This window comes from Cryptomeria japonica, chromosome 6 (genome assembly GCF_030272615.1).
Source record: "Cryptomeria japonica chromosome 6, Sugi_1.0, whole genome shotgun sequence".
Lineage (NCBI taxonomy): Eukaryota > Viridiplantae > Streptophyta > Pinopsida > Cupressales > Cupressaceae > Cryptomeria > Cryptomeria japonica.
Window position 1 is genome coordinate 281,817,213 of NC_081410.1, and position 144,179 is coordinate 281,961,391.

At 36.2% G+C, this 144,179-nt stretch overlaps 1 protein-coding gene across 1 annotated transcript; it reads left to right on the top strand.

Annotated features, from left to right (window-relative positions):
- Positions 1-13,506: 13,506 nt before the first annotated feature.
- On the top strand, positions 13,507-113,734 carry LOC131032090 (mitochondrial import receptor subunit TOM20). The gene is made up of 6 exons (XM_057963011.2): positions 13,507-13,758; positions 19,527-19,605; positions 31,064-31,233; positions 59,296-59,343; positions 92,891-92,977; positions 113,322-113,734. The coding sequence occupies exons 1-6, from the start codon at positions 13,651-13,653 to the stop codon at positions 113,451-113,453; spliced, it is 624 nt and encodes a 207-aa protein (XP_057818994.2). The 5' UTR covers positions 13,507-13,650; the 3' UTR covers positions 113,454-113,734.
- Positions 113,735-144,179: the final 30,445 nt, after the last annotated feature.

The window sequence follows — 144,179 nt, forward strand, 5'->3', positions numbered from 1 at the left end:
AAACTTGGTCAATAAAAGGCAAAGAAAACCAATATTTTTGGTTGTTGCATTCAACTCTTTATAATCTACACACACTCACCATTTCTCTCCCTTTTTAGGCACAATTATAAGGGTTGACACCTATTCACTATCTGATATAGCGTATATAAAGCCTACATCTAGAAGCTTTTGTAGTTCAACTTTTATTATGTCCCTGAGTGTTGGTTTCATCCTTCTTTGTGGGTATCTCACTAGTCTGCAACCCTCATTGATATATATCCTATGCATGCATAGGTTGGGATCAATGCCTTTCATATAATGATAGTCCTGTACAAATGATGAATTGTGAGGTTGGAGCATCTGTATCAGGTCAACATGTTGAGATGTAGTTAATTCATTATTTATATTGAGCATTTTACTCAAAGACACTTCTATCGGGCTGACTGTTGTGGTGACTAGGAAAATATCTTGCCCCAAAAATGTTGAGGTTGCAATCGTGAGGCAAAATATCATAAAGAATATGTGATGTAGATGCATCTTTGGTAGTTAATAAATTATGAAGTGGACAAGTTAGACAATATAAGAACTCCCCTTGCTCCAACCCATAATAGTTTTGCATGAAGTGAGCAAGAACTAAATCTTCATCTAAGATTTCCATCATAGGATTCTTTTCTATTGTCACAAGAGTTTAAAGGGAATATTGATCTTCATCCTCTAATGCATGCCATATGGATTATTTTATATTAGCATGGGGTTGAGCTGAAGGGTGGATTACCAGTTTCTTGGTCACATTTCTATTGGAGGTACTTATATTGTCAGGCTTGTAGCCAATAAAAGCATCAGTAGTAGCCAACCGTGGTCACCCAAGGATTAATGGATAACCTCCTAAACTGGATTTGGGTTGTAAAACCATAAAATTACTAGGGTAATCTCATGAATCTACAGTTATCACCAAGTCCTTAATTATTCCTTCTGGTTTGACAGTGGATCTATTTGTTAACTACAAAATTGTTGGCGTTGGCCTTATGTTCACTAGTTGTAGGTCGTTTATTTTCTCCTTAGTCATTACATTTACCTGTTGCACCAAGATCAAATAGGGTGTTTTGATAAGAGTCTCGTTAATATTCGCATCCACAATATGACTAACAGGGTTTGAATACTTGGGTACTGCTAGAGTTCCCAACATTATGTTAGTAAGTTGTCTTATGACATGGACAGTGCATGGGACCTTCTTCTTTCTCCATAGTCATTTGAGACATGGTTTATTGATAGTCTTGGTATAGATCAACACATCCTTAATAACCTGAATGATAGGAATCTTGACACAAACATTATTCAAATGTTCTAGAAGGTCAAATTTAAGCCCAAGGTGATATTCTTGAGTGGCCAACCTTTATGGAAAGGGGGGTTCCTTGTTTGAAACTTCAACATGTGGTTGAGTCTATTAAAGTAATTCATTGTTAGTGACGTCTAATACCAGTTCTTCATTACATAAGTCTATGATTTGTGGAGATGTATGACCAACTAGAGTCTTTCCTAAGCAAAGGTGAACATCACTAATTTTAACTGTATAAGTTGAATATTGTGTTGCTTCGTTAGAGAGAGCTTGTTGAACAAACTTATTGTTAGGATTGGGTGCAGGTTGAGTAGGCAATTGTGGTGCGAGCTTTATTGTGAAAGGGTAGGTGTGTTTTGGTTGGGTATAATGGTTGGCTATTGAGGAAGTGCATTAGGTATAACTGCAGGCTACTAGGCCAAGTTTTGTTGTTGTTGTAGGTAGGATGCATTAAACTGTAGCCACTATTGGTTCCCCCTCTATGGTTGGGACCATGAAATATGAGAGTTTTGCCATTGGTTGTAGCTTGGAAATTGATACTAAGATCATTGTGACCATTCCCCTTGTTGTGGCATCTAGTTTGATGTTGCATTACCTTGCCATTGTTGGTTGGGCATTGAACTTCAAGGTTGATAATTCCAACTTGTGGCATGTTATTGACCCCAAGAAATAAAATATAATAGAAAAATGGATCCAAAGGCACACCTTTCTTTTGTTACTGTTGTCACCAAGATTGCACCTGTGATGCTTAATATGAAATCTCAACAATCTTGTGAAATATGGGATGATTTCTAGGCTTGCGGGTTGCCTATGATGGAAATAAATCTCTAGAGTGAGCTCGTTCTCTTTGATGAATCTCCTGCAAATGACTTTTTGATGGGAAAAGGGATAGGAAGAAATGCTTGAATTGGAACCTATCCTAAGAGGTCATGCACCAAAAGTTCTATCTGAGATTTGCAACTTGCTTATCTCACAAAACCTTCAACAAATAGCCCTAAAACTTCTCACAACTCAACTAAACATGTGATGCATAAATATTTCCTAGAAAGGGCGGCCTAATGGTTGCTTAAAGGAAAATGAACTGGTTTTCATAGCTACAAATATCAAAATCAACTACACAACCTAAGACCTGCATCAACCATGTATCTCCTTACACCAAATGTTGATTGAATGAGACAAAATAAAGGATTTAATAATAAACCACAAAAAATTATCATATCATTCATTCATCACAAAATACAAGAAGTATTGAAAAGGAAAGTTGTTATTTTATTAGTGGGCTGGAACTGAAGGACACCTCAAGTTGTCAATCAATTAGCATCTGATTTCGAGGAGTAGTCAACAATCAAGAGCCAAAGACAACAAAGAGTTTAAAATTCAGATATTTTAGAGCCTTTTGAATATAAGTCAATCTTCTCCTCATTTCTTCTCTAGTTCTTGGTCTTTTTTGCTGTAGCAGCAACATTTGTACTTCTGTAACTCATTTCCTTATGAGTATTTTCATATTTTGTAAGCATATTTTTTATTTGTAATGCAAAGGATTTCTGAAAATCAATATAAGAGCTCAACCAAAAAACTCTGAAAATCAATATACAAGCTCAACTCTTTACTTTGCTTTATTTTGTCAATGATTATTATAAGAAGAGCATGAATATTGTAGGTTGATGAAAGTGTTACCATTTTTTGGTGAATGAAATTGTGAAAACAATATTGTTTTCCTTTCCATAAATGTCAGAAAACCAAACCTTTCATATGAAACACTTATGCAAGGCATATTTTGTTAAGTTGTGAGAAAATATTGCTTTGTTTATTGAAGTTTTTGTAAGTCTAAGTTGTAGATCAAATCATTTTCAGTTGGTGTTTCACCCCTTGTTAACCAGTAGTTTCATTTCAATAATTATCCTTCTATCTCTTTTCTAGTAAAAAAGTCATTAGTTTTTAGGACAACAAAAGGGGAGCCAACCCATAATTTGGAGGTCTACTCTCACTATAGGATACCCGCAACTTGAGAGTAGTCCCATGTTGCACGAGATTGCAATTTTTTTCATCTTTGCATTTGGTGCAAATCCCCATGACAACAACTACCATGGCTTATGCTAGGAAATTTAGAATACTTGTCCCTCTTCATCCTCCAACGCTTGCAACTTAGGCCAAGTCAACTTCTCCTAAAAAATGGTAGTAATCTTTCTACATTTGCAATTGGACTTCTTATGCCTGTAGTGGGGACAATATTTTGTGAGGGAAGCCTTTGCTTCATCTTGCTTCTTTTTAATATGAAGAGTGTCCAATTGAGTAGCAAGATGGTTGCTAATATACTCCTTCATGTTGGAAAGAAGGTTACTTAGCTCCACTTTAGAGACACCATTAGATGTCTTGGAAGTTGGAAGAAGCCTCAAGCTTTTATTTTCCCTCAAAGTAGACTTAGAATAGTTGCTAGAAATCTTGTAGATATCTTCAAATGTTTCTTGGAGATGTCACCTACCCCATCAAGTTTAGTGCATCTCTACAGTCCTCATTAATTTCTCTTAGGAAGACCAACTTGAGGGACTCGGGAGAGAGTCTGTTTTGTCTATATTTCTTTAGACATAACCAAAATATCTCTATATAGTCTTCTAGAGGTTCATCTTCCATTTGGGACATTTTGAAGACGTCCTCCTTCCTTGTATCTCCACCTTTGCAATAGTCCTGGTATTTTTGCAAATTTATTATCATTATGTTCCAACTAGTTATGGCATTTCTGCCCAATCCTATAAACAATCTCAATGCAACATCCTTTAGAGTTGTTAGGAAGAGTTTTAGTATACAAGCATTCTAGTGGTATAGTCATGATTACAACATAATACATTAAATTCAATAGAAAGTTGTCAGGGTCTTCCATGATTAAGCCATATCATTTGGGAGAGTAGATCATGGGGTATATTCTTGAATGTTGATGCTCTCTCTTAGTGAAAGATGGGGAATTCAAAAGTAATTGGTTTTGCAAGATTTTCCTACTTGTTCATCAACCACCATTGCATGTATTTCTCATGCATGCTCTTCAATAGGTTCTTCTTGTGTTCATGTATTGTCAAAAGATGTTTGACTTCTCGATGCACTAAATGAATCTTTTAGTGCACAAGTTGTCTTCATGAGTCTTTTACCCTCCTAATTAAAGCCAAAATGTCCTTTAAAAATTTTGTGCAGGGAAGAAATCTCCCTAAAGCATCTCTCTATTACTGCATGCAATGGAAATATGGAGCTTATGAGATGTCTTCTTGTCCTTGATAGTGAATAGTTTGAAACTGATCTTGAAATCTATTGTTCCAAATGTTGAAAATAAAACATTTTTTATTAGAAAGTAAGTGGCATAAAGAAAATGACATAAAGTAAATAACATCAAGCAAATCTAAACTCAAGAATCCTAAACCTTAGCACCATCCCTGATGTAACGATGCAAAAAATGACTAGTCTCTACTAAGTACAAAAGATTAGTGCATACAACTCAATGCACTCTCTCAATTGGGAAACTAATATCACATGCAGTAACCTAATATCCTAGAGCATAGGCTCATTTAATTATCAACCAAATATGTATATACTTGGATGATGTTGGAACTATACGTGCAACAAAGAACTCTTAAGCTATCTATAAGTTGCGTAAAGGGAACTACCAACAAATGACAACATAAAAAATATTGAAATAGGAAGTATGTTTATACAACAATGGCTGCATATAACTTGGTAAGTTGACTCGGAGTTGGCTATGGGTAAACAACTTAATAAACTTGGTTGCAACTTGGACTCTAAACCATAACAATGCATCTAGAAAAGTAATAACAATCTATCTGATGCTTTAATAAATGAAACTATCTAAGAGATAATTACACTAACTCAAGTGGCCCTTGCTTGAGGAGATGTAACCTCAAATGAAAAACAATCCTTTAACTCAAAATATTGCTAATCATCCACTTTATTCATATTGCCCAATGCATGACAACAATAATAATACAATTTTTAACTACTAAAAAATCTAGGTAATTTTTTTTTAATTTGAATTACATATATGCGTGTATCCAAGAAGATCCTCAACTTAGGCATAATAAGACTTTTATAAACAATCTGTGAGAATGGATTAATTACTTCTCTAATCCTGTTGAGAACATGTATCAACTCTCCCTAGTACCAAGGATGTCTTATTTTAAAGAGAAACTAAAACAACAACTAATATTAACATAAGTTGCAATCCAAATTGGACTCTTTATTCAAAATGCTAATAAAAAGACAAGAACATGCAAGAATTCATGCATGTGGATTTATGAAACATAACTATATCATCTCATACTCCTACAATATTTTCATGCATTTATTCAAGAAGATAAAGTCAACACAACTTCATTATAGTCATATTTTGGTTGATAACCCCCGACTTCTTCCACACTAACAACAGGGCATGATTTGCTTTGGCTACGGGTTGACTGTAAATCCTTAAGTTGCATGTTAGTTTCTTAAGACAAGTATTTATCCACATTAGCATCATTTATATCAACCATAGAAATTCTCATAGCATATTCATATATCCACTTGTCATATATATCATTAACTAGGTAAAAGTATGGTTCAAGATATAGTTTAAAGCATATACAAGTCTGACAAAAGTAGTAGTAAAGCAAGTGAAATAGTGACAATTGTAGGAATCATCATCACATTCAACCAAATATCCACACCATTCCTATGTTCATGTAGGGGTAGTGTTAAGACAAGGAAAACATAACAAGGGCTTGTAGATGTTCGTAGAAATAAAGTTCTTCAAATGACAAATTTTCACTTTGAAATTGTATAATAATCCTCTAGAATGACTTAAAGATTGTATGTAAAAGGTTAATGAAGTATATTTAAGGCTCTTAAGGTAGGAAGAGATGTTATCAAGTGAAAATATTTGAGAGGATGGAGTTATGCCACTTGTAGTTCCATGTTTCCCTATGGCAGGGTGAATTGCCACAATAGTCATTAAAGTACCATATTAAAATTGCTAAAATGATCTTAGAATCACCATGACATTTTCACAACTATTGCATGTGGTAAGTGATAGTTTTACCATGCTAAGTGAAACCAACTTAAGTTCGAGTTTAAAAAGTTAGGCTGCCAAATATTAAGGTAAAAGAAGCACAAGGGCACAATAATAGTGGTCAACAAAAGGGTCTAGGTGCACATATGGCCAAGGAAAGTAGACATCAAATTACTTTTTATAACCTGCAACAAAACACATACGTGGTGTTGCATTATCATAGGAGTAGAGTGCCAATCTTTAAAACAATGTTAAAAAATGGGTTCTTTTAATTGACTCAAATCTAAGTAAATGCATAGACAAGAACAAATTAATAAAAATACTACTTAGTTGGATAAAAATAAAATAAATCACTAATACGAAGTATTGTTAAACAACCCAAATAAAGCTTTCTAATCCATAAAATTCACTATTTGTTGCTCTAGTTTAAATCTGCATTCTTGTAAGCGATCTTTTGCAAGAAAGTGGTTTGGTAAATCATAGGAATGATTTGACATTTCACATATTAATGTATCTGTTGTCTTTAAAATCTGATTCTCTTTAACATCCTTAATATAATATGATTGAACTCGGTGCAGAAGAGATATCAAAGATAAGGAAATTCTGAAGACAACATATGACAAGGTTTAAACAAACCTTCTAAACTTCGGACTTGCTCAGAGTCCAGGTGGGTATACCTTTGTGAACTAAATTCACACTTTCAAACATAAACCCACAGCAAACCAGTCCAGAAAACCAGTGGATTTAATCACCTTGAAACCAACTGAAACAAAAGAATGCAAATTATACTCATATTCAATATTGTGACCAACAAAACATGTAATAGACAACTTCAATCAATACCAGTGCCATATCCAAGGTCACAGAGTCATCTAAAATTCAGACAATACTCCCCAAAACAAAATATCTTCACACATCCCATTGGCTCGACTTTTGTTAATCCTTATATGTGCCTAACACTTATAAGAATTTATGCATATCAAATTAAACCATGATCATCAAGATTCAAAGTTCCCTACAAAGAAATTCACCGGTAGGAATGATCCCCGCATCTTTAATTTCCCTCCTAAAGAGAAAAGCTAGCGAACACATCTACTAAAAATTGCCTTGCAACCCCATTCAAACAAAATAACCCTGGATTATTCAGAATGAAAGCAATAAACAAATTGCAGGAATACTCGAAGACAATACAAAGTTTACTCAAAAGCCGATGGTCTGCATATTGATATTATTCTTCAAAGAAGTATTACAAAACTTTGGAATTTTCTCCATTACACTTAGAAAAGCTCAACTATGAATTTCAGCAGCGTTTTCTTAAAATTCTTTGTGATGTCTTTTCCTCTAGTCCTGGTATCCATTTATAATGACATGGATGCACAAAGCTTCGGACCTCTCGAGGAGAGTTTGTTACAATCATTTCTTTCAAAACAAAAAGGTTACAAGCTTTTCACAAAAACAGTTACAAGCTCTTTTTGCCCTTTGCAGTTTCTTCAACAGGCTGTTCAGTTGTAACTTCTTCTACCTTTTCAGGGGCGCTCTCTAACTGTTCTGGATCATGGGTGGCATATTTTGTGGTCCACTCATCATACACATCATCGGTAGGCCATGAGAAATTAATCACCTTAGCTTTAGCCTTGGTCAAATTTTTCCAGGAGTTTCTCAATTTGTTGACTTCTGAATTGAGAAAACCATAATGTGCCTTAATTTTCTCTATCTCCTGTATTGTTATAACAAAGAAAGAAGCATCATCTAGATCAATAATTCCTTTAATTCTTGTTGACAATTTGCCTTCTATCTCCTTAAGCCACATTTGTTTATCCTTCAGTTGATCCGGGCTAGCAAAAACTCCTGGGAGCAACTCAAAAACTTGATCAGTATATTCCTTCTTGCACAAATTAACTTTCCTATCAACATTATCCACCTCTGCTACTAATTGTACTAAATCTTTAGTGATGTCACAAGTGGATTTAATGATAGGATCGACCCCTGCTTCATCATAAGATGCACATATAAACTCTAAATCTTGCCCCCTAGGCCTCCACTTGTCAAAAATAGGTGTCAAAATGGCCTTATCTCCCTTGAGCTCATTCCATATATCCGAAATTTTACCTACATTATTATATAGCAATGAGGCATTCATTGTATCTGCAAAACTGGAAATGGTAGCCTTTACTCTCTCCTCATACTTCTTTGCATATAAGGCTTGAGCTTGTTTTAAATTTTCTAATTCTTGAGGAGTAATCTCAACCATTTGAGAGCTGGAGGGTGCTGGAGATGGTGGAAACTCAACAATAGGGCTAGTAGGTGGAGGTCTTGCAGGAGAAGAGGAGATCATCAGTGTTGAAGACTCACCATGATGGTATTGTCCAGTCAACTGTCTCTGCAGCTTAGCAATGATGTTATCCTTACCTCTTACCTCCTCCTTAGCACTGTTATAGGCCTTCAAAATTGTTTCCAACTTGACTTGGAGGATCTCTTTCTCTTTGGCTTCCTTTTTTGCTACTGCAACACTAAATTTTGCAGTCTCTAGCACAGTGCTAGCAGCTTCCACTAACCTTGTACTCTGCACTCTCTTCACCATCATCCCACCAAGGTAACTTGACCCTGGGGTATCTTTTCTCTTCTTACTCTCATTTCTCTTGAGAGACCACATGACGAGTGCAGCATTATCCTTACTGAAAGTAATTTCCTCCATGGGTTTGGTCTCCTTCCTCACTGCGTCTAGTACCAGGGCATCTGCTATATCCCACTCGGGTAAAATAAGCACTCCAGCTTGTGCCACCATATCTCTCCCTTGCTTAGGGGTGATGGTTTTGAACTCTTCCATCATCTCTTGCTTTATTTCCTCTTCTACCAGGGCTGGATCTTTATTAGGCTGCTCACCTTTTCTCTTTTCACATCTAGCATTGTATTTATCTATGTTTTGTTTCCATATAAACTGCATAAATGCTTCTGATGTGACAAAATTGTTGTTAGCCAAGAAGGCATTACTTGCCTGCTTTATCTCAGGATCCCACTCTTGGCCTTTGAGTTCAGTGGTGGTAATGTCCATTTCAGCAGCAAGGGGTTCTTCTGGCATTCTTTCTTCCACTTCATCATAAGTGTAGGCAATTTCCCCTAGACTGCCTAACTGTAGGAGTTGCTCAGCTGCTACTTGCTCATCTTCTACGTGGATAGGGGATTGGGATGGAGAATACAAAGGTGCATCCGATTGTACTTCTTTCCCTACCCTTTGCTTCTTTGGGCTCTCTTGGATGTCAATGACATCTTGTATCTTCCTCTTTCCTTTAGAGGTAGAGGGCTCCCTTGTTGTAGGCATCAACACACTGTAACTAGATTTCTTGCGCAGTGTATAATCACCAGGAGGGATTGCTTTGCTGGAAGCTGACCTACTTAGGACCACTCTCACCTTTTCAGGGTTGCTTTTGATTACAGCTTCCCTCTTCTCCTTCAGGGTCTGCATCACATCTTCAAAGCAAACAATTAAAAACTTTATTTTCTCCTCCAGAGGGAAAAAGCTAGACAATGGGTCATAGCTGGCATCAAACTGATGCACAAAATCCAAGGCTTTCTTATAAGCCACCCATTTCTCTTTCCTCAGCTCCTGCTCATCTAGATCAAACTCATTTCTGCTGAGGTCTTCAGGAAACTGAAATTGATGGGGCCTACCTCTGCATGCTGCTCTCTTTCTAAACATGTCGTTGAAGAAGTCTTTTGGATCAACACACCTGGATACTGCAGTAGACAAATGATAAGGCTTGAGAAAATCATCAAAGCAATTCCAACCCCCTCTTATTATTACAAATTGGTGGGCTATGGTAACTGTAGGGAAAATAGTCCCTTTACCCCTGCCTGTCAACTCTGCCTCTTGTACACCACCAATTTGTCTAAGGATCTCTGCAATTCCTACTTTGAGAGAGACCTGATAAGGTAGCAAGAATGGGGTGCCTCTAAAACCAAACACTCTGAAAACTGTCGAGACTGGATACAAATAAATGTCACCCCAATTGTGAACAATTTTTATATTCTCTGCGAATTCTTTTGGTCTTATGAATTCCAAAAGAACCTTGGGGATTCTTGGGTTCTCCGAGCAGAGGAGAGTCCTGATCTTGGATGCAAAGTATTTGTCAAACTTCAAGAAACTGGCATCCTCCCTATCCCATGACAACACAGTACTCCATAGTTGTACTGGCATCTTTTCTCCTTCTTTCTCCTTGACAAGGTCCAATCCACTGGCAAAGTAATCACCACCTTTGAAAAGAAATAGATGCATCAGGAGTGAGTACCATCCGAAAGGCCTATCCACCTTTCCATTCTTTATTCCTGTTAACCCTCCATGGATAGCGTCAGCAATGAAAGAAGCATAATCAAATGTAATTGCAAGAGAAGGATTCAAAATCTGAGCAATCATTAACATGTAGTGATTGGGCATATTTGCTTCAGCATCTTCTCCCAAAACTTGGCAAAGTGCCTAATACATTCCCTTAGCCCTAAGGGTGAACATACTCAATGAAAAGGGCTCTTCTGTGTTGGGTCCTACAACTGCCAACCCACCTATCTTTACAAAAAATTCCTTGAGTGGCCCATTCCTGAGATGATTCCTTTGTGCGCTATAAATTTGAGCTAGTGACTTGAAATTTATGGGCTCTAGAAAATTGGTGAACTCATTAAGCCCAAAAGCATTCCTGAATTCTTCAGCATTAATCTCAATAAGGGTTTTTCCATTTATATCCCGAATGCTTCTTGTGACTGGATCATAGTTGAGTGCAATATGGGTCAACAAATCTATGTCCATAAATGCCCCTGGGACTACCAATTTCCCAACATCTAATTCCCAAATACTGTTTTGCGGGGCAGGAGAATTTCTCATTCCAAATCCAATCTTAAATAACCCCAACCCAGACAATCCAACCTATGGGTCTCTCAACCAGTTACCCTTGTCATACAGTCCTTCTCCTATCTTTAAACGGGGAGCTCTAGGCACTAATTCTTTTGCCTTCGATGCTTGATTAGTTGACAACGTCAATTGTTCAAGAAAATCATCACAGACACTTCTTTCTGAATAATTGACTTTGCCAGAAAATTCTCTTTTAGGAGCCATTTAAAAAAAAACGTAAGAAATGAATACGGCTCCTAAATACTTCTGTGACGAATCAATATCTTATTTGAAACACACCACACAGAAATTGCTACACAAGAGTACGAGAAAACATGTTCTTAACTTGAAGGAATTTGCTCTGCAACTGAACTGACTTGCTCTGTACCTGAAGAAGATAGCTCTGCATCCGCTCCTCTGCAAAAATTCTTTAAAAGATATCTTCATCTGATTGATGGGAAATCATATATTGTACCCAGGGTCTTAACTACAACATTGATTCCGCATGCTTCGACCGTCCCTTCAAAATTGAATTCATAGGAGAATTCGTATTTTTCGCTCCAACGGGGTCACAACGTTCCTCCAAGTCTTTCTTTTCGCTCTTTCGCAACTTCGCGAAGCATAACTATCGGGCAGCTTGGTCCTGCGAAATAGCGCCGACTGTTCGATCAAAAGAAACTTGATCGACCGTTATACTAACTAACAGCTTTGGCTCCGCGCTGGGTCCCGCTTCTCTATTGGCTACGTGCTACCATGTGGCACTCAACCACTGGCCTTGAAATGCCTTTCGCATTCGACTCAACGTTGGCCGTGTGTCTTTCTCTTATACCGTTGGTTCCACCTTGGCGGGCCCACAACTTTCTTCTAAGACCACGTGTCCCTGGACACGTTGCCATCCATCACGACACATGGACGGTTCTCATTCACTTTCGCTATTTTGCAGGGTATAAAGCACGAGCATCTTACCCTTGCGAAATAGTGTTGGCCGTCAGATCATTTTTTAGTTGATCGACTTTTAACGATCTGAATAGGCTTCGGGAGGGGTGGGCCCTCTGACTTACTTTGAACACCTGGCGTACAGTCATCTTCAGAGCTGACATGTCGCTTTTTTATTTGCCAAGAGAAAGCACTGGGCTCCAATTAATTCTTGACACCTGTATTTGCCATGTCATCTCCTAACCTGCGACGTGACTCACCTCTGGGACCCGCCTTTTAACCTTTAATCCCAACTTGCTGACTGTTGTAGCTTATGCCGCGTGCCGCCATTTTACTCGCCCTCATCGACCAGCTAGACCACCTAGTTGGCATGCCATGTCATTTTCGCAACTTTGCTGGTTTTAAACTACGCGCAACTTTGCCTAGCGAAATAGCGAAAGTTGTAGATCCATCCGTGAGATGCACACTACTTACTGGGCCCGACAACTTTAGGAGGAATACACAAGGCATAAATTTTTTGCGATTAATTAACATGATCGCCTAGGCAAACGACAAGGGGGGACACTTCCTACGATCCCATGACCCATTACTTAAGTGGATAAAGTAACGAAAGAATAGAAACCAGAGGGTTTTAAACAGACATCAGGCGATTTAAAAAAAAAAAAAACCCTAAACCCTTAAGGCCTAAAACAGAGCTGAAGCATTTGAAAATGCACCTTACTCAAAATTTCAAAAAACCATAGCCAGTTATGGGAAAAGAAAAGCCCATTTTTAATCAGTGATAACAGTATCTTGCTCACCTCAATCTTTGTATCTAAGCATTTGTTACAAACAAATTTGATAATTTTCTGAATTGCAAGGATCAAGCTATCATCGATCAAATCCCTCTACAAACTAACTTTACCACTCTCATTCATATGTACTCTTTTTGATCACTCTTAAACCATATACTAATAATTTTAAATACAATAATCAATCAAATCAATATAATATATAACAATTTTAAATACAATAATCAATCAAATCAATATAATATACATTAATTAGATTGTAGGAAATAAATAATGACAAATAACAAAATTAACTTGACAACAAATTTAAATTTAAAAATTTAAAAATAAAAAATTATAACTATAAAACATAATATTATAAAAAATTTAAATTTAAAAATTTAAAAATAAAAGATTATAATTATAAAACATAATATTATAAAAATTAAAAAAATATAAAAATTAATGAAAATAAAATTAAAACATGAACATAATTTAAATACAAATATACCACTTATAAGCTAATTATTACGTCTAAGAACACTTTAATCTAGGGGCCCGATACATAAGGGAAAAGGGCACACCGGTGCAAATTTCAGCATTACAGATCTATGCTAAAAAGCATTTCAAGTACTTCATATTCTTCATTATTGATTTCTTTCTTTTGGGTAGAGAAATTTGTTTGTTAAACCTAGCTGTAGCGACAACAATGGAAGAGATGGGTATTCCACATAGCGACTTCGATCGCCTTCTCTTCTTTGAGGCAGCACGAAAGACTGCGGAGTCTACCTATGCCGTTAATCCTCTCGACGCTGATGTACGTATTCTCATTCTCCCTCTGTTTCTGTTTTTCTTTTTATTTAAATACTCAGTCACTCTTCACATAATAATGTTATCAACGCAGTAGTAGTTGGCGGCACTACTGTGAACTCTAGGTCTGTAAGTAGACAAAATTGATTTTTTTGGTTCTGTTATATAACCTAAATCCGAAACTCAAAAATTTCATCAGTCAAAAGGTGACAACTTCACTATTGTTGGAATTGGAGCTATAAATATTCATAGCTTTAAAAGAATCAACATTTTTGAGGTGGTGTGGTTTTCGACTCTATCCCGCATTCATGATAATGTGCTCACCAAGGTGGCGAAAGCAGGGTCCGAAACTTGTTGACAAAATTGTGTTTGTAAAACGCATGCATTACCTTACAAGCAAATATTTTATTTCCACTGTAATTCTTTGCCTCTTATGTGTCGGATGATATCTGGAGCCGGGCCCACCAAAACTAGCTCAACATTGGCCCAAAAGTGGTCTCATATGAATGAGTGAATAACTTTTTACATCCATGAGGCTAAAAATATGGGACGGGACAGGAAGTTTTGTCATTTTTCTTTCTGAATTTCAATCCTTTTCTTATTCAAAGAGATGATGAGCATCCCAAACTACTCAACAGTCTTCTTACTGTACCAAGATACAACTGTCATGATATTGGCATGTTTGTTCTTGATGTCCTTGAAAGCATCACATTCCATAATAAAGTGTTTATCTGATTCCCCTGTTTCAGTATTGCAAAAAAATCTCTTCCCATGCTTCTTTAGGTCTTTTCCACTGCTCCAATTCACATTGGAGTCGAGTAGAGTTGGTTTTTAATTGAGCAATCTTGGTTCTCCACAGAACAGTAGTCACTATGTATGCATTTTTGTAATGTCCCCTAATGGGACCCTCTTATATTCTATCTTAGAATCACAACTTTAGTACATAGAGAGAAGAATAACAGGATGCTAACGTTAACCAAAGCTTGGTTTAGAACCACTAAGAACAAGGATGTTACTGCCTGTAACTGAATAATAGTTCTGATCTGATCTTGTCGATGGTGCTATCTAATGTCTGTGATGTTATGCATGTTTAATATATATATACTCATTACATTTGATATCTATATTCATTGTATTTAATATCTACTTTTATTATAATTGGTATCTATATTCATTGTTTTTAATATCTACATTTATTATATTTAATGTCTGAAGAATCTATAATATTTCTACACTTTGATTTCTAATACCTACTGCGATTATTAGTATTTTACTAAATTCAGTTATGATGGTTTTCGAGTCTGATACTTGCAGACTATCCTATATTAGTTTCTGAAAAAATGCTCTCAAATTAGAATAAAAGAATGAAGTATTTATATCTTATTAAATTTCTGATGTTGTCCTAGTAAGGAGTGGATTAGATACTTCATACCCGTGTGGAGTGCATTTACGGTTGCTTTGACTCTTTTTTACTTCTGCGATTCCCTTAAGCCTCCCCTTCCTTTCTATTTTCCACCCTCCAAGAGTGAATACGAAATGCAAATATATGCTCCTCTCTCCTCTTTATATTATGGTTTTTGGTATTTGCTCGTCCCTGGTGAAGAGAACCAGACTTGCTCAATGGTTTGCTGAGTTGTCAGTTGATTGAAGATAATTTCCTCTTTTTTTAATTTTCTTTTTCCCTGTCCCCCTCCGTGAGAAGTAATGGGTCCATATTTAAAGGTAGACCCACAGCCTTTTGGGAGAGACAGTGACTTATTAGTCACGTCCTTTTCTTAGTAATATTTCTTTTGCACTATCGTGACTCTTAGGAGACACAATTATTCTTTATAATTTAATAGTTAATCCATATTTATATATTAATTGAATTCATATTTACTTATTAATGGAATTCATATTTACTTCTAAGTTGCCGAATCTGGTGGGAACGGGAAAGGGTACATGGGTACAAAACGCTGGTATGGCATAAATTGTTTTGTGAGTTGGGTACGTTTTTTTGTAAGTAAGTATATATATACGTGTGTGTTTCTTTTATATATATACACACACACATACATATGTACATATATATGTAGCTAAAAAATAGAATTAAGTTTAGAATGTCATATATCAATACATATGCTAAACAAAACTATTACAAATTTCAAATTTTGAAACATAACATACTGATTTAAATTCAGTTTTCAATATCAAAAAGATCAAACTAGAATCTCATGATAGATAAGTTCTGAGTTCACTATCAGCACTGTAGGTGTTAAGAATATTAAAAAGATAAAACTAGAATCACTAAACATTTCAGAAACATTTTGGCTTCTAAAAACGCAGACCTCGGATTTACCCACAGGAGATTCGTTTCAGAATCCGATTCCGGTACGTTTCACCTGAGAAATACACATCAAACACGTCCCTTAACAAAATGACCTTAAAATATCCTAGTTATGATGTTTTAGATCTCAGTGTAGGGATTAAGAGAAAGTACCTTAACTTCTGCTGTAGTCAAACCTGCAAAATAGAGTCAGAAAATACTACAATTTACTCTAGGGAATGGTTATATAAGCAACTCTAACATAAAGAGAGACTAATGTAGCAATATCAGAAACAGAAACATAAATTATGATAGTGGAGAAAATAATCATGTAGGGTGTTTCGTTCAACAGTTCCCCTACTCAATATTATCATGTAGGGTCTGCTTAGCAGCAGTTCCCCCTACCAATATAACCATATAGGGTGCCCTTGTACAAAAGCTCCCTGTCATGTAGGGTGCCCATGTACAGCAGTTCCCCCTATCATATAGGGTGCCCTTGTACAACAGTGCCCTTGTACAGCAGTTCCCCCTATCATACAGTGTGCCCTTGTACAGCAGTTCCCCCTGTCATATAGGGTGCCCTTGTATAGATTAATATTAATATTACTGTCAATATTCATATCTTAACCAATATTCTGATCGTTCATTAGTGAGTTGCCAGTATACAGTTGTATGATTGTATCCATTAAATTCCAAATTATTTGAATGTGTCATTACCCAGTTTACTGTAAATTTTCCAGTTTATTATTATTTACCAGTTAGGAAGTTTGCTGTTTATTAGTATGTATATATATTTATGTCCAACAGTATTGTTCGAACAACTATATTTAATTTGCCTTTCCAACTTATATTACATTCATTGTCATTCATTTGATTAATATATAACATACTGGCTGATGTATTTAATGTTTAACTCTGAAAATCCCATGTATTCATACCTGTCACTACTTGTTTTTCCTTTAATCCCAGCTGGCAGCCTTTTTCCCAGGTGAGCAGGAACCTGGCTCTGATACCACTTGTAATGTCCCCTAATGGGACCCTCTTATATTCTATCTTAGAATCACAACTTTAATACATAGAGAGAAGAATAAAAGAATACTAACGTTAACCAAAGCTTGGTTTAGAACCACTAAGAACAAGGATGTTACTGCCTGTAACTTAATAACATTTCATTTCTGATCCGATCGATGGTGCTGTCTAATGCCTGTAAAGCTATGCATGTTTAATATATATATATATATATATATATACTCATTACATTTGATATCTATATTCATTTTTTATTTAATATCTTATGTTTAATATCTACTTTCATTATATTTGGTATCTATATTCATTGTATTTACTATCAACATATATTATATTTAATGTCTGAAGAATCTAGAATATCTGCATTTTGATTTCTAATACCTACTGCGATTATTAGTACTTTACTAAATTCAGTTATGATTGTTTTCGAGTCTGATACTTGCAGACTATCCTATATTAGTTTCTGAAAAAATGCTATCAAATTAGAATAACAGAATGAAGTATTTATATCTTATTAAATTTCTGATGTCGTCATAGTAAGCAGTGGGTTAGATGCTTCATACCGGTGTGGAGTGCATTTACCCTTGCTTTGACTCTTTGTTACTTCTGCGATTCCCTTAAGCCTCCCCTTCCTTTCTATTTTCCACCCTCCAAGAGTGAATAAGAAATGCAGATATATACTCCTCTCTCCTCTTTATATTATGGTTTTTGGTATTTGCTCCTGCCCCTGGTGAAGAGAACCGGACTTGTTCAATGGTTTGCTGATATGTCAGTCGACTGAAGATAATCTCCCTCTTTTTTTTAATTTTCTTTTTCCTTATCCCCTCGTGAGAAGTGATGGGTCCATATTTAAAGGTAGACCCACAGCCTTTTGGGGGAAACGTGACTTATTAGTCACGTCCTCTTCTTGGTAATATTTCTTTTGCACTATCGTGACTCTTAGGAGACACAATTACTCTTTATAATTTAATAGTTAATCAATATTTACTTATTAATTGAATTCATTTTAATTGAATTCATATTTACTTATTAATGGAATTCATATTTATTTATTAATCATCATTAGGTTAAAATTCAGTTATTAGTAACATAGGAATCTTATAAAAATACTTGCTTAATTAATTTAATTAATATTATATTGCTTTACTGATTCAATTCATATTATATTGCTGATAGAAATAAATGGATGATTAATTGGTACCAAATAAATGTATTTAATTATATTTTATTTTTTATTTTTTTGTATTTTAATTTTATTATTAAATTATATTCCAAAGTGGGGACATTACAATTTTATTGATGATCACATGTGGGGTTGAACTCATCAAGATAATATTTCTTCTTTCTCTCTAGCACTTTACCCCATATACACTTGTGGAACATATCCAAAACAAACGCTTTTATCTCTTTGCTATTTGTGGGGCATGCATTTAAGAAAATATTCCATATGCCCCTAAAAGATACATTGGTGAAAATAACCTAATGGATCCCACCAAATTAAGTATAGGATTCTAAAATTTTGTAATAGACTATAGTGAGAAGAATTTTTATAGCAATTCACCCTCCTTGAATTGTTTTTCATCAAGACGTAGTGTTCGATCTTGCAGTACAACCAGTGTTCCACAGGGACGCCTCCACCCCCCAAAAACCATGCTTCCTGTAGGGGGATGTTCCCGACACTTGGGGAGTTAGGGTAAACGTCCCCCAACAGCACCACCACTTCCGCCACCTCTAGCAGGGATGTCACTAGGTTGCTTGTTATATGTCACATGCTGTTACATACTGATTGCAACCTTTAACTTAGTGAAAACTAGTTAGCCTTTCATGGTCCACTCACAGAGATGTTATATTACAGGTTTTGCCTTGAAGATTACAATTCACTTCACTTTGGACATTGCTAGGGCAGATCCTTCTATATATTTCTTAATTTCTCTTCTGAAGGCTAGATGCTTTTTTAAAACCATCATAATATGAATTTCATCACTCAGAGGCAACAAAATGTTTAATTAAAATTACTTATGGGTTTGGAAAACTGTAGAAATCACTTCATAATAAGAAGCAATCTGTTGTTTGCAATGGTTCTGCCGAAACTTGCCATATATGTAATTTGAATGGCTATTAAAGCTTGAAGCTTTAAACTACATTAACTTTAAACTACATTCTTTTGTAATGATTTCTATTTATTATTCAAAGGCTACTCTGCCACAACATTTCTTTTTGATTCTTATCTGAAATTTAACAAAAAAAATGAAACTTGAGAGGATTATCAGTTAGTTATTAGTGCTGTAAGTATGCAAATATCAAACAAGCAACTACTTACAGTTGTAAGTTATTTTGATAAAGTATGCCTGGGATCTTATCAGAATGCATGGTAGGTTTTTTTGAGTTTTAATCACATAACTTTGTGCAATTGCTGATGTTAATTCAACTTTGCTGTACAGAACCTCACAAGATGGGGAGGAGCACTTTTGGAGCTATCGCAGTTTCAGCAAGGTGGAGAGTGTGTGAAAATGGTCAAAGGTCTCCCCTTCCCCTCCCCCTCCAAATGATCAGAATAGCAAGTCATTTTAAATTTACCTGATTTTGCATGGGTTTTTCTTTTGGGATTTCATTGTAGCTTATGCTAAAGACTTTTGAAAGATTTGTCTTTTTTACAATCATTAGTTTTCTGAATGTATTGCTTGGTTGCTTTTCTCCTTTAACAGGGCCCAGAAATCAGCAGTTTTGTTTTTTTCTATCATTAGCTTATCACAGGTCTTTTATTTGCATGAAAATGTTTTTCTTATGGTTAGAGAGATTCTAAAGACTAGTTGATGTTCTTATTTCTAAAACACAGCACTTCCTGTCCTCTGCTTTAGTCTTTTTAGGACAAAGCTTCTAAATATTTTTATATTCCACATTCTTGGTTTCCAATCCACTAGATCCTGAAGAGAACAAAATAAAAACGATAGATCATGAATAAAAAAGAACGATAGAATATGGGATGGAAGGGATGGAGTCCTATCGATTTCATATTGATTGTGACCTTTTTTCATCTTTTTTCTGCAAATACCAGATTGGAACCGATCAATACTGATACTAATCAAATATTTGTAAGATGAGCAAGAAGGAACTCTTTTTCAGTCTAGGTACTGCGCTATTAGTCATGTACACACACATTTTTATTTTATTCAATTTTCTATTGTAGATGAATAGTAGTATTAAGAATGGAACTTAATAGAAAATGAAACCAATTGGAATTCTTAAGATAAGAAATAATTGAATCTGTTTTAATCGATTGGTCCATAATAATCTTCATATGAGGATTTGTTTTATGATATACATCCTGTGATAAGAAGTAAATAGGTCTATATAGAATACAGGCAATCAATATACCGAGAAATGCTATACCAACTGAGGGGATTGCGTCTATGAAAAATTCGGACCAATTCTCCGGATGTTTCTTATCAAAAGGGGCCGTCGATGAAGCAAACCATTGAGATAATATGTCATACCTCATTCCGCTTCGAAAAAAAGGAACTCCTATTAATCCAACAAACAGAGTAAATATTCCCAATACAACTAAAGGAAATAGCATTGCCTTGCCCGATTCTTTCGGATATGCAAAAGATCCTTTATAAAAGAAAGGATAAGTGACAACCAAACCTCTGTTCTTTTTGTACAATCCTTCCATCTTATTCGAAATTTGAAATGCTTCTTTGGAAAAGGAATTATTCCTTCCTATAATTTGATTCGACATAGAATCTGCTCTCGTTCTATTTAATATCCTGGATTCCTCCTCTCCCCACATAGAAGTCGAATATAATGTAATATGGTTGTTATATGAATTAACTAAATTTATGCGGAAGTCCCCTTCAAAAGTGAGTAAATACATACGAAACATGTAAAAGGCAGTTAATCCTGCTGTGAACCATTTTTTATAATCTCATGCTTGTACTTCTACATTTGTCTAAGTCCATCTAATAAATAAAATAAATAATGTTTTTGTGTTCATCGGTGGTGTAACACACATTAGAAATGAGAGAAATGACCCTGATATCTCTCTTATAAGCATGGGGAGATTTGAAATGATTATAGAAATCATTTTTGGGATCTCCCGTAAAAATAAATCAATATTAGCTGTGGCTCACATCCACAAATAACATTCAAAATAATATGAATTTGAATCATTTTGGATCTTTATTTCACAAAATTATCTATATGTTGATATTTTCAATTACTGGAATTTCAACTTATTATTTTCTGACCAAAGTGGTTGGACCCAAGTCTTCTAAATTTTTCTGACGCCGTAGAGGTCGGGTAATCAATTCAAGTACATCTCTTGCATTGGCAAACCCATGAATCTGAGCAAAAGTAAATTCAACTGACCATTTAGTACTAATTCCTCTTGCTTCTAGCGGGTTAGCATGAGCCATTCCCGTGATAGCTAAATCGGGTTGTGATTTGTGTATACGTCGTATTTGATTCGAATTATCTGGTTTCTCCAGAATTCGTGGTATTGGTACGCGCATTTTCATACATGTATGGGTAGTGATAATTCAGCAGCTTGTCACTCTACTGAGATGGGTGATTGTGAAGCCTAGAAGCTTCTCTTACTCTATAGAAGAGACTGAAGGCACATAATTGGGAGTAGAGCGAAAAAGATGGAGACAGAGCAGTTTTGAGGGCAGTGTAATTCATTCAGTTTACTAGAAGATATATTTTTGAATGCTTGCTGTTCATATTTTCACTAGTGTGTGTTTGCTTGTATGGTACTGAGGTTTTCTGTGTTGATTATAGTTTTAATTCATGGTTAGGGGTAGTTCTCTTATTGTGAAATTTGCTTATCATGGTCTCAAAATTAACATGGTAGCAGAGCAAATTGACTGTAAACTTCTCGGTTTGTGTAAGTGTGTTGCTACCCATAAGAGGGAGCTGTTGGAGGATTTCGGTGCACTTGCTTTAGTGATTGAAGTGATCCAAACCTATGAGAGGCTGTAGGGTGTCATGTCCTAACTCCTAAGTACTCCAGTGATTGGAGTGTTCATCCACACCTATCATGGACTGCTGGTCTGAATCATAGCCAATGTACCTCGTTTAGTGTGTTTTATTAGCTGTAGTCATGACTAATCTCGGTCTCAAATAGTGTGTGTAATGTCCCCAAATTGGGATTAATTTGTTGTGCCCAATTTGACAATTCCAACAATATAATTTAATTTTAACAATAACATACTTAAAGTGACTTCATCTAATCATTAATAAACTTAAGAATCAATGAACAAATATATGGGTAAGTGAACAATTACATCATATGGAATGACGGACATCATTGCTAGCTAACTACCTCGTAATCAAATATAGTTTAGTTCGGTAGGAAAACTTGAAAGGGTGCCAGGATCAGCCCAACTAAGCCTGAGAGCGTGCAGTATCCAACTATGACAACTCACCCCTCTCGGCCTGCAAGTGGCAAGAACGTCCCACTATGACAAGTTTCATCCCCTGGGGTGGTCTACTTAGTTCGAGGGAACCGGTAAACTATGTCTCCTTATCTTATTTCCTCCAACTTTACGTCTGATTGATTATGAGATAAATATATACATGATTTATATGTTTAAAGGAATATAAGGCCATATCAATCTTATTAGGATATAATAACTAATGCACAATATACTATATCTCACACCAAATTACTTTTTTATTGTTTAATCAGCTGTATGGCCTGAATATCTCTTACTCAGATCAGATCTCCTTGATCGATTGATTGAATGATTGATTGATCAAATGAATACCTTTGATTGTATGATTTGAGGTTTTGGTGAGTGATAATGTAATGAAGGCTGGTTTGATATATTGATGAATGTTGATTGATTGTTTGCTTGATTTGAATGATTGGAATGATGATTGATAAGTGATCCTTGAGTGATTGGAATGATTTCTTTATACTTCATTGTTGAAAGAGGCATTACCTTTCACAAGACTTGAGTCACCACCCTTCATTAGGATTGAGCTACCACCCTTCATTGCTACCTTTTAGAATAATAAATTATTTCCCAAGTTGATTTCCCTTGGATGTCCTCCTCAAATGAAATCTTCTCCCCTTTGTATCATCTAATGTGAGAGAGTCTTATCTCTTAATAATGTCTGCCCTTTTGCAATGGTCACTTCCTCATTTCCTTCTCATTCCTTTGTTCTTCCATTAATCCTTCTTTAATTCCTATGTTCCCTTCATTCTTCCTTCCTCCATTCCATACCCTTTTATACTTTCATATTTTATTGAGGAGACACATCTCTTTAGAAAGAGCCATGCATTTAAAGGGTCATGTCTCCTCAGTGCTGTCTTATTATTCAAATCAGATCTGCACTTCTCATTATAGATCATATTCCTCTTTCAAATGAAGTTCTCTTCTCCCTTTTATACCCCATGTTTGAGGTTGTCACAACTTTTCATTTTATGCTTTTTAACCATTCATGAAACTTAACTAAATTTTAATTATTTTAATTTTTTCTTTTAAATTTTAATTTTAATTTTATTCTTTTATATTTTAATTTTATTATTAGTATTTATTATTAAATCCTATTTCAAAATGCGGACATTACAATGGGACTCCTAGAAGACACATTCAACTTTATGTCTTGGAAGTGCAAATTGCAAATGCTATTGTAGGAAGTTAATCTTTTGATTTTTGTGGAAACTAAGGTTGTACTTCCTCTCAATCTTGTTAAATTGGCCAAACATAACAAAAAGTTAGTCAAGGCAAATCAAATCATCTTAGATTCGATGAAGGATCCCCTGATCCCTCACATTGTAGAGAAGAAGACAACAAAAGAGATGTACAATACCTTGACTACTTTGTATTAGGGTGTGAACATTTCCCACAAGATTTCGCTAAAAACTAAAATATCGGTCTAGTGCGTGTTAAAGTTTGCAGGTTTGGTCAAAACGTTTTTTGGGGTTAGGTTTGTCCATACAAAACATAAAAATAATAAATATAGGCATTTTTGCAGCAGCAGTTAACTTCATAATACCATACAGCATCATATATTGTATAATAAACAAAACCACAATAAAAATTAAAAATATTATAATGTCAATCGGTCAAACTCGAATGTTATGATATATATTAAAATTAAAAATAATAATGTCAATTGTTGACAATCAGCTATCGGTTATCAAGGACCATCACATGGTTCTTCAAAAGTATCATCATCACCATCCATATTAGATGATGTAGGTACTGTTATATTAGAACCACGACAATGCCATTGACACTGTTATTAGCACTATCATTGCCATTGGCACTCATGCTCGTTAGTTGGATTGTCTTCAACATCAAGGGCAGCAAGGTGGAAAGTGGAAGCATACAAACTAATATGCTTTGGTGTGATATCCCAATTCTTTGTGTCCACTTCCTTGTAGCAACTTTGTTTGTGTAAAAGGAGACGCAAATTTGAATGCACATACACCAAGTTCTTTGCCTTTTTTGAGTGTAGTCGATTGTGGTTTATTGAGTGGGTGAAGGAGTATGTGCTCCAATTGCCCTCAGATGTATATGAACTAGCAATCCATTAAGACAAAATTAGAGACTAAGAGATAAATTAAACAAATTTATTTTATAAAATATAAATGAAACTTAAAGATATTTTATTTATTATAAAACTTGTGATAAAATTTTGATTGCAAGAGGTTGTAGGTGTGTGAATGATCGGCCATGGAGGTAACACCAACTACGAGCGTTGACCTGGTACTTGTCATGAAGAGCTGCCATACAAAATCCATGAACTTAATCCTAATTGCATCTTGCATGTCAATATCAACGAAGAGCTGCCTTGTCCTTTGGTTGACTTCAACATCTCTAATAATGCTCCTCATTTAACAAACTAGTTGCTCTATAATTTTTTGTCATTGTGTGTCGTGACTTGAACAACATTATGAGGTCCCATTTCCTCAATGTCTGTCAAGAGATTGTTAGTAATAAATGCATCATCTTTCAACTCCCCTTCACAATCCTTTGTTTTCAAAAACATTGTCCCTTTAGGGAACATTGCAAAAACACTGATCAATGGCTGATTGCTTGCATCCTTCCATCCATAAAAAATGATGGGCACCTTGTTTCAGCCCACAAATCTTTTATGGGCTTCAATGACTCTATTATGAACTTCACCTTTTTTTTAATAAAGTGCTACATACTTTCTCAAAGCTCAATCCATTTCCATATAGACATCTTCTATGTGCTGATAAAAAATGCTATTTCCAACAGTTCCTTTGATCTCTTATGTCTAAAGGTTCAGTTTGTTCCTGAGTTGTGGCCAGAAATGGGTGGCTCCTTATAGGTTGAAGATTCTAAAGCACTGAAGGGACTTCCATTACCCGAGATTCTCTTTTTAACAAAGGATGATTTGATTTGTGGCTTGCTGCCTGTTCTGTTTTTTCCTGCTCAATATTAAAATAATATTTAACATTGATATAATGGTCATCTTAGTCATTTAGTTATTGTTTAGAAACTTCCTTTTATGTCTTTCATCTTTAGTTAGTTTTAGGAAGTTTCGTTTTTGTCTTTCGTATTTCTGATCTTGATCGTTTTTGTTATGGAAAATTCTTGTTGTAATTTCTATATAAGGAGCCTTCGTCTCCTTTGTAATTAACATACAACAATCAATTATTATTTCATGGTATTAGAGTGCGGAAAGATTTTATTGATGATTTTTTAATTAAACTTGTGGTTTCATTACCTGGAATTTATTTCTAGAAGATTTTTGACATGATTTTTTATGAAAACTTGTGGTTTTCTCAGATTGAGGGTTTTAGACCTGGCTTTTTTATAAAATCATGGGTTTTCTGATTTTTTTCAAAAATAATCATGGTGTGTTTTTCTGATTTTTTCCAAAAAAATCATGGTGGGTTTTCCAGCTTTTTTCTGAAAAAAATCATGGTGGGTTTTAAAATTTTTTTTCAAAAAAAATCATGGTGGGTTTTTTGATTTTTTCCAAAAAAATCATGGTGGGTTTTTCTATTTTTTTTCCAAAAAAAATCTTTGTGGGTTTTCTGATGTTTTTTCCAAAACATCATGAAGGGTGTTTTTTTTGGGTTTTTACTGTTTTTCCACAAAAACGAAGGTGTGTACACGATTTCAGCTTCGCATCGAGGGTTTGACGATTTTTCCACAAAATCATGGTTTTAGTTTTTTGCCAATTGTTTATCAACAAAAATTGAAGTTTTCTGAGAAGCTGATCTCGGTGTCTCTGGATAAAGGGAGGGCTGGTTTTGTTTTCCAACATCATGTTGGAAGGCTTTCGGAGTTTCAATGACAAGTGGTAATCTTGGACACATGAAGAAGTTCTGCAGAAAGTGATTGGCTGATCTGAAGTCCAATCAGGGAGGGTCTCAGCAATAGGCTCATGTTGCAAAGCGTTCTATAAGGAGAAGGGGGCAACCTTCCATGTATTCGTGCAAAATGATCTGCTGATTATGTCAAGTCTTCTGTAGGGTAGTTAGTAGAATGACCATTAAGGGAGGGTATTAAAATAAGATTGTAACATTAATATAATGGCCATCTTAGTCATTCAGGTAGTATTTAAAAATTTCCTTTTATGTCTTTCGTCTTTAGTTAGTTTTAGGAAGTTTACTTTTTGTCTTTTGTGTTTCTAATCTTGATTGTTTCCGTTATAGAAAGATCTTCTTGCGATCTCTATATAAGGAGCCTTTGTCTCCTTTGTAATTAATATACAACAATCAATTGTTATTTCACTAATATATGCAAGGATATGTGCTTCTAGAATGGGTTCACCATTTTTTCGTAGGCAAGCTTTGATGCCTACTCCAGGGGTGTGGGACAAATGGTCTTTAATTTGATTGTATGAGCTTGAATAAAACATCACACCCATTGCAAATTCAAATATAACCCAAACAACCTGGAAGTAGTTGTTGTTGATTGTAACTAGGGTTCTAGAGGTTCGGATTGCCTTAAGGCAACATCCGAACCCCCTTTAGGACCGGGTCCTATCTTAGGGTAACGTGACCCTATCCTATTCACAATGCCACGCTATGCTAAATACACGCCATTTAATTATTGGCGCCAAAAACCAAGGAGGCCGACTTACATTTCAAAGAGTAAAAGATGCATATAAATAAATGACAATTTGCAAGTCAACAAATATCATCAAGTTCAATCATATACAAAGGTGATTTAGCTCTGCTGTGCGAATTCTTAAGAAGGGTGCGAACTTAAGGAAGAGTGCGAACTTATTCAGATTGGTGCGAAATTGTCCAAGAGGACATAGTGAATTTTGATGCAAGTCTTTGAAGCATACAAGGGCAGATCTGATATGTGAAGATCAGATTCAAGCTAAGTATTGTACTTATATTTAGAGGAGAATATATAATCTGACCCGTGGGTCTTTCATGCTGGGTTTTTCCTCCTTGGAGGTTTTCCCAGGGTATGCTTGTTTGTCTACTGTTTTATTTCTGATTTATGTTGGCTTATTAAATACTGCAAATCTGATTACAATCTAGGGCATAATTAATCTATGTTGGTTTACTAAAATACTGCAAATCTGATTACAACCTAGGGCATAATCAATTATATAAATCTGATTAACATACCTAGGGTTTAAAATTACAGTTGTACCATATCAACATATCTCTAGAGAGGAGAATTTGGGTTTGTTTTGAAGCAGGGTTGACCCATGCAGCTAGAAGTGGTTGCCATTGTAATCCCTATGACAACATGTTCAATGAACAACACATTCGAATACAATTAGATTCATAGAAGAATGATTTGAAAAGATTTTCAATACAAAACAAGAGAGTCATTTCTAATATCATGGATTGTAAACTAAATACTATAACTACTTACACACGTATTAAATTGGACAACGCCTATTGAGGTAGGCATTAAATTAGATTTAAACCAATCATGTGTAAAGTGCAATTCTACTTTGTATAAGCAATTTGTAAGAAGTTTGATAAACCTCACTATTAGCAGACTTGGTATTACCTATTTTGTAGGTATCGCGTCTAGATTAGTGCTAGATACATATGTGGATCATTGGAAAATGATTAATTTTTTTTATTAAGGTGTATAAATCACACACTTCATTATGGTGTTTATTATAACTGCATAAAAACATGCTAATTTATTTAGTTATTGTGATTTTGACTATGCTGGTAGTTCTATTTATAGGAAATCCACCTTTGGCTATGTCTTTAAATATGGTATAGATACTATCACAAGCAGTAGTAAAAAACAACCTATTGTGGATCTTTCATCCATGCAGGTTGAATATAGAACTCCAACAAAAGCAATAGAGGAATAAATGTGGCTTAAGAGATTATTGGATGAGCTGCATGTGTGAGAAATAGATCATTGGATATATATGAATTTGGTGATATAATTTGCACGAGGTATTGAAGCATTGTATTTGGAAGGACTGAGGAGAAATTGGAAAGATAGGTTCTAGAGTTTGTATCACAAACAAAGCAAATTTTCTCAAATAAAAGAATGATGCGCTTTTGTGGGGTTTTTGATCATATGGTTTTCTCCATTTAACTCATTTGTATTGTGTAATGTTGTTTCATTTATTTTATTATTTTACTTATTTGGTTAATGGTTATCATGGCTAAACATCTTGATCTTGGATTCCTAACATGTTGCTTGGTTGCTGTTCTCCTTCAATAGGGAACATAAATTAGCAGCTTTTTTTTCTACGTATTCTTTAGCTGAGTGCAGGTCTTCTATTTTGCATGGAAACACTTTTATTTTATTTTAAGAGATTCTAAAGATTTGTTACTGTTCTTGTTTCCAGAGCAAGGCACTTGTTGTCTTCTAACTTAATTTTTTTTAAGGGAAAGCTTCCGTGAGTTTGTTTGTAAAGCCTAGAAGCTTCTCTTATTCTATAAAAAGACCGAAGACACATTAATTTTCCAAGGGAAAGCTTCCTTGAGATAGGTGTTTGTAAAGCCTAGAAGCTTCTCTTATTCTATAAAAAACGCTGTAGGCACATAACTGAGAGCTGAGCAGAAAAGATGCATATATAGAGAGCAGTGTAATTAATGCTGAGAGGCATTTTAAATTGTCAGCAAGGGGTGGATTGTAATGGTGCGAGTGTGTTAATGTTAACTTTTTTTTTTAGCTTAAATTTGACAACCATAATATGTCAAAATTTTTAGATTAATTATAAAATTAATATTTTTAAATTAAATACCATATAAAATAAAACAAAATATACCCTCATCAAAGTTATGAGTTTTAGATAGATATATAAATATTAAATAAAAACAAAGATATTTAAAAAAATCTATGATTTCATATTTATAATTTTTTTTGAAATTTTAATTTTTAATAATTTTTTTGGAATAATGATAAATAGTTTAAAATTTATATATAAAAAATTAAATTTCAATTATCTAATACTTTTTTTGTATTAGCTAAAAAAATAAACAATGTAGATACAATGCAATTTAAATGTTTTTGTATGTAGTAAATATAATTTAAAATAAAATAAAATAATTTTAAGGTAAATAAAATATTTCCAATTGATATCTCTTGGCATTTCTTTAGATAGATATATTTAAGATATCTATACTAGTTTGTTTAATTTTATTAGAAGATAGATTTATTAGTGTTTGCTGTTCATATTTTCAGCAGTTTGTTTCCTGAACTTGGCGCTTCATTGAGGTAGGTGTTTGTAAAGCCTGGAAGCTTCTCTTATTCTATAAAAAAGACCTTAGGCACATAATTGAGAGATGAGCAGAAAAAGATACATGTATAGAGAGCAGTTTTTAGTGCAGTGTAATTCATTTCATTTTAATAGAAGATAGATTTATGAGTGTTTGCAGTTCATATTTTCAGCAGTTTGTGTTTCCAGGTTATCATACTCAAGTCTGCTGTTTTGGTTGAAATATTACTTTATAGCTATGGTTAATATTTCGAGGGTAGAATTTGCTTCAATTTAACGTTTAAGTGCTTCAATTTCATGTTGAATACTTTTTGAACAGGGAGAAATTTATCGTTTTAATAACCATTTTTTGTTATTCATAATACAAGATAAAGATGACAATAAATTTGGTTGTAAAATAATAGTTGTTGTATATTACGTACCTATGCATATGATGTTAAGGGGTGATGGAGATGCTGACATGTGGCATATATCATCTTAGTTATATTGGGTCATATGTATAACTTTCGTAATTAATTGTCTTGGGTAATGAGTTGCCCTATATTGGGATTAGTGGCTTATCACTCCATCATGTTATTAGGTCGTCACTATATAGGATGTGAATATCATCGTAATGGGATGTGAAGACTCTGCGTTTGGGATGTCATGTTGGACATACCGTATGAAGTGGCTTCTTCCAAAAGGAGTGTTCTATGGTGTTGCCCTATTTAAAGGTTTTATTTTATTTTTGAGTATTGGATATTAGGGCATCTTGGCCCTCAAACATCTCTTGTTTTGTGTGAGATCTTTATCTTATTCTCATAATGTTATTATCTTGTACATTTCTGTTGTTATTATATGTGGATCCTAGCATTGTACATTGTGATGTTGTGTCAAATGACTTGAAGTGACATTGGTTGATAATCTTATCAAACTATATATATACCGTAACAAGTTAATTGGACAATTTATTTTACATAATGCCTGTATATGATTAGAGAGATTTTTATGTATTTCAAAAAGTCAACCTTTACTTATTTTTTGCATCTTATATTTATGAAGGCTGGTATAAAAGTTATCTGATCTTTGTTTCCTTCTTTTAAATACGCTATGTCAAAACTTGAACAGGCACTGAAAGTTAGTGCATCCAAAGAAACTATAGACACTGTAACAACTTAATTGGATAATGTATTTTACATAATGGTTGTATATGCATCTTGCAGTGTTTGTTAGTGAATTTTTTATCTATTTCAAAAAATCAACCTGCACTTATTTATGTTTTTGTGTCTTATTTTTATGAAGGCTGGTACAAAACTTATCTAATCTTTATGTCCTTATTTTAAAGATGCCGTGTCAAAACTCGAAGAGGCACTGAAAGTTAATCCAAAGAAACATGATACACTGTGGTGCCTAGGAAATGCCCATACCTCACATGCATTTCTCACTCCAGAACATGAGGTTGCAAAGATTTATTTCAAGAAGGCATCGGATTATTTTCAGCAGGCAGTAGATGAGGTGTGTTACCAATATGGCCTGATATTATTGTACTGTCATTTCTTTGCTTGCCCTTTTGCATATGCACATTTTATTCTTCACAGCTTAATTTATTTAGCTAAAACCTATGTCAATTTTTTCTTGTTTTTGAGGACTGCTACTAGTATAGGTTACACGAGGTCAAACAAGAAGTGGATTTATGTAACTGAATCATCATCATCTATCAAACTTTTTCAAGGAAAGGTGATGGCTACTGGTTGGATATATGTTAGTTAATGTAATGGTCATGTAATTGTAATTGATACAGACTTGTATTATAAAAGTAGACTGAGGTAGGAAATAGATGACACATTTAATTAATTTGTAATCAAAGGTTTGTTGCCAAGCGGTTGGCCATCTTTCTCATTTTATGTATTCACCCTTTTAATTTTCTAATGAATGAAGAATAGAACAGCAAGCCTTTCTCTTGGGAATATTTAAGATTGTCTTGTTTCTTTGATTTCTCTTCTCTCTATAAAGTAGATTGCTGAGATGTGGAGTTTGTACATTGGTGGTGAACTGGCATAAAGAACCTGTCCAACTTTTTAATCGAGTTCTATTAACTGTTTTTCAAAATGGCGATTTTGTTTCGATGTTTCACTATACTCTTTTGCTCTTTGATTGCTTGTTACAGAGAAAGGTTCAGCCATTTTTATTTACTCTTTCTATTATTATTTTTATTTGTATAACATAAATATTTAGGAAATAGTTTACCATTCAACTGAGCTGGAAATTTTCTTGTCATCGGAATCAACATAACAAATTCTTTGTCACAGAATTAATTATAATACTATTTACATAAGTCGGAAATAGAACCAAACCTCTATTACAAAATTGCATATGCCTTGTGGGCTATTCTTCACCATTCCACGTCCTTTTCCAGTTCAGCAGATTTCTTCCAGAATTCGCAGGCATGGAATTGCCACCTGATTTAACCCCCTTTTGACCTTTCATGCCTCAGTTTCAGTGCATTTGTCTTTGCATCAGGTGACGAGGGATTTATCCCAATGTAGGCGGTCTGAGAGGTTGATGGCAGGTTTGGATGGATGGAATCTCGTCTAAATTCTTTGTTGTTGGTATAGTGAGCAAACTGGGCATTAATATTGATAGTGGCGACCCATAAAAAGCAGTTTACTCCCCTATTAAGGGTGATGGCATGTTACAGGAGGTTTGAACTCCTTAATATTATTCTCATGATCCTTCCACGATTGTCATGGATTCTGATGACTCCTTTCAGCAGGTCACAGCAGTGAGTAAGTTGCAAGTTTACCAGTTGTCGTATTTCCTCAAACACCCACAATCCCTGGCAGCATCTAGTTTGCAGAGGATGATTTACCGGTTACATCCCATCCTTTCTGGCTGGGTGTTGAGCCTCATGCCACCAAAAATGGGTGCTTGTGATTGGATAGGAGCGTTGACACTCCCAAAAGAACTTTCAACCCTAAATCATTTGCTGCAGCTGGCTATTAGGGATTAAAATATAACTAGAATTTTGAATCACCTCCTTTGAAAGCTCATGACTTTTTTTTCTTGAATATTTTGGCCCTGAAGTATTTGTTTATGTTACAACTTGTTGTGAGGGCATAAGATTTGACCAGAGATGTGAGTGTCCTTGGTAGACTTGTAGCACAATTTACTCTAAATTGAAACACAAAAAGCTAAATAAAAAGCTAAATAAAATACTAAATCTCTAAATTGAAACACAAAAAGCTAAATAAAAAATACCTTCCCCTTATATGCAAGTGGTTGCAATAGGACTTAGCTCTCTATATTTTGGAAAGACACCAAAGGTGCTAGTGAACATTTGTTTATCTTGGAATAGTACTGGTATTGATGATGATTAGTCTAGATTATACAAATTTGTAGAAACCCTTAGGGACGAGGCACTTTGGTGGTATATAAAGGAATGTCCTAGACATGACAAGGGAAGATTTGAGCACCTTTTTTTTCTAACAAATTTTGATTCATTGGATATACTAACTAAAAGTGTAAGTAAAATGTGGGAGATGACACAAGGTAAAAATGAACTTGTTATGGATTATCACCAATGTTTTTAAAAAGTGGTAGAAAATTGGAAGAACCCTTGATAGAAAAACAATTTGGGTGTTTTAAACTACATTTATTAAATTACAGACTTCTCAAGTTTCCGTCCCTGCATCATTGATAAACAATCATAGTATTTAATATTTAAATCAACCCATGTGAAAGGTAAATTGGATTAATTAAGTCATAAAACAATAAACAGATATTAGTGGCAGACCAGATCTGACGCATGTCAGATCTGTCTGACTTTGCAGCAATCAAAAGGTCAACAGTTAGTAGCAATTAATAATAAGAAGTAGTGATTAGTAGTGAGCAAGTAATCTTCTACACAATCGCTGTCCAGAAAAAGAGAGTATCACGATCAGCAGATTAGTTAAAAGGTAGTCACTAAAGGATTAATTAATCGTTATTAAAGGATGCGATTAAGAATAAAGGAAGAGATATAATTTAGGGAAAGGGATGTCCATTCCCAATCAAAGGATACAACCCTTCGTTCCCATAAGATATTAACAAGGGATCAATACTCAGTCCAAGGGCAGCAAACAAGGAGATGAATATTGCATGAAACTTCAGGAAAAGAAGGTTCGACCCTCACTGTTGGGCTATAGTTACTATGAATATATCTCACTTAATGCCAAGTAATTATTTGGAATTCATATGGATACGGAATAATATGGATAGAGAACAATTGTTTATAATCTGGAATACTATAATAAATAATATATATCAGAAACATTATTAATAATATACACTGAGGAATAATAATCAATAAATTCACTATATATATATATAAGCAATTCTAAAGAGAGTGTTGTAATAAGGCTTACATTTTAGAAATATCAAATGTATATTTAATTTAATTTATGTACTTCTGCATCCATAACACATGACAGGCTATTATATTAGTGGCCTGTTAGCCCTAATTTCAAACTTGTCAAAATTTAAAATTTTGTGTCAATGTTCCTTCCTGGTGAGATTTTTCATAATGTGGCCAAGTTTTCAAAGATGCCAAGGTATTCAATATTGAGGCATTTTCGATGAGTTGTTACATTTTAATAAATCACTGAAGATGAAGCTTTTATCAAGTGGCATATCAAAATGATAATTTTTTTTTTTTTTCTCATTTCACAAAGTTTCTGAAGTATTTAAGACGGATTCACTCACTTAGCTCTTCACTTTTCGATGAATTGTTTCAATTTTGAAAGACTCCAATGCATTCTCAAGATGAGTAAATAGATATTTTATTGATATCATCGACAAGTTTGTGTGCTTTCACAAGCTGGAAAACTTGTTAAAATTACTGAAGGCACAATACACAATGGTTTGGCAAAGACAAGATAAACACTTTTGTTTGTTCATCTTCCCGAAGTTATCGATGAAGTGAAGATGCGAGCGGTAGATGATGTAATATTGGCAAGTTCGCCAACTTTATAGAGTATAAAAAAAACACCGATGCACACTTACACTTGTTTTGAGAGTTCTTTAAGAAGCCGATAGGACGAGTTAGTTATCATTACTAACTTCAGATATGTCCCGCATAAAGTCGACTGGGCCATTATTTGTCATCTTCTCTGCTAGTGTTGGAATGGGTGATTTGGCAAAGGTTATGGATATCCATGAAAGCATCTCGTATAGTGGAAAGTTGTGAAAATTGAATAAGATTTCGATGGACTTGCGGGTGATCATTCATCCACCGAGTGAGGAGGAGTTGTTAGAAATCAGCATGTTTGTGATAGAAAATAAGCAGCCGATATGTAAGTTAGTTATTATAACTAACTTATTAAAAATGCATTTGAAGTTCTTGAATGGGAAAGGCAAGAAATACGAAGAAACTCTATGCTAACATCGTTTGTTAGTTGCAAAACCGAATCCCACCAAATCTCTGCGGTTATGGAAGACATGCATGCAAAATATAGAATCATCAGGAGTGCACCCGAATTGCATGATCCAGCGCCTCAAGAAGATGTCGTCTCCAGGAATGAAATAAAACAAGTATAGATATGCACAAAAAGGATTTGTTGAAAAGAGACTTAAAGCTAGCAAGCAAATGCTATTGGAGTGTATAGCGCTTAATTCCACACAGATTCCTCCAGCATTCAGCACACCATTGCCAATATGGGATCAGTGATTGCAGGATATAGGAAAATTCGATTTGTTAAAAAGGCTTTAGAAACTTGGAAACAAATGCAAGTGACAGGTTGATGCCAGATACCACCACCTTTGGAATTGTTTTCCACAGTTACACTAAGTAAATGCAGAAAATAGATTTGGTGTGAAGGCATTATTCAGTTTCAAGAAAATGCACTTGGCGGGTGTAGAGGTATTCATTTTCAAGTGAATGGAATTGCACGAATAGTGCCAGGCTCTGCGGTTCTTTTGTGTTTGCACCGAATATGGGAGCTTTGGAGTAGGTTGTAAACATCCACCAAACCATATCGATGGGAGGAAGATTTATGTCAGATATTATAGTTGGAAATGTGCTAGTCGACATGCATGAAAAATGTGGAAGCATAGCCGAGACATGTGAAATATTCAGCGTGATGTATTAAAAAAAAATACGATCTCATCACAGCATATATAGATAATGGATTTGTTGAAAAGGCTTTAGAAACTTTCAAGCAAATATAATCATCTCATCGCTTGGTTAAATGTATCAGCATGTTGGTGAAATGAATAAACAAGCCGACATACGTAAGTTGTGAAGATAGCTTGTAGTTGGAAAAGGCTACTTGGCATGCGCTCCATGATAGGAGTATTGTGACACAAAGTTAGTTTTTATAACTACCTCTTAAAGATCATTCAAAGTAATATGTTTTCTTTTTAAGAATGTCGATAGACCATGCATGCCATCAGCTTATGTGTTTTTACAACTCCAGTTGCAATGAATGGAAAAGATAAATTAATATGTATGGAGACATGTATGGCATCGATGAAGAATAAAGGGGTAGCCTTTCCCATTTGTCTCGGGCACTATAGATGTGAGTCAAGTTCAAGAGCAGATGAGACAGAAAAAGCTTTATCCAAGGTCAACTTGTATCCATATCAGATGAGGTTTCCTTTTGATAGAAAGGATTATGTCAAGAACAGCTTAAAGTTAGGTCCTGGCTATTTTCATTTTCCTAATCTTGAAGACTTTTGGGAGGATTGTGAAGATGAGTTCGAGGTTAGAAAAAGAGATTGGACAAGGTTGACTTTGAAGCAAATGAATGATTTCAAGATGGATCGGACCATAGAAGGCATTGAAGATGATGGATCTGATTTGATTGATCCTATCTATTTTGAGCAAGTCCAGTCCCAGCCACTTCCCAATTTGAATTGGGCAGATCCAGAAGTGAGAGATGTCAGAGAAAGAACGAGTTTTGTAATCAAGAATTCTGAAGCTTGGATTAAGAAGAAGATTACTCAAATGACTGCTACCAGACCAACAAAGGAAACTCCAAGAAGAAAAGGAAATCAGCTTGAGAGCTCTACTTCGCTACATTCTTCCCATACTCCAGCTAGGGATACTCCTCCTTACCAGAATACTCAAGGAAGTGATGGAGATGAAGACCCTCCAAGGAGGAACAATCTTCAGAACACATGTGGTGATGAACCTCGACAAAAGAGGAAGAAATCCAGAGCAAAAGACATAGAAGAAAATTCTATTGCAAGTCAAGTAAAGGATCAAGTTCCAGTGGAAATTTTGGATGACACAAGATTTGATGATGGAATGCAGTCCATATCTCCCTCAGTTCCTATTGAATACCTACGACAAGAAGCACAACAAAATACTTTAGTCATGGATTCATCATTTCCAAGTAATCCAAGTCATCAAGTTGAAGGAATCAGAGAGGTGACAACAACACTGGTAGCAAGACAAGAAATCACCCAAGAGTCCACAGAAAATTCTTCTTTCCCATGGTTAGAACAAAGTCTATTGAAAAAGAGGAAGGTAGAAAAGTTGGTGGTACCTGAATTTAGTAGCATATCTGATCTCTTTGGAAGAGCTGAAAAACCGAAAAAACTCAAAGTATCCTCAAGAATAAAGACTGATCCAAGTTCAAAGAATATGTGCTTAGAGATTGCTCAACCCATATCTGAGAAAGATACAAATGAGGCCACCTCTGCGGACTTTGTTGTGACAAAGATTGATATGGGACCTTCTTCTCATGAGTCTGATATTCAGAACTTTAATGTGATGGCAGCCAGAATGGTGGAGACAAGTGAAAAGGATAAGCAATCCAAGGATCAATTGAAACAACAAGTGCACACTTTGTCTTCTTACTTGAAATCCGTAGTTGATACCTCCACTATGCCACTAAGTGTAGATCGCCAACCAATTATATTGACACCAGAAGGAGTAATTGAAAGGAATGTTATGAATAATCTTCAAAAGTACCAAGCCTATGGAAAGGTAATTGAAGGTTGGGTAGAAAAGGTCAAAACTCTTGCATGTGATTTCCTAGTCCAAGCAAAATCTATCCATGATGAGGCCTTAATAAAGAAAAATACTATTGAGAAAGACTTGAAGAATGTCAAGAAAGAGGAAACAACTTGGAAGGAAATTGTGAATGATTTCAAACAAATGATAGAAATTGGAATGGACACCCTTGCAACTGAGAAAATCCTGCCTAATAATGAAAAAGATTATCTAGAAATATGGATAGAAAGCATTAACTGGAAACTAGTGATCATAGATCAAGTTTCATTAGAGTTAGAAAAGCTCATGCTTTCATGTGATCAAGTGTGTACCAAACTCCAAGGACAACTCACTGCTCTTTTCCTAGATGTGACATTGATGGAAGATTTGCAGGTGTTACAGAATAGCTTCCAAAACATGGTAGATCAGCAGCTTTTTAATAGGACAAACTTCAATGAAAATACCATGGAAAAATTGATTGATATTTACTCTTCCTTGAGAATCTCTATGTCTCAGATACTCAGCATGGTGACAGAACTAAGTGGCATTCATAGAAACTTGAAGACATGGAAAATGAGGATAGCCAACATCCTAATTCCCAAAGGAAAATCTGTCACTTCAGCCATCCGACTTTTCAGAATCTTCAGAGACAAAGGACCTGGACAACATAATGTGCCTACAGAAGCAACAGCCTCATCAGCAGCGCAAGGAGTTAACTTAGAATAAGTGCAGAGTTGCATTTTGTATAGTCTTCATTTTTGTTGTGTTACTCGCATCATGTTTTTGTCTTTCTTTGTAAATAACTCTCATGATCGAGTTTCCTTTCTCTCATCTCTATTTCTGTATTGTAATAAAAGATAATCTTGGCTCTTTTCATATGAGGTAGTTATCCTAAGTTCTCATTTTGGGTAGTTATTCTAAGTAGTTATTTTTCCCAAAGTTGAGGAAGTTATTTCAAGTAGTTGAGGAAGTTATAAAGTAGTTATAAAGGTGGTTAGGGTAGTTACCTCAGGTGGTTACCACTTCACCTATATATACCTCATTATTATTCAATGTAGGGATTCCACTTTTTCACAAGCTTTGTATAAGAGACTTGGATAGTGTTATTCAAGCAATTAAGCAATAGAGATCAATTTGGATGTGTGTTCAACTTATTCTCATGGGTTATTATCAATGTTCTTATGTTTAATTGATGATTACCTAATGCTTTCCCTTTAACATTGAATGTGAAGAAGTTTATTTCAAGTTGTGGTATCTCAAACTTGATTACATGGAATTTATTTTAATCTAGATTCATACCTTATATGGCGTTCAATCTTTCTTTATTGTTCATTCTTTAAATTTTTGAAAAATCCAAATACCCCCATTATACGAGGGAGCTGCCCCTCTCAAACGCAGAGAAGAATTACCATTTCTTTGTGATTCTTCAACTGTTGTGAACGCTTTGTTGCTAATTACAGGGCAAAACAGAGTTTTTCAAGAAAGTTTCTTAAAGCAACAAATCCGTTTACCAACATGGCCTAATCTTAATTCATCTACTATGCCCTATGAGTGGATAGGTTGGTGTGTATAAGGGAAAGGCGAGTAAACCCATCACAAGTGATGGTGAGCCCAAGATGGGTAGGGACATAGTCCTGGGCCTTGAGGGAGCCTCCTTGTAGGTGGTGTCAGCGCTCTATGACAGTAAATCCCCATCCCTCATTAGGATTAGAGAAGAAGTTAAGGTAGGACTTAATTTAATGAATGTCGTTATGAATACTAATTCATGCAAAAGATTAAGAAATATGGATTGAAATATAAAACTGTTTAGTAATGTGTGATAATTCATTGTGAAACAGGCAATCTCTTAGTAGGGGACATTACAGATGTAGATTAATGATAGACGGTATATTGTACAAGAGAAGATGACTAAAGGAATCGTGAATGACTTGAATCAGATCATATAATTAGTTAACTCAGCAAATTCAGCTGCTATTCTCATTCTCTAGTCTAATCAACTAAGTTTGTAACTTGTGAAATTTTCTTAAACACACTGTTAATGATGAATTTTAATCAAGAACAAAATAGGAACATTGTAGAAGGGTCTATAGAGATTGCAGATAGTTTTGAGGTGATCCAGGCAACTTGGAGTACAGTTGGAGCAGAGTTTCAAGTAAACAAAGAGACTCAAGATAGGGTTTGGTTATTTTAAAGCAGTGTTTTTGTATTCATTTAGGGAGTTGTTCTTGGTTGAATACATGGGAAGTTTAATGCAACAGGAGAATGTGCATAGGAGCAGGGTGCAAAGCAATCACAAATGTTAGGATATTGTTGTATTCGTGATTGATGTCTTTGAAGGCCTAAAGAAAGCAGCAAGATTGAGATTGAAGAAGAGATCATCACAAGAGAAGGCTGGTTATTACTCTTTTGGAGCTTTCCCCACATTTGGTTTCTCTAGGGTATTCTCATGTTCTACTTTGATACGTTCTTATAGTCTTTCATTGTTCTTCATGGATATATAATATTACTATGTACTTTAGTTTACAGCACATAAGCAACTTGTTTCTAGAATGCAGTTGATAGTTTTCTTAGCATATCCAAGAGAGAATCATCAATTCTATCAGCTAAGTTAATTGGACAAGTAAAAGTTGTGTTGATCAGTCAATTATGGAATACCTATATTAATTACAGATCAGATTGATATCAAAACGGTTGTGTTCATTGATTTCTGTGGCTTTTCTTGTGGTGTGTCTGGTTTTGCTGATTGGTGCCTGACTCAAACAACTTTTGCAAGAGAAGGTGATTTGGTTTCTTTGGAGCAGGCAATATTCACTCAGAAGTGGAATTGAGATGTGAGAAACATGGTCAATGAAGAAGACTGTATGCTGGAATATGATTCGGTTCTTGTTGAATTAGTAGACAAGCTCGTATTAATACATGTTCTTTGGGCTGTGTGAAACAACGAGTAGAGATAGAGGTCAACAAATAATGCAAGATTAAGTTTAGAATAATCAGCATCTCATTGATGAAGTTTTTGAAAGTTTTGTTCCTTTTGATGTATCCTGTGTGGTTGTTTGCAGCTGGCCCATCTTTGATAAAGATGCTATCTTCATGAGGAGAACAATGTCATCTGTGCATGTAAAGTCAAATCAAAGATGTCTCTGTTGAGTAGGGCTATTTTATGTCCAAAAGAGATGGTATTTATGTAGTAGTCCCTTTGTTTATGAATAAGTTAGGGCTGTTCTTGCAATGATAGTCATCTGTCTGAATCTGAAAAATGATCGATAGAGTACAGTGGAAAAAATATCATTTGCCAGTGCTTGTCCAACTCAGCAATCCATTGAATAACCAGTAGTTGAGACAAAAGACTGAGCAATCCATCCAGTGATCCAACATGTACATCAACAGTGAAAGACAAAGGTGCTGAAATTCAACTCAAAACCCAAAATCAGTGCAACAATCTAGCAAGTGAGGAAACCAGTTCTATCTAGCGAGTTTTGGGAAAAATTATCACTTGCCAGAGCTTGTCCAATTCAGCTATGAAGTTTGGAAAAAGATCGAATACCATACTGACTGAATAACTGTCAGTTGAGACAAAAGATTCTGAGCAATCTGCCCAATGACCTAAAATACACATCAACGGACAAAGGTAAAACCAAAAATCACTGCAGCAATTCAGCAAACAAGGAAATCATACACAAGAAAAATTAAGTGTACAACAGAACCCATATATAACTCCTTTTCCATATTTGATTCCGAGGAAGTGACTGAAAAACCACTGGAAAATGCCTCCAATGAAGACTGTAGTCTGTTGCCTTCTAGAGACCTATCGTCTTTGTCCGAAAATGGTCTATGGTCACAAGGTCCATTCCACATTTGAAGGCCTCCAAAAAATTTTCTTAACAAAAATGGGAAGTTACTGTTCTAGCTTTAGCCTTTAATACAACCTTAAGACAGGATGGATGGCTCTCCTATTCTAGTAAGGAAAGAAAAAATTCCATATATCTAAATTGATGGTTTGGGTTTGGTATGCAGATTGAGAAAATGTTCTTTTAGAAGTTGGGTTTGTTTAGGGTTTGTCTAAATAAAAAACATATAAAAATTGTATCTATACATATATAAATATTTCAACCTAAGAACAGTGATAACCACATAACATACATTTAATAAACAAAACAAGCCCCTTAATGACCCGGTTGTATAGGTGTATATTAAAGAGAACCACAAATTATGTATTTTAAATAGTGTACTCTGCTTTGATTAGTGAATTCTTCTGCATGATAGAGAGTCTGTTTTGAATAATCACAGACAGAAGAGAAGCCTGAAGGTAAAGAGTTTCGTTCCCCTAACGTGTTGAGTGAATGTCATCTTGTGGGTCAATTCAGAAAATAAATACATGTACCTAATTAAACTTATGTAACTCAAAGAGCAACTTAGTTCTGCTTCAAAGATGTGTGAAGCTCCCTGTTAGAAATCCACGAAGGCCCATTCCTTGAAGTTGTGGAATGTGGCTAGTATAACTTTGTGATCTAAGCAAGCACTCTTTTGTTATGTACCAATAACATTATTGAGGCTCATTGATGGAATTTGATTCCTTCAATTTTTTTTTTCTGTTTTCTAATTGAATATATAGTCTCAAATCACAGATGCAAAAGCAAGACACCACAGAGGTCTCAAATTGGATTCAAACATGGTTACGCTGATATTGATACCTTTATACTTGATACTTATCTCCTGTATCCTAAACAGATTTATCTCTCAGAGACCTATGGGGATGTCCCAAGACATTAGGAGAATTTGGATAAAGATTCTTTGTGTCTCTACATGTCTCCTAGAAGCTTTCCTTGAAAGGAATGAACAGTTGGCCAGAGACTAAATTGACTAATTGAACTGGAAGGATCCTTCCTAAAGAGTTTTCTCAGATATATCATGTAAGTTACATTGGGTTTCCCTAAAGTGCTGATGTATGTTTGACAAAATCTAATTGAACTAAAGGAATACACTAATGGACTCTTAATTTTCTATTTTTTGCACAAAATTTTACATTTTTTTTTTATCAAAAGTATGAAGAGAAACTATAATATTGCTTAAGGTGTATACATGCATTGAATTTTTATTGAGTTACTGGGTTCGGCACTCAAAAGCCCAAATACCGTTCCTGGTTCGAGTACGGTTTGTGTCTGATTCTGTTCGAAATAGCAGTCAGTAAAGTCAAAACACCTGTTGCAGTTGCCATTGATGAAAACACTTGTTTGCAGGTTGCCGTCGATGAAAACACCTGTTTGTAGGTTGTCGTCGATGAAATCACCCATTTGCAGTTGCCGTTGATGGAGGAATACAGTTGCTGACACCTGTTTGCAGATGATGTCAATGGAGGATACATGCCATTGATGAAGGAAGGGCTACGAACAGTGAAGCCTTCGATAATTCATTGGCTTTCCGTTTATTAATTTTACACTTAAAAAGCTTTTCTATAAATTCATAATTCACTGATTTTATAATTTTATACACATGTTTTGATTGATTAAAAAACAGGTTTTAAGGACCCAAAACCTTTACATCATAGAAAGAGAAAGAGCAGCAAAAGGATTAAAAGTCCGCATACAAAACGACTGGCCAAAAGACCAGCGAACAGAAAGAACAGCAAAGCAACAAAACAACAAAGCATAGCAAAGAAACCGGGGAGACGCTACTCAACAGTTTTCTTTAGCAGGTCCTCTGCCTTTATCACCAACTCATCATAGGTAGCCCCGACAGCTTTCAGCTCTTCCAGATCTTTGTTCATTTTCTTTTCCTTCCTCTTGCTTCTGGTGCGGGTTCTGGGACCTTGAGCTTCCCCTGTACCTTCAGCATCTAGGTCAATTTCTTGGATTTCCTTGTCATCATCAAGCTTGCTGATGAGGGTATGAGTATTATTGGCCGAGATTTTCAAAATACTAAGGCTCTGCTCCGCGATATTCTTAAGGCACTCCTCAACTTTTCCCACTTTAGTGACAGTATCCGAGAGTGTTTTTTCACTAGTTTCCGCAAGGCTTTTTCTGTCCAGCATCTCCTTTTCAATCTTCTCAAACTTGGGGTTGAAAGCATCTCTGATGTCTTCCGCTTTAGCAATAGGGTTTTTCAGATCCTCAATATAGTCAGCCATTGTATTCCCCTCCCCAATATTAATGGTCTCCAGAATCAGGATTGTTGCATAGTTTTTTATACTCATCCACAGCTTTCTTGTAACCATTAATAAGCCATTCCATAGTTTTCATAAAACCATGCAAGCCCTCGGGAGGAGGGCCATCGGGGGGAGTCGCTTTTCCGGGGGTTACCTGTTCATCTTTAGGGATATGGAGGGCGGAGATAGTGTCGGCAGCCCTGAGAGTCTCTTCCATTGCCTCCTTTTCCAGGCTGTGCTCGGCTTCCAGGGTCCTAGCTTGCTTGTCAGCTTTCGGTTCTTTGCCAGTCTCCTCTTTTTTCTTGTGCTTTTTCCGGGTCTGGGCTTGGTTTTTAATTTTCTTCTTCAGCAACCCTTTAGGGTTCTTCTTCTCCTCAGAATAATTTGAATCCTCTTCTTCCGAAGAGATGCTGATCAAGGGTTTGATTTGAAGTTTTTTGCCCCTGGAAGATGAGGGTCTTGTTTTCCTCTTCTTACTACTCTCGTACTCTGAATCATCAGAGCTATCCTCAGTGTTAGACGAGGAATCATTGTCGGATTCCTCCTCCGAAAAAGCAGAATCAGACATATCTTCCTCAGAGTCCATAGAGGGCTGCATCCAGTTAATTTGACTGGCCTTTAAATGGTCATAAATTAGGACCATTAGGCCTTGGTGCATTGCTGTATCGCCCAGAGGATTCTCTTTGTAGGCTTTAAGGGAAGCATTCATTGAGCAAAGCAAGAAATAAGGAAAATTCACCTTATCATTATGCCTAAAGTGGTTTAACAGAACAAAATGATACCCATAGACTTTCGTAAACCTACCATCTAGGGTAATATACCGCATTAAAACAAAAAGAATTTCCCGCCAGGGTTTGGCAAAAGCCCTAGGCGGGTAGTAGGTTTTGCTCAACTTTACTAGTCATTTTTTCTCTTTCTCAGTAACCAAGTACCTTTCAATGGCTTCCCTACTGACCTTCCTGTCTCTATAGAAGTTGCAGCCTTCCCTGTTGAGGCCCGTAGCTTTAGCAATTAAATCTTCATCAATTTCCACCATTTGGTCACCCATTTTTAACATGCCCTTCTTCCAGTTTTTGCAGAAAAGGCTAGTTACCATTCCATCACGGCCGTGGAGTCTCTCTATGAAGTTCGAGAGACCGCCCTTCTGCAAAATACCCCACACCTCTTCCTTCTGTTTCCACTCTTTGCAGCTACTTGGCTCATATCGTCTCCTATTTCCGCCCATGATGTCGCTTCTCACAGCCAAATTTTGAAACTTGCAGAGCTGGTTAAACAGAGAGCTTTTCGGAGCTAAAACAATTACCCAACAAGCGTAGGAGTTGATGGCATTGATGTTATGATGAGTGATTTTCTCATTATAGAAATAACTCGAAGTGCTCACATCAGTACTTTTCATTATTACCCTATCAATCAAGAGTCTTTGGGGTACTTCTATATCGCTCATCACTTATGATTTGTCTGACATCTTCGGGGAGTCCGCTCTCACCCATCCACGTGGTAATTGTCTCACTTTTAACCGCCACATTGGCAGCCCAATCAGCAGAACAGTTGGCCTCCTGATAGATATGGGAGATATGGCATTTTTTAAAGGTTCTAATAATATCAATAGCAGAAGTGATTATGTTGTGAATTGACCATGAAGGTTTTGAGGTCCCATTGAGGCACTTTATTATATTATTTGAGTCCCCTTCTATCCATAGATAGGGGCAATTCCATTTTTTGGCTAGGATTATGCCTTGAAGAGCTGCCATAGCTTCAACTTTATGGTTAGTTTGGGTTCCAATAGGGACAGCAATCATCTCTTTGCAAATTCCTCTATGATCTCTAAGAATAGCTCCACAACCTGAAGGACCTGGGTTACCTTTGGCTGCTCCATCAAAATTGATTTTGAGCCAGCCTTGGGGAGGGGTTTGCCATTTAGCTTCAAGCCTTTTATTGTAGCTGAGATTAGGACCATCGGTGATCTTCATATTTCAAGCCCTTAAGATATTTGACTCCAGGGAGTTATTTGAGTAACAAGGACCCTCCATGATTCCCATATTTTCCTGGATAGCCCTTTGAATTTTCTGGAATACAGTATCTTGATTTAAGGAAACATCCCTGAAGATTCGGTTGTTTCTTTCTTTTCAAAGACCCCACAAGATGTGAGGAAGAGAGAGCTGCCACATACATCTCAAAAAAGAGTTAGTCCATTGAATATTCCAGGAGGAGAACAAATCTCTGATGTTACTCGGAAACACCCAAGCTAAACTAAAGCTCTTGAGGAAATTTTCCCAAACTGAGTCTGAGAAGGAACAGTGGAGGGCAAGGTGGTCCACAGACTCTTCCTCTTGAAAGCACAACACACACCTGTTAGGAAGGGCAAAACCCCTGCCTTGTAGGTTGTCAACGGTAAGGATCTTATTTTGGAGGATAGTCCAGAAGAAAAAATTGATTTTGGGGGTGAGACCTTTTATCCATGCTTTAGACCAGAAAGGATTTATAGGAGGGGGGGGGGGGGGGAAGGACACAATACAGTGAAGACACAGTTAAAGTACCTTTGGGATCATGTTTCCAAATCAGGGAGTCCTCTTCATTATTCAACCATATAGCAGACAGATGGGTCTTAAGTTTAGAAAGGCTAGGGTGGATACTATCAATGTTCTGCCAATTGTTCCCATCCCAGTATTTTGCCACTAAGGAGCCAAAAGAGCCAATACAGGAAGGGGCATGGGAGGCCCATTCATGGAAGTCCATTAGAGGTTTATCAAAAAGCCAGGGATCCTCCCAGAATCTAACTTTTCTGCCATTTCCAAGTTTCCATATCACTCCTTTAGCAATCACATCTTTACATTTAGAAACATGGTTCCAAATATGGGATCCATTTATACTGAGATCCGAATTAAGAAAAGAAGAGAGAGAAGAAGACAGAAGAGAGTACTTACTTCTCCAAATTTTGCACCATTCAGAATCAATATGAAACCATCTCCAAGCTTGTTTGGACAAGAGAGCTTCATTTAAAGTATGAATCCTCCTGAGACCCAGACCACCTTTGCTTTTCGGCCTACAGACCTGGTCCTAGGCCACCAAGGACATTTTTTGCTTCTCCTCAACCCAGACCATAGGAATCTTCTTTGAATTTTCTCAATTGCTTCAGCATACTTGACTGGAATTCTGAAGAGACTAAGAGCATAAATAGGAATACTTTGAAGAGTAGCCTTAAGGAGTTGGAGCTTACTAGCTTGACTTAAGAGGGCCCCTTTCCAACTGGCAAGTTTTTTATGAAATTTGTCAACTAGAGAACTCCAGAAGGAGCCAGGAGGGGCAATCCCCATGGGGAGTCCAAGGTAGGTAGTAGGAAGGTCAGCAATCTTACACTCCAGAATTTTGCTGATCCTCTGTTGTCTTCTCTCTGGAGTATTAATGAAAAAGACTTCACTTTTAGCCCAGTTGATAAGCTGCCCCGTAGCAGAGGCAAATTTACACAGGGTACTCTTCAATACTTTAGCTTCTGAGATACTTGATTCCCCCATAACAATAGTGTTATCAACAAACTGCTGGTGGGAACAGATAAGGTCAGCAGAAGAAGGTTGGAGGCCCTTAAAGGATCCTTGTTGCACCAATTTTTCCATGGTCCGACTAAAGCATTCTACCAAAATTATGAAAAGGATGGGGGAGATAGGATCTCCTTGCCTAAGACCTCTCGAGGCTTGGAAAAAAGTAGAAGGAGAACCATTGACAAGAACAGCAAAAGACGTAGAGGTAGTTAGTTGGGAGAAAAGATCCACAACTCTAGAGGAAAACCCAAACGAAGTGAGAACTTTTTGAAGAAGAGATCAGTCAACCCTGTCATAGGCTTTGGAGAGGTCAAGCTTAAGGATGAGACCCTGCTTCTTAGCTCTAACAAGAGAGTGAATGTTCTCATGAACTGTAATAATGGAGTCAAGAATTTGTCTTCCAGGAACAAACCCATTTTGTGGGTGTTTAATTAAGGCAGGAAGGATAGACAAAACTCTAGTAGTAAGGACCTTAGAAATAATCTTGTAAAAGGAGTTGCAGAGGCTAATAGGTCTGAATTTGTCCAAAGAGTCAGCTCCTTGAGTCTTGGGGATAAGAGCAATAAAAGTACCATTGATTTCTTTCAAGAGTTTTCTAGCCCCAAAGAATTCCTTAACCCCATTGGCAACATCAGTACCAATAATATCCCAAAAATCTTGAAAAAAGAACATTGGGAATCCGTCAGGTCCAGGTGCTTTGTTACCATCAAAGGAGAAAACAACATTTTTAATTTCTAAGATAGTGGGAATGGAAGAGAGGGAGGCATTATTATGAGCATCAATGAGACAAGGAATGTTCTGAAGAAAAGAGGATTGGGCTTCAGCATCCAGACTGTGATCCCTCTTTAGGAGGTCCGAGAATACCTCTTAGCTTCATTCCTTATTTCATCCTCCTTGACCAGCTCCCCACTTTCCACAACTAGCTTGTTCATTCTATTGACTGCTTTATGCTTGATAGTCGACATATGGAAGAATCTTGTATTCTTGTCCCCTTCCTTGAGCCAAATGCATCTTGATTTCTGCTTCCAGAACATTTCCTCTTTGGCAATAATATCATGGTATTTTTTAAGGATCTCGTTTTCATCAGCAATGACACAGTACTGAAACCATCCTTCTGGATCTGGTCCTGTATTTCTTTAAGGTTTTCCTGAATTTTACTCTTAGCCTCAAATATATTCCCAAAACTGGTTTTATTCCAGAGTCGAATGTTGTCCTTCACACTTTTGAGCTTCTTAACAACTTTGAACATAGCCGTTCCCTCAACTTGGATACTCCACCATTTTTGAATATTTCTTTTGATGTCGGGGTGAAGGGTCCACATTTTTTCAAATCTAAAGGGAAAGTTTCTTCTTCTATTGATCAAGTCAGCAATGAAGGTGATAGGAAAATGATCGGATCCAACCCGAATGTGGGCAGACAGAGAACAGAAGTACTGACTATACCAGTCATCAGAAATGAGAGTTCTGTCAAGACGCACTTGGATAAGGTCATTACCAGTTCGTCTGTTGGTCCAAGTGTAATTGCAACCCTGTATCTCCAAGTCATTAAGAGCTTGGGAGTTAATAAAATCCATGAGGGCCATCCTACTTTCCAGTTGAGGAGGATTGCCTCCAAATTTTTCCTCCTCTTTCAAAGGCGTATTAAAGTCTCCCATAACCATCCAACTAAGATTTTTGACGCTGTCTCTAGCCTGGATGATCTTTTTCCAAAAAGAGTTTCTAGCCTTTAAGGTATTAGGAGCATAAATGTTAGTGAGAACCCATGAAGAACCATCTTTTAGGTGCTCAAATTTGATACAAGAAAAGTTACTTTTCTGGATAATGACCTGACCTTTAACAGTGTTAAGATTCCAGATGGTAGCAATGCCTCCAGAAGCACCCTCAGAACTGCCCCCACTAACATTACCATTTTTGAAGAACATCAAAGATTCAACTTTTTCTCTACTCATTTTGGTTTCTTGAATAAGAAAAATGTCAGGATTACTATCTCTTATCATATTCCTAATAATATCATGTTTATGGGGATTGTTGAGTCCCCTTATGTTCCAAGAAATAATCTTCATAGCTACTTACCAATTCCCAGCTCCTTGAGAGTTTTTTGAGTTCCATCTGCTATGTTCTTGCTGGCCTCCTTGTCTCTAACTTTGTGGGTAGAAGGCCGTCCTGGGGAAGAGGAAATGTACCCCACATCAACTTGAGCTATTCTGCTGGATTTCCTTATTAGAGAAGTCGAGGGAGTTGCTGCTTTCTTGTTCCTGTATTTTGGTTGCTTCCATTCCGTTTCTATCACAGGAGCCGCTTCCGGGTTGATGAGGATTTTGGAAATTTCTTCTTCATTACCTCATTTAGGAGTTCTGGAGTCAGTTGAAACATTGTTCACTGTTCTTGAGCTCTGATCCGAATCCGAAAGATTCATACCCAAAATTGCACATTTTTGGGCTTCTTGAATTTCAAAACTTGGCATGGCTCCTTTCAACTTGGGGATCAGGGATCTCTCCTTCCTCAGGTTGGTAATTTCTTGCTTCCATTGCCTTGCTTTCATAATTGTCATCAATCACTTCAACTATCTCATTTGGAGGATCATTCTGATCTTTCATTTCCTTTTTTTGAGTTGTTCTTATGGGGCTGGCTTTGGTTGATTCATTTCTCTCTACTTCCTGTATTGTGGGCCTGAAGATAGAATTTGAGTCTTCCTTTTGTTCCCCAAAAGGAAAAAAACGATTGGAATTTTCTTCCTTATTTTCTGGGTTTTTAACTTGCCACACCCGTTTCTCTGGCAGCTTTTGACTTTCAATCTGAGGTTTAAGCTGCTTGGGTTCCACCTTTTGCTTGTTTGGGTAGGATTTTGCCCAATGACCTACTTTTTTACATTGGAAGCACGCGAAAGGAATAGTTTCATATTCGATATGTTGTTTCCAAGTTCCCAGCTTTGAAACTAGGTCTATCTGTTCCGGCATATCTGCCTCAGGGACTACTCCTACACAAAACCTTGCATGAGTTAGTCTTCTTTTTGAAGCAGTGATTGGGTCTATAGAGAGCAGCTCGCCAAAAGAACTTGCTATTCCAGAGAAGATACTTTTTGCCCAGTATTCAAGAGGCAATCCTGGAAGCATAATCCAAATTGGAACTTGGGCCAGGAGAGAATCATTCATGTTTAGATTCGGATGCCATTTTCTAAGAACCAGAGCTGTCTTTCCTACCATCCAGGGACTCCCGCACAAAATCTTAACCTTATCTTCTTCACATGAAAAGGAAAAAGATAGAAGACCTTTGGGTAGTGCCGAAATTTCAACATTTCCTTGAAGGGCCCATTTTCGTTTGACAAAGGCCCTGACAACTTCAATAATAGGGCACGAACCCATGAATTTCCCTACCAAAGGAGTTCTACATACTATTGATATTATGGTCCAGAACCTGGTCAGGGATAGAGATAGCAAACTTACCACCAGGAGGGTCAGAAATATTCTTAACAGGAGGAAGGGAGGATTTACCAGTTGGTCTAGTTCCAAAAAGGGAAGACCATTTCTTTTTCTCCCTCCCGCTATCCACAGAGTCATCTCGTGGGATGGGCCCCCAATTAGACCCTTCCCCCAGATGCCCAGATGAACCCGCTGTCTCCTCAAGCAGAGTACCATCAGACCGTGAGTCAGCAACAACACTTGGGAAGTCCGGGGGCTTGTCCTTATCGCCAATAGGACCAGCGCCATTGATCTGGTCGATCCCACCATTGGAACCAGGGTTCCCGCCGTGCTGAGAATTTGAAATTTGAGCTCCCGCTCCCGCTCCCGCTCCCGCTCCCGCTCCTGCTCTCGCTCCCGCCATATGTATAAAACCTCTACACAGTGTGTTAGTGTCTAGACAAATCACACTAAAAAATTGATCGGTTATTATACACATGTTAATAATATATGTTATTATATTATATAATATTGATAATTATAATATATATAATAATTTATTATATAATATAATATATTCAATATAATATAATATAATATAATATAATATAATTATAATATATACAATAAATTATTATATAATATAATATATTAAATATAATATAATATAATATAATTATAATATATATATAATAATTTATTATATAATATAATATATTAAATATAATTTAATATATAATATTATATAATATTGATAATTATAATATATATTAATTTATTATATAATATAATATAATATGATATATATTATTATATATTATATTATATTATTATATATAATATTAATTATTATATATATATATATATAATTTTTCTATTGTTTTTGTGCTAACAAACCCAAACGAACCCAAAACCCTTTTCAAAATTTTGCCGTACCGGCGTACCGGTTCTTCGAACCTGAATGAATGCTCGAACCCGAACCGACAACCTAGAATTTTTATGAATTGATTGGAAATACGTTTATCTTTAAGGACACCCATACCATGTTTATAAAATAATGGCCTCCCCCTACCAATCTCTCTTGCCATCTCCTGGTGATTATGTTTTAAATTTAAATTGTTTATATCATGACTATGATTGTCAACTATTAATATTATTAATCTTTGCTTTTGTGGATTTCTTATTTCAATACATTAAAATGTTAATTTTAAATTTTTTAACGATTTAGTTTTTTACATTCTTTAAAGTTGCATATCCATCACATGATTAATTTATATAATTTTGCCTTCTTTTTTGAAAATGGCATGCCAGTACCCATTGCTTTCTCCAATGCCACTCCTAGTCTCTACATCTCTTGGTAATAAATGTTCTCAATGATGCAATATTTTAATTAAAAAATAAGGAAGGTCATTCTGTCACACGACAAGGAGTTCTGTGAGATTACATATGTTTGACGAGAAGTTTTAATGGTGCAGTAGAAGAAAAGGGTCCAAGTGCATTGCTGCAAGCTCAGCTGTTTTCTTGTTAAGAGTCAATGGAGTTGTTTGCAGTGCTATATTTCTGTAAATCTATTAAACTCCACACCTCCATATTTTCTATCCATCGTAGAATGCTCTTACCCAGGAAGTAGTTATTTTCAAAATTTTAATATTCATGGATATTGTATCCAGATTTGTTAAAGTTGAGTTGTCAGTTGTTTTTTTAAAGCCTATGTCACAGGTATTGCCAATTTTCATCCATGAAGTTTGGTATCTGGTGATTGTGAACACAAACAAAAAAATTGTTTAAATTCACTTCCAAACTTATCCACACAAATGCATACAACTTTTTCTTACTTTTAAGCATCTTTATTTTTCATCTATGTGTGCTTCATCTCCTCCTGATTTGTTCTGTTATGTGGCTGATGCTATGCATGGGATGGTGAGTGAATGTTATGAATGGGGCAAAGATTATCAACACTAGTCTATTTATTTATAACAGTAAGAGCAGGTCACAGTTTTCTTAGTTTCTGTGTCGGGCTCCGGCAACAATGTTCTCAATCATATCCTGCAATGACATATAAGCTGCAATGAACACTTACTTTGCCACAAGGCAATCTAGTCCATTCGCGATGTTAATATTGGGCTATCCAGTAGTTGATAGGTCATTTTGGCTGCTGAAATGTAACTCATTGAGTATGTAGCATCTCCGTGGGGACAATTCTTTGAATGAGTGTAAATTTTTTATTTTGTATTGATTAAGATTTTAAGTTTTAAATAGAATGTTAGATTTAAGATTTATAAATTATTATTACTATTAACATTTTAAATAGTTTAAAATGTATTATTAAGTTTTATGATAGATATATTTTAAAATATTTTATAATAATTTTTTAATTGAGTTCATAATTAATTTAAGATAGTTAATATTTAATTTAATTAGGATTTAGGCTTATTTGATTTCAGTATGAGTTATTTCAAAAAAAGTATTTATTATATTCAAACTAGTCTCTTTGGGGATGCATCGTCTACCCAAAATGGCCTTGTCCCCTCTAGGAGACATTTTGGGGATGTGGGGATGGGTTGGAAATGTCCCACCCGTTCCCCTTTTGGTCAAAATTTAGGAAATTTCTGAGGATGGCCATGAGATGTCTAGATGTTTCCCATCCATCTATCTTGGGGACAACTAGCCGTCCCCAAACAGACTTAGGGATACTTTAGTTACTTTTCAAAAATACCTACTACCTTTCTATGCTCGTTTGGTTTTGAAGGTCTTCATTTGGGCTTGGTGGTGGGGCCTTTGCCCTTCAACCCCACATTTTATTGCGATAGGAAATACAATGGGGGCATTGCCCCTAGATCTCCACAAGGGGTCCTTAACCCTGTTAGGTTTGTTGCCCCCAAACCCCCATCAAACTATAAGTCTAACCAATTAATAGACGGATGATGAATCATGATCACAAAATCTACACAATACATATCTCCTGTTGCAAAGCTCTACATCTTCACAGTTAAATCTAGAATCAAAGATTATCTTGTTTCATATATTGTACAACTTGTTCAGTATACAAGGATTGGATAACAAAACATGCATAGGCCTAAGGATAACTTCAATAATAAATCCCTTACTTGAATAAACACACCAGCGAGGTGTGCCTTGATTAATTCCATCTCATATGTATAATAAGTCACCACATTCGCCGAATTTCAATCATGAAGTTCAAAATTCGGTGGATTTCAAAACATTAATAAAAAATCATTGAAATTTGCCATATATTTGGTAGGGTAAAGGGCAAATTTTGTTGTAATAAAATATATTTTAAAAATTGTCTAGACTACAATGGTGTAAGAAAGATTTGTCGAAGTGGAAGAGAAAGCTCCGCCAGATGCATTGTGCTACCCGAGAGATTTGCAGAGAAGGCTTTTGACAGGTGTACCGACAGAGTTTGCAACGGTGGTATGAAAGAAACGCAAGAGCAGAAGAGGAATGTGGAATCGAGGCGAATTATGGAGAGTAAAAAGGTGTGGGGGTAGTGGGCAGTCGAGGCTTAATAAATTTGCTCTCGAGATTACCGGTGTCGATGAAACTACTATAGTACTATGCACCCATTTTATGACCAAGTCGGCTTTTCCAGGGCTTCGATTAATTTTTCAAGTTTTGTTCTTATTTTATTTTTTTACTTTTTCAAATTAAAATAAAATTATTTATACTTTATGTTTTACATTACCTCGATTTGTTATATAATTTTGTTTATTTTTATTTTTTTGGTAAGTGCTATCATTTATGGGGATAGCTCCCTATATTGCTTGAAATTATGGAAATTACATACGATTGTAGACAATATAGACCCACTAGTCTATACACATCTTTCCCTCTATACACATATGCCCAACATTACATAATAGAAACAAAAAGTTATCAGCCCCAATTTATCCAAATATACCCCACAACTAATCATGCTCAATCCCGAGATTACACTTGTCCCCCAATGGCTTGATAGATTACAGCAACAAACTCACCAATTCCAATTGCATTGCGTATGGAATTCTCCGGAAGCCACCAATCATCCGACTCAGTTACCCTTCGAAATGGTTCCAAGTTACCATTGAATACCGCACACCTAAAAATCTCCCATGCCTCTTCCCCGAAAGTCTTCAGTCTCTCTCGCTCTTCCCTCCATACTTCTCTGCGGGCCATCTCTCGAACAACATCACTGTCCACAGAATCCTTCTCATCTGCATCTTCTTCACTGTCTTCCCCAGCCTCATTGCCGCCTTCTTCACTCTCTCCGTCATCCTTCGTGTCCGAATTTAGGTAGTTCTCAAATTGGAAGTATATCTTTAGGATGCTCACTCTGACATCTTCCTCCATACCCAGAATGGCATCTGCAACCGTATCTGCAATAAATGGTTTTATGAAACCTGCTAACAGTTCAACCACACGCTCCTTCGTTTCTATGATATCCACCAGTGGCAGGAGGACGGCTTCCAACACCATAGCATCACACCAGTGCCTGTCAGTATTTAGTGTAATGCCCACTAGCCCCCTCACAGAGTCCTATACATACTCATCAGTGCAAAACAAGTTTCTCAACTGCACGTTTAATGCATTTTCACAGTTTACACAACTAACCCTTCCAAAGTAAGCCATGACCAAAGATTACCCTGCAACACTCCCCAGAGAGCCCTCCCACTTTCCTATTTTGCTTATGCCCACCAAATTTGCCATAAAAAGTTGTGATCTGTGGAGTCAATCAAGTGCATTGTCCATTCCCTGCTAGAATCTTTCACTCTGCAAACATATCTTTTTCGAAGTGTAACAATTTATAGGCATGCAAAGCTGCTCGGGTGCCATGTGATCCTGCCGTCAAAGAAATAATTACTTGCTTCCAGTCTCCAGTTCGTATTTCGCCAGAGTTTATCCAATTTTGGGGCCCAAGCAAGCCAAAACTCGTTGCACACTTGCCTCAGCTTACAGTCGGCCGACCCCCGTAGAAAGTTACTCTGGAAATTGACAGGCCTCGAACTCTATGTGCACTCGTGGCAAAACTAATATCATATCGCCTCTGCTTGATGCACTTTGCCTGTCTCAGACAAAATCTCTGTTATCCGATTCCAGATCTTGGAATCTCGACTTTATCTGCAGCAAGGACCGAAAGCAGACCGTCCGGTAACTCCTCTACCTTAGACATCCGTTTTGGTCCATCGCAATCGATTCCTTTGCATAAAACTTAATATTTTAAAATATTCAAATTAAACTTTTTATTATAATATATTTATTTTTTTGATTAATGAAAAAGTAGGTTTTGAAGGGGCCCCGAAACCCTATACAAGCAAGATTAAAACAGCAAAGCCACGAGAAACAGAGAGAAACAGAACAAAAGGAAAAAACCAGCGGAAAACCAGGAAAAACCCACAAAGGCCCCTAAAAGCCAGCAGGCCGTCCAGGAATCATATTTTATTCAAGGCTTTAACCAGGGCCCTGTTAATTTCTTGCAGCTCTTTGATGTTGTCTTTGAGGTTGGGAGGGTCCTTGGCCGCAGCAGCCACAACTTTCTTGATATTGGCCCTGGTTCTCTTAGCAGTTCCGCCCGTCAGGGTAGCATCACCACCACTTCCAGTCTGGATGGTCTCCTCCTCCAGGTCAAGGTCCACAACCGGTTTAGGAGAATGGTCAAAGACCTTGGCAATGTCTTCTAGGTTTTTGGTGACAACAGAGAGGATACTTGGGATAATTCCCAACAGATTTTTCATCGCTTCTTTTCCCTCTTCTAGCGATTTTACCTTATTCTCCATTTCCTGCTTCCAGTTAGTATGCTCTCTGTTTTCATCCTCCCTCTTTTTATCCGAGTTTATCCCTTGCTTCTCCAGGTTTTTCAAGGTTTCGTAAGTCCGTCTGTCGAAATTCATTCTGGCCTCCGAGAGCTTCTTGAGATTATCCAGGATAAGCCCCTCGCCAACACTATCCTTAGCCTTGCTATCCCCTTCCTCAGCTAGGTTCTTCTCGGAGCATTTGTGAGTTTCCTTCTCAGAGTTAACTTCGGTTTCCTCATTATCCTTGGGAGCCGTCTCCTCCATTAGATGGCTATTGTCCTTACCAAGGTGATCACTTGGAATAGGGCTATCTTGACCAGGCTCGAAATCTCCACTTTCTTCCTCGTTGCCCAGTTCCTCTTCCTTCCAGCTGTCTTCTCCGTTAGAGTCGTCTGTCTCCATACCACTGCTTTCCTTGACGATGTCCTCAGTTTCCAACTTGGGGGAGCTTTTCCTTTTCTTGCTGGATGACGCCTTCGCCTTGCTGGTATCTCCCTCTTCCATCCTCCTTTTACCAGGGGAGGCGGAAAATCTGCTTATTTTCCTGCAGAGCGAGGGTTTCGCAATGCTCATAGATGAGCAACAGGAGCCCGCAGTGGAGAATCGGGCTGGAAGGGTTTGTCATGTGCTTGTTTAGGGAGCTGGAGAGGGATCGAAAAAGGTAGTAGGGCAAAGACACTTTTTTGTTGTGTCTGAAATGGTTCAAGAGCACGAAGTGGTAAGTGTGGGCCCTGGAGAAACGGCGTTCAACTGTAATATACTCCATGATTGCATTCAGGACCCAGCCCCACAACTTCTTGATGTTTGCAGCATCGTAGTAGCCCCCTGTAGCCTTGCCGATTTTGGCCCGCTCTTTTTCTTTTCACGGGAACAGGGTAACTGCATTGTTGGAGACCTTGAGGTCTCGAAAGAAGTTGAGCCCGGAGTGGGGCATACCAGTTACAGTAGAAATAAGCCTAGCATCCAACTTAAATTTAATAAATTATAATATATTTATTATTTAATTTATAAATTTAATATTAATAATATTTTAAATTATTATTTTAAAATATTATTTATTATTTATTTTCTTTTATGTTTAACTTTATTAGTATATTTAAATATATTAGTATACTAATATTATTTTATTACTCATTTTCAATTTATTATTTATATTTAATATACACACACACACACACAAAGTCACCGCACACACACACATACACGCTAAGTCATCGAGTTCAAGTTTGAATTCGCCAACATTAAAATTCGGATGAAATTCGGCACGAGGAAAAAATTCGAAAAATATTCGTCATTAAATTCGTTTTATATAAATTTGATTATTTAGAAACTATAAATAATATATCTAAAAAATATAAAAATAAACAATATTAAATTTGTTTAATTTAAATTGTCAGATTTTATATATTAATAATAAAAAATAATATTCTAAAATATTAATATGTTAAATGTTTATCAAAATAGATTTTATAATATATATATATATATATAAAGCAAATTTAATGTTGAATTTTTCCCGAATTTTTTGCGCTTGCCGAACTTCATCTGAATTTTATGTTTGCCGAACTCGAATTCGAATTCGAACACGGTGACTTAGTATGTATATATAAAGAACATCATAATTCCTTTTCAATTACCCATGCTCACAAACGTTCTATAATGTTTATGATGAATGCTTTATCAATGTGTCATCATATGAACGTTTGAGATTTCCTTATATATATATTTTTTAATAGCCACTCCTTATTGTCGCGTAAAAAATGGCCAAAAAAATTCCTCACTCGGGAACATAGAAACAAACTTAATCATGAAATATTTTCTAAATCCAAGCTTGCCTGAAATCTCAGTGTTGGAGGTTGCCTAGGGACCCTAGACAGAAAAATATTTCGAGTGAATGCCAGGCACTTATTCATATTGTATAAAATTGTGGTCTACATGTATAGAAAGTTTTGGCTTATCAATATTGCTCTTTGACCAACTACAAATAGCAGCCATGCTTCCCTTTAAAAATTAAAACAGATAATTTTAAAAGAACAAGAGAAATTAAACCAAAATGGAGGCTAGGTTATTCTGAACCATCAAAGCCATAACAAAAGAAGAAAACGTACCAAATCATAATCTATTACTACCTTGAATAAATGTGTTCAACAGGATTTAATTTTGTAAGGACTTAACATAGCAATGTCAAAAACTTTATATTGTAACTGTTGTACTATTTATGTATGATGGGACTAAGAATTGTCAATGAATACAATATGTTATCTTTTAATGAATATCTTGTAACCAGGGACTAGAAATGAGAATCAAATTTGGGAAAGTTGATATGCATCATATCATCTTGTTGTGAACAAAAAATTCTGCAAATGCAGTCACTTACACTTACAAAAAGATTTAGATATATTTTCTCGAAATTGTTGCAGGAATTCAGAAACACACCTCATATTTGTTTTGTAAAGTAATGGTAAAGGGAGATGGATTATTTCTTTGTTTTACAGTATTAAGTAACGAGCATAAATCTGGTCATTAAACAGATATCTGATATTTTGTTTTGTGAAACATTAATGCAAATTTGGAAACGTGAATTGGAAATATTGATTTCTTTCTGCGATGTCCACAAGCTTTGTGGTTAGTTCATAGCAACATAGCAAGTTCTCTCACTTCACAACTTAAGATTACAGCATTACTGTTCTGAAATTATTCTGGAACTAAGCTACAACACCTTTTTTACTGTGCAGGAGCCCAGTAATGAACTGTATCGGAAGTCTTTGGAGTTGACAGAAAAGGTATTATACTTCCTGGATGCTTGCTGTGTGCATTGAATTGAGTTTGCAAATTGTGGTAACAAGCTGACATCCATCATTGCATTGGAGCACATATTAGATAATATCATTTATATTTTTGTACTTTGAAATATTCAGTAACTCATTAGTGTTTTATCTTAGTTTTTCTGTAGCTGTTGCTTGGCAGTTGTTCTCCTTCAACAGGGCACACTCAGCTTTTTAAGCCTTTCCTATCTTTAGCTGGGTGTAGATCTCTTCTGTTTTTCGTAGAAGCATGCAGTTTACCTTTTTAATATTTAGATTGGATTCTAAATTATGAGAGAAGCTGTTCTTATTTTAGAATAAGGCACTTTTCTGCTTAAGTTTATTCTTTTCTCTTGGACTAGGCTCTACACTAAGATGGAAATTTTTTTATTGGAAACCCTAGAGTACTCTTGTTTTTTAGAAGAGACACATGGCACACCACTGAAATAAGAGAGATAGAGAGAGCAGATAAAAGAATGCATGTGTAATTCTGTTGGTTTTAATAATAAGATAGATAAGGTTTTGAGAGTATGTGTTAATATTTTTTGTGGTATGTGTTTGTAGATTGATGTACTTAGATTTGCTGTATTTTTTTGGAGTTTTTCACTTTGAGATACTTTGCAGTTAGGGTCAATTTTTGAGTGTAGAATCTACTTGTCATGGTTTGGAAACTTAATATGGTATCAAAGCATATTATTTGAAATCCTCCAAATGCATGTATTAGTGACTGAAGTGATTTGGAATTGCAAAAGGTTATAGGGCAGAATGCCTAGAATGCTTTAGTGAATGGAGTGCGTTATTCCCAATGTTCCATGGAGTTTCCTGACGAGGGGACCTGTTGTGACGTAATCACACATCGCTCCATTGCAAATGGGGATCCCCTTGTTTTCGCTTTCTTGGGTAGTGTTTTGGTGTCTTAGGGTTTTGTCTCCAATCTCTCGTCTCTGCGAATGAGTCAAGATTTTCTGAAAGTTGGAGGAGTCTTCACAATCAATAAAGAGAAGGAACGGTCAAAAGAGTGTTCTGATGCTATGGATGTGCTCAGACAGGTTGAAGGGGTAAAATCGCAATTTTCTGGGATCAATTCTGACAACTTCCTATTTTTTGGAAAAGTTGCTTTTTCTGCTTTTTCATTTTTGGCATTTTGGGGCCAATCGGGGAAGTTGCTTTTTGCTTTGTCTTTTTAGAAATTTCTATTTTTACGTGTTTCTATTTTTGGAAGATGTGAGAGGTTACATTTGTGTGCAAGGAAATGAAAATCCTATAAAGTCCGACCTCCTCATTAAGAAATCTTGTTGGAGGCATGAAATTCACCAAGGAGAAATCGAAAATCCAGTTGAAAATAATTTTTTCAGGGAAGTAAAACAAATCCACTTGGAAGGAAGTTCGAATTTCCAAGTTGAAGGAAGTGAAAAATCCACATGGAAAGAAAAGTGAAAAATCCACTTGGAAAGAGGAAAATTCACTTAGAGTTTGAATTTCCAAAATTGAAGACAAAGTGAACAAGTCCACTCGGAAAGAGAAAAAAATTTCACTTAAGATTTAAATTTCCCAAGTAAAGAAGTAAGAAAGGTTAAGTTGAAAATCCACTTGGGAAATTCACGTAGAGGTAGAAGAATAATTCCTTCCTGAGGTCGATTTGCTAGAAAGGAGCTAAGGGAAAAGAAAAAATGAATCAAGCAAGCTTTATTGTTTTTAGCAAATCACTTTAAAAGATAATCAAAGTTAAAAAAAGGAAAAAAACATGAGCTGACTTCCTTCAATAAGTCTTTAAAACAAGAAGAACAATCATTCAGTGCACAAGTTCGATTTTGCTCTAAGCAGACTTTGCAAATCAGAGTGAAGTTACCAACAGGTTAGAAAGATAAGAGGTTGATCAAGTATTAGTGTCTGCATCTATTGCGAGAGGAATTCAACTCTCAGACTTTCTTTCAAACTTCGATATCCAGATTTAAGGACTAAATCGCTGATTTTTTTGAATTCATCATTGAATCTCTGAGTTTTCAGAATAAGTTCCAGACTTCCATCAGGCCTCTTTAAGTCTGGTTTTAAGAAAATCAGGTTTTAGAATTTCACTTTCCAGATTTTGTCAAGGTTTGAGCATTCGTAGTTTTGAATTCTGACTTTAGAAGATTAAAATGTCTGAAATTCACAAGAAAAATCAGAATTTAAGAAATTATGGAATTAATTAATTTTTTCTATGTTTTAGTTACCTTATAAAATCATTAACTTGAAGTTTCGTACAGGTTCCATGTCTGCACCAAAGAATATGGGAGGAAGAACTAGAAAGACTCAACCACAGAAAGGACTATATCAAGGTGTTCAAGTTTAAAGGAACCAGTTGGTTGGAAAGATGATTCCACAATGCATGGAAGGACAACATTCACTCTTCAAGATAGAATCTAAGGATGAATGGAACAAAGGAGGACATACACTTCATCAAGACATTCAAGAAGATCAAGTCATACAAGGATGAAAGACTCTTCATTGACCTTAGATTTCCTTTGGAAATCCAAAATCAAAAGAAAGAACTTATCAAAATGGAAGATTGTTAAAGAAGCACAAGGTCAAAGTGAAGATGAGGCTTAGTTCAGACATAAAGAAAACTTCAGAATGATGGTGAGCACAAAAAATTCCACACCAAGGAGCGACAAGTTTAAGACACAATGAAGATGAAGAGAATGTTCTAACAATCTTTCCTTTGGAAATTCAAGGATAGGAGTTAGTACAAAGAGGTGATCTTGGTTGAGAAATATTGCAACAAGGAGGTATCCCTACATCAAGTAAAGCATTTCAAGACTAAAGCAAGGATCAAGGATGAAATGCATTATAAAGGAGGAAAATTCCCAAATATGAGAGTAAAATGTAAGAATGATCAAGAAGGAAAGACAATTTCAGATGAGAATCAAGTTTAGAAGACTTGATCATCCAAAGACGATGCAATTTGGAGATATGTCCCAGCATCTTCATCACATCAGTAATTGGAAATGTTGGTGAATATGAGTGATATGAAAATCTTTTGAATTCCTTAGAAGATAACACCGTTCTTGTGTAGTTGTTGAATTTGACGAAGCAAGATTTGGTTTGAATTCCACTTTTGCAATTTCTGTCTCTAGAGTTCATAGGATTAGATTAGAATTAGAATTATCTTCCTAAACCCTCATCCTTTTGCCCATTTTTTGATAGAAGTGGGACTAAATAGAACTTATTGAAAAATCGCTCCAAAAAAAATGAGTCAGGAATCAACAAAATCCTTAGAATGGTTAGCTCCTTGAACAATTATTAAGTCTCCCTTGCGATTACTAGCCAATCACAACGAACCAACTGAGACTATCCGTATGAATTTGGAACCTTGGAGTTGTCCTTGTGATCACACAGTCCATTTGTTTAGCACAGAGAAGATTTTGATCAAGAGAGAATAGGATATCTCTGGGTATTTAATTCTGAGTTGAGCGTGCATAAAAAACACCAACAAAATTGGCGCTAGAAGGAGGGCCTAGACATGGACAATAGAACTCCAGATCCTATCAATTTATATGCAAGACTTTAAAGTGTGACCAATGCCTTGTTACTCCTGCACGATTTGGGAAATCATATTAGATCATGCATATACTTAAGTCTTTTGAGTCATGTCCGTCTTACGAGTCTTGTACATAGTTTAGTTTTAGAATATGTTTTCTTTTTGTGTGTTTTAGTGGTTTTGTCGAGCCATGTCGTTAATTTGCCTTGAGTCAATTGACTCATGATTCTTAAGTGGCTCAAGTAGTTAGTTTGGTATTCTTTAGCGTAGTTTGCTTTGAGTCTTTAGTGTTATTTGTTGCTTAGTTTAGGTGTCTTGAGTGGGAACCTTTGTTTGTGAGAAGGGCGTTTGTTTTGTTTTTGGCATACGCTGGCACATCTTGGATCTTATGTTTGGTTCGTTTCCTAGATATCTATTCATGAAGCGCTTTATAATACTATTGATTTGAGTAATTATACTATTGATCAGCATATTGGTACTTTAGAAGCTTTTGAGATTTTAGAAATGGAGGAAGAGAAAAGAGAAAAGAAAGAAGCAACATTTAATGTTTCAAGACATGATGATCCAGAATGTAGTGGAGATCTAGATGAAGCTGAAGCAAATTTTGTGAGAAGATTATAGCGAGGCACTGAAAAATACAAAGGTAAGCTTCCTCTGAAATGCTTTTCTTGTGGCAGAGTTGGACATTATGCTTCTAATTGCACTTACATTGAAGACTATAAGAGACTGAATGATGATGAGAAGAAAAATAAGTTTAAAAGATGCAACTTTAACAGAAGAGAGAAGAAGGGCTTATTTTTTATTGAGGAACATACATCTGAAGATGAAGTTGATGACGACTCGAATGAAGAATCCCTATTTCTAACACAGAGTAATGAGTGTTGGTTGTGACACAAAAGAATGGGACATGTCATTTTTGATAATATGATCAAGATTTGCAGATCTCTAGCAGTTAGAGATTTAACTAGACTTGTGAAACCTTCTGAAACTGTGTGCAAGAGAGTGTCAATTGGGAAAGCAAACGAAGAGGAGATTCATATAGATTTGTGTGGACCTACAAGGACAAGAGGATTGAATGGTGAAATGTATTTCATGTTACTCATTGATGATTTTTCTAAAATGACTTGAGTTACATTTCTAAAGGATAAATCTGAGGCTTTTGATAGATTTAAAGTTTTCAAATCCATAGTTGAGAATCAAGTAGATGCTAAGATCAAGTGTTTAAGTTCAGACAAAGGAAGAGAATTCACTTCATGGGAATTTGATAACTTTTGTGAAATTCATGGGATTAGAAGGCACCTTTCTGCTCTGAGGACTCCTCAGCAGAATGGTGTTGTGGAGAGGAAGAATAGGACTGTTATTGAGATGGAACCTAATACTGAGACCGGTGTTGAGATTGTTCCAGCAATTACAGAGAAGGCAAGTGATCTGTATGAGAGCAAAGAGAAGCAATCAAATGATGAAGAAGAAGAAGAGGAAGAGTCAACAAAAGTCCCTGCCAAGTATGTTCAGAAGCATCATTCAAAAAAACAAATAATTGGAGACAAGAAGGAAGATTGTAGAAGCTCAAGATGAAGCCAATTATTGTTTTCTATCAATGATTGAACCAAAGACTTGTGAGGAAGCAAGTAAAGATGAAAGTTGGGTAAAAGCAATGGAAGAACTAAATCATATTCAAAAGAACAAGACTAGGGAGCTGGTACCTTGATTGGTGGATAGGAATGTAATAGGAACTAAATGGGTATTCAGAAATAAGCTAAATGAGCAAGGACAAGTGACAAGGAGATTGGTATCATAGAAACGGGACTCGCCTAAACTCGGCGAGTCCGAGTCCGAGTCATGCTCGCCGAGTCTCTGGGACTCGGACTCGGACTCGTCTGAGTCTGACGAGCATGACTCGCTGAGTTGGCGAGTTTGGCTCAAACTCGCCAAACTCGGCGAGTCCCGAGCCCCAAACTCGGCTACTGGCTGGGTTAGTAAAATGACAAAAAAAATACATTTTTAAAAGCTTTTTTTAAATGAATGGTATCGTCTTTGTTCACTACAACCTTCGCCTGAGAATGAGAAAAATTAGGGTTACAACATGTCAGCCAATAGAAAAATAACACCCGACACCTTTATTAAATAATGTTTTTTTGGCCCCTTGACCCCACCTTGGGGGCGATGCCCCCAAACCCCTGTTGAAAAATATGGGGGGAAACTGTGTCGATAGAAGTAGGGAAAATTTAAGCTCTGAGTCTGACACTGATTGGATCGACCAGGTAGATATAGAGGCTGAGATTGTAGCCATGGAAGGGGAGGAGCGGAGAGCACGAGCACAGACAGGAGATTCAGAGGCAGATAGTGACAGAGATGTTCCTGATGTTGGTGAGCATGGCATGGTGTCACGGGGAGCGGCTATGGCTGTCGAATAATCCAGGACCTACCTTAGGCGCCTTCACAGGGGGCCGAGGCCGAGGCCGGAGCGTGCAGGCTCCTCTGAGCCATAGGCTTGTAGTTGTATTTACCTTTGGTATTTGTATGAAACATTTGATGATGATCATATGATGACATGGATTTTTTATTCCATGAGTTTTGTAATATTATATACATTTGACAATATTTATATATCTATGTTTATTATTTCCTTCAGCTACAATTTGCGTTTATGCTTATGTGATTGATGTATACTTGTGTATGTAATCAAATGAGCCGAGTTTGATGATGTTATTGTGTCTTTAAGGTGTATTCAATAAAGGGTGCCTGAAACAAGTTTTAAATCTTTAAAAATCTCTAAATTTCTTGAGTTTTTCACTTTCCTGAGTTCAGTTGAGTCTGGAGCCGAGTCCGAGTCCGAGTCGGCCTTGCCGAGTCCGAGCCGAGTCCGAGTCCCGTTTCTTTGAAAAGGATATTCTCAGGTGGAAGGTATAGACTTTGAAGAAACTTTTGTCTTGGTTACAAGGATGGAAGCTATTCATATGTTTCTTGCATTTTCGGCTTACAAAAACATTAGAGTTTATCACATGGATACGAAATCAACATTTTTGAATGGAGATCTAGAAGAAGTTTAGGTTGAGCAATTGGTTGGTTTCAGACTGACTGAAGATCTGGATATGGTGTGCAGATTGAAGAAAGCCTTGTATGGCCTTAAACAGGCCCTGAGGGCTTGGTATGCGGGATTGGATAGGTATTTGTTTCAACAAAATTCCAGGAATGGTTCATCAGATAGTAATTTTTTTTCAAGATTGATGGAGATAAGTTGTTGATTGTTATAGTTTATGTTGATGACATGCCAAGTGCATTAAATTTGATCGTTGAGGCTTGATAATGTGTTGATGTGTGTTTACTTATTAATTCAATAGCTTGTCACATAAATACTTATGGTTTTGTCTAGGACAAGACAAATCTTGCTCTCAAAAATTGTTTCAAGAATCTTGTCACCAATTTGCAAGGAAGACTTTTCCACAAGAGTTCATGCTAATGGTTTTGTGCATTTTTAGTAAAGTCCAAGACTTTTTGAGTAATTTTTCCCTGTTTTTAAGATTTTCTTGAAGAAGACACCAATTAATATCTTAGTTGTACTAGGTGGTGGATAGAAACAAGACCAACCTTTATAGCATATGGGTCTAATAGGATACAACTTTTATAGCATGTAGCTTGTTTTTGGTCTAATCTATGTAGGTCCTAGGAATGGCACAAAAGTCAACTTTTAGAGGAACAAATAGACCAATTTAGAAGATTAACTAGTCGATCCACCTATTTAATTTTCTTAGAAGTTGCCAATAATAAGTCTTCTATATATATTGAATGGGGCATCATACATTTGATTGTGATGTTAGAGATGAAGTGGAGTGTTTTGTATTTTTGTGGGCCTAGTCCGACATTGAATTGTGTGTAAGGATGTGAATGCAGTTTTGCAAATAGATATAGGATCAATTGATTCAAGGAATGTTCCAAAGATAAAAGTGCTAGTATAATGATATAAGACATGTTTATGTTGAGATATACAATCATAACTTGGTTTGTAAAGTGCTTAATCAAACACCCATACAAAGCTTGTTGATTTTATTTTGAATCTAAACGCCCATGAAGTCAAGTCTACAAAGATAGACATGGTTTTGATTGTCCAAATTTCAAAACCTCTACCCCAATTTTGTCACATTTTGATTTTTTTGTTTACTTATTTATTATTTTTTGAAGCTCATTACTTTTTTCCCTAGGCACCTATTAGTCCATAGATTGCAAAGGCAGTTTAGTAAGAGTCTTAAGAGAACGAGGATGGATTGCACATTGCAGAGAGGACTCAGTGTAAAAAGCAAATTGCACTGTCAACATATTTTATTTGGTCCCCAATTTGGTCAAAAGGACATCAAAATTTGTCATCATCATCGCCTTACAGTTGAATCTATTACCATTATACACATTCAAATTTAATGTGATTGATTCCAGTTTCGTGAACAATTTTGTATTGCAGCCAATTTGGGTTTGAAAGTGATTATTTGTTCAGGCTATGATGTGTCAAAGAGCCTAGGTGTCAACAGTATTAACGATGCTTCCTTAGTGCTACAAGACCCCAATGTGTTGATGTTCTTTGTTGATCTAGTTTTCTATAGAGCTCACAATGGATTTCAAATTTGATTCAATGTGCTTGGATGAGTTGTGCTTCTTTATAAATCAGTGGTGTTGTGACCTTTTCACACATCGCCCCATTGCAAACGAGGACCCCCTCTTTCTTGCTTTCCGCGTCTTGTTAGTTTAGGGTTTTGGTAGTAGATGGCAATTTTGAGCTCCTCAGTGTCCGAGTCTTGAGTTTTGAAGTGCGACCATGCCTAAGTGCTATGAGGGTCTTGAATTTTGAATAGGATCAAGTGCGAGTAAAGTGTTAAAAGGTCCTTTAGGAGTTATTTTCTTGCTCCTAGGTGGTAATTCATGTCAAATTTGCACTTCGTCCTAATGGAATCCCCATTTTCTTGCTCAGATTTTGATGAGTTTGGCTAAGTCCCGATGCGTTATAATGAGATTTGAAGTGTCCAGATGTTTTTGAGTGGAAAATCATTGAATTCTTGATGAAAATCTATGTTTTAATGGTCTAAAGGTCAAAATTCCTGATGGGAGGTGCTTTTCCCCCCACATTTTCGATGACCCCTGGTTTTCCCCCACTCAAAATCCTGATGTGAGATGAATTTCTCCCAAATTTTGATGGACCTTGTTTTTCCCCATACAAGTTTCTGATGGAGGGAATTTTCCACCAAGAGGCTGAAAATTTGACTAAGTGTGGGAAATTATCCTGATGACCCATGTTTTCTTGCTTGAATGCAGATGACTTTGATCTGGATGAAATTTCCTATCCTAATTGAGATCGATTCTTAAGACAGTTTGTGAACGAATTTGATGGATTTTTATGTAGATGATTGTCTTGATGAAAGGCGAATTTTCGCAAGTGAGTTATGTTGAATTTTGATATGGATAATCATCCAGATGGGGGTCGATTTTCCCCCAAAGTTAATTTTTGAACTTAAGGAGAAAGATGAATTGATTTTTGGAGTCCAGATGGGAATCGATTTTGCCCCAGTGACATTTTTGACAAGTTATGATGATTTTTGATCGAGAATTTTATCCCTAAGGAGGTCGATTTCCCCCAAAAGGCAATTAAGGTGATTAATAATGAATTTTATTTGGATTTTTATCCAGATATGGGGCGATTTTCCCCTAGGCGGCCAAATTTGGTGAAGGTGAAATTAATTTAATACAAGTGGGCCCCAAATTTAATTGTTTTTGAATTAAACAACGATTATTTAATTATCAAAAACAATTATTAATGATTTGCAATTATCATTTAATAATTAAACATTTTCTAGATGCAAATCAATTTTCCTAGGCAAACATAAAGGCAAGTTTTTAATCCCATATTGCTTGTGTGGTGAAACATCAAGGTGAAAACATGAATAAGTATGCTTGCCCTACATTATAATATTATTGTAAGTGCTGATTGTGACAGTAAAGTGGCAGATTGAAGACATTTTAGTGGCTGATTGAAGTTTTTCCAGCTAGGCGATTTTGATTAAGTGTCATTTTTTGACACCATTTTTGAGCTGGAATTGCATGTTTGGAGGGTGACTTTTGCCTAGGCGCTGCCCTTGGAGGAAGATTGCAGCAGGTTTGGTGGCGATTTTTCCACATTGGGCGATTTTTGCTAAGTGGCTCCACCTTTGGTGTTGGGCGATTTTGCTTGGGAGGTGAATTCCTCCACTTTGGGGGTGATTTCCTTGCTGGGCGCCATTGCTGTTAGGAGGCTGCCATTGTCTCAGATCCGCACTTTCCACCATTGCTGGGAGCTATTTCGACTTCATTGTTGACTGAAGACATAGATTTCAGACTTAATTTTTTTCATTCCCAGCTCACTCCCACTTAGGCAATTTTGTCTAAAAGTCAGTTTGGGAGTGTTTTGGAGGCATTTTCAGAGTTGTTGCAGGTCTGAAACATCATTTTCAGTTTGTCTTCAGACTTGGAGTTCCATTTCCAGCCTTCTACACTTGGGCGATTTCATTGAAGGAAGCATTTTGAGGCATTTTTAGATCATTTTCTGAGTGTATGTTTGTTGGTAAAGTCTGAAAACTTCATTTTCAGACCTATCTTCAAACTGATTTATTTTTACCAGCCCTTTATTCTTGTGCGAATTTGATCATTTTGACATTGGAGAGGTAAATTTCATCAAATATGAGTATTCTACATGGCTCAACCTCGTTAAGTGACTGATTTTTGAGTATTGCAGGTTGTCTTCAGACATTGGGCAGCCATTACTTTGTTTGGAAGGGTGTCTTCAGACATCAAAGAGTGAAAAAATTAAAAATCGGACTTTTTACACCTTTTCAAAATATTTCCAGACTTTGGTATACTCATTTGACTTCATTTTTAATTTTTTGAGTATACAAAGTGTCTTCAGACTTAAATTTTCATATCAGACCTCATTTAAGTTTGAAACTGAGGTTTGCCCAAGGGTTTGACCCTATTCATGTCAATTTCATTCTATTTTCAGAATTTGTGAAGAATATATATAGAATTTCTGATTTTCATTTCCAAATTTGTCTAGATTACAAAAAATCAGAACTTATTCAATTCTGAAAATAGGCTATTCAGGATAATTTTCCAAGTTATCGACTTCTAGTTTCATACATGTACCATGTCCAAAACCGGGATTGGAGCTTGGAAAGAGCAGTTGAAGATAGTTCAAGAGGAATGCTATCCGGATTCCCAATTGTCCTCCCGATGGAAAGGAGTCACGAACACGAACATGGAGTTCCTGAATATGGAGCGGATGTGGCAAAGGATGTTCGGAGCGAAGAACTAGCTTCCTTCTCCTACCTATGCAAATATCATGAATAGTGGTATATATCATGCTGCAGGGTTTCCTCATTCCATACAGTGCAACGACCTTATTTTGGAATGCGCAAGACATTATGATCTGGACTCCCAAGGGGATAACCATTGCCTACCTTGTTGAGGATGCAATTATTGAAGTGTTTGGAATTCCTCGCAATGTAGATATGAAGGAAAGAACTAAGGATGAATATGAAGAAAAATACAAATTGAAGGCGGATGCATGCAAGACAGTTGTAAACAAGGAGTGGATGATTGAGCCTAGGCTTCATCATTCCAAGGCGCCAAAGACCCCTCATGTGTACAAAGTTCAAGGAGGAATATAGCGACTTGATATTCCTACTTAACTGAGTGATGGGAATGTCGCAGGGTGCCTTGTTTCAAGGATGGATGTAGTAATTTATCGAGGATTGTATAAGAGGAACAATGATCAATTGGGCGAAGATTTTCAGCGACAATCTGGATTTTCAATTGAGGAATGTGGAGAAGACTAAGTCATTCAGCATGAATTCCTATCTTGTATACATACTTGCAAGATTTGTCACATACAAAGGACTCATATGCAAGGGTGAAGTCGGGAATGGACTAAGACGATAGAGAAGCTCTGAATGTTATCCACAACTTGATACACATAGAATTGAAGACTACAGGAGGGTGAACAATGCTTTCACCATGCATATTACAAGGATGCTGGAGGGCAGAATCCACAAGAGGCTGTCCAAGGCAGCAACATAATTAGTTGAACAATATGGATTGTGGTACGTATAGTTCCCCACCTTCACATACCTAAGGATTCAGGGATTCAGATCCGAACCATACAGACTTCCTAGGTATCCCACATACAAAATGATCCTACTTGAGGTGGTGAGACAACTTTTGGAATTTGATTTCATCCAGAAGGAGAAGCATAGAACAAGGATGCCTTTTCCTATTGCAATGTGGCTACTCCCATGGATTTCTAGATCACTTCGGTTGCCCTTGGACGAACTACAAAAGAGCAAGAGTTCTAGGAACTTGGTGATACAATCAGGGTAATCAATGCGAGGTTGGATAGGGAGATAGAGAAGAAGAACATGTATAAGGAAGAAAATATCAAGCTTAAGGAGTATATTTCAGGGATGAGACGTGAAGATCCCACCTTTGTCTCGCCTATTGCAGTTGACCGTGGACTTCACTTTGATCACGAGGCAGCAAGGAATACACATCAGAGTTTGGTAAATGGATTGAAGATGTAACAAAGCAGGCAGATGATTTCTTAAGTTTGTCTAGGCATTTGACAAGACGTCAATGCTTGCATTCATGATACAATATTTGGAAGGAGTTTGGGATGAATTCTAGCCTATACAGGAGAGAAGACCATTCCCCACGTTAGAGTGTTGAAGAAAGTTCCTATGTCCACATTGGTTCAGGATAGAGTTGTGCATGAGGGAGATAGATATGATTTCCATGGTTGGTATTGTGCATTGGCCATGCGCAAATCCACTTATGAGCATGCATGGAAATATTGTATGGAGATGGAAGGATCAATTTTCAAGATTCAATCCAAAATCGTTTCATCCATTGAAGAATTGTTAGGGGTAGATGTCAGTGCTCCTAGTGGTCTACACTTAGAAGAATTGAGAGATAAGATCAAGTTCATGTACTTCAGCCAGTTGGATTCTTTGAAGACGAATTGGATTGATGATTTGGTCTCCTCGCTGATCCATGTTCACAATTCGCAGAAGCTTATGCCAGATTGGGAGAATACTTTGGATGCTTGTTTTGATGTGTTGGATGTGATTGATTCTCAGTAGTAGGCTTTGCCCAACATTACCATGGAGGAGTTAGATTCAGTATTGGCTAGATTCCTAGAATATGCTGCTAGAGAGAGGGATGTAGGCTGGAATCTTCTAGAAGATTCCCTATTTGATGATTAGGCATTATTCTATTGGGTCACATGTTGGTGATTCCTTTTTTGATGTAAACTCTAATTAAGGCAACTTTAGGGCTTTGTTGGCATGATCTTGGCCCTTGATTTTGAATGAATCTTGGCCATTCATTTCATTTGAGACCCTATATATACCCCATTGCCTCTCATTTGTAAGGGTGAGATTTTTGAGAATTGTCGTCTACATGCTGCAGATTTGAATACAAGTTATTGTTCATTGATGGTGATTTTGTTTAAGTGTTGTATGCCTTTGTGGTTCTCATTGCCTCCAAGTTAGATTAGAATTTGTTTCAAGTATTTAGATTGAATGAAAGAATTTGTTGAATGCATTTGTGTGGAATCCATTTAATCCATACCACTAGCCTCTTGCTGATTGTAAGTGTGCCTTGTGTGGTCAATTGGAATTTTATATGAACTTAACTTCAATTGTTATACGTCCATTGTTATGCATTGCTTTGATGGTAATGATTTGAACATCTATGAAATATATCTTAGATGATTGCACTAAGCTTGTGTCAATTTGTTCATTTGATGGTGAGACCTTGCCTAGTAGGATTCCATTGAATCATTCACCCTTTTCTTGCATTCTAGGCTTTAAAATAGAAATTCCTAAACCCTATTCCCTTTTGTCCTTTTTAAAAAAAATCCTTGTTAGATTAGAATCAGGAACTTCATTGCAAAATCTTAAGTCATCGACATAACCTAATTCCAATTCCAGATTCATGAAAAGATCCCCAAGTTTGAACAGTTACGTAAGTCCCCAAGTGAAAACAGCATTATCACATCAAACCATTGATGGAAATGTTGTCATTGATGTCAAATAGGTAAGAAGACAATGAGACACACTTGTCATATATATGATAGGAACAATAAGAGTTTACGATATGAGAGTTCTTGGTTTGATAGATGCCCAAGGAAATTGAATAATGACCAAAGGCCAATAATCAAAGTTCATGGAAAGGCACACATGTATAAAGGTCTTGATTGCCCAAATTAAGAAAAAAAAAAAGAAACATACACTGCTGGCCTATCACCGTTTGGCTAATCTGTATGTTAAGGAACAACAAGTTAATTAAGAACAATTGGCACACACTATTGATAATAGTGGTTGTTAACATGATGACAAAAGAATACTGACTAAATTTTGATCAAGATGAGCAAAAATAATCAGAGCAAATCTGATTAACAAGGAACATAAAGAGAGCAATGTATTTGAAATAACAAGAATCTATTATACAGATCATACATGTGTATTATGTGATCATACAATAACTTGCAGACAGTCCCAGGCTACATTTATATATACAGTGATTTCAGTCCCAGTGTATGCATGGCAACAGACAGACAGAAGTCATTGGAATTGTTTATATTAATTATAACAATAAACATTAAGCAGCAGTTACAGACAGACATGAAATAATATAAAAAAGGAAAGGTGGTCTATTAGGTGCAGCGATTAATGTCAAGAAGAGTAGCCAATATTAAATATATTAAAAGAAATCAATAAATTGTTTTGGGGCCCACCTTCTTATGCCAGAATTCCCCACTACAAGACAAGATTTGTGGGGTCCACCTCCTTATGTTAGAGCCCCACTAAATAACAGAGAACAGCATTTGTTTTAATTTAACAAATACATTGATTTATTTAAACAAGGCATTGGTTATTAAAGACAGCAATCATAAAAGTCAACGATTATATTTACACTGCCCAAGTTAAGTGTAAGATAAACACAAACCAACATTTTGATGCAGTGATTGTTATATATATATTATTTTATTTTTCTGGTAGCGATTGCTATATCGTGGAGCGATCAAGCTATGAAAGCAGTCATTAATATGTTACAAAATCATCGAATTTATAATGTTAAAAGGCAGTGACCATGTAATTCAAAGGCAGCAATTTTAATTAGAAAGTCAAACCAAGTCAAGGGAAGAGAGAGCCAAGTGAGCAAGGACAATTCTCACGTAAAGCAAAGATTGTGATTGACTTCATGAAGAGTTGCGATGGTACCTAATGTAACTTTTTGTCAATAAAAGATAAACGATCCTAAGGAGCGACCGAGTTAAGGCAAACAAATAATTATGAAGAGGTGCAATTAATGTATGATCTTGTTAAGAGACTGTTGTGATGTATTCACACATTGCCCCATTGCAAATGGGGACCCCCACTTTTTGCTTTTTGGGGTTAGCCCTTTTTGGTTTTGTTGTTAGTCATTTTAGTGTCTTAGCCTTTGCATTGAAGGGATTGAGTCAGGCGGATCTCCTCAAGAGGTCAAGTCAATTGAGTGATTAGGGGGCATTTAGATCATTCCTAGGGTGTTTTTTGTGTACTATCCGGTCGCACTTCAAGTTGCTAAACCAAACCTTGGTTGAATGCATAATGTCGTCCTAGGTCCCATCCCTTACATCAAGGATAGAGCGAATTCTCCTTAAGGAGTCTTGAATGTCATCCTGATCCTCAAATGTCCTGAAATTTGGCGTTGTCTAGAATGTCATCCCGATCTTGAAATTTGACTAAGTCTGGAAAATTGAAGAATCCTCCAAAAACTAGATTTTGCATTATAACTCTTGGAGGTCCGAAACCACTCTCAAACATCCTGACAATATATATGGAATATAACTTAAAGTCCTTATAGTTAAATGTCATATTCCATATATGAATCCTGACGGAGAGACTAACATGTCAAATTTTGCTCCTGACCCTTCCAAAGGGTCCAGAGCGAATTCCCTTATATCTCCCTTCTTGGTCTTAATTTGCTTGATAAACCTTGTCCTTATGGCATAGTTGAGAGAGTATTGAGGTGTGAAACAAAGTGAAGTGATGAAAAGTAAGGAATTTGAGCATAGTTGCAAATTTTGCTCTTGACCATTCCAAAGGGTCCAGAGCGAAATTTTTCCGAGCTCCTCACCCTTCCAGAGGGTCTAGAGCGAAATTCCCCAAAAGACCCCTTTCTTCACTAAGGGCATCAAATGGTGGTCATACATGGCAAGGAAAGGTTTCAAAGAGGACAAGTTTAAAGCAAGATGAGTGAAAATGAGGAAGAATTGAGCCTAAAAGAGCAAATTCGCTCCTGACCCTTCCAAAGCGTCCAGAGCGAATTTCTCAAAAAACATGGATTTTCCTCACAATTTTAAAGCAAATTGCCCTCAAGGTATTTTCCTAAGATGGTTTGAAACTAAACAAGCAAGTTAGGAGAAAGCTTTCTCAAGGACAAGCCCTATTTTGCAAATTTCGCTCCTGACCCTCCCAAAGGGTCCAGAGCGAAAAAATTTCAAGCTCCTGACCCTTCCAATTGGTCGAGAGGGAAATTCTTGTGATAGCCTAAATCCTTGCCAAAACGTTGAAATGGACACCACTTTGAGAGCAAGTTAGCAAGGCTAAAGGAATGTGAATTAAGCCTAAAATGCAAAATTTCGCTCCTGACCCTTCTAAAGGGTCCAAAGCAAAATTCCTAGGAGGTCTAATATTTTGCCTAGGTCCTTGAGCAAAACCTATTCCTAGGCAATTTTGGAGGCGAATGACTTGATCTTGGTAAGGTAATGTTGAAAATGAGGTCTAATTGAGCAACTTTGTCAAATTTCGCTCCTGACCCTTCCAAAGGGTCCTAAGCAAATTTTATTATAGGGCCTGTCTTGGAGAGGGTCCTGACCGAATTTTATTATAGGGTCTGTCCCTGGAGAGGGTCCAAAGCGAATTTTAATCATCCTTTGTTTGTTTTGCAGATCAACAAAATCAAGATGGAGGAGGATCAGGCCAGGACAAGGAGGACCTATTCAAGTTTTGCCATCACTAAGGATGCCTTGGATGCATGAGAAGGTACTCAAGGTGCTACTAAATTAAAGGACTTAGAATGATCAACAATTGCAAGCAATGTGTTAGAACTATCCTCAAAGAGATCGCAGGATGACAAAAAAGAAGGATCTTGCAAACATTTCAAGGCAAGATGAGCTACTAGAGAAGGAGTGACTTGACCAGAAGGAGGCCTCATCAAACACAGGAGGGTCAAGGAAAGGTGCGCCACTCATCAAGTGCATCAAGGACAAAGGAGGATCGACCAAGGTCATCAGTCATTGTTCCTCCAATCAGATAGCTCCAACTCAGCATGTCCAGATTCAATGTACTTGACTCACCAATGATGGCACACACTTCGAGGCACCTACCCCCGCTTCCTATTGGTTCTCAAATTTTGAATGTAATTTTCTCATTGGCTAAGGGAGTTTGTTGTAACAAACCCTAATTAGGGTTTTCATCTTGTAATCCTAGCCATTGATTGTAAATCAATCAGAGCCATCGAATTGTAAATAGCTCCTTATATAAAGCTTTGGCTCTTCATTTGCAAAGGTTAATTGTAAGCTAATAGAGAATAGCGAATAGTTAGAGATTAGTCAATAGTGAATAGTCAGTAAAAATAGAATAGCAATTAGAGTAGATTAGGAAGAGAAGGCAAGGAATTGTTGCTTTGGTGATAAATGAACTCCATTTTCATTGAAGTTATGGTGAAATGTGTCGTTTCTTTGCAATATGCATGGTCTCTTGTTGAATCTTCATTTTAGATGAGGGTTAATTAGATTGAATGAAGGAAGTTACTGAATGCACTCGCATGGAATCCGCCTAGTCCAAACCACTAGCCTCTTGCCGATTGTAAGGGCGCCTTGCATGGTCAACTGGCATAAAATAAGCTTAATCTCGAGTTGTTACACGTCTATTGTTCATGCATTAGCTTGAATGGTGATCAGTGTCTGATGGTGTAACAATTTGAACATCTTCAAAATTCCCTTAGAAGATCGCACTTAGTTGGTGTCAGATTGTTCAATCTGATGGTGAGACCCAGCCCAGTAGGACTCCACCTAGTCATTCATCCATCTTCTTGCATTCTAGGTCTTAGATTAGATTCTCCAAACCCGGTGTCTTTTGATAATTCTTTATCTTCCAGCCAGTAGATAAGATTCAAGTTCCAGCAGATCAGACACTCAGGTGCTCGAATGTAAGTCCCCTTGTGATTCCAGCATAATCACATTAGACCAAATTGAGCTTATCCACATGTAGAGAACCTACACATTAGAACCTTGGAGTTCTGCCTCGATTGAACCTTAGGCGAAATCTTCAGCATTCGAGGAAACTTTGTTCAAGAGAGGATAAGATACTTTGGTATATTATTCTGTGTTCGCATGTGCATAAAAAACACATCAACAGAGACAAATTAACTGTTTATGGTAGCAATCGGATGTGTTATGGAAGGATATGATTTCATGTGAGAGACTAAGATGCGATTAGAAGTTTTGAATCAATATTTATTTTAGACTCGCATGTTTGACATCCAAAATAAAAATATTAAAAAGGGAAGTTCTTAATGATATAGCAAATAGTTATTATAACTAAGAGAAACAACGGAAGTCTAAAGGATGCGATTCACTATGAACTAATATAATTTGTTTATTATAACAAAAAGACAAGTCCTTTCAAAGGAGTCATTCTCTCCAAGAAAGAATATATTAAAGAGAGAACATTTTTATGATGTGTGTGAGAAAATGTATTGTGTGTGAACTGTGAAAATATAAAAGGGGAAGTGAGCTGTGGGAGTATATATGCAGATTTAAAGGAAATATATGCAGATATATGACAGGAACATGAAGCAGATTATCACATGAAGATTTAGAAGAGAAGAGTATACAGACTTAATGAGAAGAAATTGAAAAGAAGAATGTAAATTTTGTTTTGAAGATTATTCCAGACTTGTGAAGATAAGATAGATATATATATATATATATATATATCATATTGAGAGTGGGCATTACATAAGAATATTATTTTAGAATTGAGGAGCAGATTTATAAGTATTGTAAGAGCAATATTGTATCAGATCTATGAAGGGAGTTTTATAGCAGACATGATCAATTTGAGAAATTAATTATGACAAATTAAAGAAGAGAATTGAAGCATAATTTGAAAAGAATAAGATTGTCCATCATCCATTGTTATAGCAACATTGTCAAGGTGGAAAATCAGATTTATCTGAAGTGGGTTGGTGCTCACGAATTTTGAAGCGGGAGTTGGTGCTTCTAGTGGGTTGGTGCCTTCAAATTCAGAAATGGGAATTGGTGCTTCCAGTGGGTTGGTGCTCAAACTAATTTAGGCGTTGGTGCCTATTAACATTGTAAAAGAAGATATTTATAAAAGCATTTATTGCTGTGGTTTTCTCTTGTAAGGGTTTCCATGCATATATCTTGTGTTCTATTTGTGATCATATTAGTTAGATCACATATGAATGTTGGTATGCAACGAATATGTTAATGAGATAAGTTATGTACTTGTGATTGAAGTTGAAAAAGTTTAAACTGTTAAAATTTGTTGTTATACTGATTCAACCCCCCCCCTTTGTATAACCGTGTGATCTTCTTCAGTCATTGAGTTACCCACATCTCAAGAACTGGTCATAGAAACCTTGGAATTGTCTTAGTTGATCAAATATTTAGCATTTGAGGCGATTTTGTTCAAGATAGGGTAAAATACTTTGGTATTTTATTTTGTGTTCGTATGTGCATAAAACACACACCAACAAGTGGCTCCCAACATTGTTTGTTAGATGTAGGAATTGGGCATGGAGCTGTTGAATTGTGTGTTACGTAGATTGATCTACATACTGACACTCCTTAACAATCTCATAATAGCTGGGGAATACTTTGGTGAATTTTAGTTTAGTGGTGTCAACTTATAGATACTAGGAGACTCATACCTTGACCCTTGGTGCTTGTATCTTGTACTAGAAACACATCCCTGTTTCAAAGACATTGGGATAGTTCAGATGAAGTTTCTTTGTCTCTCTATACATCTTCTATAAGCATCCCTTGAAAGTCAGGAAACTTCCAGTAGAGGTTTCTCAAATATATGACATTAATTACACAAAATTTTCTTAAATTACTGATATGTGGTCGAGAAAAGTTAAATGAACTAAACAAATACACTAATAGACTTGTAATTTTCTATAGTCGTCATAATAGTTTACAAGTATTTTGGTGATAGAATATTCCCTTATTAAATCCCAAAGATGTAAGAATATGAAGCAAAATAAGTGTATATGTATTGAATTTTTATCAATTGATTGAAAATATAGTTATCTCCAAGGTCACCCATACCATGTTTTTAAATTTAATTTTCTTCTTTGATGATGATGATTATTTCAATACTTTAAAATGTTGGTTTTATTTTTAAATTTTAAGCATTTTAGTAATTAACATATTTAAAAGATATCCTATAGTGGATATCTTTTAGAAATAAATTTTGGTGTCTACTATATATTCACTGGATATCTTTTAGAAATATATTTTAGTGTTTGCTGTATATCCACTGTCTTCTTTATATATATCTATAATTGTTGAACACTGTCGGAAGTTGAGAGGGGGGGGGGGATCAACATTTCCCAAAACTTGATCATATTAAGTTATTTGAACAACGACATTTATCCCAATGCATATGCATGAAAATAAACGACTCAATCATTAAAACACTCACAAGAACACCAATATTTTTATGTGGAAAAACCACAATGAGATTCAAACTCACAATATATATTATAACTATTTTACAATGAATAAGGCTTCTTGCCAAAGAGCTCACTGCTCCGGACTTGCTGATTGAGGTGCACAACCTCGGACAAGATACAAAAAAGAAAGACTTGCTCGACTAAAGATCACTTCTTTAGGCAAGATACAGAACTGTGCTTACAAAACAGTAGATTGAATTGTATACAATAACATCTGTTAGAATGCAGATGACACCTCACAATGCATACTCATCTGTTTGCAGTCTGCACTATACATCTTTGAATCTTCGCACTTCCTTTATGACACTACTTTTGCATCCATAACTTACACCCCATACTTACCATTTTTTTAATTTATTTAACACAACTAATTCGCTCAATATATATATCAATCAGATCCAAAATAAACTTAACTAGGTCGGCCAAAAGAATATGAAATGTATACATAGCATCGACCCAAAACACATCATCCGGAAGGTAAAATGTGAGGATTCACACCAAGTCGGCACACCTTCCAATTAACTTCAAAAGCTTTTATGCACAACCGTTCTTGGACTTAAACGTACAAGCCGGTACACCACTTGATCTGGTAAAAACATACTACCTTATCTCGGACCTAAACAAAACGGTTCACCCCAAAAGAACCACAACATCTTGATTTGCAACATAATCATGATGAGAAAAGCAATCCCAATAGACACGATCATTTGAGATAATCCGGTATAAACACTCATTTCAGACCACAATAAGTTTCACTATAGCAGACACAAAAGAGAATAGAATTAATTTCGGACAAGGTAGTGTTGTGACATTTTCACACATCACCCCATTGCAAATGGGGACCCCCTACTTTTTTAGGTCCACTCGGTCTTTTGGCTTTGTTTTTGGGTCTTTTCGCAGCAGTCTTGTCAGTCCTCTGAGTTTGCAAGTGTTTGGGGGTCAATTTGATCAAGTCTGCAACTCGTTTGAGCAATTTTGGCTAAGTTTGGAGCTCGTTTTGTTTGTTTTAGGGTTTTGCCCTTCAAACTTGGATTTGAGGCCTTTCCTTTAGGGTTTTGGAAAAACTAAATCTTGCATGGGAATCAGAGCCCTTTAAGGAACCTACTCGTGAAATTTGAGCAACTTTCCTATTTTTTAGGGATTTCATTGCCTCTCGGATTGGTCTAATTTTGTCAAAAATCAAACTTACTATTTTAAGCAGTTCCTAATTTTAGTAAGTTTCTATTTTTAGAAAGTGTCCCTGAGTCATGTTTTGCTCTAACGCTGATAATTTGAAAATCCACACAGCCAAATTGATGCTTGGAGTAAGTTAATGGAAAAAGGATTAACTCATTATATTGATGGAATTGTTGTGGCACCACCTGATCCTAAAGTTGATTCTAATGCTTAAATGAAATGGTTCACTAAAATTATTTTTTCTTGGAACTTTGATGAAATATGTATCAAAGGATCTCATCTTTCACATTGAAAAGTACACAATAGTTAAAGATGCTTGGGACATATTTGGTAAATTGTATGGCCAAGTTGACGAGATTAGGGGTTATCACCTTGACAATGATCTCATAATGTTGGATCCTAATAATTTTGATACAATCCAAGACTATGTTACTAAAGAAAATGAGCTAAGATCACAACTAAAGAATTGTGGCACTTATAAAAAAGGATGCATAGTCAGATTACAATTTGTTGGGAAAGCTTCTATCCGAATATGCAACATTTGTTTCTATTTTCCAAACCCATCAGCTGATAGTGGGTAGTTCTTTCACTATTCCATCATTTGATGCACTCACATAAATGTCAATGTTAGAGCAATCAAAGTTGATAAGCACGGAGATTCTCAAGTCTTAAAAGTCCAAAGCTTTGGTGGCTAATCAAGGGAATCAAGGAAAGGGTTCCAACAATAAACAAAATTCATCCAAGCCAAAGACACAACGGGATAAAACATAATCATCCTCTCCACAACAAGGCAATTCTTCATCTTCTTCTAAGAAGGGAAATCCAACTAATAAGGAGAAGCCAACTTGTTCATATTGAGAAGTTAGGACATGAAGAACACCATTGTTATAAGAAGAATATTGATTAATTGAAGCATATTCTTGAGAAGAATATATTTGATTTTCCTTCTAGAATGTCTACTTCAACTTCGTCCAAACAAGCAAAATTTGAAATGGGAAAGAGTCACACTTTTGGGACAATTAAAGGACAATTTCTTCATGCTACTTCTCATCATATGGCATCTTTGCAATTTATGCTCTCTTCATTTGGGCCTTGCAACATGCCACCGATTTTGATGGGCAATCATACATATACAAATGTGATTGCGAAAGGATCTATTGTTATTGGGGATGGAATCTTAAATGATGTGTTGTGTATACCTCATTTGACAAACAATCTTCTTTCCATCTATCAAATCACTCATGGTTTAGAAAGGAAGATTGTGGAGTTTACGCCTGATTTAGTTATCATTAGAGACTTGGAGACTAAAGATATTATTTCTACTAGGGTGGTGGATCATGCATCTCAATTGTACTTTTTTTCATACTTTGTTCTTATTGATGAGTTTGATTCTTCAGATGATGAACACACTTCTTGTGTGGATTTTTATATCTAGGAGAACTTTGGTTTCTTGAACTTGGGTGTTTTCACATGTGATCCAGTTCTTGAACCTTGCATTCCATCTCCTTGTATTGATATCACATCTATTATTCCTCTTGATGATTCTTTTGTTGCTAAAATTTTATCTTCTTGTGATTCAATGCAGCAGGATACACATTGTCTTGTAGAAACATTTGTTTAGGATGACCACTTGACAAACATTGCAGCTTTGTTTGTAGAGTCCTAAATTGCAGATTTGGGAGCAATCATTGATGGTTTTCATCTTCTCTTTGATGGAAATTATTCTTCTTCATTTGTTGCAAGGAAGCACTTTGACCCTCTTGTTCATTCTCTACATGATTATTCTTTTGAGTTTAATGTGATTGTGGATACTTATGTACAATATTTGGAGGAGGTCTCTTTATCTTTAGAAGAGACACTTGAGTCTTTGGATCATGTTCTACATTCATCTTCACTAGATCCTAGATTGTCTTTTTCAACAATGTGTCCTAGTACACCTAATTTTGAAGGGACAACATTCAACATTGACATGGGGACACTTGAGAATCTTTAACAAACTCCATACATCTTGAGTTTTCTTCCTACATATTGCTTTCAGGATTGGGGAGACTTCATGGATACACCTTTGGTTTGGTCTTCTTCTTTGAGAGTTATTTTGTATTTTATGTTCTCTTTGGGGGGGGGGGGGGAGTTTTTTCCTATTGGGTTTTTCTCTCTTTCTCCATTTATGAGATATCACATTGCATTTGTACATGGGTACCTAACAAGGCTTAGTATTTGGGGCCCATCTTGCATTGTTAGCTTGAGTCTACATTCTTGTAAGTTGCACTTAAGGGGGGCGTTGGTGTGATTTATGTCTCATAGAATTACACTTAAGTTTACTTAGGTTAATGCATATCATATGGAATTGCATATCTAGGTAATATAATTGTAGGAGAAATTCCACCTTTGATGGTGTTATCTTGTTCTCCCATTTTCATATTAACTTATAGTGGAATGATAATTCCACCTTCAGTGGGTGATCCACCTTTAGTGGAATTATCTATTTTTTCTCCTACCTATCCTTTCATCTCATTAGCCCACATTTCATTATTATATGCTCTCTTTCTCTATGGCCTTGCCTTTATAAGCAGGATCATGTACATTGTATGATTGATCAATCTATTTGCATCTTGATGAGAATATAGTTTTTCTTGTCACATATTATTTAGCTCTTATTCTTATGCTTTCCATTGCCTGTAGATCTTTGGTGGTTACCTTCATAGCCAATTCTTACATATACAGACTTTAACCATTCATATAAAGTGACTGTTGTAATTTTTAGTGTATGTTGAAGGTTTAAATAAATATTATGTAAATTGTTAAAGGGGTTCTATAATGGAGCTCCCACCAAGGTTAAGCATACTTATCTTGTTATCCCATTTGTAAAGTCTTCAACAAGTAGTGTGCCTTATGAACCTTTCATTATAAAGCCCCTTCATCTTATCAATCGATAAGTAAGAGTTATTTTCTAAAGCAAGTCATAGTATGATATTGCTAGCAGTATTCAATTATGTAGTTTTTTTGTCAAACTCAATGACCCATGTTTCATGAATAGTGGTTCAAAAGAACCCATCTCTCATGATAATAAATGGTATACTTAGCATTCATTGCATCTAGGTGATGCTCACATAGGTGAATAATTGGGCTTCCTAGGAGGTTACCCATCCAATACTACTCCAGCTCAAGCATTGTTAACCATGAGGTTTCCCCTAAGGTTAAGCATTCTTATATTTCTACCCCGTTTGCAAAATCATCAGCAAGTGTTGTGCCTTATGAACCATTCATTATAGAGCCCCTTAAGCTCATTGATTGGTAAAAAAATGATGAGGGTTAATATCAATTCCTACCCCAAGGTTAAGCATACTTATCTTGCTACCCCAATTGCAAAACCTTCAACAAGCATTGTGTCTTATGAAACATTCATTATAGAGCCCCTTTAGATCATTAATTTATAACAAGGAGATATTTTCCACAAGAAGTCAAATTATGATATTAGTATCAAGATTCAATAGTATGGTTTCCCCCAAGGTATCTTAATATTATGATATTTTCTATGAGAATTTAATATTTAGGTCACCATTCTCCTGAGAAATGGGTTCTTTTGAAATATTACTAAAAAAAATGGGTCAATTCGTTTGACTTAAAAGCTACATATTTGAATCTTAACAACAATATCATAATTTAATAGTAATATATGTTTTTTTATTATGTTAATAATATTTAAATGTGGCCTAATTTATTATGTAATTTAATAATAATATATGAAATTCTATATTCATACTATACAAACTAATCCTAGATATATGCTCTCATGAGAATGATGTCGTTTCTCCAAGGTTAATCATTATTAGCTTGCTACCTCAATTTTAAAATTGTCACCAAGTGTTGTGCCCTATGAATCATTCATTATAGAGCCCCTTTAGCTCATCCATTGATAAGTAGCAGATATTTTTGATAGAAAATCAAATTATGATATTTCTATAAGGATTTAAGTGTGTAGTTTTTGACTCAAAACCATTGACCCATGTTTCATGAGTAGTGGTTCACAAGAACCCATCTCTCATGAGAATTAATGGTACACTTAGCACTAATTACATCTAGGTGATGCTCATAGAGGTGAAGCATTGGGCCTTCCCAGGAGGTCATCCATCCTAGTACTACTACACCTCAAGTATGCTTAACCATAACATTTCTCCCAGGGTTAAGCATACTTAGCTTACTACCCCATTTGCAAAACCTTTAGAAAGTGTTGTGTCTTTTAAAACATTCATTATATATCCCCTTTAGCTCATAAATTGATAAGTAGGAGATATTTTCCACAACAATTCAAATTATGATATTGTTTTTATTACGGAAAAATCAGGTTTTGATGGGACCCCAAAACCCTTTACAAAGGAACCATAAAAGATAAAAGCATTAAGAAACTAAACGGAACAGACAACAAAAAAACCAGCAAAGTACTGGACAAAAGCCAACACAAAAGTCCAACACTACCAGCAACAACCAGCAAAAATAGAAAAAAGACAAATTACATTATGTTTTTAAGGGCATTAACCAATTTCTCGCTAATCCTTTGCATTTCTTTGATATTCTCCTTGAGAATTGGGATTTCCTTTGAAGAAGCCAAGGCAGCCTTTTTCAAGCTCGCCCTGGTCCTTTTAGCCGCACCTCTAGGAGCACTATCCACATTCCCAGCCTCAGTAGCAGCCTCTTCAACATCAAGGTCCACAATAGACTTGGTAGGGTTGGGACCATCAAGGTATTATGATATTGTTATCAGGATTCAACTGTGTAGTTTTCGAGTGAAACTCATTGGTTCACAAGAACCCATCTCTCATGGGAATGGTGACCTAGAGCTCTATAATGGTTAGTTTATAAGGCACAACACTTGTTGAAGGTGACCTAGCCAAACTAAAGCACTAGGTCATCACCTTGCAATAAGAAAACATACAAAAAAACAAGATCCTCAACCATGATCTTCCATTGCCCACCATAGATCACATTGATAAAATTTATCTTTAATGAGTTAACCAAGACTTATACACTTAGATTTGTGAAAAATCAAACCAAACTTCCACTACAACACTAGTCTTAAATCCTTTAGTTTCTTTTTGTTAGCCCAAAAAAACATTGCACATGTGCTTTACTTTTAGAACACTTATATTTGTCTTTTTTATTTCTATTTCATTCTAGATTTTTCACATCTCAGTATTGAAAAATATTTTTTTTATTGTATAATCAAATTTGAACATTTGAATAAAGTTTCTTTCTGCATTTGGATAGAACTTAGTTCCCATCTCTCTCTTATATGTATGATTAAACCTCTAATCCAATTTCATTACTTTTATTGGTTTAAATAATATACAATGTGGTTAATAATATCTAATATCATTTTATTTTTTGCTTGCATCACATTGTTTCTTCCATATAACACTCATTTTTCTAACATATTTAACTTGACCCACATCTTTTTTCCCTTCCCAATTTCTAATTTTATTTGTAATTTAATTTCTTGCTTACCTAATATTTGCATCTCATCGAAGTTTTATAAATAAGGAGGAGATATTTTCCACGACAAGTCAAATTATGATATTGCTACCAGCATTCAATTGTGTATTTTTTGAGTCAAACTCATATTGACCCATGTTTCATCAATAGTGGTTCACAAGAACCCATATCTCATGAGAATGAATGGTACACTTAGCATTCATTTCTTCTAGGTGATTCTCAAAGAGGTGAAGCATTGGGCCTTCTCGAGAGGTCAACCATCTCATTATTACTCCAGCTCAAGCTTAAGAATATTTAGCTTGTGTATTTTTTGAGTCAAACTCATTGACCCATGTTTCATCAATAGTGGTTCACAAGAACCCATATCTCATGAGAATGAATGGTACACTTAGCATTCATTTCTTCTAGGTGATTCTCAAAGAGGTGAAGCATTGGGCCTTCTCGAGAGGTCAACCATCTCATTATTACTCCAGCTCAAGCTTAAGAATACTTAGCTTGCTACCCCATTTGAAAAGTCCTTAAAGAAGTTTTGTGCCTTATAAATCATTCATTATAGAGCCCCTTTAGCTCATCAATTGACAAGTAGGATATATCTTCTATTGTAAGTAAAATTATGATATTGCTATTAGGATTCAACTATTTAATTTTTCAGGTCAAACTCATTGACCCATGTTTGATGAGTATTTGTTCATAAACCTTCTTAAAGGGTCTCTATAATATTTTTCATGTTGTGCCTTATGACATATACTTAGTGTTGTGCCTTATGAATCATTCATATAATATTGAGCAAGCGTCATACCTTTGTCTAAAAATTTATCTGTTGACTTTATATGACCAAGGTTTGTTTATTTAGAAATTTTTGTGCCTTAAGAACCATCCATCATAGAGCCCCTTTAGCTCTTCAATTAATATATAGGAGATATTTTCCACAACCAGTCAAATTATGATTTTTCTATCAAAATTGAATTGTGTAGTTTTTTATTCAAACTCGTCAACCTGTGTTACATGAGTAGTGGTTCACAAGAAACCATATCTCATGAGAATAAATGGTACACTTAACACTCATTGCATCTAGGTGATTCTCATAGAAGTGAAGCATTGGGCCTTTCAAGTGGTCACCCATCCTAATACTACTCCATGAAATAGGATAACAAGCTATGCTTAACCTTGGGGGAAACTCCATGGTTAACCATACTTGAGTTGGAATAATACTAGGATGAGCAACCTATTGGGAAGGCCCAATACTTCACCTCTATGAGCATTACCTAGATGCAAAGGGTTCTAAGTGTACTATTCATTTTCATGAGACATGGATTTTTTTGAACCACTACTCGTGAAATATGGGTCAATGAGTTTGACTCAAGAACTACACAATTAAATCATGATAGCAATATCATACATTTATAGTGACTAGAGTCTACAATACACACATTAATGAATTATAAGTATTATCTAAAATATTAATTTAAAGAAACCTATATAATTAATTTAAAAAACACACTCATTTATATGTATTATGAAAACATTTCATGTACCATATAAAAATTATCTCATGAGAAGATTTATTAGTTACATAGGTACTTGCTAGTCAAAAAATAAATTTAATATGGTTAAAAGGTAAATGTTGATATTTTGTTAGGATTAAGATGTAATTCACCTTGTAAATCCTTTGTAAATTATGTTATTGTATTCCAACATCTTTGGGAAGTGTTTTTAGACATATAAGGTGTTAGAGGATAAATAATTATTTCTCCCTAAATTATTGTAAATATATTCATCATGGGAGGCAAGACTGATAGGAAATTGTAAATTAAATAGATATTATATAAATTCTAAATTGATTATCCATTTCCAAGGTCAAATAATAATGTGACTATTGAAATTTTAGATGTTGATATTCCACAATGTGGCACATTAGAGTTTTGGAAGGTCAAAGGACATAGGTGACTCTTCTTTAATATTACCAATGACTCTTTGGACACCCAAGTTGGAGAGTTATAAATGTGTGTGTTGGGGGACAACAATGATTATGATTTAGTGAGTATTGACAAGCTTGAGGAGCTATTTTGTTTATAGGTTGTTGAGCATTGAGGAATAATATTTTTTCCACATAAATCTATTTTTCCTATTTGATATTCTATGAATGTTTGGATTATTTTGTATCGATGTAAAATTTAATTTTCAAATTACATGGTATAAAATAAGTGTTGTCACAAGAATTGCACCCTGAATGCTAATTATGAAACTCAGCAATCCTGTGAAACATGGGATGATTTCCAAGCCTGTGGGTTGCCTATAATGGAAATCAACTTCTAGATGAACGGTTGGTTCCATATGAGAACACCTCCTAAAACTATTAATTATCTGGGAAAAGGGAAGGAGAGCTTGCTGAAATTGAAAATCTAAAACACTATAAGAGGTGATTCACTAGAATGATTTGATACTACTTGTTGTTCTGAATCTATAATCAGCTTCCAAAGACTTAAACTTGTTCCTCTATTTAATTTAGATCATAAAGTGCATAAATATTTCACATGAAGGTTTGAAGTTTCAATTTTGTTTGATGGAAAAACTATGTTTTCACAATTGTAACTGATTGAAAACTTAATAAACACAGCATGCAGCTTGAATTTAATATGAAATTTATTCTTTCACAAAGCATTAACAAGACATAAATAAAGGATTTGTTTATAAATCACAATATTTCAATCAAAATCATTTTCTTGACAATGAGACACAAGAGATACTGAGAAGGAAAAATTATATCTTTATTGAATACTGACAAAGATGCTATTACAGTGCTTCTTAAATGAATAATCTCATATACACGATCATTTCTAAATACGGAAAAGTCAAAGAGTAGGCAGAGTGATCAAAATTTGGCTGTGTGGATATTCAGTTCAGGAATGGAAACCTTGAAAATCATCTAAAGCCCAAAAAGTTCACTCTGATTCCTAAAGTGGCATCCTGAATTCTGAAGCATGACTAAGTCTGGAAATCATGAAAATTGTGAAAAATCCATCACTAGGTGAAATTAGTGCCCAAGACTGGAAAAGGGCACAAAAATGCTCATGTCCTGGAATTCATAAAAAAGTCAAAATTCCTTCTTGAGGTCAAAATTCTGCCCAAGGAGTCAAGAGGGCGCCAAAATTCATGTGCCACGAAATTCATGAAATTACGAAAAATCCAAGACCAGGTCAAAATTTTGCCCAAGGAGTCAGGAGGGGTGCCATAACTGAGTAGTCAGGAATACATGAAAGATGAAGGAAAACCAAGTGGTGAAGGAATTCCTCCACCATGTGGAAATGGCTCCCATACTTGGAGTGGGGCACCAAATCAAGGTTGCCAAGGAAAATCAAGAAACAAATGAATTCCCTCATCAAGCCTATTCAGCGCCCAGGTTGGTCAAAGATCTCCAAAATCTCAGGCTGGTCAGAGATCTCCAAAATCACCAAGGCAAGGATAAATTCTTCAAGATGAAATTTCCTCCATCAAAGTCAAAATTCCATGCCCAAGTGAAGAAGTTGAAAATTTTTCTAAGGCATGGAAATAGTGAAATTCCTTCATCAAGTGATTTCCATGCCCAAGTCAAGGAATTCAAAATTTTCCAAGGCAAGGAGGAAATTGAAGGTTAGGAATGGATTGAAAAAGCAAAAAACCCCCTCGTGAAATTTTTTCATCCGAATTTTAAAAACTTTTGTAGATTTGGATTTGTAAGAAAATTTTCTCTCCTAGACCCAGGACCTAAATTTTAGGAAAGTTCCTAAAAAATAGGAGATGTGAAAAATTGGTCAAAAAGCTCCCTGCGGACATGATGAATTCAAAGAGCACAAAAAATTCCTTCCTTGAACAAATTTCCAGACTTTTTTCTCCAGTTCCAAAATGTGCCCACGCTTGGAACCAAGACATAAAAATCAAGGTACAGGAAGAAAGGTTCAAAATTCAAAAAAATTTCTTCCTCAAGGAAGAATTGTGCCCAAGAAGAAGGAATTCCAGGAAATTGGAAAAGTTGACTAAGTGTTGAAAATTCTTTCCTTCGGGATAGAATTCCAGGAAAGGTGAAAATTTGGCTAAGTGATGGAAATTTCTTCCTTCACGACAGAATTCTAGGAAAGGTGAAAATTTGGCTAAGTGATGGAAATTTCTTCCTTCACGACAAAATTCTAGGAAAGGTGAAAATTTCTTCCTTCACGACGGAATTCCAAGCAAGGAAGAAATCACACCCAAGGATGAATTGAAGATAAAATTTCTAAGGCAAGGAAGGAATCAAGGATGAATTGAACAAGAAATTTACCCTCGGGAAAATTTTTGAAAACTCCATTTTCGGGCATCAAATCACATCCAAATTTCAAAATTCTTTCAAATTTGGTTTTGTGAGAGAATTTTCTCTCCTAGAACCATATTTTTGGAAAGTTCCTAAAAAATAGGAGATGGTGGAAAATCATTAAAAATATCCTCCAAAGCAAGGAAAGTTTGAAAAACTTCAAGAAAATTCTTCATGGATCAAATATTTCTCTCTTGAAGTTTTATCTCTCTAGGGGTTTCTCACCAAGTGGCAATTGGCTCAATGCATGTTGAATTTATGGAGTATCTTTTGCATGTAGCCGCTAGGTTTATGACTTTATGACAGATTTCTTCTTGCATGGCAGCTGTCGTACTTAATGCAGTGGTGAAGCATCTTTCACATGTAACTATCGTATTCAAGAGATGGAGCATTTATTACACATTGGGCGAATTTGAAAGAAGTGGTGCATTTAATGCATAATGGATGCCATTTTAGGCACGTAAAATTAATTGTAAATGGGCATGATGCGTCATTCATCGCTGATTCCCACCTTGTTGAATCATGTGTGGGGAATCTTTTAGGGGAAAACCCTAATTAGGGTTTTGCATGTCTCCAAGGCTTGAAGCCTGTATAAAGGGGTGATGTCCCTCATTTGTAAAGGGAGGGAAACTTGTATGAAATTGTTCTTTGATGGTGTCCACCTAAGTTATATTTTTCAAAGATTGCATGGTTTCACCTTCCTCACATAGAGTAGTAGTATAGTGCTTCGATTTCAATGAAGAATGTAATGGTGTCTGATGAATTTCCATGGTTCATACTTTTTGCATCTTGCTGATTGTAAGTTGCAGTGTAAAGTTAACCTGAGCCACCAAATTTTTGCTAAGTTCGATTGTGAATAGTCGTTTGGATTGTGCCGTGTTGGGTATTCAAATGCACTTTCTCAATATGAAAATCCTTCATCATCCTCAGAAGATTGCATCGGTTCTTGCGGAGTTGTAGTTAATCTTGGCAAAGTAGAGCTTGGTTTATTTGGAATTTGTCCACCAAAGCATTAACTGTTTATATCACTACCCTTAGGAATAGATTTAGATCCTTTTAAACCCTTTCTCCTTTATTTTCAGTTCATTTTAGTCTGTTCGAAGCAGCAGTGTCACAAAATTGCCATATCCGATGATGATGTTCCAACCACAGTGAAGAAGTGAAAGAATGATCCAAACGTAAGGCCCCTTGGATTATCAGCAATCACATCCACTAACTGAGTCACGTCCATAGCATAAAGGAACCTTGGAGTCGATTGTTTGAACTTCCTGCAATCTTACCTAGCAATAGCACTTTGATCAAGAGAGAGTAAGGTGACCGTTGGTAACTTTATTCTGTGTTAGGCGCTGTCATAAAAAACACGTCAACAGGTAGGGAATACGAGACTTCCGGAAACACATTAAATCATCCCCTCATATCATTTCATCAGCACACCATTATTTTGCAATCAGTTTTGTAAATAGAAATAGACATCTGGACCGATAACCCGATACACCATGCATTAGCTGAATATATACATATTTGAATCACCAACAACAACTGGTTCATATAGGATTGACAAAGGTTTGACATCAATGACAACAAAGACATCCATACGTGCAACAATAATTGCATCTCTAAGTACCTATTTATCAATTGGTTGAAAATATAGTTATCTCCAAGGTCCCCCATACCATGTTTTTAAATTTAAAGTTTTTCTTTCATGATGATGATTATTCAATACTTTAAAATGTTGGTTTTATTTTTAAATTTTAAGCATTTAGTATTTAACATATTTAAAAGATATCCTACAGTGGATATCTTTTAGAAATATATTTTAGTGTCTGCTATATATCCACTGGATATACTTTACAAATATATTTTAGTGTCTGCTTTATATATATGTATAATTGCATCTCAAAGTACCTGTCTCTAACTTTTTTCGGAAATGGCATACTTGTACCCCAACACATCTCCCGTACCAGTACATGTACGTGTCTCCTGGTAACTATGGGTGTCAATAATTTGATTTTTGTTACTGGGACCTATGATCAATTTTTTTGGATGCTATGAAGCTTATTTATCTAATTGTTGTGTTGTTGCTTAGGTTAAATTTGGATTATGGTCTTCCTTGTAAGACTTATATTATTTGGACTCTGGAGAGGCATTTGTCCAATTGCAATCTGAATTTATGAAGATTTTCTCTTTTGCAGGCTCCTGAATTGCATTTGGAAGTGCATAAGCAAATGTTTAGTCCGCAGAATCTTGCTTCTGGTTCATCCACTGCTTCTAATTTGAAGGTAATATATGAAGTGTTTAAATGATTTATATGTCTATAATTATTGAAAGACATGATAATGAAAAAGTATACAAACAATTCTCATCATATTTTGCCTTTCATTTTTTTACTTTAAGTACAAACTTTAGGACCTGGTTTTAATAAACAGCTATGAATTTTAGATTTTGCATTGTACTGCATTTAGTTGTCTTAAAAATGGTTTTTGTGGAATTCTATGGTCTGTCATTATTAAGGTATTTAAAATCTCTTGGCAACAAGTTACAATCAGTCTGAAGCTGCACCTGAAATCAAGGCTAAGGGCCTAAGACATATAAAATTAGGCACACTGGGAGTTTCTTCTAGGCATTTTGGTTATAGGCTGTGACTGAAAAAATGGTTCCTGTAACTATTACTAGAATCAACTTATGCTGACAAATCAATTAGTGTGCATGTAAACAAGAGAAATTTTAAATCGAATAGTCCTCTCAGTAGCTTATATCGTCCAATCATTTATGGATCTTGTGGCATTTGAAAGACAAGTTTGTCAAATAATCAAAATTCATGATAAGTTATAACAATAGAAACCATGATGCAACTGTATCATGAACTCACTAAGAGAACTCATTGGAAATGATAGTTTTGAGGGTTCAATACGGATTGGAAAAAATGGAATGGCTAATTCTTAGCAAAAAGAAAAATAGACAAGCTTGCAAAGCATAAAATCGTTAAATATTAGTACCATATATTGTAAATACCATCGGACTGTAAATATTGTTATGAGATAATGTCTAAGCTTTGCTTTCATAGTTTCTTTTTTTATATTGAATATATTGAAACAACCATACAAAATATCAAGTCAGTTTCGGAGGATTATATCTTTACATCCATGTCAAAAGGAGAACCAGTCCCAAAGATAGCAAGAAAGCCCTATATACAGCCTACAAAAGATGTATAAAGTCTTTCAAACAAACTGAGACTGTGCTCAGACTGAAAGGAACAAAAAGAAATGTCCTAGGATATACTTCACCTATTGGTCCACCCAGGCTGTCCAGCCAAGGGGACCTGTTGATGTGTTTTTTATGTACATGCGAACACAAAATAAAATACCAAGTTATCTTATCCTCTCTTGAACAAAGTCTCTCATACGCTATGCTTTGCGATCAAATGAGACAACTCCAAGGTTACAAAATGTCAGGTCTTGACGTGTGGATAAGTTCAGTAGTTTGATGTGATAATGCTGGAATCACAAGGGGACTTACGTTGTACATGAATGCGCAATCTTATAATGGATCAGGATAGGTATGCCGATAACTTAGGATTTGGCAATGAAGCTCCAGACTTAATTCTTACTAAAAAATGGGCAAAAGGAATAGGGTTCAGGAAATCTATTCTAAGCCTAGGAATGTAGGAAATGATGAACAAATTTAGTGGAATCAAACTAGGCAAGGTCTCACAAATAAGTATTGACACAGACTTAGTGCAATTGTCTAAGGTATACTCAAGGATTTTCAGACTATCACCATCTAACATTGACACCATCCAAGTTGATGCTTGTCAAGGGACGCGTAATAGTTGAAGTTAGGCTTACTCAAATTTCCAGTCGACCACACAAGGCGCACTTACCAGCAGCAAGAGGCTAGTGGTATGGATTAAGGATTCCACACAAAGGTATTCAACAAATCTTCCACTCAATATAATAAACATGAAAAAAAATTCTAATCTAACTTGGAGGAATTGAGAACCATGAATGCAAAGACAACATTTGAAGAGCAAAATCACCAACAATTGAACAATGATTTAGATTCAAATAGCTGCAACACATACCAACAATTCTACAAAAACTCTCCCTTACAAATGAGAGGCAATGAGGTATATATAGAGCCTCAAAAGAAATGAATGGCCCAGATTGATTCAAGATCAACAACCAAGATTACAAGTTAAAACCCTAATTAGGGTTTTGTTGATGTGTTTTTTATGCACATGCAAACACATAATAAAATACTGAAGTATCTTATCCTCTCTTGAACAAAGTTCCCGACTGCTGAAGATCTCACTGAAGGATCAGTCGGAGTAACTCCAAGGTTCTGTTATGTAGGATCTCTACGTGTGGATAAGCTCTTTGTGGTATGATGTGATTTTGCTGGAATCACAAGGGGACTTACACTTGATGACCTAAACGTCTGATTTGCTGGAATCACAGGATTTCACTAGCCTAGATTTTGAAAAAAAAAGGAAAAGGATGAGGGCGAGGAAAGGATTTAATTTAGACACTAAAAATGTAGGAGCAATGAATAATCTTTGATGAAATTCTAACTAAGTCTTGTTTTGACATCCCAGGATCATCTCCACAAGGTTAGCGCGATCTTCGGAGGAAAACTTTATGATGTTTAGATCATCGCTACAGGCATAGACACCATCAGGCTGATGCATATCAATGAAGAAGCGACAATTGAAGTTAAGCTTAAATTGAATGATTCCAGTTGACTACGCAAGGCAAGTCTACAATCAACAAACTGCTAGTAGTATGGATATACGAATTTCACCATCAATCAAACACATTTCTTCCACTCATCTAATAACTTGAAATCAAATATGAGAAGTATAGAGACCATGCAAATTATTGAATCGACCCATAGATTTCACCATTTCTTCAATGAAATTTTACAAGTCTTTTACAATAACATCTTGGCAACAATCTTTGCCTTCTCTTTCTATTCTACTTTAATTGCTATTCTATCAACTGACTATTCACTACTAGCTAACTATTCACCTACTATCAACTATTGACTAGCTATTCCCCTTTACAAATGAGGAGCCAGGGCTTATATAGCGCCCTCAATACAATTCAATGGCTCAGATCAATTTGAGATCAATGGTCTAGATTTTACAATGAAAATTCTAATTAGGGTGGGTTACAACAAACTCAATTCTGGCCAATGAAATAATTGCATTATTTGGACACATGTTTTCTCTGGAATATTCGACCAATGGAGAACCGGGGTAGGTACATCGAAGTTTGTGCCATCTCCCATGAGTCAGGTACATTGAATCTGGACATGCTGAAGTGGACCAACCCGACTGGAGGAGTGATGATTGGGATGCCACCTTGTCTTTCCTCCAAAGGTTGGACTGGAAGAGGTCGTCCTTGATGAGGGTGGGCTGGAGAAGGTCGTCCTTGTTGATGCTGGGCTAGAGAAGGTTGTCCTTGTTGATGCCGGACTGGAGAAGGTCGCCTTTTAACTGCAAGACAAACAAAAAGATGATTAAGGACACATGATAAATTCATTTCAACATAGCATTTTCAACTTAAATCATCAACGAAAAGATATCAACATGAAACTTGCCCAAGATTTTCTTCAGGAACAGACTCTATAAGAATTTCGCCTTGGACCCTTTGGAAGGGTCAGGAGCGAAATTCCAACTTTAGCTCAAAAGTCACATTTTTGAAGGTCAAACATCTTTCCAAGGCATTCCAAATAGCTTTTCTCACCCTAGTCCAGGCTTGACTTAGCACAAAATTTGGAGAAAAGGATGGTTTTAGTGTTTTTCGCTCCGGACCCTTTGGAAGGGTCAGGAGCGAATTTCATGTTTTGAGCTCATTTCTTCATATTTGATGACTCTTGGCAATTCAAGGACATGCTTAAGGACACCTCCAATCTTGATCCACACTAAACTTGGCATAAATTTGAGGGAAAATATAGGTTTTGCACAATTTCGCCCTGGACCCTTTGGAAGGGTCAAGAGCGAATTTCACCCTTTGTTTGTTTATCCTCACTTAATTCCATTCTTTTCACTGTGCTTACTTGGACTCTCATCCTTGGATCCCTCTCCCATGCTTGCAACATTTTGTTTGACCTCAAAATGACTAGAAAAGAGAATTTCGCTAGAAATCATGGCCAGGGACAGGACGTATAATGAATTTCGCCCTGGACCCTTTGGAAGGGTCAGGAGCGAAATTCTTCCTCTAGCCCAAAATCATCATTTTTGGAGACAAAAATTCATTCAAGGGTAATATGAAGGGCTTCTATCATCTTTGTCTAGGCCTGGCTTGGCACAAATGTAAGAGAAATAGGTGGATTTTAGAATTTCACTCTGGACCCTCTGGAAGGGTCAGGAGCGAATTTCTTAATTTAGGCTTATTCTTCCATCATTTCAAGTTGAATTCACCTCAAAAGGCTAGAAAACACTTCTCCTCTCACATCCAACCCAAGTTTGACTTGATTTTGCAAAGGAAAATAGGTGGTTGAAGAATTTTTGCCCTGGACCCTTTGGAAGGGTCAGGAGCGATTTTCATCATTTGGCTCAATTCCTTCAATCTTGATAATCATTGGCAATTTGGAGTCATTCCTAAGGCCTTCTTTAATCATGATCGACACTGGATTTGGCATGAAACTAAGGGAAAAGATAGGTTTTGCACAATTTCGCCTTGGACCCTTTGGAAGGGTCAGGAGCGAATTTCCCTTTCTAGACCAAAATCATCATTCTTTCAATCCCAATCTTCTTTGCAAGGTAAAATCTCATCTCTCTTCACCCTAGGAACAAGGTTTTAAGCTCAAGCAAGGTTAAAAATATAGGCTTGTAAGGAATTCCGCTCTGGACCCTTTGGAAGGGTCAGGAGCGAAATTTCCTTCCTTGGCTAAAACACTCATTCCTCAACTCTTTCAAACATTCCCAAAGGCCACAACATGTTCATTCTCCCTTTCAACATGCCTTGGACATCAAAATTTGGTCGAACAAGGGAGGAAATGAGTCTTAGGTAGATTTTCGCTTTGGACCCTTTGGAAGGGTCAGGAGCGAAAATCTTGAGTTAGGCTTTGATTGCTCATTCTTCAAACTTCAATCTTCTTTGGAGGCAAACATAGATCATTTTCCACCTAAGGAACAAGGTTTCAAGCCTAAACAAGGTAGCAAATGAGGTTTGTAAGGAATTTCACTCTGGACCCTTTGGAAGGGTCAGGAGCGAAATTCTCTTTTGGGCTAAAATCTTGATCTTCCAAATCATCCCACTCCCTTTCAAGGCAAGAACATACTAATTCCTCCTTCATCATGCCCATGCCTAGCCAAAACAAGGAAGAAAACAAGAGATATAAGGATTTTGGCTCTGGACCCTTTGGAAGGGTCAAGAGCGAAAATCATGTTTTGAGCTTGATTCTTGACTTTTCCAACTCCAATCCTCTTTGAGAGGCAAGCATAGATCCTTTCTCTTGCATCTCCACCAAGATCTTGACTTTGGCTAGAGGGAAAATGACTGCTTTCAAGAATTTCGCTCTGGATCCTTTGGAAGGGTCAGGAGCGAAATTCACTTTTTAGGCTAGAATCCTTCATTTTTTTTTTACCTCCAAACACTCTCAAAGGCAAGATCATGTCCATTTCCCCTTTCAACATGCTTTGGACATCACAATTTGGTCAAATAGGGAAGGAAATGAGGTCTAGGAGGATTTTCGCTCTGGACCCTTTGGAAGGGTTAGGAGCGAAAATCATGATTTGGGCTTGATTCTTCCTTTTCAAAACACTTCTCAAGGCAAGAACACATCAAGACTCACACACAATGCCTAATAAACCAACGCCCATCCAAAACAAGGAAGGAAAATGAGGGTTATAAGGATTTTCGCTCTGGACCCTTTGGAAGGGTTAGGAGCGAAATTCTTCTCCCAGGCTAGAATCCATCATCCCAAGGTCTAAAATCTCTTCTCTAGTGGCAAAGTTGCATCAAGCCTTCTCAATTATGCCTCAAAAGTCTACAAACTTGGTCAAGCTAAGGAGAAAAATAGAGGAAATATGAATTTCGCTCTGGACCCTTTGGAAGGGTCAGGAGCGAAATTCACCTTAGGCCATGATCCTGACTTCATTTTTTTGCATTTCTTCATTCAAACAAGTGCTTTTGCCTTCATTCAAGCCTAGGAATGCGTTAGTTCTAGGTTTTGGTCAAAGTAGAATGTCTTATGGAGAATTTCGCTCTGGACCCTTTGGAAGGGTCAAGAGCGAAATTCGCTTTGGACCCTTTGGAAGGGTCAGGGGCGAAATTTGACTTTTTGAACTCTCCGTCAGGATCATTTTATGGAATATAACATTTAAGTATAAGAACTTATACTTTAAGTTATATTCCATATATACTTTCAGGATGTTTGAGAGTGGTTTCGGACCTCCAGGAGTTATATTGCAAAATCTAGTTTTTGGAGGATTCTTCAGTTTTCCAAACTTAGTCAAATTTCAGGATTAGGACATTCCAGACTTAGCCAAATTTCAGGGCATTTGTAGATCAGGATGACATTTCAGACTTCATCACTCACCAACTCGACCTAGCTCGGACCTTCAAGAATGATACCCACTCACAAAGCAAGACACAATTAGCAACGAGAGCAAAACCAGGCCCTAAGGAAGACTCTCAAAGAAACCCTAATTCTGGGGCCCTATGGACTCACCCTGGCTCAAGCAAAGCCTGCAATCCAACGATCCCCTCGACAGCACTCATCCTGCAAAGGCTAACAGACAAAACCCTAAAAGACCTAGAAAACAAACCCTAGAAAGCAAAAAGCAGGGGTCCCTATTTGCAATGGGGCGATGTGTGAATACGTCACAACAGGTTTGTACAACCACCATTACATTGGCCAATAAGAAATGAGGGTAGGTAAGATAAATAATATTTGGTGTAGCGCCATGTGTCACCTATCCCCTCCTTGAATGAATGTTGACTTGGTACCCTTTGATTGAACGAACGGTGACTAGGATGCCACCTCAGCTTGCCTTGCACACTTAATCCATTTGCCTTGTACATTCTTCATGTTCACAATGTTTGGAATCCCTTATGATACTTTGCATTCCATCCTTATGTTAAGGAATTCCATGAACTGTTCCCTTCTTATGTTTGGAAAATTTTCCAATCTTGGAATCCTGAAATATTTCCTTCCTTGACACACTTTGATATTGGAATTCTTTGATGTAGTTTCGGATTTCATAATGTGGAATCCCTTGTATTCATTTCTTGAACTTTCCCTTCATAGGGTGAAGTCTTCTTCATGATTGATCTAGTCCTCATCTTCAACTTTTCGGAATTTCTGTCCGGAAATCCCCATCCAATCTTTTGATGTATTGATCTTCCTTATCCGCATTGTGCACATCCTTCTTCACCTGAAGCCTTGATCATCATGCTTCCTTTCCTCATAACAGTCCTGCAAAACAAATAAGCATTGAATCAAACACTAGTATGATAAACTTGATTTCAACCTTGGTGGGAAATCCATCTACATGTGGACGAATCAGTTCTCAAAACATCCGCATTATCCTTGTCCATTCTTTCACTTGGTGGAAATTTGATGCCTATCTGGAAAACTTACTTCCTTTGTAATTCCGTACTCAAGTGGAAATCCGACCCTCATCCAGACTCACTGTGTTTGAACATCATGTGTTGAGTGGAAATTAGAACCTCATAGGGACTTTGTTCCTGACATTTGTCCCAACATGTGATAGGTAATCTTAGAAAATTGTAAAACCAATTCTGGAAAATATTAAGGTCCGGATTGAAATCTGGAAGATTTTCCTTAAGAAAAACCGATTTTCAGACTTATGATAAGTCTGATTACAATTGCTAAGTCTGAAGACGCCCCTGTAAACTCAAAAAATCAAGTATTTGGAGCCCAAAAATGAATGTCAAGGTCTGGAAATATCACTTGGAGGTCTGAAAACACTCAGAAAGTGACTGATTTTTGATATCAAAGTTGTAATAAAAGTCTGATTTTTTGAAGACAAAGTCTGAATACGCCCTCCAATGCCTGAAAATACTCAGAAAATGGTGTATAGAAGTCTGATTTTCTGAATCTTAAGTCTGAATACACCCTCTGAAAGTCTGAAAATGGCTCCAAAAAGTCTGAAGACACTCTGAAAATGAAGTTTCAGTCTGAAGACAACTTGGTATACTCAGAAAAATGTCAAAAATGGTGCCTGGAAGTATACGACAATTCTGAAAATGCTTGGAAAAGGGTGTGGAAAAGTTTGATTTTTAGTTCTTAAAGTCTGAAGACAGCCTTCCAAGGTCCAACAATGGCTACCCAATGTTTGAAGACAACCTGCAACTTCAATTGGAGGCCTATTACCCTATTGAATGTCTCCTACAAAATCCTTGCCAAGATTCTGGCCCTCAGACTTGAGGACATCTTGCCTAAATTTATATGCTCTACTCAAACCGGCTTCATCAAAGGTAGATATATCTTAGAGAATCTCATCACTAGATGGCAACCACACTTCAATGAGTTTTAATTTATTCTTGCTAAGTGTTGAGTTTTAATTTTGCCTTTGACATTGGGCAGCCATTGTTGGACCTTGGAAGGCTGCCCAAGGTTGCCTTTTTGCGAACTTTAATTTATTCTTGCTTCATCAAAGATAGATATATCTTAGACAATCTCATCACTAGATGGCAACCACACTTCCACCATATAGACCTTTCACCGCTAATGAAATCATTATTACTGACCCTACAATTGGATATCCATTTCCTAATAAATTCCCAGGCTTTCCAAATGGACTTAAAGACGAGAGCCTGCGGTGGAGACATGAAAGTTTCCAGCAATTAGGTCACAAAATGGGAGGGATTTCCAAGACTTGGCAAGCTTTGGCACCGCCAACCTAATATTGTTCCTGACAAGTACCTTCCAGGGCTCGTTACCTTCAAGCGCATGAAAAATCCATTTAGCAACGAGAGCAATGCCGTGTTTCTTTTTATTACCCTGCTCATCCGACCACAAGAAGTTTCTGATACATTTTTGAATCTCATTAACCTGGTAATTGCTAAACATCTATACCGAAGCATAATAAATGCTGTAAGAGGATAAGATCTTTTGACAAACTTGAAGTCTTCCTGCTAGAGATAGGTAGTGTTTTTCCCATTTATTCAATTTGGAGTCTATTTTGCTTTTGACCCACAACCACATCTCTTTTAAGCATGGTGAGACCAAAAAGGGGATATACAAATTTCTGACCTATTTGTAAGGTTCTCCCCATTGGTATCCAAAATTGCATAACCAATCAGGGGTCGATCTATCCACCCCAACAATATAGATTTAGATTGGGATATCTTAGCCCCAGAAGCTTCTCCAAAAGTCTTGAGTTTAGTGACCAGTGATTCCATGTTTCCTTCAGACAACTCAAGAAATAATGCAGTATCGTCAACAAATTTGATATTCAATAGGTTTGCATTGTTTGGGAGGGTTATTCCTCTAACTTTGGGTGAGAGATTATCCTCTCTCAGCAAGTAAAATATTGCATCAGAGGCAATAACAAATAAAGCAAGGGCCAGGGGACATCCTTGTTTGATAGATCTCCCTAGATTGAAAGCTTGAGTAGTAGAACCATTGATTTCTATTTGAGCAAAGGCTTGAAGCCTCATGATAATAAAACCCTATTCCACCCGATCATATGCCTTTTCTAAATGCAACAGGAACATGGCTACTTTTTGATTAGAAGTTTTAGCCTACTCCATGGGTTGCCATCTAGTGATGAGATTCTCTAAGATATATCTACCTTTGATGAAGCCGGTTTAAGTAGAGCATATAAATTTAGGCAAGATGTCCTCAAGTCTGAGGGCGAGAATCTTGGCAAGGATTTTGTAGGAGACATTCAATAGGGTAATAGGCCTCCAATTCTTAATCAGGGATTTGTCCCCTTCTTTGGGAAGGAGCTTAATGGTACCCTTATTAATGTCTAAACCAAGTGAACCTTCCTCAATGGCTTCCTCATATACTAATATAGCAGATCTTCACTAACCCAATCTATGCTAGCCTTATAGAATTCAACAGGAAGTCCATGCAGTCCTGGAGCCTTCTCAATCTCCAAGGCCCCAATGGCCTTTTTAACTTCTTTCACTTTGATAGGCCTCTTGAGCATTTGAGCATCCTCACTAGAAATAAGGTTCGGGGTTAGGTTCTTGCAAAAACCCCTAGCAGCAATAGAGAGGGGTTGTCCTTAGAGGTAAAGAGCTTTTGATAAAACAAGAGAAATTCTTCTTTATTTTCTTCCACATCTGTAATCTCCTTCCATCTACCCAGAGTCTATCAATCCTCTCTCTGCATACCTTTTGCTTCAACATATTGAAAAACAAATTGGAGCCTTTATCTCCTTGCTATAACCAGTTCAGTCTTGCTCTGGTCTTTGCTCCTGTGACCTTAACTTGCTGTAACTTCCTCAAGCAATCTTTGGCTCGAGCCACTGAATGTGAAAAACGAATATTGTTAGGTTCTTTTTGGACCAAAGATTCAACTTTGTGCAGATTATCCGTTAGGATCCTCTCAGAAAACCTGTAGTCTTTTGCCTTTTTTCTTCCAACAGTATTGAGCAGACATTGCCAACTACTGACATTCCTATTCAACCTTTTAATACTAGATTTGTGGCCATTATTCCACTTATTGATCTGCCTGATAATGAAAACAACAGTAAGCACATCCTGATCCTCCAATAGCTTAGTGTTTAAGATGAACTTATCTTGTTTGAGAGATCTAATAGGCACAGTCCGTGAAGCAAATTTGAGACACAATCGGATGATGTTCTGAGAGTGAGTATGGCCACACCGATAGAGTGAGTATGGTTTTATGTCCTTATTAGCATAAAACCTATCAAGCCTTCAATATATTCTTTAATGGCCTTTTTGAAAATTACACCATGTAAACCATATTCCCTTATACTCATGTCTTAATCCTTCTAAGGGATCAAAAAGACTCTTTATTCTTCATCCTGCCCCAGTGCAGTTTCTCACCTCCTTTCCAATCCATGCTCACACCTCCCACCTTGTCCTCCTGAGATTTAGTCATATTAAAATCACCCCCAATGATCCAGGGGATGTCTGGGAGAGAACTTATCCACTGCCATAGCTTCGATCTCTCCCTATAATCATTTGAAGAATAAACCGAAAAGACTCCAATTATGGAATTGCCTAGGTTAAGAGTGACCCAGACCAATCTATTACAAGGTGAGGACCCAAAATTCAGGATAGAGTCCCTCCATTTAGCATTAATAAGCAGGACAATCCCTCCTTTACCTTTATCATGTTGAGTAGCAACTTGATATGCATCTTTCCAAATGAAGTTTAAATTCACTTCCAATGTGAACTTGACTGCTTTGACTTCTTGCAGCATAATAATGTTTGCATCCTTATGCTGATTGAGAAACCTTTTGACAATATGCTTCCTGATTGAGATACTCTTCATCATAAACAAGGGGGTATTAATTAGAATTTTTGGCAGTTATAAAACTGCTAAAGCATTTGGGAAATTCTGTCTTCGCATCAACTTTCTTAGGAAGGGGGGATATTTTGCTCTTGGAGCCTCTTGGCCTCCCTCTTTTCCGCCTACGGTGGGCGATTGGATCTTTGTCAGCCATTCCAATAGGATCTCCTCCATCAAGATCACCTTCATCCTGCAACTCACTACCATAATCAAGATCCCCACTTGTGACCGAATTGTTGGAGGTCATTTCTGCCTCCACCTCGGACTCACGATTGTCATCTTCATTGGAGTCCTCACAAATGTTCACATCAGACTCACCATAGTCGGCAAGCTTGGGCAACATATCAAGGTTAGAATTTCCAATTGATGGGTCAGCAATTTTGATCTCATAATAGGCACTATCAACATCAAGGCCATCTTTTTGCACATAAGAGATAAGCTCTGGGCCAGCATTGAGCTGGGGGGCTGGAGGAACAACCTCAACCCCTCAGGGATCTAGAACCTCATGGCCTTCAATAGGGACAACACTCTCTAACGATGGTTTAGATAAAACTTCAAACTTGTCGACGGTCTCTGGCTCACCGGGGGGAGAGACTTTTCCCCCCGCTCTGTCCAACTCACTATTTTCATGTTCTATCTCTTCAAATTATCTAACAATACATTTAACCAATGAATGCCTGCAATTACTAGAGAACCTAATCTCATGCGGGGTATCAAAAGCATCATCTTCCATGGGCACCGAACAAGAACCAATTTTAGGGGGGGCCATTTGAGGTGTGATACGCTTGCTTTGAATAGATTCTTTAATCTTATCTAATACCAATTGTTGGGCGTTCTTTTTCCTGACCTTTCGAGACTTAGGAACAACAAATTGATTAGAATCCTTATGAGATTCACCGATCTGCGTAATGGCCTTGGAAACTGCCAAATGAGGAGGGGCTTCAACATGGAACACCCCAAATTCAGCTGATTGATCGATCACTGGAAGATCCTGTTGTGACCATTTCACACATAACCCCACCAAAATGGGGACCCCCTCTTTTGCTTCCAAGATTAGCAGTCAGTTGGTCAAGTTGTTAGCTCTCGAGGTTAGACTATTGCCTTTGTCTAATGGCCTTGTCGACCTTAATGAGCTAAAGATGATTTTCGTAGGCTAAGAGGTGTGTAGAAGGATTGAGATCATTAATGTCGCCTAGCACTAGGTCGGTTAGGGTTTGAGATTAGGGTTTGCATCAGTTGTGTTGAAACATCAAGATCTAGAGCGAAGGAGCCTTAGGTGGCTAAAGAATGAAGTATTGAATCTGGCAAGCTTAACTTTGGATGCAAATGAAGTGCAATGGTCTCCCAATTTGCCGCCTAAGAGATGGAATGCAAAGGTAAGTTATATATTTGACCAAGTGTTGGAGTTGCAAAAGTGGTAATCAACATTGACAAGATCAACACTTGCAAAGGTGGTGTAAAAATCCGACTCAATAGCTAACTTGCAATGGTCACTTCAAGAGCCACCTCAAGCAAATCTTGCAATGGTACCTTGGAAGGCCGCCTAGGTGTTGTAATGCAATGCTATCTTAAAATGCTACCTTCATCAAAAGTTGCAATGGTCATCTCAAAAGCCGATCCAAAGGTTTGATTGCAATGGTCTTCTAAATAGCCACCTTGACCTCAACTTGCAATGCCCCTTCAAATTTCCGCCAAGGTGATCAACATGCAATGGTTTTCTAAATAGCCTCCAAGACCATAACATGCAATGACCCCTTAAAATATCACTCAATGGCTAACTTGCAATGGTCTTATCAAAAGCCAAAGAAGTCAAAAGTTGCAATGGTGTCCTGAATTTCTGCCAAGATCTTAACTTGCAATGGTCACTTCAAAAGCCGCTTCAAGGGCTTAGTTGCAATGACCCCTTAAATTTCCGCCTTGATCAATGCTTGCAATGACCCCATGAAATTCCACCCAAGGCATTAGTTGCAATGGTCATCAAAATGTCCACCTTGAACTTGCAATGCTACCCTAAAAAGCTGCCAAACTTATAAAGACAAAAAACAATGTTATGAGCAACAAAATGTAATGTTGGCCTTCATAGTGGAGAGCGCTTAGCACAATAACAAATTTAATATTTTTAAAAAGGAGTGTAAGTCGGCCTAGAAAAGTTTAAGATGAAGAGACAGACCCTTTAGCCTCCAACGCTTATATTAAGAAGGCATTCATCCTCATTCTTAAGACATCAATTACAAGCAGCTCTGCAATTCACTGAGACAGCGAATTTCATAAGACAACATACAGATTTGTAAGGGCGAATTTCTCTTCATTAGCAAAGCGAATCTGATCATTACACATCTTTGATAAAAAAAAAAATCAGTCTGGAGATTAACATTCTGATCTGCATCTCTGAAGATATAATTTTGAAGGGCGAAATCAATTCAACATTCAGATTTTCATCTCTGAATTCACAATTTTGAGGGTGAAATTGTTTACATCAACAAGGCGAACTTTATCATTTCACAAACTGCAAGAAGGGCAAATAGGAAGAGAAGTCGATTTGAAGATCAATACTCAGATTTTCATTTTTTGAAAGCTAAATTATCCTACAGCAGTGATCTTGGATAAAACGTTTGATCATTTCATTGATCAAACATACATTGGCAAGGAGAGTGGAATCGAATTGAAGATCACTATTCTGATTTTAAGAGTAGTTTCAGATCAAAGTCTGACTGTAAACAACCCTACATCTGCACATAAACGGTGAAATAAGGTCAAATCAGACCTTAACATTTTTGGTAGACTGTCATTTGTAAGAACGTATTCCTATGCAAAACCTAGGATCTGATAAATTGCTATAAAGGATTGAAAGATTAAGCTCATTTTATTATTTTCAGGTCTGATTTTGTCCTAGAGCTGTAGCTTACAGGTTTTAACAAAAGTTTTGTTTGCCTTAGCAAAGGTAAGATAGGGTATTGAACAAATTGGATATTAAAATACTCTTATCTATCCCTCAAAATTGCAAGGGTCACATCCATTTGGTAACAAACTTATATTGTTTGCAGGTTAATGACTCAAGCGAGGGCACGAGGAAACAAAAGGCAGGTCCAGATGAAGAACGAATTCAAAGATACACTCTTTGAAACCAAGCTTACTTTCAAATGGCGAAAGATTGGCGACACCAACTTTGGCACACCGACATGGAGGATTTTCGAGATTGAGTGTTTGGTAAAGGCAATACAGCACTTCAAAGATGGCGAAGAAGCTCACAAGGAATGGCATCACTCACATTGCAAGTTTCCCACCAGCAGTGCAATGTAGTGAATTGGTCCTAGAATGCGCAAAACATTATGACTCAGAGAGGAGAGTTATAATAGCACTGGATGGGAGCAAGATAGCATACCTCACCGAGCTATCTATAGCTGAAGTATTCAATGTGCACACATATGACAAGTTAATTTACAAGAGTAAGGATGATATCCTCAACAAGAATTGGGTCGTAAACCATGGAGTAGTACTAAGAGAGTACCCAAGAAGATGCTCCTCAAATCGGATTTCAAGGAAGGAATAGCTGAGCTCAAATGATGCTGAACAAGGTCATGGGATCTCCACAATCGCCATCCTACGGCTCTTGGATGTGGTACTACATAGAAGAAGTAATTAAAGGTGCCAACATAATCAATTGGGCTAAGATAGTCAGTGATAATCTACATGAGCAGTTGAGGAATGTTGACCAATCTAAGACATTTTATACGAGCTCATACTTGGTATACATTTTGGCAAGATATGTAAAATACAAAGGTTTGAATAATAGAGCGCTTGTTGGACCAGCAGAAGGACAAATGCTCTCGTACGATGCATATCCATCCACAGTTGCAATTAAGAAATAACGTTGCTCATTTCAAATGGGCGAATGATGCATTCACCATGCACATTGCGAGAAGATTGCAAGGAGGCACTCATATCAGATTATCCAAGGAGTCAATGAACCGGATAAACAAGTATGGATGTTGGTATACTCAATTTCCAAAATTCACATATTTGAGGATACGAGGGTGTTCTTCATATGCCTATTGATTACCAAGATATCCTACTGACATAATGATGTTTTTAGAAGTGTCCAAACAATTGCTCGAGTATGATGCAATCAAGAAGAAAAGGAAGAAAGCAAAGACTACTTTCCCACTCTCGGTGGGAAAATCACTTGAAACATGCCCTACCTATTTCGCAGCACAAGCAACAGAGAAAGAACCACAATACTATAATCTCAGGACTCACACCTCAAGAAGCTATGATCCCTATCACAACATCCAAACAGTGAATAAAGAGAGGTTTACCCACATCATGCATGTAGAAGATCATTGCGCTAATGCAGCTGCTGATTTGGAGATAAGAGAAAGAACATACTCCAGTATTGTGGGTACCGGATCAGATTGAAGGGGATGAAGATGTGATATTACCACACTACAAAAAAGAAGAAGATAAGCCCCTTCCTTCAATATATTGGCATGCTCTTGAGGTGACTCAATTAGAACTTGTAAATCAAATAGTGCAAGACAAACACCAGGAAATGGATATTGTATCAATCAGATAAGTTGAGAGCAAAAGGCATCACCTTGACATATGACTGAATGGACAATGAAGAATCATCATCCTATCAATATGAAGAATCAGAGGAGTCCGAAGATGAGAATGCAGGAAATGAAGCACACACAAGGAGAGAGCAATCAACAGGATATCCCTGAAAGTTCACAATCCCAAGCAAATAAGAGGAAAAGGATGGATGATAATGCAGCTCAGCAAAAGAAGCAAAAATCAACAAGGACTCCATCTACCACTAGTATTCCTTCTGAAAGAGAAGTGAATATTTTTGTAGATATGAATGCAGCATTGAAAGGGAAGAACATCTCGTAGGAAGACGAAGGAGTTGTTCATAATACACTAGATAGAAGGAGTGTCAATGAATCGAATGACACCAATCAGCAAGAGGAGCAAGAGGTTTATTCACCACCCCATGATGAACATATCTATGATCAGCAAGTCAATACCAATGAAGAAGTACAAGACATGGATGTTGAGGATCAAAATCAAGGACATCATCAAGACACATTGATGGCCCCCAATAGCAACCAGCAACAATCTGATTTAGAAGAATTGGATGATCAGGGACCTGAATGGCTGAAAGAAAGAATGAAGAAGAAGCCTGTGATGATAGTAGATGAGGTTAGAGATTTGGATACTTTGCTTGCAAGAGCGGAGCTGAACGAAGAAAAGAAGCCTAAGAAGTTTCCCAAATATGATAAGCCCAGGGATCAAATCACTGCAAAAGATAATGACATAAGGGAGATAGACCCCCTATCACTCACACTCAAGTTATTGAAGAGTTTAGAGGATCAGCCTACATGGAAGAGCAATTGGAAATCAAAGTCAGAAAGAAGAGGCAATTGAAAGAAGAAAACAAACAATTGATAGATTACATCCATCGTATGTTTTCCAAACAAGAGGAAGATGCACCTCCTCCACTTCAAATACTTTCCAAAGAAATGGTTGAAAGGGTAGAAGAAACGAGGATAATAGCTCAAACTACTAAGACATGGATCGAGAATGCTTTTCAGCAAGCTAGTGCCTTCACTCACGAGTATTTACAAACTTATGATAGTCACCACATTCTTGTGCAAAATCCAGAACATTATGGAGATATGAACTTCAATTGAAGTTCATCCAAGATAAGAAAGACCATTCCACGTTTACAAGCATTGAAGGAAATCCCCAAACAAATGCTGATTGATGGTGGAGTAATGGAAGCAAAAGCAATTTATGACTTCAACAGATGGTATTGCATTTTGGTGACTAAGAAGGAAATTATTGATAAGACAAAAGATGATTGCATCAAGATGGAGGAATCACTCAAAGCAATTCAAGAACAACTCATCATTTCAACTAGAGAAATGTTCCTGCAAGATATGCTTGATGAAGATGGTTTTAGTGCTCAAGAATTGCATAATCAAGTGAAGTCTATCTTCTCGCCAACCACAAGATTCTTAGATGTTGTTTTGATGGGAACATGTTAATTGATGGCCTTCATGGGAATGTTTCGAAAACAGGAGATGGAATGGCAAAAGGTCTTTGCTACTTGTGCTGATGCATTGGAGGTGATCGAGTTCAAACTCGATAATTTGCCTAACTTGTCCATGGAGGAGCTCAATGTAGTAATGTCCAGATTCATTGCATTTGCCATCAAAGAAAAGGATCAAGGAAATGAGCTTCTAGAAGAAAGCTTGTTATGAGCTGCATATGATGTTTATTTTGTCATTGGTGGAGATTTTCTTGAAGTTTGTGTCAAAACATGCGTTATTCCTATTGGTCGATTATGTAGTTGGTTAGTTGGCGACAACTAACCCTAATTAGGGTTTTGATCTCAACCGTCAATTTCAGGGCAATCTTGGCCCTCTATTTCATTTTGGAGCTCTATATAAGCTGCCATTTCTGTATTTGTATGTGTGGGAGGAACTTGAACAGTTGTTGCTACTGTGCTGCTAGATTTATAAAGACATTAAAGTGTGGTGTTTTCTACTTAATCTTTGTAGCATATGCATGGTTATTCATCTTCTCAATCCAAGTTTTAGAATTTTGTTGAAGTATTAGAATTGAATGATAGAATGTTGCGTATGATTTATGGTGGAACTTTTAATCCATACCACTAGCTGTTTGTTCATTGCAAATATGCCTTGTGTGGTCAACTGGAATGTTTAAATGTGCTTATGTTCAATTATTATTTAATCATTGATACGCATCTAGTTGGTGTTGTCTTTGCTTGATAATGATTGGAAATTCATCTGATTTCTTTAGAAGATTGCATTAACCTTAGTGGAGTTGTTCTTGTTCTGGCAAAACTAAGACTAGTTGAGTTTCACTAAGATCATCCTTCATCCTTGCATTCCTAAATATAGTTTTAGGATCTCTCAACCCTCACCTTTTGCTATTTTTTGATAAATGTCTAGTAGTAGTAGTGAGAGAGCTTCATTGCATATCACTTAAACACCATTCCTTGAGCATTCATGTCCTAAGAATATGTAAGGCTCCTTGATGAAACAACAAACACAACGATCAGTTGTGCTCATCCACACGTTGTGACCCGACATTCATGAAACTTGGAGTTGTCTCAAGTGATCCTTAAGCCAATCTTTAGCATTTGAGTAACTTTGTTCAAGAGAGGATAAGATACTTTTGGGTATTTTATTTTGTGTTCGCATGTGCATGAAAAACACATCAATAGATCCTTAGGAGGTTCGGCTAAAACCTTTATTATGGCCTCCTTAAGAGACTCAAGTTTATCCATCAATGGGGAGTTGTCAAGACGATTGGAATCTGGCGGGGAGGGATTCTTATCACCCGCATTGGTCTCTGTAAACGACTTCCCAAAATTGGAATTCTTATTAGCCACTTTCTTAAAGGAGAGAATAGGACAATTCCGTCTAATATGCCCTTTGCGTCTACAAAGAAAGCACGCGTTAACCCCACCAAGGGTTTCAATAAGACATGAAAGGAGGTCATTGTCCAATTTGACGTCAATGAATCAGGGAATGTCCTTACAAGGGTTAACCAACACCAGAACATGGGCATCTAAATGTGTGCATGAGGCTAGGGGGTTATAAATCACAATGACTCTGCCAATTGGTTCAATAATCTGTGGAATGAATTTCCACAATATAGGCAGAAGACTCTTAATTTGAATCCACCTAGGGAAAGACAACACAAGTATTTCATCATTAACTGCATCATGGGTCCAATTTAGGGCTTGAAATGTGCATTTACCAACAGCCCAAAATTTTTTCTTAATGACCTCCGCCTGAGACTTATTATCCTTAAAGAAAATCACAAATAAGCTGATCATGCGACAAAAAGAAATATGAAAATCTAACTTTTTAATCCAAACATTTTTAATCTAGTCATCCATAAATTTTCTGGCCAGGCATTTATCTACATCCACAACCACTAAAAAGATTGCAATATCTTTAATCCTATTCTTTTCCAAATCAATGGCTTTAGCCATGAAATCATAGAAGCAATAGATAGAGTAGACAAGGGAGGGCTGGGGCACTTACCTCTTCTCCATTGTTCGCCATCACTCTTAGAGTCTGAAGAACTCACCACAAGAAATTTTGCCTCCTCGAGAATAGAGAAGGCCAAATCTATTAGGGCATCTTTAAAAGACTTTGCATTATTTCTTTCGACCTCTTCCGGCGAGGTCATCGGACGGTCAATAGTTAATGCCTGTCCTCTAGAAGAGTCTCCCATGGGAGATCATAAACATCTGCACGCACTACCTGGGTGGACAACACACATCGCAACGCAAGAAATAAATGCAGAAAAGAAAAGAAATAACAGGATAAGTTGGGGCTTACCCACGTGGAGGTGGCCTTACCACCTCCTCCACACATCATGGTCGACCCCCTCTCAAACCCTTCGAACGCTCCCGTGTCACGCAAGTTGCAGAGCCCATCTCTCACCAACGATGTAATAATTAAAATCGTTATATGATAGCTTTCATAGTTTCTTGCTTCCTTGGCCTTCTGTACATTCTGACAACTACTGATTTTCAGAGTTTCTGACTAACTGTGATAGTCACCAAGGACGATGACACTTCCTGGACTGAAACTTTAGGCAGACAGTTACCAATAGTTGCAGTTATGGATATGAATAGATGCTAACGACTTCAGACATGGGCAATCTTAAAGTTTGTTATGCCGTAAGGCATTTAAGTAAGAACAGGATATATTTTCAACTTTAAAGTGATTGAAATAAGCCAAGTTTGCAGTGTCTTTTATTACCATCCAGGTGTTCTGTTAGAAAAGTAGAATGCATTCAGTTCTTTTGCAGGATTTTGCAGTGTAAAATGCTGGAGATTTAGAGTGATATGCTCGTAGAGTACTATTGCTTTTCTCAGAGAATGGACATGAATACATACTTAAAAAGTTCTTTATGCTTGGAAAGGCTATGTATTGTACCTAGCTCATCTTATTGTGATGTATATGGGACTTATGGATTAACCAATATAAAGCATAATTGGATTATTGTTTTTGTGGGACTGAAATTGAATTCCACATGCACAGTTATGTGGAATTCCTTATGCTTGGCAAATTGTATGGAAGTATAATTGGAATGTTGCTTTTGCAGGGCTCAAAGAAGAAGAAAAATAGCGATTTGAAGTATGACATATTTGGTTGGATTGTACTTGCTGTTGGCATAGTAGCATGGGTGGGAATGGCCAAATCTCATGTCCCTCCACCTCCACCTCCATCGTTATAAAACTTCTTCTATCACATAGAAGCTTTATAGATATATTTTATCTTACGATATTTTAAATTGCTAATTTTGTTGTAGCAGTAGAAATCTGTATGCTTTACTGTATAGAGGTATGGATGCAATTATTTTTCTGCTAGTTTTTGTTTGCATAGTTGGATATAATATATTCTTGTAAGTCAGAGAGAGTAGGTCTGTTACTTGTGGGGATGCCAAACAATTATATTTTTGTTATTTTCTGTTTTTGTAGGTAAAAATAATATAATAAAAAATCTTAAAGAGAGTGAGACCTTGACTCGCAGAGATACTGAATAGATTAATTTTATGTTATTTTTTCAAGTAGAAGTTTATGTATTTCAAGTACAAGATTATTCATTATATATTTGTGGATCAGATGCATGACAAGAGTAGAAATTTCAGTTTTTGTAGATAAAGCCCAAGAATGAACCTTCCATACCGAGTTAGATAGTTTTAAATGAGAATTTACTTAAGATAATCATATATACTTTTAAATGTACTATTCTCTCTGTTATTAGAGGTACTAGAGAGACGACTATAATACAGAAACTGACCGCAGGATACTAATAGCAGTATCCAAGTTAGCCAGAGAAGACAGCATTAAAAAATACGGTAGAAGTCCTTAATGCAAAAAATAAACTTGGTAAGTTCCTGCAAATGCTACCACGAGGTGTAGCTATACTAATGCTGCTGTTGGATAAGATGCCTCAAAGTGATTGATATCAAGATGTTTTTTCATGAATGTATGTCAGTAATTATTGGTAGTTAAATAGGGGTTTTCATTGATCAGATACTTAAATGCTGGGACAGGGTCAACTGAAATATCTAGCTGCACTTGTTGCACGACAGAGAAGCCTTCAATAGATTGAACTATAGAGCTTAAGGTCATCAAGAATCAGTCTGCAGTCATACAAGCTAATCTCAAGCATGCTTTCTATGTAGTGAGGTTTCTTTCAGTGCATTTATGATAATATGCAATGTTTCTGCTGATTTAATTGCCAGCATGTTTTGAAAATAGTATTGACCCCTTAACATTTTCAGCATATGAATGAAATGTAATAAAGGCATGAAGGTGAAGGTGCTGATGCCATATGGCATGCACTGAAGAAACTCAGGGTGTAGTAAGCACCGGATATGATGGGAAAGGGATGCTGGAAATTGAGTGGTAATTGACTATTTGAAAACAGTTGCCGGATGCCACAAACTATGCATCAAAGGCCGGCATGCATTGTAGTTTTATTGGCAAAGTTTATCTAGAGTACTAATCACAAACTTTTCCCGAGCATGATAAGATGAAATTTGTATAAGGTTAACTAGCTGAGCTGGAATTAACAAACAATTGATGAATTTTGAAGAGGATTGGAAGATCTGATCACTTAGTACAATCCATAAAGACCCACAAATAAAGAATGGAAGTTGGAGCAGATTAAATTTAAAGCCCGTTGAAATTTAGAGCCCATTGATCAGAGCATCTTTCGCTTTCATTTCAAAATGATATTTGATAAAACACTTACGTGAAGCTCTAAATGCATCCAACCCAAAAAATACTTGACAAAAGAGGATTACGGGCGAAGTATTACAGATCCATTGTCACGTCTCCCATATAGCTGTCCAGATTTTGGAAACAAAAAGTACTTGCCTTTGTAAGGTGAACGGGTAGAAATAATTACCCCAATTGCTTGTTGAGACTCCAGTGATAATTACTTCTGAAGGATTAATACAAAATCCGTCAAATTAAGAAACATGTGCTACAAATAGAGGTGAGATGACTGCGATGCCCCGTAAAAGCTACCTTTTAAAGCTAGAATATGCAAAATTATTTATTTTGGGATATGTATTCATTCATTCTAAATTTGTAGGTTGCTTGACTATCTTCAAATATGACATTCAATTTTGGTATTTTTCAAAATAATTACTGTCCGAGTCCGTTATAATTATTTTGTTTATTTTAATAAATTATTATTTTTTCCAAATTCTCTTGATCAAAGTTTTAAATTGGAGAAAACAACAGTTATTAAATTTACAATTTTTTTTAGCATTTTATAAAATGTGGATGAATAATGTTGATGTGACTTATCTATTGGATTATGAAGTATAAAAGACCATTCAAAAGGTCCAATTATTGGATTGTATTGTCATTTGGCCATTTTTAACTAATAATTTATTTACGGTTTCGAAGCTTTCATGGCGGGAACTCCCAACTTATAAGAAATTTTGTGTTGTTCTCTAGTCATCTTTGCTACTACCATGTTGAAGGGAAGTTTGTTGGGGGCAACAACTCAATGCCATATAGAGGTCAACCATTGATATTCTCATCATGTGTGGAGTAGATGAAGTGACTTTCTATGTGCACATAATCCATTCATGTCACAATCACTTGTAATGATTGTATAACCAACTTCTATGTATAATGATGAGGTAAAGAGGTGAGAAATACATACTTCACGTTAATATTTAGAAGAAAGCAATTAATAAGAGATATACATCTAAAGGGAACTTGTTTGCAATTTGAAGTATGGGCGGTTAACATGCTTACTAAAGTGACTCTTCATAGGGTAAAATGTGTCCTTAAAGAGACGTGATTAGGTTTCCAACTTTCTATGCTCTCCTACAAAGATAGGTACAACTTGATACATTTGTTTCCTATAACTCCCTACATCTAGTGCTTCATACAAGCCAAAAATCTCTACAAAATTGAACTTATTTGCAAAAGTTTGCAACTAGAAAACTTCAAATATCTTCATAATGAAATGTTGAAATTGGAATTGAAGCACATTGTGTTTCCTAAATGGAAACAATAAAAAAACCGTGAGACCCACAAATTCCATTGCCAAGTTGCTAGAAATGGTCAACAAGGACTGGTCAACTCCTATAAGGAAGGAAAATGATCACCAATCCAAGCGCTTTACCTTTTGCTTCCAGTAACCATCCCTTAACATCATTAGGCAATGCTACGACTAGCTAGGTACTATCGTACAACCTCATAATATTCACGAATAACCTCCAAGACCAATGCCATGTGATTTGAAATAACATTAAAAACTAGGGTGACTCTTGACATGATAAAATATGCCCAAAAGAAATGTATCAAGGCTCCCAAATTCACATGTTATCGTGCAAAAGATTGGTACAACTTGATGCAATTGTTACTTGTAACTCTTTTCCTCTAGTGTCACACAAGCTAAAAATCTGTACAAAATTCAAATTTCTTTCCAAAAATTTGCAACTAGAAAACTTCAAATATCTTCATCTTGAAACCCTAAAATTCACAATTAGTGAAGTACAATGTGATTCCTGAATGGAAACACTCAAACCTACCTAGGGATTGTCTTCCAAATTTGAGTCAGCCAATCAAATGAAGTTTTCATCCTTGAATGATTTTGGAAGATCACACAAGTTCAACATGACAACATAACTTAAGAAATCAATCTTCAACATATGGGAAATGAGAACCCAAACCTCCTTTTATAGCCTTTGGAGGGAAAAGAGCAATTTTGAATTTAAAATATAATATTACTCAATTCTCTAGGCATTCATTTTGGACATAAGTAACTTCATAAATTATAACACTTTAAGTGCACAATTTAACATTAAACTTTAGAAACTAGTGTATAATTTAAATACTCTACTCAAGATGTAGAAAGCATTAGTAGGACTTCAAAACTTAAAATGAACCATGCTATGAGGAAATTGAAGCCAAGGGAAGATGATATGTGTCAACTAGGGAACTTCCAAAAATATACATGACCTCCAAGAAGCTTGGGGAACACATCAGGAGGAAAAAGATACTTTTGGAAGTGTCAAAGTAATCGATATTGCTCATTGACCCTCAAATCCAACAACCAAAACCAAGAAAGATTAAACCAATGATTTTCAAGAAGTTTGGAGTTCTCATTAGCCAACCTAGAAGCTTAAAATAAATCTTGGAATTTAGCGAAAATCTCACGGAATATTATTCCGAAGAAGGGAACATTGCAAATTTAATTTAATTTATAATAGTATTACCATCACCTTTGTCATTTGACTCTTATTGTTATTTCTTTTGTAGATACGATTGCCCCATCTTAATTATTGTGTTGATCAATAGTTATGTTGATAGAAATTTACAAGAAATTTGATGACATGCTTTCACATATGATGCGAGCAATTCATAATAGGGATCTCGATTTGGGATTAAATGGATGAATATGAGGTCCATTTTAGCACAATCACCAAAATGTTAATTCTTCATATGGCACACTATGCTTTAAACTGCAAACAATAGCACTAAAGCCTAGGAGAGTGCATCATTATAAAGAGATGAAAGACGAGATCCAAAGGTCATTTGAAATATGTATAGCAATGAGGAGGCAACTTTACTATGAGCATACTAGCTTGCTTGGTAGTCTTTAAGGTCCAATATTTAGCAAACAAAAGGAAGGTGAGTTGGGCCTACATTAGCTCAAACTAGCCTTATTAGATGGTGCACATAGCATGGCAAGAATGCAATAGAATTGAAGATGCTTGCCACTCACCTTTTTTCATAGGTCGTTAGTTTGTCTACTGCAAAGAGGAATTAGTCCACATACAACTTCATCTAGTTAATGAAAGAGGAAGAGTCTTACCTCTTGAAGAGTGAAGAAATTAGTGGCTATGCACAGTGCCTAGTGACTTCAAGGTTGGCAAGCTCTTGAGTTAAACAAACTCTATTTGCACAATTGATCCTCAAGATGTCACATAGATGATAAGGTATGCAAGGATTGGTTGAGGCTTCGTTTAATGAGTTAGTCTCTCATATAGGTAGGGACTTGAATTCGAACTCCGATTTATTTGAAAATGAGGCCAACACATAGCCACAATAGATCTACTTGTCTAAATTTTGTCATTTTTAGTTGTATACTTTTCACTTTTTCATCTTGTTGTTTGTGCACATTGACAACGAACCCAAATGATTAGACATTGGAATGTTGTTAATTTACATGTTGACTTATCAAGATGTCACATAGATGATGAGGTATGACAAGGATTGGTTGAGGCTTCGTTTAATGAGTTAGTCTCTCATATAGGCAGGGACTCGAATTTGAACTCCGATTTAGTTGAAAATGAGGCCAACACATAGCCACAATAGATCTACTTGTCTAAATTTTGTCATTTTTAGTTGTATACTTTTCACTTTTTCATCTTGTTTGTGCACATTGACAATGAACCCAAATGATGAGACATTGGAATGTTGTTATATGATGAATGTGGTGAATTCCTTATCATATTAATATTTAAAATCTACTATGTTTTTTTTAATTTTCCTATTTTTTAAATTATTGTCTCCTTAAAAATTGTTTTCTCATCCAACCCTAAAAATGTCGTGTCCCCTACCATCCCTTTTGTGGAAACTTGGTTGAACATGATTATAAACTAATTATCAGACTCAGTACAATCAAATAACATGTTTAAAAAGTAGCGACACCAAGTATTAGCAAAAATCAAAATCACATTATGATTATGCAAATTTTGATATCAACAAAATAGTATTTATAGCATTAATGTTTATAAGCTCCATAAAAACAAAAATAAGGGAGAGGGGATGAAGGTGTAGTAGAAAGATAAATGTGAATATGTTGGGACTTGGGTAACATTCACTTACAAAGAGTGGTTGTAGGAAGAGTGTTTCTATGTGCTACCACAATGATGCAACTAGCAATGTTGACTATACTAGAAACATGTTTAAACCAATAATGTTGTATGTAGCTATTGATTTGTAGTGTGCAACAACTACATAGGTGACTTAAATACATAGAGACATTATACTTGGTGATATGTGCAATATGTTGATGTCATATTATAGCTGACTTGTAATCGCATGTCTCTTAGTACTCCTCGAGTTGGTTGGACAATCGAAAAGTTGGGATTCCCATGCACACATCTATATTGATCATCACATGTGAAGTTATTAGGCTAGGCAAAGATATTAGTTTAAAGGGTAGCAATGGATTGAACATTGTTGCTGTATAACTTCAAAAAAATTGCAAAGGAGTGTGATGTAGATTGAGACTCTATTAAAGACCTTGTTGCTAGCATGTGCAATGATAAATATTATAGTAGTTGGTTTGTTTTAGTGCTTGTATAATTGGAGACCAAAAGAAAACTTTATAGGACTTTGTGAGAAAGTAGAAAAATATTAAATTTATGGTTAGCATGTTAAGGTCTAAAATTGAATATCAACGATCAAAACTTCTAATTAAAGAAGTTGAAGATGGAGGATCTTTTGGTGCAAAGATATCAATGGGTTGAGTATCTTCTTTGACCAAACTAGATGAAATTATGTCTAAAGAAGACATAATTATATGAAGACTAAGAGTCATGCAATTAGTTTGTCAAATTATTAAATTATGTCTAAAGAAAGATGAAATTATGTAAGAAAGTTAGAAGTGCCATCCAATTCGTCTATCAAGATATGTGCAAATGAATGTTGTAAGCTTATTATGATGATCAGATCATATAGATGAAGACTAACAATTGCTCAAATATTTAATCTCTTGAGAACATCTTCAACCATGATGAATTTAAAGGGGAGAAGAGAGTAACAATTAACGAAGAGGATTACTAGAAGATCATAGTTTTTCAAGACAAAGACACGTGGCTAGGAAAGGTATGTACTGACATGGAAAGACAAAAAAATGTTTCATTATTACAAAAATATGGTGATATTTTTCTTGGAACTATGAAGACCGTAGTTGCCCACTTCAAACTTGGAAGTTCTCCATGTAATTGCTTGTGGGGATTACTTTGGTACAAAGTTCTTTTCTTGTTCATTTCTTCAATTTCAACTTAATCTTTTCTTTCCCTGTTTAGAGACAAAGTCAGCGCACACAAATGGGATCAATAATTTTATAAACTTAAGTGGTGTTGCTTTGCAGTTAGTAAATGAAACTCTCTCATGGAGTCTCTTGAACAAATAGATGGGTAAAGCATATACACTTCTAAAATAACCGTGGACAAAACCACTAGACTTCAAGCATTGCAATACACAACACTATTCCTTAGAGTCACCAATTTTTTGGGTAAAGATTAGCCAAATCTTACAATTGAAGACTTTGGGGTAGTCACCAACAAACAAAAACAAGCTTGATTTCCCGTGCAGTTTTGGTTCCGCAAGACCAAGGAGGGTGGTCCTTCAACAATACCTACTAATTCACTCAATTAACTACTTGGATATTATAAAACAAATATCCTCTTCACATATAGACCAAGAAAGCATGAAATACATTGAGAATCTAGCTTAATTCTTGGATAAGATGCATTATTGGTCCCAAGAGCATATAATTTAAACTTAAGAAAATATTGAAAGTAAATGCATGATTTTGCATTTTGAGCTTGGGTTTGAATGATAGATACAAGACTTCTTGGACCAGTGCCTTGGGTTGTAGATTCAATTTATAGAAAGAGAATATCTATCTAGCAAATTTGACTTTAATAAGGGTTCATAATACTAATGCCTTGCACTAACACCCCTAATTATGGAAACAATCACAAAGCTCCTTTTAGATTCTTGATACTTTACCCAAATGCTTATGTTCTAATCTAAGCGATTTAATCTTCTAATTAAAAAGAAGAAAAATGACAAAACATACACCATAAAAATATTATAGTGCTAAAACAAATGATACTAAATTTCAAAAGATGTTAAGAGCACAATATCTTGGAGATAATTACAACTAAAACATGTATATCTCTTTCTGTATTATGAATAAAATATTTTCTATACAAACATCACATGAACAAATTATTAACAACTCCTAAAACACCTATTTTTGGCACTTTAACAATAAGACCTAACCCAACAAATTTTTAGAATCCCTATACAATGGCTCAGAATTCCCTTTTATATAAATAAGGGAGCCAACAAGCTTAAATCCATGTATACATGTTATATTTTCATTTGACATTCACATTACAACAAATCTAGAAAGGCATATTAGCTTCACTAGAGGACAAAATAGCATAACTCCTAAAACACCTATTTTTGGCACTTTAACAATAAGACCTAACCCAACAATTTTTTAGAATCCCTATACAATGGCTCATAATTCCCTTTTATAGAAATAAGAGAGCCAACAAGCTTAAATCCATGTATACATGTTATAATTTTATTTGATATTCACATTACAACAAATCTAGAAAGGCATATTAGCTTCACTAGAGGACAAAATAGCACTTTATGCTTGCTATAGATAATGTTAAGGTTGTTGGGGTTGTTGGGAATACACATTTATTGAGGACACAACATCTTCAAAACTAATTATGTATTGGCTCCCAAAACTATTAAGGTTGCATTATTTAATTAATTAATTTTAATAAAATATTAATTAATTAATTATAATAATTTAATTATTGTATTCTTGCACAATAATTAATAATATTTATTATTTAATTATTTTAATAATTTCTTATCTCCTTGATAATTTAATGATTTTAATTGTTTAATATTTTTTTTTCTTTGAGTCTCTTATAATTAAATAATTATTTTCATAATTTATTTAGTTAAATACGTCTTCTTTAGCTAAATGAATTCTTTAATTTGTTTAATTATTCAATATTCCAATTAAAGTATTCTAAAAATACATAAAATTAATATTTTATTTATTTATTATATCATCCACATAATAAAATAATTTTCAATTATTTAATCCTAACTTCTTCCTCACTTAACTACCACTCTCTCCCAATTTTTTAATCAATCAATTCACACTCCTACAATCATGCATTTAATTCTCTCCATCATGCAATTAGTTAACTTCATAGTTATCTCAATCAATTTTTCTCATTCATTCTCATCGATTGATCTTCAAATTTGTCTTATACATCCTTTGCCATTGATTGATATCAGAGCAATCTATATAGTTATCTTCATCCATCATTCACCACGACCACGATCTCTGAGCTATTGTGTGATTGCACTATGAATATAGTGCTACATACAAATTTAAGAGCAACACACATACAATTCATTGAAATCTATAAAGAGCAACGACGATAACCTATTATTATTATTATTATATTATGTTTTGTAGTGCCATGAATTGTATCCTCATACAATTTTTGTTGGAAGTATGTGTTGTGGTTGTCATTGACGCCAAACTTGTTGCTCTAGATTGTCTGTGGTGTAGAGATATCTTGCTATGTTCATGATGTAATTGTTCTGGAAGTGTTCGGGTCCGAAAAGTGTTGCTAATTTTGTTTGTTATTGTTATCTTCTTTGGATATAGTTTTGGTATAATGGATATGATAGTTTTGTGGCTCAACAATATCATTGTGTTCTTCGGGTGTTGTGGCATTATTCATAGCTGGTTGTGATATTCTATGTTAGACCTATCCTTAGGTCTAGATATAATTTGTGGAATATTGTTTAATGTGTTATGGGGGCTCATTGTAGCGTGTGGAGATCCATATTAGAGTTGTTTGCATTGGAGGATATGTTTTGACCATTAATTGTTTATATGGATGCGTAGCGTGTTGAAATGTTGTTCATTATATTCTAGTGATTGCGAATTTATGATTTGATCTTTGGAAGATGTGTTTTGGTCCCCTCTTTCTCTTGGAGTGGATCAATATCTGTGTTTTGGTCAGGAAGGTTTATTTTGGTTCAAGCTTTGATGATTTGTCTTGTATATAAGGATGAATGTGATTGAGTTGAGTGTGTGATGAGGTGTGGAGTGTAGATGCGTGATGTGAAGATAGTCAATGAGGTTCGATGAAGAGCATAGAAGAAGAGTTTTGTTCAAATGATATGCAAGCTATGCTGAGACTGTGACAAAGATATGAGACAAAGAGTTGGTAGTTGAGGTCTGAGTTGTGTGTGATGATGTTGGTCGCTTGATGCAAAGTTCAAGGACAACCTCATGATTAGGAGATCCTTCTTTTCATATCATTTTTGTATCTTGCCCTGTTGTAGTTAGCTTCTGGTTTGCAAGTCCTCTTTTGTATCTTGCCTCAAGAGCAGTTGGCCTTGGTTTGCAAGTTCGGCGAAGTGATCTCTTTTCATTGTAATCTGATATACATAGTGGATATTTTTGTGGGCAAGCAATCACCATGGTTTTTCCCTGTTTGGGTTTTCCACGTATAAAATCTTGGTGTTCATGTGTTCGATGTGTGTGGTTGTTTAATTATTTATGTGCTGCATTCATTTCTTTTTCAAACTGATTCACTCCCCCTCTTAGTCCTGCCTTGGGTTCAACAATTTCACTCTCATTTGGGTCTCACTTTGGTGATTTTTCCTCATGCCATAGATTCATGACTAATTGTGCTCAATCCATGACCAATTTGAGAAGCTCAACACAATTCCATGCTAGTTACCTCAAGTTTGGCTAAAAAATGTAGGACTATGGTGCGTGCGACCGTAGTACTCCTAGTATATTGTGCCTATAACCATGGTCCAATCAAAATGGGCCCAAATTTGAACCTCTAATGGTTGGGAAATTTTTAATCTAGAAAGTGCTCCTCAATGTTAGCCTTTTTTGAAAACTCCAACACGTTTCGTAAAGTTGTGTATATATACAACTCTCGCCCCCTCATTTGATCATCTCTTTATAAGCATTCAAATCCAATTCACACTCCAATTGAGCAAAAAAACATATGCATTTTTAAGGTAGTGAAGGAGAAATATGAAGTTGAGAAATCATGTTAGCATTCATGATCAAGCTTATGTGTTTCCTTAGTGAGTAAAGACATGCATGGGCTCCTATCAATAAACATCAACCTTCCATGAGGCTTCAAGCCAAGAAGATTCATAGAAAAGGTATCATTTGTCAATTTTACATTTCCTTAAAGTTTTCAACCTCTATCTTGCAAGGGTAAGCTCTCTTTTCTAATCATCATTGTTGTAGTGGAGATTAATTCCTCCCTCAAGTTTGACTTAGGCAAGCCCTTATATAGCCCAACACTTTCTCATCTTTTTTGTGTGTAGGTTTTACATCTAACAATAAAGAATCACATAGTGCAAACTAAGACAAACTGTTTCAAATTTTAAACATGTAAAAACTCTGGTCTAAGAAGCATCACTCTAGTGATTGACACTTTTCTACTTAAATTTTAGGAGAATGATCTATAGAGAACACTGATCCAAATATGCACATTAAAGGTGATGAAGATATTGCGAATGGTTTGAAAATTTATATAAAAAATATAGTAACAATACAATGCAAAATCCAAACTCACAATCCACACAAATATGAAATAAAGTCTCAGATCTATGCATAAAATCAAATGATGAATAATTATACCATCACAATGAACTTAGGGAACTCCATTGTTGCTTGAGACTTGCTTGAATACTTTGGTGTGTGGGTTGCTCTTCAAAATGACATAACAATGATTGCACAATGATATTATTATGAAGGATAGATGCTTGATTGATGCTTGATTGATGCTAGCTCTTTATTGGGAATGCTTGATAATTTGACTATAGTGAGGTGCTCTAAAATGCTAGATAGAAAATGAGGGGGTGAAGGTCTTATTGATACACTTCACCTACATTTGATCAATGGTAGGGGATTAAGAGGCAAAGTCAACAATTGATAAATATTGAGAGAGGGTATGACTTGTGAGACACATTAATTGATAAGGTGAGGTGTAAATGCATAGATAACATAAATAAAATATTAATTTTATTTATGAGGTGAAAAATTAAATAAATTATTTGAATTTATTTAATTTGAGAGGGAAATGTTAAATTGTATGGAGGTGGGATCTAAATTGTACATGAAATGACAAGATAGAAGGATACAATGAGGTGTCAATACATAGAGAAAATAAAGAGGTGAAAAATTAAATAAATTATTTAAATTATTTAATTTGAGAGGAAGAATTATATTTTATGGAGAGTAGGATCTTAAATTAAATGAATTGATAAGGTGGGAAGATATAATGAGGTGTAATGCATAGACAAATAAATAATTTATTAATTTTATTTATTTGAGGTGGAAAACTAAATAAATTATTTTAATTTATTCAATTTGAGAGGAAATGCTAATTTTTGTGGAGAGTGGGATCTATATGATGTAAAAATTTGGATTGAGCTTAGGAGGGTGATTTTGAGGTTATAAATATTATTTTCTTTATTATTGGAGCGTCCTAAATTGTACTCCCTTATAGTTTTGTCCTCATTTGGGCCCTCACCATGGTGTTCATCTCCCGAGGCTTGATTGGAGCCCTAATTTTGCTCACACCATGCACCAAATTCAATTTTTTCAACATACACACTTTCTCCCCTAATATTATTTGTCCCTGATTGGTCAAGACCAGAGCACTAGCACCTTGGTCCTCAGGGGCCAGAGTGCCCTCACTCTCGTCCTCCCAATCACGGCCCATTTTGGGGCCTCTTAATGGTCATTTGAAATGAGCAAGAATCCTGATCCTGTGTTGGCTCATGTTAGAAAATTAAGTTGTTTTTCGACCAAGCATGTATAAAAGGATGTCTACCCCTCTCATTTTGACATCCACATCCACGAATTCAATCACACATATCAAGCATTCATTAGAATTCAAGTGAGCAATCATTTAGTCTTCTTTCAATCATTGGAGCATAAGTAAAGTCAAGATTCAAGCATTGGAGATGATATTCCTGTTTTATGTTTTATGAAGACTACATGAAACCCTAATTCCTTGTGAAGACAAGCAAAACTTCATAAAAAGGTATATCATTAGTGTTTTAGACATTTTCAATATTTCCCTCAAAAGAAAATCATTTCCATTACAACACTTTATTTATATTTCATTTCTGTTTCATGGTAAATTTCAAAACCATGGTTTGACCTAAGATAAATCCCTATTCCCAACCATTTCCCCTTCTCTATTGTGTGCAGGAACAAGTACAAAGCTACAATTTTTAGGATCAACATTATTCACAGAGATGAATAGGTTTCACTTTGGACAAGGAAAAGCTAGGAGGACCAAAGTGACGGGCATTCTGGTCACGACAATTCAGGACAATCTTTTGGGAACATATCCGAACACTCACATATTGCTGAAATCCACGTTCGTGGCTTTGTTTGATGATCATAGCTCACTATTTATGCATAATTGCTTCAATTTCAACACACAATTACCCTAATTTTAATATTTTCACATTTCAACTTAAAAAGAGGGAATCAAATATTAACCAGTGAATCTAATTAGAATTCTGAGCCCTATCCTTGTTGCTTTGAGGCTAGATCTATTGGATTCACCCCTCTTTAATGTAATTGCTCTCTAAGAAAAAAAATAGGCGTTTTACTACATTCCTCGGTAAAACCCTAATTTTTCACCATCCTACAATTATTTATGTGAAATTGAATCCCTACAGTGATGACTTATGAGTGGGGCTCATATTTGAATGACTAAATGCATTTTAGAAGTATCTAGAGGCTTGAAACATGACTCAGAAAATTGAATTTATTTTTGTAGAAGATTAATGAGAAGGTGATGAAAAGATGAAAATGCATTAGTCATTTTAAGATATCTATAGACACATCTAATCTAGTGCACCTCATTCCATAGAATGACACTTCCAGGCACAAATTCCATACACAAGTTCCTTTCTATACCCAATTTCTAGATCTGGTCTTAGATTTTGTGTTACAATTATGTGTCTTTATATTTATGCTAATTCTTGCCAATTTCCTATCACTTTACCTATTTCTTACAACATTTCTTGTCTTCATCATATCCAGTCATATCAACATCAAAAGAGAACAATCAACCAAAGTGCCCAACTCTCTTAAGCGATTGAAGTTGGGTCTAACTGGTTGTTCTCAAATGAAATTGAAAGGTTCTAGAGATGATTCCTAGATTGCATATTTAGACTAGTGAACACTGATCCCCCTTCATTTAATTTTAGCGGGCCTAACAATGCTTGCATAATTTCTGATTTGGGTGTTCAAGTATGAGTTTAATTGCATAAAATTTTCAGGTTTAAAGACTTTAATATATAAAATTCATCTTTATGTGCTTACATTCATTGATTAATCACCATTTTCTTAGCTCACATTGCTTAAATATGTGGTTAATTGATCATTAGATTGATACATTGCATTGTTTAATCACTTGTTTCATTGTTATAATTCTTAATTATTCATAATTGTATTAAAGGGATTGATAGCATGAACCAATTCATTTTCCTTGGCTTCTAGCCTTCCTTTTTTGTTTCCTGGGAGCAACTGTGTGTTGGAGCTTTTGCTTGTGTACGAGTTTCATAACTTTTTGTTCTGAATCCAATATGCCTATGAGAAGGAGTTATAGACTCATGGCTTCTTGTGGTTTAAACACTAAATGTGTTGAGCCTAAGTTGGTTGACTTATTTGCAAGCGCTTGTGTGAATCCTCTTCTCTTAATCCAGAACTAACTCGCCTAAAATTGTTGAGAATCCTTTCCTCCATGCTTCTCATGATGAGGATGAGTATTCAACACAAGTGTCTAATGAACAATTGGGGAAGATTGACAAGCAAATGGAAGATATTCAATAATTTGTGAGTCAGGAGCACTTGGATGGAGATGCAATCCCCTTGACTGAAGGTTTAAAAAGGTTGATTCAAAATGATGAACATGGTGTGGATTTTCTACATGGTATAGCTCACATAGTAAATGTTAACACTACAAAGTTGGCTAATTGTGCAAAAGTGGTTGGACACTCCACTCCTCCAACCCAAGTTAAGATATCCATGCAAATGCCTACATATATAGCCATTATGCATACATACACATCTTCCATCATGACTATCACTACACAAAATGGTAATATTAGCCATGATAGTAGCGTGGAGAATCTTATTAATTAATATTCTTATGTTCCACCTTCAACCAATCTCCATTTTGTTTGTCAACCATTTCCCCCATCCACCTACCACAATGTTCCACCTACCTATCATTCTACACCTTCAAATCTTACATCAAAATCCAATAATTTCCTAATCCAATCCATCCACTAAAGTCACCATAAACTACTTGTTACAAATATCATCTTTACAACAATAATTGACCAACATAACCTAACCCAAATCCACTATTCCTACATATTCCACAAGTAGCTCACTTTCCATTGATATCCTTTGCACTCTACTTCCACAACACATTGAGGTTCCTCATTTGGAGGAATATCATGGACATAGTGATTCCCACACTCATGTGAAAATATTTTCCACTTTATACAATGACTTCTTCTATGACCAAAATATTCTTTCAAAACTTTTCCCTGGATCTTTAAAAGACAAAGCTTTGGAATGGTTTTTCCCTTTTCTTTTTTAGTCAATTGTTAATTTTCAACAGTTTGTAGATGCATTCATTCAATATTTTTGAAACAATATTTGGCCAAAGTTACTTTGACTGATTTGCATTGCAAACGAGGTGTTAAGAAAAAAGTGACTATAAAAATTTGTATGCACAAATTGCTTATCCTATAATTTGCAAGGCTGATATTTAAAGGATTTTCATTAGTAATTTATAAAAAGAAATTAGAGAAAATATTTCATTTTGTGAATTCACATCTTTCACACAATTGTGTACATCACTTCATAACTACCAACTTCAGGTTAGTCAATATGAAGCCTCTTCATCTTTGACTCTAGTTGATGGGAATGAAGATGCTCATCAAACATTTCAAAAAATTAGAAAGTAAAACAAAAAATTCATTAAGATCAATAATAACAACTCTTCCAACCATATTGATATTCAAGTTGCAACCACAAGAACCCCTGTTGTGGCTGAATTTTCTTCTATATTCAAGCATCGCAACTTCACTCCTCTTTTTGAGTTCTTGCATAACATCATGCTTCAATTGATTAGTAATAATTTGGTGAAGCTTCCTCCTGTTCATTGTATAGACACTTACAAACCTTTTCCACCTTTTCCTCAAATTCCTTTTGTTAATACCATTGTCAACTTGGGCATGACACAAAAAAATGTACACATATAAAGTATTAAATTTAAGACCTCATTGATTCAAATACTATAATGGTGGATGGTGCATGATAAAGGGAATAAATTCATAGCACAACCTAATCAAAAGTTGAAAATCTGTACCAATCCTTGGTCTTCCCATTCTACCGATGTTGTTGAGCATAAAGATAGAGGCTTTATAACTATTGATGATATATGTAATGAAGCTAACAATATTGTGAACTTGATTAACCAAGAGAAATTTAAACCTCGACATGACCAGATTACCTTTACATCAAGTGATACCATAAAAACATGTGATGGTCCATTATAAATTACTACAAAAATCAAAGATAAACTCTCAAGAGGAGTGCTTAGTGACCCAATATGTATGGTGAATGCTATTATGGAAGAACTTCTTTAAACACAAGAATTACATCAAAACACATATGATAAATCCAAAGTCTTGATTAAGGTGTGTAGACATAAAAAATTAACCCTTCTTGTGTCTATCCTTTTCTTATCATTAAATTTATTCATGATTAGTTAAATAATTTTTTAATTACTTAACTGTACCACTAACTATTCTCTTCCCCCAATATTGATTAAATATTTTTCATTATCTAATTAATTTATCAATTTAATTTGTTAATTAAATAATTTTTTATTATTTAATCAAGTCGCCTTTTCTTATTCATCTTATCTTTCATAATTAAATAATTTTTACAATTATTTAATCATCTAGCATTTCTTCTATAGTTGAATAAATTGTTAAATTTATACTTCTGTTCACTTTCCTTTTCCAAAAAAAAAAGAAAAAAGAAAAAATCTTTATTTATTCACACCTTTCTGATGAAATTAAATAATTTTAATTATTTGATTTCATTTTTCCCTCCACCAATCACTTGTTTTTTTATTTCTTCCAACCACTCCTCCACCACTTGCTCCTAACGATCTTTACTGTCCATCCTCTTCAAAAAGAACTCAAACTTAGTTGTTCATCTTTTCTCCTCTCAATTTATAAAATCAAGCCTTTTCCCTCCATTTTCTCTTTAACCACAACATATGAGATTAATTTTTATCTATCTTGTGCTTGAAATTTTCTAAGAGCAAATATTGCAATTTTTTTGAAAGGGACTCATAGACTATGGAGATTCTCATGTTGAATGCTTGATGAGCTTTTGGTTTGCTTTCATTATGTTTCATTCATTCACTTTTTGTATTCTTTTTAGGATAACTAGATTTGTTTGCATAGATAAGGGTTTTGTGGTTTCCCTTTGATGATTTATGTGCTTCTTTGATTTTTGGTTATATATTTTGGCATGCCTGGTGGGATCCCACATCCCATAACTTTAACATTTTCTTGAGTTTTTGTTAGGCTTGTAGGAGTTGTTCATGGATTTGTGCTTTTATTTTATAGTTTGATGCAATTGTTCACTAGTTTGACACATTTATCACATTAAATTGTAGAGGAGATTTGTCACCTCTAAGATGATAAATCCTAGAGAACAAATCAGTATGCCGCTACCTCACTTATACTGCCACTAAGGGTTAGCCAAGGGATAACAACAAAATAAAACTATGCTAGTAGAGGAACAATTAAACGATTAAAGTGCGGAAAAGATGAAACATAAAATTTTGAACTAACAGTGCGATACAAAATTAAAAGTGGGTTATACCATGGAACAAGGAAGGTATCGAGTCTCAAACACCAGCGCGATGCATCGACACCAATGCGATGTGCTGTCATATGTACAACCAGAGAACACATAATTCAATGAAAGACACAACTCTCTGTAGCTGCACATAACCTATTCATAACCTACACACACAAAGATGAGGGAAAATCTTGGGGTTGTATAGAGGTTTGCCTCAGTCATAATCCCGCTTTGGTGTTTCTACCTCCATGAGAAACCAGATAGATAGATTGGATAAAATATAATAGATAAACATGCAAATAGAAACTATACTTTGCTTAGTGGAAGCAAACCCCTATTACGAGTAGATAAAATGATATGTATTGATAAGCCAAATGGATCTAGATAATAGATACACTTACAGATATGTTAGATAAAATGCATGTAGTGATAAAAGATAGATAAATGATAAAGAGAAGATGAGGTGTGTAGCCAAACCCCCCTTTTTGAGGTACAAGCGTGAGGAAGCTCAAGATACGTGCTTGTTGTAAGATGATTGCAAGAGTGATGTAGATAGAAGTTGCTTGATATCGCTTGTAGAGCCTTCAAGAGAGCATCAATGAGAGAGATCTAAGAGAGCCAAAGAGTAGAGCCAATAAATCAAGAGCCAACTGGAAGAAGTAGAAAAGTCCAAAAGAGAACCCCTCAAAATGAGCTAAGAAGGGTTTTTTAAGGCTGGGAAAACATGTGGATGATCGTTACAGCCAAAAGCAAGGCATGAAACACGCATCAGAAGGTGTTTGACCAGCTGCATGATATGAGATTCCACAGATCTATCGGGATATTAGTGCGACATGTAGCCATCTTCTCAAAGATAGGCCCAAATGGGGTTTTAGGGCAAACGGGGGGACTTTATCTTCAAGGCCTTTGATGTCAAAATGATGGGATTTTGATCATAGACCTACCATTAATGCACCAAGTTCCATGTATTAATGTCATAAATCCACTAGGAACAACTTAAGAAAGTACATTTTGCCCCCACTTTAGTGGACTGATCGACTCAATGGATCAGACACACTAAAGTAGTTTCAAAAAGATGAATTCATTAAGCCCATGAAGTGAAATGAATATAATAATGCAATAAATACTTAGCCCCAAAAAGGATATTGTAGAGGTTGCAGAGGTCGAGTCAACAATCACGGATGATGCCTCTCCAAGTCTACATGAGAAACGACAATTTTCAACGTGATGAGTTGCATATTGCAAAATTTGAAAATTTGTTAGTGTGAAAAAAATGGAGGAAACTACTTCAGTGAGAAGAATGCTTAAGGATAATTAGTATGGATAGAAAAGAAAAATTAGATAAAGGTGAGTATATGCCCCCTCATATTTTTCTCCCACCAAGGTGGTGAAAACAGGAAGGAAAACGAGCCAAGATTGTCCCAAAATGGTCGAGAAAAATTTTGGGCAAAAATTAGGCTATATACTTGAAAGCGGGCCTTAGGAAGGGTCATTTTCACTATTCACCATGAGAATTTGGTTTGATATTTGTATATAGTTTGAGTGAAAATGCCACGTAGATGGGAGAACAGGGTGAGTAGGATCAAGGAGCTTCAGACCGTAGTGGAGCAGGGCGATGAGCCCCAGCAGGTAGGCCTCGACCCTTAGTCTTATGCTTGAGTTTGTGTATTTTTTTACAATTTACATTTTTATGCTGCACAAGCATCCAAGGAATGCATTCGGGTCTTGACGCCATGTGTCTTTCTAGGTCATGCATTGTCATCTGAGAATCGTATCTTTGTCGTGCTAGGACCCTAGTGTCCATGAGATGCATTGGCATGTCAAGGATGCACTATTGTCCAGAGCAAAGAATTGATAGAGGCTGATGATAATTTCTTATTTTTGTGCAGACTTTGCCTGAGATGTGTGAGCATACATCTAGACATCTGCTATAGACACTGTGGGACCGGGTAGAGGAGTTATCAGCTGTAGATAGAAGATTTATCTAGAGAGTGGAACTATGGGGGATCTTCTATCTACCAGAGTTCCAGTTTCATGCACCGATGCTGTGAGCCCTTATGGAGAGATGGGACACAGATACTATGTCCTTCCATCTTCCCACATGGGAGATGATAGTTACATTGATTGACATCTATTACATCCTCCAACTACCCATCTAGTGGCAGAGAGTATATTTTGCCATCTTGTCAGGAGCAGAGCTAGGGAGACAACAACAATGGGTCCTCGGTCGTAGAGTCGTCGCGACCAGACACATCTATCTGCGGTCATTCGGCCAGGGATGAGTTTTGATTCGCCTGGTTTGGTACATCATGATAGTGACCGTGGCGCGCTGGGTGCAGACCGATGGCCGCAGATCAGAGTTGATCGCCAGATTTATACTAGTGATCCAAGAAATGGAGGAGCGCCAGACTGTATTCATGTGGGTGCAGAGCATGCTCACACATATTTATTACGATATTTCTTGCTACGTGCACCACGAGTATTAAAGCCTAACAACATGCACCCTTCTACAAGTCTAGATGTTTGAGCATATCACGTGCATGCGACTAGTTGGATTCTCAGTGCTAATGCCTCTAGACATGCCAAGGGTGCACGACTACCCATTGCGGTGTGACAAGTGGTAGATAGGGGACCTCACATACTAGAGGGTCACCAACGACCAACTCAAGATCGATGATGTCATATGGCAGCCATTCATGATATGGGGGTATGGACCATAGATTGCACTCAGCTCCCATAGATGCAGTGAGATCGCTTCCTGCTCGGTCGGTAGGACCACATTGTGATGCCTTACTATTTGTGATGATATATGTGACAATTCGGGCAAGTGCAGACCATTCAACCTATCATGCCCACATGTGTTTGTTCGAACCAGAGCATGGTGCAACTGCATGTACTACCTCACCATACCCTCAGAGATGTTCATGACAACTCTGAAGATAGTGATGATGATGACATTGCACCACAATTAGATATAGATGATGTCAGAGTCACCCAAGACTTTGCGGACTAGTGGGGCATAGTAGGGCCTGCTCTGATTTTTCCATTGAATGCAGTAGGAGGAGACACCAGAGCTCTAGGAGGAGATGACAATGATCACTCCTTAGGCGATGAGGGCGAGAGGCCAATGTAGAAACAATGGGTGGTGAGCTCGAATTCTAAGAGACCAGTGCTTGCAGTGAGGGGGCTCCCACCATCGCTTGTTGCACCATCATCTACACCACCAACAACCGTGAGAAAATCCGCTAGAAGGGGGCCTCTGTAGGATCTATATTGGTAGAGGGATGAACCTAATATGCATTGTGATTTTAGTTCATATATTTTAGCCTTTTCCATACATGCTTTGATATCTACATAGACATGCAAATATTTTTATTCCATGGATATTGATAGATTGATATTTTATGTTTGCAGAGGGTGTTGTTGAGTGGTTGAGCTTTATTCACCAAGCACTCACAGAGATCGTCCTTGTCATGCATATTCGAGGCCATGTACTTGATATATACCAACCCCTATAGATAGAAGGGAGACATGCCCACCTATTCGAGCTAGTAGCATGACTTCAAATAGGATATGAGGAGGGCCAGGTGGAGCTGGTGCAAGGAGAAACACAATTGGCCATAGTGATAGGGTAGAGGGATTAGGCTTTGCTAGAGGTCTCCTATGTCTTCAGAGGGAGAGATCAAGCAATGACGCAAGCTGAGAGTTCCGAGAGGGCACGTGAAACTCTTCAGAGAGGGGTCGATGACCTTCGATAACATATGGATGCCGCCTAGTAGGGCACCGCTCGTCACCTTCACAACCCTAGAGTGTGCCATTTGCTAGCAGATTTAGAGGTGGCGTGCTAGAGAGGCTTTGTTGTGAGAGGAGCTCATGAAGGAGTGAGAGACCATGGAAGAGTTATGTAGAGAGATGAGGGGCTTATGGTCACGTAGCAATACTCCTGTGAGATTGCAATGCACCTCAGTGAGATAGCCCTCACACCGAGACTAGGATCCTCCGATATCTGCGACCTCAGGGACCCATCCTCCTCAGGGGTCATGAGGCATTTTGAGTTGTATAGAGTGGTTCATTTTTTATTCATTGTATGTATACCATTCTTTTTTATTTATACACAGATGTACTGATGTAGTTCAGAGACACATATGCCAACATCACGTGTTTTTGTAGTGATGTAATACATGTACATTGATACCTTACATTGACATTATATATATATATATATATATATATATATATATATATATATATGAGATTTAGCGTCCAATCTTATCTTGTGTCATTATGGATGGATGTAATTTTTGCTTTATATACTTATTATGTATGCTCATGTTATGGATGATTTAGAGTAGATGTACATCATGATTTACTTTACATGTTGCTGGATATATGCATGATTAAATCCCATGATGATCATCATATAGATATTTTTAATATATAGAGAGAAAATGTACACACACACACACATGCGCAAACCTATATATGCATAGTCACTTCATAACATAGAGATAATTAGATATATCGTGTTGATGAAGATATATCATGACATGACTAGCATAGAAATCAAAGCATCATGTACATGATACATAGAGATTTTTTCTATGCATAATATCTGCGCAGGTGCAAAGCGCTGATAGGTTGCTTGAGAGGTGTACCATTCATATGAGATAAACCATAAGCACTAGAACATGACTAGCATAGAAATTAAAGCATCATGCATATGATACGCAAAGATTTTTTTCTATGCATAATATCTACATAGGTACAAAGTGTTGATATGTTCCTTGAGAGGTGTACCATCCATATGAGATAAACCATAAGCACCAGAACCATAGATGGTGGTGACGATGTATGGACCTAACTAGTTCGGGCTAAACTTCTCTCTTTGATCAGGTGGTGCATTCACATTTCTCTGATTATCACAAAGAACCAGGTCACCTATCTCAAAGGTTCGGGGTGGCACACGTTGGTTATACTCTTTAGATAGAATTTTGATAAGCTTGAAGATGTTGAAAGACCTTTAGATGACACTCGTCCAACAAATCGAGTTGATTTAAGCGAAGAGTATGATAAGAATCATCATCAATAAGCCCTTTTAGAGAGATGTGAAATGATGAAATTTCTAACTCAAGAGGCATGATAGAATTAGAACCATACACAAGGTTGTAAGGTGTTGTCCTTGTAGCTGTATGAACACTCGTATGATAGGCCCACAATATATACCAACTGAGTATGACAATCTTTGCCATGTTTAATAACGGTGTTACATAGAATCTGTTCAATAGTCTTGTTGGAAGCTTCCCTTGACCATTGGATTGAGGGTAATAAGGTGCAGAAAAGCCATGTTGAATGTGAATTTTTTTGATAAATTGCTTAACCTCCTTTTTCTTAAATGGTGTACCATTATCAGAAACAAGGGTAGCCAATAAGCCAAAACAAGAAATGATGTTATCCATAATGAAGCCACAAACCATATCAAGAATGGTGGATCACAATGGTATAGCTTCGACCTACTTTATGAAATAATTGGTAGCAAAGATGATAAAGGTATGACCCTTAGAGGAAGGGGGAGATATCTTGACAATGATATCCAACCCCCATGTCTGAAAAGTGCATGGAGAAGCTTGAGTTTGAAGCTCCTGTGCAGGGGCTCGAATCAAGTTACTATGTTGTTGACATTAGGGGCATTTCTTGACAAAGGAAAAGGAGTCTTTTTCCATTGTTTTCCAGTAATAGCCCATGTGAATCAATTTGTGGATCAAAGAATTGCCTCCAAAATGCCCACCTCCAGAGCCCGAATAGGCTTCCTGGAGGGCAAGGGGTATCTTAGGTTTTTTCAAACAACGTAAAAGAAGGCCATTATAGGATCATCGATAAAGGACATAAAAAAAGGATATAACAGGTGACAAGTTTTTGAATCCGCAGAAGAGAGCTCTTTGTAGCGTCATCGGGAAAACTTCTAGTTTTGAGATAATTATAAATGTTCACGAACCATTCTCCTAAAGCAATATGAGCACATATGAAATTATCAAGTTAGTCTTGATTAGTTACATCTAGAGAGCGAAGGACTTGTACCATGAAATGATATTCGTCCTGTCCAAAGTTTGGGCCTACAAGGGAAGCAACGCTTGCTATTGCATCCACATGAAATTTTTCTCTTCATGAAATATGTTGATCGTATGAGAAGTGAAAATTTGAGTATGGTTATGACTAAATCCCTATATTGAGATAAATTCAACTACTTGACGCAATATGCACTTGTAACCTAATTCACAATAAGCTTAGAGTCTCCATGGATGCAGATATGTTTCACATCCATGGCAATCGTGACACACAACCCACCAATTAAGGCTTTGTACTCGGTGATATTATTACTGAAATGAAATTCTAAATGGACTAAAAGAGGGACTTGTTTTCCTTTAGGCGAGACCAAGACCACACCCACTCTTGAAGAAGTCTGACATCTCGATCCGTCAAAATACATATCCCATATAGATTCTTAACCAATGGTTAATACATCTTCCCACTCCTAAATCAGTTTGACATCTCGATCCATAAAAATACATATCCCATACAGGTTCTTGACCAGTGGTTAATACATCTTCATCGGGGAAAAGATCCAAGTTAGGAAAATATTTTTCAGATGGGGCATCAACCAATTGATCAATGATGATGTAGCCTTTAATTGACTTCTTAGTTATGAATTTTAGGTCAAAGCTAGAGAGTAGCATCACCCATTTAGCCATCCTTCCTAAAAGGCCAGACTCTGAAAAGAGATGTTTGAGAATATCATTTTTGAAAATAACTCATATTTATACATGAAGGATGTGTTAGAATCTCTAATACCAATAATGAACCGAAGGAAAAATGAGAGGGGGGGTGAATCAGTTTTCCACAAATTAAACAATTAATAATGCAGATTATAAACCATTTATCAGAGCACAATATAAACAACACAGTGAAAGATAAAGCATGAAACCACATATCACACAACACCAATATTTTGACGTGGAAAACCCGGTAAAGGGAAAAACCATGGTGGGAAACCCTACCCACAACCAAATAATACTTTTGCAATAGTATGTGAAATAATTACAATGGGAATTGCACTTGCAATCAAGCCAACTACTTAGAGCTCACTACTCATCACAAAAGGGAAGTCTCACTGACGTACATAAACATCAAACTACAATCCAGAGAAAATGAACTCCGAGAATATCATCTCCTAATGCTTGATACAGTTTCAGTTAAGCACAGATGTCTGCCCTTGAACTCTAAAACCTTCACTACCCTTCACTGAATGATATATCTTTGTTCGTAGAATTACCTCTGTTTGATAATGCAGACATAACCATACCATAGCCAAATTACATGAATAAGTTTCCTATAAATACATATCATCAACCTTGGTAACAAGGTTGGCTACCCTAAACCCATAAACCATAATTACAAAAATTTAATCACATGATACCACCAGACCGCCAACCAATATTATGATTTACATTACATAGCATGGACCTAATTCAAATTCCAAAACAATTATATCTATTGGAAACAATTATATCTACCGGAAATTCCGCTAAGACCTATATCAACACATTTCACCAATCGGTAGAAACCCTCAGTGCAAATAACACAGAATAACAAACCGGATTTAAATATGATCACAAAATCATCACACAAGCCAATGCAAAGCCACCAAACAATTAGGAAATTATCAAGAACACCTTCAACACAATAGGAACCATTTCTATAAGTCGGACCAAAATCATAACCAAATCATCGAATATCATCAACCAGTAAAACCAACTGGTACCATGAATATCAACCGGTAATCTAGAACATAAGCGATAGCTTTCGGAGAACCAAATCATGAACCACCTGAATGTGACAAGCATATAACTATCTTGAATAACCATCCAAAATTGAAACCAATGATCTGATCATTATCGGATAAAAAATAGGCCAAAACCAAGTCTAACCGAAACAGGTCCAACTGGGATAGTAACAACCAATCAGGACAACAACAACCAACCAAGACAGAACCATATCCAACAGGAGCACAATGTTGACATCAATGACAACACATAAACAATTTCAATATATTACTAATAATCTCCCCCTTTGGCATTGATGACAACACTGAATGTGAAAAACATCCAAGTGCCAAGGAATGCCAACAATCTCCCCAAACAATCAAGAACCAACAAAATATCTCTCTCCCTAATATTTTCTATTTTTTCACATGAACACTATCTCCCCCTTTGACATTAATGACAAAGGACAAATGCCAAACCAAATAGATGACTACTCCCCCTGAGCAACAACATCATCCCATCAACCTGGATCATACGATATTTCTGATAAGCTCACTAGATTGATGCATCCATGCATCTCTAAGTCTCTGCCGGAGGGGTGGTGACCCCCAACTGATCTCTGAGATATTCAAAAGTATCTTTAGGCAATGGTTTTGTTATAATGTCTGCAGTTTGTTCCTTAGTAGGCACATAAACCAACCTGACTTCCTTTGCTTCAACCTTTTCCTTCAAGAAATTATACCTTATAGAAATGTGTTTTGATTTGGAACGAAATACCAGATTCTTTGACATATCAATAGTAGCAGTATTATCATAGTGAATGACAATAGGCTTATCATAACTTACCCTTATATCCTTCAACATTTGCTTCATCCATAAGATCTGAGTGCAGTTAGTTGCAACAGCTACATATTCAGCTTTAGCAGTAGATAATGAAGTGCATGATTGTTTCTTGCTAAGACATGAAACCAATTTCTTCCCAAGAAAGAATGTACCACTTGTAGTGCTTTTCTAGTCATCAACATCTCCTGTCCAATTTGAGTCTGTATAGGCACATGATCTGAAATTATCATCCTTTGGATACCATAACTCATAATCTGTTGTTCCTTCCAAATATCTGATTATCCTTTTAACAATAATTTCATGAATTCCTCTTTGATCTGACTGAAATCTAGAAGCAATGCAGACAACATTCATTATACTTGGTCTGGTCTAAGCTAAGTACAACAATTTGCTGGTTCCTGAAAAAGGGTTTACACTAATAACTAGTAACCAAGCTGATCATTCCATTACCTATGGAGAAGCCAACTCCAATTATCGATATTTTCTTGGGCTTGGACCAACTAACAAGGATATTTTAAACCCTTCTGCACTTTAGGCTTTGCAAAACCAAGGAGGGTGATCCCTTAATGCATTGACAACATCTGCAACAAAGTTTACAAATGGCAATGAAGAACAACATTAAAATAAAGTAGATAATCTCATCAAAAGGGCTCAACAAAGAGGAAAAATACTAAAGAATGGCTAATTCTCAGTGATCCTCAACCAATTTGGAGCATGAGATGAAAGAAAATACAAAGAATCACTTCTAAATAACAAAGCAAATAAAGTAATATATAGGTGTTTTTATGTATTCTGAAAATGAAAAGAGACCTGCATAGACCAATGCTTATTCTAGGGCATGGATTCAAACAAGAGAAAGAAAACATAACTCCATTAGTGAATAAAACATAACCAGTGGATCTTTTCCATATTAATACCTTACATTAATAGATCCGCTCTTGCTATTACATAATTCTTCTTATAGATCCAAACTATCTACTCAAAAACTGCAAGCTGTTTAAAACAATTTAATTCTTCCCTTGGAAGAAAGTAGTAAACAACAAACACATTTTAGGAAATCTGAAAAGATGAACTCAAAACACCCTTGATGCTTCATATTCAAATGCAAATGAGTACATAATCCTGGAGACAATCTTGCAACACATATATAGACTTAATGAAATGTGTCCAACATATTCCCAAAGTGATTGCCCATGAAACTTACTGGATCCCAACTTATTAGCTCTCAAATAGGTTTCAGTGGTGCATTTTTTCACGCCTCAACAAATTTTAATTTTTCAAAAATATGTAGGTCTCAACAGTGGCTTTGATTGGGGATGTATGCCTCTTGCATGCATATCAAGATCTCAGATATCTGGTAACATCCATTGGGGTCCTCCTTCAGCAAGCGATAAATCAAACCAAACTTCTAATTGGCAGCCCAGGGCCACCAAAAATGAAAAACTAGAATTTACCCTTATCAAAAATATAATTCTCATCTACATATGTAACCAGTAATCTGAAAAATATCATTGCACACATACTGACCACATACACCAGCATAATTGACATCCTCCATCATGCCATCAAGACCATTTATCTCAACCCATTCTTTATCAATCTGAACTCTACCATGAGACATCATTTCAAACAACTTGAATTCAAATGACAAACAATTGCCACATTCATTTTCTGAAATAGGAAAATGCTGAAAACAATATTCTCCAAAATTTAGCTCCACATTATGTCTCATGATAACCCCATCAAACTGGAGAGAGAAGTGGAAAACTTCATATTCTACTATGCAACTGGTATCATGAATTCTGATTTTTTCATTTGTTTGCAACTTTTCATAGACTCATCATTTGAACCCTTTTGTAAACTTGGTAAAAAACTATCATAAGCATCAAAGAAAAATTTCTCATAATTTGGCCCAGATTCCATAGGCAACATATCATAGCTGCACAAACTCATAGTTGAACCTTTGAGCTCATCATCTTCATTGGAAATTTTAATGTGTTCCAAGCATAAAATATCCATGTCATCAGCACTAACATTGCACACAAACACATCAAACTCATATTTCATAATATAATTTGTCTTTGATTCCATATTATTATCATCAGCAACTGAGCACCCAGATCCCAAGTCACTCACCATATTAACAATTGATTCATAAATGTCCATATCTAAAACATCCGAAGACCATTCTAAATCATTAATCCTTTTCGTGGACATTGTCATTGATTCCACCTCGATTGATCTCAATCATATTACTTGGAGAGCAGCAAAGCAAAAATCCCTTTCATTTGCTTCATAACTTTGGGCATTGTGAAGGAACTCCACATTTTCATATTCAACATCAACAATTGTATCATCAGTATATACGTCACTTTCATGCTCATTAATTAAAAATACCTCTAAATTAGAGCTAGAGAAATCTTCAAAATGCTGGATCAGCAAGTCCCGTTACATTCTTGTTCACTTTCCAGTAGAAGCGTTCTTTCAACATCATCAACATTCCTGAACTCTTCACTTGAACTACATTTATTGTATGGTTGATTCATATCTTTTTTTATTATCACTTCTATGTTATTCGCAATCCTCTTTGTCTTTTCATCAACTAATGCTTGTGTATGCCTTATGGAATCAACAAGAGCTGCTAACTGTTGATTCACAATCTAAGACTCAATTTCATTCACTACATGAAGAGTTGTTTGTAATAGGACAGCTAGTGCACAACTACTTGGACTATTATTTTTCAGGCACACATACCTTAACAAAATCTTCATACACATTATTTTGGATAATTTCATGTGGCATAGGCACAAACTAAAGCATACTTTCTTCATTAGAACATACCATGCAACTTTCTAACTCAAAAGAATTATCAACCAAAAATGGTGGCACCTCATCATTCAAGTTCTCATCATCACACATAATTGATTCATATGATAATGAATTTGTGTCATCAAAATCTTGCACACTAGCATTATCCTCATCATATGCATAACTTTCTAGCTCTTTTTCATACAAGCTATCAGATTCATCTGAACCATAAGACCGCAGATGGACCTTTTGTCTGATTTCCTTGTTGGAACAACTACTATTGCTGCAATATGGTGTAGCAACTGAAATTATCTCCATCTCTGTATCAGTTATATCACATAACTTCTCACTAACCTTTTCTTCACTAACATGTGGAATAACCACTATCTGAGACAAGTTCTCTTCACTCATATTTTTGTTTAAATCATAATTCATAACATGGTTAGTGTGATTAGTAGGGACATGGATACTTTGACATTGATCTTCACCTCTTGACTCACACCTTTCTTTAATATCTGATATCTTAGGACAACAAACTTTTATAGATAGATACCCTTAGGGATTCCATATTTTAAATTGTTCTCAATGTCCATTGTTGTCTTATAAGCCTATTGCAAGGTCTTAGGATCCTTGTCTCTCAACAAATAACTCATTTCTTCATCGAAGGTAGCTAGGTAAACAACTAAACACAGTGCATAATTTGGTCTATAATTACTAGGAATGTCACTCAATGTCCTTGCAAATTTGAGATTGAAAGTAGGGACCAACTCATCTTCTTCCTTTTGAATGTCCATGAATCTTTTTATAACTGAACTTGGATCAATTCTTTCACCAAATTGTTCCATGAAAGCTGCCTTTAGTTCATCCCATGAAGAGATAGAACATGCAAGTAGATAAGAGAACCAATCCCTGGCATCCTCCTTCAAAGATTGAACAAAAAGCTTCATGAAGACATCCTCTCAACTTATCTCGAAATCTCCCATCAAATCATAAAACTCTTGCAAATGTTGAGATGTTGATTCTAAGCTTTTCCTATTGAACTTTGGTAAATGTTCCCTAACCTTAGTAGGAACATGGTTTGTGAAGCCTTGAATACCATTAAAACTTAATGGCTTATATCTTTCCATAGAGAACATTTTTTTGTGACTTGACAGAGGTTGCATATCTTTCATATTGATATCTCATTGGAATGTATACCAACAATTCATCTTATAAATTTCAATTCATTTGCCTACCTCTCTCTTTTATCACAATCTCAAGATATTACAATTCATAACTGGAACATATTTCATCCAACTTAATATAAAATCTGAAAATTATATCTCAGAAGTATGTAAAAATATTACTACCATCCCTTTCTTAGTGCTTAACTCACTCAATAGGGAGGAATTTTCTACAACTGATTTTCATGGAAATACATTGGATTCATGAAAATCAAAATACTTGGAAATATTGTAGTGGTTGGAAACCAATTTTTTAGTTGGAAATATTGGTAGATCTAAAGCTATCTTCACATCTTAACTAGGTTCTTTGGTAAAGTCGCCACCTCTTTGTAGAGGACAAATATTTGAACAACAGGAATATCTTCATAGGTCAAATTTATTCAAAACTAGCACTACAACACCTCCTTATCCAACAATATGACATCATATGGATTCCTTCCTCAACTTGTTAGGGTACTTCATCATAAGAGCTCAAATCTGATT

What these genes read in the sequence shown, in the direction of transcription:
- LOC131032090 (XM_057963011.2), top strand. Translation starts at nt 13,651, where the DNA reads ATGGAAGAGATGGGTATTCCACATAGCGACTTCGATCGCCTTCTCTTC. An exon ending in GTGTGTGAAAATGGTCAAAG is followed by an intron (nt 19,606 to 31,063) that starts GTCTCCCCTTCC and finishes CTTATTTTAAAG; the next exon opens with ATGCCGTGTCAAAACTCGAA. An exon ending in CCACTGCTTCTAATTTGAAG is followed by an intron (nt 92,978 to 113,321) that starts GTAATATATGAA and finishes TTGCTTTTGCAG; the next exon opens with GGCTCAAAGAAGAAGAAAAA.